Genomic DNA, 144,179 nt, shown 5'->3' on the forward strand with positions numbered 1-144,179 from the left:
GTTTATTGAGGATTGTTTTTTTTTTTTTTTTTTACTAAATTTTTTACTAACTACTAACAGTTTAGCTTCATACACACAATACAAAAATTGGATGACAAATAGCACTTTTTAAGTGTTCGTGCATATGAGCGTATCATTTTCTTTTTTTTTGGTGGGGGAGTGGATCTTGGGTGGTAGTTCCCACACCTTTTTCCCCAGCACTTGACCCCTGGGCAAACCTGATTTGGCTCTCACCGATATTCGTAGAGGGTTGCGTAATCCAATTACAAAACATTTTGTTTCCCTATGGGACAGATCCAAATTCAGAAATCAGTTGCAATCATTACATTATCCTCTACTATCTTTTTACAAAAACCCTGCATTTTACCCAGCACGGGTATCTCCTAGGTCTTTCAGAGCATGGGCTAGAAGTGATATGCTGCAGATGCACAAATTTGTGAATTCCTCGTCCTTTATCCCTTTCCCAACCCTCTGTGATAATTATGGAATACTGCAATCAGAACTATTTAGGTACCTCCAGATCAAAAATTTCTTTATGCCTCTTTTAACCACAGACAGATCACTAACTAATTTAACTAACTTTGAAAAATATTGTAAAAACGACCCTCATGCTAGGGGCATAATCTTGACCTTATATGTTCAATTGTTAGCTAAACCTGAAACAGTAAAACCAGCTTATGTCCAGAAATGGGAGGTGGACTTAGAACAAAAGCTGGAAACCACAGAATGGAATCAAGTCTGATTAACAACCAAAACAGCCTCTCCCAATATATTAGCGGTAGAGGCGAATTATAAAGTACTAATAAGATGGTACCTTGTACCGGCTAGAATAGCGAAATATGTGCAAAACTGCTCATCAAAATTGTTACCGTGGATGCGCTGAGTTAGGAATACATTTCAACATTTGGTGGTCATGTCCCAAAGCTCAAATTTATTGGAATGAGATCTTTACTATAGCATCCAAAATGTTAGGAATATCCATTACCCCAGATCCCTCAATGGCACTCATCAATCGAAAGCCAGACTATCTAACACACACCCAATTTCAATGAATTGTTAATTTATTCACTGCATCAAAACAAACACTTGCAAGAGCCTGGAAATCCCCTTCATTGATTGTGGACTAGGTAGTGAATAGAATGAACAACACTATGACGCAAGCCAAAATGACAGCTCTTGAAACTGACATGCTTATCAAATTTGAAAAAGTATGGAATCCGTGGATAAAAAATTATTTACCATCAAATTATAACAAAAAAAGTTCTATTACCATGGTAGCTGACCCGATGGGTAAGTGATTACAGTATATGGATTCTGAGTGATATGGCAGCCCTCGACTCGACCCTGCGGACCTCTCTTCTTCCCTTCCTAGTTTCTTCTCTTCATATCTTTCCTTTCTTCTCTATCTATTCCTATTATGATTTTGAAGCTCTTTCCTAATTAAGAAGCTAATTCCTCTAATAAACCATACCATTAATATGCGTTATTGTTATAGTAGTAATTATAGTTGAATATATCATTTACATTGTGTATATATATATATATATATATATATATATATATATATATGTAATCTATATTACTTTCACTTTTTCACAGTATAAATAAATGAACCCCTTATACGATCATCTGCTTCATTTGCATTATAAAGGGCTAATTTTAGTTTTTTTTAACCCCATTATGACAGGTGACACAAAAAAAAGCATGCTACTGCTACTACTAAACGTCTCATGCCTGGTTCACACCTATGCGTTTTTTGGTGCTTTTTGCAGAAACACATGTTAAATGTTCATTTAACATGCGTTTCCTATAGGACACATTCACATATATGCTTTTCCTGTCGCGTCATGGCAGCATACACTCTGGGGGTTGTGACTCCGCCTCCACAACCTGATAGGACCACATAGCTATAAGATGACGATATGGCCCCCGCCCCAGCATTCTCTTACTTTTCCTTATCTGCTGGGACCGCAGGGATCATCACCCCCTTACCGCTTTGCCCCAGGCAGGTTCTAGCCTCTCCTGGATGGAAGTCCTTACCAGTACAGCCTCTAAACGAAGCTAAATGGAAGGAATCCCACTCTGGTGATCTCAGGGGTATGTTACAACTCTCTCTATGACCTTGAATAAGCCTTAAACAGGCTTGCATTTTTATCTGCCTATGGTTGGAGCTTTAAACAGGCTCTAGTAGTATTGTTTGGCTCCTGTTATAAGCCTTAAACAGGCTTGGCAATGTCTTTGGCACATAAGCCTTAAACAGGCTTGGCTAAATTGCAGTGGTCTCCATCTCTGTCTTTCCCTGTTTACCTTGTGTGTATCCTTTGGAAGTCTTCCTGAGTGTGGCTCCAGCTGCATATTTAAAAAGGGATTTCATTGAATTTGTCTGTGTACTTCTACCTGGACTCTGGATTGCCAGTATTCTGGCCCTCCTTACAAAACTTTCATCCATCCTGCTTAGGTGAGTGGACACCTGTTACTATACTGTTTACTGCCTGTCTGCTATGCTCTTTCCTCCCTGCATTCCCTATACACATTGTTGACACTATATATCTCTTTAGGCTTGCCTTATTTCCTTTCCATGGAGACCACTGCCCTAGCAGATCACCGTCAGCCCATTAGGTAAGGGGGGAGGATTTACCTTGGTAAGTAGTGAAGATTAAAAAAGAGCAATCCTAACGCTGCCTAAATGGTTAGCCCTACCAGGTCCTCAAAATCATCTGAATCAAGGCACACAGAGTCGCTCAGGCCATAGAGGGAGTCGCAGGAGAAGTCACTCCAGATCATATTCTAGACACAGCCACTCCTACCATAGAAGATCTCCTGTGCATAGACAGCAATCCCCAGTACGACCCTCCGGAAATGTATGCTGGATATGCGGGACCGCAGCTCTCCCCGACAAACTGGCCTGCCGTAGGTGCTTCAAGGAAGCTACTAAGGAAAGAGAACCAGTCTAAAGAGCATGTAGCTTCACAGATTCTTACTCTGGAGACAGAGTTGTCAACGCAAAGTGCCTCACCTGCTCCTCCCAGTACATCAAGAGAGCAGGATTCTCTGTCTGACAATGAGGGGTTGGATGCGTCTGGTTTCAATTTTTCATTAATAGAACCATTTGTCAAATCGGTTAAAGAGGTGATTGGCTGGGAGGAACCCCAGGAGGCTCAACCGAAACGGAAGAAATACTTCCCGAACCTCAAATGGGACTCATGGGCTTTTCCGTTCATTGAAGAATTGGACAATTTAATTAAGGAAGAATGGCAAGGACCTGAGAAAAAAAAAAAATCGAGCCTGTGGCACTTGCAGCTGTAGGCAGGGCCATCTCCAGCTGGTCGGTGCAAAGCTGGATTCAGCAATTGCAAAAGTGACTGGTGTGAAATCGGGACTGATACCATCAGACAGGAAACCGAAGCAGCAGAGACCTCCTCCCTTTAGGCGTAATCTGCCAGACAGATACAGGAATGCGAAAGCTTATAGGCCAGGGAAAGAATACAGGAGGAGCTGGAAGAACCCCCAAACATCTTTTATGAAATTCCAGAAACCCAAGACTCCCGCTTCCAAAAGTCTTTTTGAAGGTGCGTGGGGTAGTGGGGGCAAGGCTTTCAAAATTCAAGCTGGCTTGGGCGAAAGCAATAAAGGACCCATGGACAGTGGCCACTATCCGTTTCGGGCACAGATGGTCTTTCAGAAGACATCCCCCAGGGGATCATTTTTGTCCGACCAGGCTTCCACCATCAGGGAAAGACGGTTGCTGCTGACCAGTTCAAGATCTTCTCCAGAAGAAAGCAATAATAGAAGTACCTACTTCACAGAGGGGACGGGGATTCAACTCCCCATTGTTTCTGGTCAAGAAGATATCAGGGGACCTTCGCCCAGTCTTAGATCTGAAAAACCTCAATCGCTCCATTCGAGTGGAGACATTCAAGATGGAGAATTTACAATCCATCCTCCAAGCCATCAATCTGGGAGATTGGATGCTTTCCATAGACCTCCAGGACGCCTATCTTCACATCCCATCCATGTCGCCTTTCAGAAGTTCCTTCGGTTCTCGGTGAATCAGGGCCACTTCCAGTTTCAGAGTCTCCCGTTCGGGATCTCTACTGCCCCCAGAACCTTCACGAAGGTCCTGCTACCAGTGATCGCGTCCTTAAGGGAGAGTGGATTGAGAGTCCATCACTACCTGGACGACATCCTCCTCCTTTCAAGCAGCCAGAAGTCACTTATCCAACATCGAGAGGTCCTAGTTGCCACTTTACAAGAACTGGGCTGGTTGATACACTGTAAGAAAAGCAATGCTCATCCCACCTAGAGGATGATCTTCCTGAGTGCGGAGTTGGATACCCAGACAAACACGGTGGAACTACTGGTAGAAAAGATTTCCCTACTGATTCAGAGGGTGAGAAGAGCAATCTCAGCAACATCCCTGCCAGCCAGAGCATGTCTCACTCTTCTAGACTCTCTGTCTGCGACCATTCCTATGGTCCAGTGGGCCCAATGGAACACGACCCCTTCAAACTTTCTTTCTGCGTCAATGGGATGGCTCATCCATGACCCAACTGATCTACATCTCGGAGGAGGTCAAACAATCCTTACAGTGGTGGACTCGTTCCTGCAATCTGACGAGAAGCAAGCACATAGTTCCCCTTCCCCAGGAAACAGTAAACTCGGATGCCAGCCTGGAGGGATGGGGGGGGGCACACTACCAACATCATGCAGCCCAGGGCCACTGGCCATTCAGGATCCAGGATGCAGTCTCAAACGTGCTGGAGATGAAAGCAGCCTTTCAGGCTCTCCTGGCCTTCAGTACTTACCTGAGGGGGAAATGAGTCCTTCTGAAAATGGACAACAAAGTGGCTGTCGTCTATATCAACAGGCAGGGGGGCACCAGAAGCTCCTCCCTGATGCAGGAAGCTTGCCCTATGATGGAGTGGGCACAATTGAACCTACTGGATCTGAGAGCGGCCTATATCCTGGGGCCGAGAATCTCCTAGCCGACTCAGCAGAAGTTTTGTTTCCAACGAGTGATCTCTGAGTCCCCAAGCGTTTATGCTCATAACTCAGACCTGGGACTCACCGGACATAGATCTGGCAGCTACACCAGCAAATGCAAAATATCAAAGGTTCCTATTAAGAATCCCCTTTCCTTCAGCGGAGGGAGTAGATTGTCTTCAACATCCCTGGTATTTCAACCTCGGCTACATCTTCCCTCCAACTCCCCTCATAGCGAGGTTCCTTCTGAGGCTCAAGAGGTCGGCAGCACCAGTAGTGGCAGTGATCCCCTTTTGGCCGAGGAGACCATGGTTCACTACTCCCCTTCAATTGAACACAGCGGATCCGCTTCCTCTCCCGCTGTCAGCAGACCTGCTATCCCAGGACCAGCTACTACATCTGAACCCGGAGAGGTTACATCTGATGGCCTGGAGGCTGAGAGGACTAGGTATCTAGAACAGGGATGTTCTCAGAGGGTAGTGGAGACATTACTTCAGGCTAGGAAGCCAACTACCGACAACACCTACCGAAGGATCTGGGAGAAGTTTACCACCTTTTCTCAATAAGAAGGTTGGGACATATCTTCTGACAGCCCCTCAAATCCTGGATTTCCTGCAGTCAGGCCTAGAGAAAGGGCTTTGATCCAATACCCTGAAAGTCCAGGTATCAGCCTTATCCGCTCTGACCGGGGTCAAATGGGCACATGATCCTCTGGTCATCCAGTTTCAGAGAGCCTGCCTTGAACTAAGGCCACCTAGGAAACCTTCATTCCCGCCATGGGACCTCTCAGTTGTCCTGGAAATCCCGTCTAAAGAACCATTCTCTCCGCTCGACAATATCTCCGTTTGGGACCTGACACTCAAAGTCTCATTCCTGATTGCTATTACTTCAGCAAAGAGTCTCGGAGATGCAAGCCTTGATGGCCAAGGAACCATACCTGGTCGTCTACCCGGACAGGATAGTACTAAAACCGTCAGATCGTTTTGTACCTAAGGTTTCCTCATCATCCCACTTTAATCAAGAAATTAATCTCCAGGACCTTATCACAGATCAGGGTGATCCTCATCCTCTGGATGTCAGGGACAACATCCTAAAGTATCTCTCAGCAACCGGGTCGATCAGGAGATCAGAGAACCTCTTAATTGTTCCATATGGCCGTAGGAAAGGCCAGGCGGCATTGGCTCATACCATTGCTTCATGGCTGGTAAAGGCGATCAAGAAGGCCTACTTACTGAGTAAATTACAAATTCCGGAGGGCTTAAAGGCACATTCCACCAGGGCTGTGGCAACTTCTTGGGCAGCCTATTGTAGGGTCTCGGCGGAGACTATCTGTAAGGCGGTCACCTGGTCTTCCAGAAACACCTTTATATCACATTATAGGGTGGATTATGTACAGCTTTCAACAGTAGATTTTGGAAGGGCCGCCATTCAGGCCAACTCCTTTGTTTCTTGTTAATAAATTTATTTTCTTGCATTCCCACCCAGTCTGCGAGTTACTCCCCAGTGTATGCTGCCATGATGCGACAGCAAACCTGAAAATTGTATACTTACCTTTCCATAATTTTCCTTTCCTGTCGCATCTTCCTGGCAGCATACAACGTCCCACCCGTTGGAGGTGATTTTTATATACAGAGAATGCTGGGGCGGGGGCCGTATCGTCATCTTATAGCTATGTGGTCCTATCAGGTTGTGAAGGCAGAGTCACAACCCCCAGAGTGTATGCTGCCATGAAGATGCGACAGGAAAGGAAAATTACAGAAAGGTAAGTATACAATTTTCCGTTTTTTCAGCCGCTACATATTTGGACTTTTTTCAATGCAGAACGGTGCTTTTTTTTTTTTTGGGTTCAATATACTTCAATGGAACATGGTTATGACAAAGGCCTTATAGACTGAAACAATATCAACCTTTCATATTTGCGTTTGGTCGCTGTGGCTTGTTAATAAATACAAAAATTTTTAAGAGCAATCACCGGAGTACGGACCATCTTTTCTTCCTTTATTTACTTCAATGGAGAAGCTGCAGAAACCCATGCAGTGCATTTTTGCAGCAATTCACGTTTTTTTAATCTAATAATTGAATAAAAAAAAAAAAAAAATGCAAAATGCACATCACAGCAGAATCGCATGTGCAAAAATGCAAAACACACTGCATAAACAGATCAAAAGCAAACTGCATAGGTGTGAACCGAGCCTTATGCTGACCAGACAAGAATATTCATATGAAAAATCTTTTTACATTCGCTGAATGAAAGAATGTTGTTTGAAATTTTGCTTTTAACATTCAGTTTTAAAAGGAACGTAATTTCTGAACGAAAACCAAATACACCATCTGAAAAACTCTTATGACCAATAAGTTTTCTATTCTGCCAATTTAAATTTTCCCATCACTGTGGTCAAAAACGAATGTCGATTTGACCCCGCTAATGATTTGAAAATCGAACAAACGTTCTTAAAATAAAAAAAAATTTCAAGCAAGACAATGGGGGTTATTTACTAAAGGAAAGTCCACCTTGCACTACAAGTGCACTTGGAAGTGCAGTTACCCTCATTTCAGATCTACCCCTCAGGTTTACAGTGAGTGCACTTGTAGTGCAAAGTGGATTTGCCTTTCGTAAATAACCCCCAATGTTTTCGTTTAAACAGCATATAATAAATTTTTTTTTTTATTTAAATAAAAAAAATTTGAACCGAGTCTGAAGCTTTTTACCAGCCTCAACCTCTAATAGTATATGCAGTATATCTCTAGAAACTGTTATTCTCAGAGTGGATTAGAGATTTTGCCCCCTAACCATATAGTTGGTCATTTATATTTACCACTACATAGAGATATTTAAGAATACATTTTTTTTTTTTTTTTTTTTTAAACGTTACATATTAACCAAAATTATACTTTTAAGGTTATTATCCGATTAATCAAAACAATAATCAGCCAACTTATCCATTATGAAAATAATCGTTAGTTTAAGGCCTAGATTCACTTCTTCCAGTTCCTTTGTAAATTACAAAATCATTATATACAGCCAATTAAAATAAATACATGAATGTTTATGTACCAGCGTCTAGCTCTGCAGGCAGCTAAATACAGCTTCATCATTTGGTCGTTGAAGTCTATGCATCCTATATTTAAATTATAGTCATGGACACAGAGTGGCTTTTCAACGACACCTGATGCTGTGCAAACTTGGATTGTCTTGAATGGAAGGCAGGATAAATGCATCCCGTTTGAACTACCACTTCATTGCAAGTAGTTCAGTGTGCAAGCAGGTCCTCTCCCCCTTTCTAAGGCAGGTTTTAACAAGCCTTTGGGGAAAGCCCCTGCGATTAAGGTCACATGGTACCACAGCAGCCAATTCCAAGATTGAATAAGTGTCTAAAAAGTGGCAGGCTCAAATAAAGGTTTTCCACTTACAAATGGTACTCCTTACAGAACAAAAATGACACCAAGTTCCACACTATCTTGCCACTGCTCCCCATGTAGTCTGGGCATTCGGGGGGGGGGGGGGAGGGGGGGGGGCTTATGTATAGCCTGTTACCCACTCTCAGAGCTTATACAGCTTGCCCCAATATCTGGCACGCTTGCGCTGTGGAGATATTGCTGAATGCAAGCCTGCCAGTAAAACACATGAGAGACTCGTCTATGCAGATGTTTTGTAGAGTCGTACACAAATTTTTTTTTTTTTTTTTTTTTTTAAAGCTGGCCATAGAGGAGTCGGTCTCTTTCAACCAGCAGGTTGAACTAAAATAAAAAAATAAAGTACCCAAAATCCCCCTGCCACACATTCAAGGTGGATGAGGGAATCCTCCAGGCTACATCATTGTATTCAACCACAGTGACTATACATTGATCAAAAAGCCACCAGCTCAGCAAGGACCAGACAAATTTCAGTCCATGCGCGGCCAGGTTTAGCCAGTCTTAATACCCATAGGGTATTCTGGCTGTGGGTAATTAGTTGCAGTTAGGCCAGGGCTAGTACCCCCATCAAGAGAAGATCCTCTGCTGCTTTCATAACAAAATCAATATCCTCTATATAGAAGAATCGGCCTTTGTCTAACAGGCCCCATAGAGTATGCCCAAGAGGGAGGTAATGGATAAGAATTTCAACACCTTTCTGACACTTGCTTACTGCATAGTTGTTCCAAGTAGATTGAACCAGACACAGAAATATGTCAGCCCCCATATTTCTGTTAAGATACATGCACCTAAAGGGAGAAAAATTGCCAATGGTCCATTTTGGCTTCTTTAGTTTGATCCACTCTTCAAAGATCACCCCCTTTGTTAAAATGCCTCATGTTCAGCGTAAATTGGGAAAATCATGTTAAGAGAATAGCATCATTAAGGAAGTCAAAGCAGGACCATGGCAGACTTTCAAATGGAGGATACCCATTCCATGCAGTTCTCTATAAAATAAACCTGTATTAAGTAAACCCAAGTATTTGCCTGGCTGTTATACTGATACTCTTGCTTCAGTGCTTGCCAATGTGGAACATGTAAATAGATCATGAGTTGCAACTTCAGTTTTAGGCTAAGTGTGCCAGGATAGTGACTCAAATCAGTCAAGCCCCTGCCACCTAGGAATTTAGAGGAATAAATCAGCCATGGTGCCCCCCCAGACATCTTTCAATCCCTTCCTGTCCTTAGGACATGCAAACACATCCTAGTGTTTCAGTGGTTATACTGGGGTCATGGCCACAGCCAGTATATTTTCTTTTTTAGCCATATATAAAAGCAATTATAGTGGCTATAGAGCCACTGGATCATGTTTACATGTGGCGGAAGTGGGTTCAACTACCGAGCCCAGTGCTTTCGCCAGCTGACCATAGAGATGGAGAACAGAAGCTACCTGATCATCTCTATGGTCTACAAAGCCGAAAGTAAGGCGCATTTTGTCACTTTCAGTTTGTTGTTCACCGCTTTTCATAGCATCTGATCAGATGCTTTTTAGGACAAAAAGGAGAGATCTAGGGTCTAATAGACCCCAGAACTCCCCATAAAAAGGGACCTTTCACAGCCCTTGCAATAAATTTTTTTTTTTTTTTATTAAAATATTTTAACCACTTAAGAACCAAACCTCAGACTTGTTTACAAGTTAAATTTTTGTTTGCTAGAAAATTACTTTGAAAAAAAAAATATATATATATATATATATATATATATACACACACATGTTTGAGGGTTCCAACACCCTAAAGAATAAAATGTTGGTCGATGCAAAACTGCATCCCACCGTATTAGCGCACTTTTGGAAAAAAATAAACTTTGATTAAAAGAAACAAAAAAACAAACACACACACACACACACGTAAAATAAGCCCAATTTTTTTTTTTTTTTTTTATATATTGTTTACGAAGAGTAAATTGATACCCAACATGCCATGCTTCAAAATTGTGCCTGCTCGTGGAATGGCGAAAAAGTTTACCCTTAAAAATTTCCAAAGGAGACGTTTCAAAAAAATTCTACAGGTTGCATGTTTTGAGTTACAGAAGAGGTCTAGGGCTAGAAATATTGCTCTACCCATCACTGCAATACCTCACGTGTGGTTTGAACACAGTTTTCATATGCGGGCACAACTCACGTATGCGTTCGCTTGTGCCCGCGAGCTCAGCGGGACGGGCACTTTTAAAAAAAAAAAAAATTTATTTTTACACTGTTCTTTAAAAAAAAAAAAAAAAAGTCACTTATTCCTATTACAAGGAATGTAAACATCTCATGTAATAGAGAAAAAAAATGCATGACAGGACCTCTTAAAATATGAGATCTGGGGTCAAAGATCTCATATATACACTAAAATGCAAATAATATAAAACAGCCCTTTAAAAGCTATAGGTGGAAGGGACATTTTGACGCCACTCTCCCGCCGCCGATAAAAGCGATCTCACGGTGAATCCACCGCAGAGACTACTTATATTGGAAGCTGGAGCGCTTGCCGAAGAGGAGGATGCCGACAGCTAGCTAGCTGCTGCCATAACAATATTCCGCTTCAAAGTTAGGACATATCGGCGTGCGGCACTCCATAAGTGGTTAAAGCTCCCCCCACAAATGCCTACGTCGGTCTCTCACCCATAAATAATCGCATCACGCATGTGAGGTAGAACCACAAAATGTCATAGCAGGAGCAAGAATTCTAGCACCAGACCTCCCGCACAACTCTAAACTGGTAACCTGTAAAGGCCGAGTCCAGGTTCACCCTGACAGCAGGTTAAAAATCGTGCAAGTTCTCCTGAACTTGCACGATTTCAAACCGGCAATGCAGTCTGACTTTGGGGGTAACTTGATGGGTTGCTCCACGGATGTCTATTCAAAATCACCCCCGAAGTTGCCAAAAGTAGTACAAGGAAGCGTCACCGATGGAGATTTTTGAATACCTTAGGTTGTCTTGATTCCATGGGTATATGAGATTTGAAATCATGACATGTTGGGCATTTTCTCAGCGCAACAATCTAAAAAAAAAGGGAATGATTGTATTTGTGGGCACTAAAAGTACAGTAGTTTGCCATTCCACCAGCATGCGCATTTACTCAGCCTAACAATCTTCTATATTTTACCAAACAATTGGGTATTCTATTGTGTTTATCTGCCCTAAAAATTTGTTAAAGTGTACTTTGACAAAAAAAATAAAAAAATGGCCAACTACAAACATTTTTCTATCCTGGTCCTTTGTTTTCAGAAAGTGTATAATGTTTGGGGGTTCCAAGTAATTAGTTGTAAAAATCTGTTTTTTGTTTTTTATGCATGCGAGAAGTGTCAGAATTGGCTTGGGCAGCTAGTGGTAAACCACTTGCCAACCCACGACATTAAATATACTGTGGCAGGGAGGCACAATCATATACATGTTCATCATTACGCCTACTGCAGGTTAGGTGAGCGCTCCTCATGTGACTGAATAGTTACAGGTAAATCAGGCATCATGTGATTGCTAGGATTAATTATGGTGATCACATGATCAAAGTCAACAACTTTTTATGAATGGCTTTCCATTCATGAACAGCTTGCTTATGGTTGTGATCTGTGATTGGCCCACAGCAATCACATGGGTACCTGTAACCTATGATTAGCTGTAGTCAGTCACAGATTACAACCAAAAGCAAGCTGTTCATGAATGGTTTAATGACAGCTAAAATGATTGCTTATACAGTGATCTTCAATAAACAAATTGTTTGTTGAATTCCTGGATGGGCAAATTTCCTAATCTTTTCCTCTCCTTATGCTCTTTTTTAAGTCTTGTGTAACTCCTGCACTGATGTTGGGTTTATTTAGATTTTTACACTGCTCTATAAATAAAAAAAAAAAAAAAAAAAAAAAAAAAGGGAATTAATACTGTTCAGGGGATGTTTTTACTTGACCGTCAGAGGCTGTACTTATGCTTCCGAGATGTCCACAAGTTTGGTTACCCTACTGGCTACATTTTGCCTTCTAGTGTTGTAATGAACATAGCATTAGGCCATTAGATTATTAACTTGTGGCTAGGTACAGAACTGCCTAGCCCCACCATTTGAAACCACAAGACCACACTGACAGTTAATGGTCAGCTTGCCATCTTACTTTACTGGTTGAATTTTTGCGTGCGCCATTCTCCTTTCAGTTGTCAATATCTATCTAGTGGACTACAGTTTGAGGCCTTATGGGCGTGCGCCTTTCCGATTTTGCGGTTACTGTCAACTTTTTGATCTGTCATGTAATGTATAGCAATGTTTTTATTTCATTTCCCTTTCCTTTGTAAAACCAAAAAGCAATCGAATAAAAAATAAAAAGATGAATTTAATTTGGGTAGTGTTACATAACCGTGTAATTGCCAGGTAAAGTAGCACAGTGATAAATAGCAAAAAAATTCTCTGGTCATGAAAGCGGTAAAACCTTCTGGAGCTTAAGTGGTTAAACACAACACTTCATTTTTTTTTCCTTTTTAATTTTTTTAGAACATCTTCATGCATAACATCATATTTTCCCAGTAGACCAGACTATATATCCAAAAGCATTTTGCGTTTTTGCTGTGAAAACGTTAATGCGAGTAAGGTCTGGAAAGGAAAGCTGAACATTAACCTGTAAGAGTTCACTCTCTGGAAACTGGGATCAGCCATTTGTAGCCTCAACCATACAAAAAACAAAACAAAAAAACTGTACATTAACTTTTACGAACAACATAAATTACAAGCTCCTGGTTGGAGCTTTCACAGTAGTCTGTGAGACAAAATGCTAATACTGGAATGGAACACCCCACTCCTTTAGTCGTCACAGTTCCAGGCGGCATAGTCCAAAATAGCCAGTTCCAGGCGGCATTGTCTATCATAGCCCTAAATCCGCTCAAGCATCACAGGATTTCTTCAGTGCCTCTGGCACCACTGACCAGTCACTTGTGAGCGTGCAGAACACATCCTGTTCTCCCCTCAAACACGAAGCGTGCTGCAGTACAGAATGCCATGTCTAGGGTCACCGTTCTGGTTCCGGCTCACATTGAGAGATTCGCACCTTCTCCGAACAGTGCTTTTTGTGGGCAGGCCAGTCCTTCTGTTGACACTGGGTACCACAGTATCTTGCTAGTTGACATCTACCACATATGTTAAATTCACGCAACTGAAAAAGAAAATTTGGTTACGGCCATTAACCAAAAATTAACCCTTTTGCTGCTAGAGATTCTCTCCCCCCCCCCCCCCCCCATTAAACATGAATACTTAAAGGCTAAATTCACTTTTTGAACATTTTATGCCACCCCTATATTTAGGGTGTAACATGTTCTCCCCGCAGCTACTGTTATTTTAGAAACAGCGAGGCTGTGTGGGGCTCTGCCCACACAGCCTCATCACTCATTCACAGAGATCTGTGAATGAACTACAAAGCACGCTGATGAGCGCCTTCATAGTTCATTGGCGCTCCCTGCAGCTCAGCATCCATCTGCCCCTAAGGAGGCACAGGCAGATAGCCATCAGGAATGCCTGCAGGAACCTGACATTGTACTCACGATCAGTGTTTTGCAGTCTCCAGTGTAAAAAAAAAAAAAAAAAAAAATATATAGGAAAAAATTAATGCATATTTTTTTACCTGCAAAATCATTTGCATTCATAATTTGTTTTACTAAAAGGTGAACTTCTCCTTTAAACCATGGGCACTCAACCTGTGGCCCTCCAGCTGTTGCAGAACTACAAGTGCCATGAGGCATTGCAAGTGGCTGACAGTTAACAAGCATGACTCCCAAAGGCAGGGATATGAGGAGAGTTGTAGTTCCGCAACAGCTGGAGGGTCCACAGGTTGAGCACGCAGGCTTTAAACTAGAGCTGCACAATTCTGTCTGAAATGAGAATCACAATTTTGTTGCTTAGAATAAAAAGATCATGATTTTCGCAGCGTAAAATCTTTCATATTATACAAAAAACGGGCTAACTTTATGGTTAGTTTTTTCTTTAAAATTCATCAAGTCATTTTTTCCCAAAAAATTTCTTTATTTGAATTTGAAACACCGCTGCACAAATACAGTGTGACATAAAAGATTTTAACTTGAAAACAACAAATGTCAGAAAAAGGTTTAGTGTTTTACCACTTAAAGACAGAGCCTCTTTGAGATGTAATGTTTGGGGGTTCTAACACCCTAGAGAATAAAATGGCGGTCGTCACAACGTATTTGCGCAGTGGTCTTACAAGCGTACTTTCAGAAAAACACACTTTTCGACTTTAAAAATAAAACAGTAAAGTTAGACCTTTTTATATTGTGAAAGATAATGTTCCGCTGAGTAAAATTGATACCAAACATGTCACGCTTTAAAATTGCGCCCGCTCGTGGAATGGCGACAAAATTTTACCCTTAAAAATCTTAATAAGCGACATTTAAAAAATTCTACAAGTTGCATGCTTTAAGTTACAGAGATCTAGGGCTAGAATTATTGCTCTCGCCATACCGATCGCGGCAATACCTCACTTGTGGTTTGAACAGCGGTTTCATGCACACAAGCTTGTCGGGACAGGGGGGCGTTTAAAAAAATAAAATAAAAAAAATACATTTTACACTGTCTTAGAAATAGGAATAAAAGTGTCACTTTTATTCCTATTACAAGGAATGTAAACATCCCTTGTAATAGAAAAAAGCATGACAAAACCCTCTTAAAAATTAGATCTGGGGTCAAAAAGACCTCATTTACATTAAAATGCAAGAAAAAATAAATAAAAATAAAGTGTTTGTCCTAAAAAATAAAATTAAAAAAAATGTCCCTTTAGGAGCTATGGGCGGAAGGGATGCTTTGACATCGCTTCCGCCCTGCAGTTATGGAGACGGGTGGTGGTGGGGCCCCTCACTCGTCTCCATACCCAGCAAGGGGACAGATGCGATTGCCTCTGCCGCCAGCTCCAGATTGCAGTGGAGGGCACCGGATCGCAGCAGGAGGGGGCTCTCTCCCACTGCCGATAAAAGTGATCTTGCAGCAAATCTGCTGCAGAGACCACTTTTATCTTGTAGCGGACCACACGCTGAAGATGATACCGGGGCCATGGTATGGCTAGCTGCCATAACAATGATATCCTCCTTCAAAGTCATCACGTAAGACGATGATGGGCGGTCTGGAAGTGGTTAAACTTTTTTCACTTACAGACTAAGGGTCCTTTCACACGGGGCGGATCAGTTCTGATCCGCCCCGTGGATATCCGTTTGCTCAGCGGGGATCACTCCACCGATCCCCGCTGAGCAGGGAGATGACCGCTCCGTCTCTGCACACTGCGCAGGGACGGATCTGTCACAGCGCCGCTCTCCCCTATGGGAGATCGGATGACAACGGACCGCAGTGCCCGTCGTCACCCGATCCGATCCGCAGACGGATGGAAAAATAGCTTTTTCCTCCGTTACACTTTTTCGGATCGGAGCGGGTCGGATGTCAGCGGACATGTCACCGCTGACATCCGACGCTCCATAGAGCTCTATGGAGCACCCGTTCAGGTCCGCCTGAAAAACTGACAGGCGGGCCTGAACGGGACGTCAGTGTGAAAGAGGCCTTAGTCTATTCCATTAACAAATTGTTACAATGTTTATACTTAAGTTCAACTAATAAAGAATGTTTTGATTCTTGGCAGACTGTTTTTCCCTTCCTTTCGAGGGCTGTGGCTTCAGAAGAGCAGAGAGAATTCTTTACATAGAAAGAATTCGGGAAACACTTTAGTCAAGATCGCAACTCTTGATGAATAATCGTGCAGCTCTACTTTAAACCTTAAACAAAAGAAAGATTTTTTCTGAACGAACATGTAGAGAAAATAGATTGTTGAAAATGTTTAGGTTATGCGATATTTGCGCTACTGTAATTTCAGTATTACCCACAAATTTTGGTGCACACAAGCAATAAAATTCCTGCTTTTGATAAAATTTAAAGAGGAAGTAAACATCCTCTGCTGACATTTACCTATAGGTAGTGTAAATATTGATATTTACATTACATGCAGTCAGTGACATCATTGGCGCATGTGCTCTGAAGGAACGGCCCCGGGTGCCGTTCCTTCCAAACCCTGTGCTGTGAACAGCGGTGCATGCGCAGAGCCTGCAAGTGCCAGAAAGCAAGACAGGTGAAAATCTAAGTGGCCGCAGTGCAGACATCACAGCGCTGGAACAGCTTTATTTTAAGGCAAGTTTCACATAATGGGCTAGTATGTGATGCAGGGAGACAAAAAAAAAAAAAAAAAAAAAAAAAAACAAACACACTTCTAGCATTATACAACCACTTTAAGAGACAAGACCACTCTGAATAGATAAGTAATGTCATGCCTTAAAGTGGTTAGAAATCTCAAAACATGAAAAATGAAAAAACCATATGCCTCTATAATGTTTACTCATCTCAATTAAGAGCACTAATTCTAACCAAAAAGCATTTTTGTCCGCCGTTTTGTTCCTCTCCCATCAGCAATAGTCACTATCAAGTTTTCCTGACACCATGAGAAAAAAAGGCGACTGAAGAGAGCTCCAGCACACAGCTTTGGATTGACAGCATCAGCTCTATTCCAGTGTGAAGGGGGGAGTATTGTTGCACTTGTGTTCGACTAAGAACAAGTCCCTCTGCTGCAGTGGTAGATGGGACTTGTAGTTTATTCATTCATAGACTCCTGTAAATGAATGGCACTGCTGTGCATACAAGCCATGCACAGACGTGACAAATTCAAAAAAATTGCAAGAGCCAACAGGGAGCAAAAAAGTGGGCGCTGCAGACAGGTCCCTCTTAAGCGAACTGCATCATTATGCATAATATTGTATAGTGCAAAGCTTGCCTGAATGAGGGCCAAAATTAAAGCCCTGTCCAAAAGGTGTAGAAGGAATTAGGAAAGGTCAAGTACAATATTAAGCAATAAAAAATATTTGTTCTGAGAAATATTTGATTTTAGACACCAATAACTTAAACTGTATAGGAGAGGGAAAAAAATAAATAATTTTTTTTTTAAAAATTTCACTGATCATTCAGATGGCCCATACCTGTTTCTCCATCATAGTGCAAGGAGGATAATGACACTCATAATACGTGCAGGAGTTCTCTTCTTCCCGCACCACTTCTCCATTAGCATTGTAGCAACGGGTAACATTCAGCAGTGGAAACAAGTCTTCTATAGGGTCAGTGGGAAGCTGTTGTATAGCCAACCAGTAGAGAGACTGTTCCCTAGAATACAAGAAAACATACATGAGAAGCCCAGCCGGTCCTCCATCCTAGCTATGTTACATCTCCAAACACCCAAAAGAACCCATTTAGCAGAGCATAGTAATACTCTAGAATTCAAGAGAACCTTAAAGTAGAACTATGGGCAAAACTCCATCCCCATTTTAGATTTTTATTTTGCCTTCACTTCCTGTTTCACATGAAAACAGGGAATAAGAGGACACCCCTGAAAAGGGAATTCCTTAGGGACCCCCAGGGCACCAAAACTAGTTCCCCTATTGGAATATTTCCCCTTTATTACTTTTCTGAGGACAAACCAAAATTTTGGTTTTTTTTAACCTTTCAAGGATAATGGTAAACAGATCAAAGAGGAGGAATCTCCTCGACACAGACAGCAATAAAAACCTCACAGGGGGTTCAATCCCTCTCCACTTTAAAGGCAAAACTTTATTTTTAGTTTTGTATAATTATACTTTAAAATTGACTTTAATGCAGTAAGACTGCTAAAATATAAATTCTCAGACTGCTACAGGTTATCATACAAGATAAATGTCTTTGTAAAGGAAAGTCAACCCCAAACAGCGTCTTTTCTTTACCTTTGCTTGCTGGACACCTCCTCTATCGCAGGTTTCCAGCCCCGAGGAACCACTTGTAAATTGTCCAGTCTGTTATCAACCGTAATACCATTTAAATGTAACACCTGGAATCCTGCAGCAATGCCGCCTTTGTGCCGTTGCCTAGAAGACAGTGTTACAAACATAGAATGTCAGTCTTCCACTATACAAAATGCATTTATTTTTTAAGAAAAGAAAAAGTTGCAGAGAATGTAAAGATTAGGAAAAAATTAAGAGTGCCCGTCAGATACAGCCCGGGGGAGGACTGGGGCAAGCCAGGGTGACACCCCCACAATGGGCAGCACTCGGTGTGGACCCCATCCTCTTCAGCATTTTTCATCTTTCGGCCGATAATTTTCCAAGGCCGAAATTGCAGTGCACCACTACTGCAAAGTATTCAAAAACGCCCAAAGTCTGCGTTTTGGAATACTGTTTTAAAATCTGCACCATTGGCAGCTGCGTAAACCGGAAGTGACGTTGCGTCTGTTTTTACATAAGAAATGCGATTGAAGCCACTACCAGCTTAGTTCGGGACTCCAAACAGCTGGCAGATGTGCCAGATGGTCACTCCGGTCTCCCTGTAGGACGAGTTATAACAGCCGAGCGGCTCATTAAAACGGTACCAGGGTGATGGCAGGCATCACCCCGGGAAATAACCACTTCAAGCAAATAACGTACAGGTATGCGATTTTGCGTGAAGTGGTTAATAAACACAAAGTGAATTTATATCCTGTGTGGTTATTGGGCAATATATTTAAAGTTACAAATATTTGTGCCCAGAGACAGAGGTCTTCAAACACAGGAGTCAATCTAACAAGTAGGTATCCCCTGCTCAAACACTTTGTTTTGTCTTTGCATACATTAAGACTACAATCCTCAGTTATCAGCTCAGTATAAAGCAGGGGTTGACAAATTTGCTTGGAATCTAGGAGCCAGCTAAAAAAGTTAGGAGCCAAGTCCGTGACGGCAATCTGGACCTGTCCCTGGCCTTTCATGGAGACGAGTGAGGGGAAGATAGCGCCCCAGCCCCTCACCTGTCTCCAAGTCATTGCCCATAGCTATTAGAGGGACATTTTATTTGTTTTATTTTTTTCAAATGACGATTTTTTTTTAAATTGCATTTTAGTGTAAATATGAGATGTGAGGTCTCTCTGACCCCAGATCTCATATACAAGAGGACCTGTCATGCTTTTTTCTATTACAAAGGATTTTTACATTCCTTGTAATAGGAATAAAAGTGACACACATTTTTTTTTAAAAGAACAGTGAAAAAAAAATAATAAAAGTTAAAGAAAAAAAAAAAAAAAAAAAAAAAAAAAATTAAATGCGCCCTGTCCCGCCAAGCTTGCGTGCAGAGGCGAACGCATATATGAAAGCAATGTTCAAACCACACATGCGAGGTATCGCTGCGATCGGTAGAGTAAGAGCAATAATTCTAACCCTAGACCTTCTCTGCAACTCAAAACGTGCAACCTGTAGAATTTTTTAAACGTCGCCTATGGAGATTTTAAAGGGTAAAAGTTTGTCGCCATTCCATGAGGGGGCGCAATTTTGAAGCATGACATGTTGGGTATCAATTTACTCGGCGTAACATTATCTTTCACAATATAAAAAAAAATTGGGTTAACTTTACTGTTGTCTTATTTTTTTTTATTAAATAAATTATTGTTTCCCCAAAAAAAGTGCGCTTGTAAGTACGCTGTGCAAATATGGTGTGACAGACATTATTGCAACAACCACCATTTTACTCTCTAGGGTGTTAGAATAAAAAAGAAAAAAAAAAGTGTGTATATATACACACATACATATATATGTATATATGTATGTAATGTTTAGGTGTTCTAAGTAAATGGAAGGAGATCTATTAGCATTAATGGTTGTAATTCCAACGGCCACCACAAGAGGGCGCCAGATTCCAGAAGGAATAGGATCACAGAAGGGAATAGCTAGCATCACAGAAGGCCTCAAAGCCGGGGGCTCAATTACCGGGCGCCGGCGGCGCGGCCCGACGCAATCACGCTGGGGGGGGTCCACGGAGACAGGATACCCCCAGCTGTGCTGCCCCAGGCGCCAGTCGCTAATTCTAGTCACCAATGCGACCTGGCGCCCGGGTTTTGTCGAGCCCTGGTATAAAGGGTTAATAAAGTGAATTTGTATTTGTCTCAAGTAAGTGGATTTGCTGGAGTATTTTCTCCATAGAACAATATTTCTACAGCATATGATTTTCTTGATCCCCTTCAGAAACGTTCAGGATTGTTACACGCTATGCAAAGTGGTATTCTGTGCCAACCAATGCAGCCTTTTCCACAAAATCTCTGCACAGGAACTGACACTAGCAGTAAACCAAGTTAGGTACATTTTTTTTTTGGCAGTATTTTTCTGACAACTAACTAGTGTTATGAGCAAAAGTTAAAGCGGTGTACACATGCCTAAAATGTATTTATGTTAATTACGCAATATGCTTTTAGTATTTTTCTAATACATACCATAGCAACTCGTGTAGTGGGCACCCAGAACCCCTTCCTTTGTATTTGTCAAATGCATAGGCATAAATTTTAGCCCCATTGCCATCAGCATCCACTTCCATTCGAGCCTGAAAAAGAAGAGTCCAAGTGAGCCACTAATTCAACTGGCAACAGTGTGACAGCCATCTGGAACAACAGAAGGAAAGCACCTAAACAGCAGAAGAACTGCTGTCACACTCATTAGGAAACCGTTATCACCACCTCCCTTGTTCATGCATTATAGCAGGATCCCTTTACACCACAGGGGGGACGTCCAGTGACCAGTAAGTCCGATCTTGCAGAACTACTGTCACTGCTCATATGATAAGAGGATGGGTATAGATCGGCATTACTGTGCAAGTTTGTTGTGCCACATCCTATATAGAAACTACAAAAAGAGAAAAACCCCTAATGGCGGACTTTGGAAGCACATACAACAATTGAATAGAATAAGATTATTCAATTGTTGTATGTGCTTCCAAAGTCCGCCATTAGGGGTTTTTCTCTTTTTGTAGTCAAAGCTCATATGAAAACACTTCCAGGCATGTCATATGCCATGTTACTCACTGTGGATCCACCTGGAACATCACTAGAAGCGATGAGCGGCTAGCAGGTGAATCACCACCACAGGAAGCGGAAGCAGTATCCAACACACCTTGATACCTGTGGCAACCATAGCTCTAGATGAGAGCAAAGATCAGAATCATCACCGTTTGGTCTACATATTTGTAATCCCCTTTTACAGGCTGCCTGTAGGTCAACTTTTTTGGCCAGCACCAGGGTCACTTTGGGAAAAAGCAAATGGACTGACTTGCTTTGAAGACTCATTTTATATACCATAGAGATGATTGGATGCGTTCCAGTCTCTGATCAGTTCTATGGTCAGCCGGCAGAAATGCTAATGGGACGAGGGTGTCCGAGACAGCCATGGAGGGGGCATCCCATCAACGCTGCTTGTAAAAGCAATCCAGCAGCTAATTAGCAGTTTGGTTGCTTTAACAAGATGATCTCTGGCTAAAGAAAATACTGGGATGGTGCCTGCAGTGGTTACATTGCTGGTCTTTAAGTGGTTAAAAAGGTCATTTGAAGACTCCAGGAACAAGATTTCAATACTATAGCTGCCAACTCTGTACCTGCTCCACCTACAATTTGGGGTGCCATTTCACATACTGGAATATCTTGAATACGATTTAGTAATAGTGGGAGCTCCTTAAACCAGCTTCAGTAGGTGAGAAGAGCTAGGTGCAGAGATCTCAGATTCCTTGAAGGATTTTAGGTTGAACATGTCAGCATCTACCAAACACTGGAAAAATTGTTAAGGGTGGACAAATTTAAAGGTTTTAAAGACTTACTTCAAATGAATAGTTGTCCACAAGAGGGATGTCCTGCTCATCAATTAGTGTATACTTGATCTAAAAAATAAAATAAAGCCACATAATTAAAATTGAGCATTTAAAATGTATTAATTGAAATAACGTTTTTCACCAACTACAGTATAAGAAACTGCATTTACTGCAGTCTCAGGAGAAAACAACTGACAGTATCTGAACATCCAAACATGCCTTCAGTCAATCTCTCACCCAGCTAAGCAGAAATATAACAATGGTAACTGAAGCCTCAAACCAATTAAGGGGACAGGTGATAGTGGAAGTTGTCACTAGACACACATCAATAAAAATTGTAAAAGGCTTACCAGCTTTTAGATAAAACGCAAAAACCCACACCAAAGTATTCAAGTTTAAAAATCAATCAACTATATGGACTTAGAACTCAAGGTCCCTGAAAATCTAAACAATATATAAGCACTGAAAGCACAGAGGCTGGGATCACTACAGATTGGGTGGAGACACACCCAGCCTTACAAGCATTTTATAGATCTTGCACAATCCTAATCATGTTTGACAAAACAAGATGCATCATAGATCCCATTGCCTTATTTTGCTATATGCCGTGCTCTCTTTACTTTTATTAAATGAGTACCTCTACCCCAAAATTATTATTTTTTGGGATAGAATTTAGAGTTCGGGTTAGACGCCCCATTAGGGGTTACTGTTTTAGGCAACAATTTCTGTTCTGGGGATGTCTTTTTACCAGACAGGATGTGAAGCTAAACCTGCAACAGGGAACCGACAAAAATAAAAGTCAGAGGTTCTAGCAATCCCCTACTGAACAAATGAGATTTACCCTCAACCAACTACGCAAAATTCTTAAGAAAGGCACAAGCTGGCCATACAAAAAAAAAAAAAAAAAAAAAAGGAGGCCGACTATTGACCCCAGACATCCACAGCTACTGCTCAGCATAACAAGTTGGCTTCCTACTGCACCTTCCAAAGAGGGAGCCATGCATTCCGCAAGTGTTCTGCTCATGTTCTCAGCCATGACTGAGAGCCTGGAAAACTACAAGCCTATAGAGGAAGTGCTAAAATCTACTCCTGCATGTGGGCAGCTACAGTACCAAGTCTGTAAAATCTCAGTATTCCATGTTTAAATACATTTTAGCTGTCTTTTCTGTAATATATATATTTATTTATTTTTTGTTAAAAAGCTACCCCTACCAAAAAAACTTAGGCAATCATAACTTGATACAGAAATAAGAGAAACCACCAAACATATCTGAACCAAGGCTGATGACTTGTTTTCCCCAGCTCCACCTGTGTAAGATAGGGGTGTCAAGTCTGAACTTGCAGTCCTAAGAAAACACACCTCTGTTCCAGTGATGCAACGACCGGCTCCCTATCCACCAACATCTGCGCTAAGATTCTAAATTAAAACGTTAAAATATCTGAACCCAACACCAAAAATATATTCCCGTTTGGCCTCTTATATGTGGTGGCTGCATTGGTTTCCCTCTTTAGTCATTCCCCCCTTTGTTTTCTCCTGGAGATCCAGTCAGTCACAACATATAATGTAAAATGTATGTTCTTGGGTTTAAATAATCCTAAACTACTTCAGCATTAGGGCAATTGTTTTCATTTTTGGCACACATGTAAAAATCTGTTTTGGCTATAAAATTATTGAAAACCCCCAGATCATTACATATTTTATGAAAGCAGATGACATGTAGAGTAGACAGATACGGTAGTTGTGCAAACAGCTGTTTAATATTTTCATAATTTCAGGAAAAAATATAACATTTTAGTGCAGATGCACATTATATTAAATATTTTAGTAAAATATAAAAACATAGAAAGTTAAATTGTGTGAAGAAAATGGATACCAACCAAGTATTACAATTTCTGCCCCCCTTGATATTGTGAAAACCTACCCACAAATCTCTTTAGGCATAATTTTAAAAGCTTTTACAGCTCATCAGTTTAGCGTTAACTGACCTCTGGCACTAGAATTGTTACTCTCTGATCACATCACACTTGAGGCATCACTGTGAATGTCACAGTTCATATGCACATGCGTACCATGTGTCGGATTTGCATCTGTGGGTGTATGCATGGAAAGGGGTTTTTTGTTTGTTTTGTTTTTTATATTTTAAACTTTATTGCTATCATAAGGAGTTAAACCCCCATGCGATAGCATTGATCAGATGACACGTAATCTATATGTTGGCATTGGGGATCACTTTCACCTCACAGCCAAGAGCCAGCAGCTTGCGATTAAGCACTGGTTCACATTGATGCAACTTTGAAAGTAGTGCGATTTCAAAGTAGCAGGGTTAGCGTGATTTAAGGTGCTAGACATCTGTGTGACTTCATGCATAGATGTCCATCGAAGTCACACTCAAAAAAAAAAAAAAAAAAAAAAAATATATCGCCAAAATTAGTGCAGGAACTACTTTTGCAAATTGGTGTGGAACTTGTCATGGGATTTGTCACGGCTACAGAGCGGACGCTATCTGCCGGGAGGTCATCCCTGGAAGTCCTATTTACTTTCCCTCTGCGCGCCACCGCGCATCGGGGAAGTTCTGTGTTGGCCGTGTCCCTCGGACACAGCCAATCACAGATCGTGCTAAATGGCCAATCACAGCAGCCATTTAGCACTCGATCGGCGTGTCCAATGAGAGGTGATCTCATATGTAAACATATGAGATCATCTCATCGCCGGCTCTCCCTCCTCACACAGACAGCGTGCGAGGAGGGAGAGCTTCTGTGCTGGAGCTGCAGCATCAGTGAGAACACACACACACACACACACACCCACCCACCTGTCCTCAGTGCCATGGTCTTGGTGCTCCAGGGCCTTCAAAAGTGTAATAGGTAGTCAACAAGTTAGATGTGCAATTTATGTTCCTAGAACATGCGACGGCGCTCCCTGTATGTTGGGCCTCTCCAAGTGTCCAGGCTGTGAAAAAGTCCCACACATGTGGTATAGTAATACTCAGGAGTAACAGAATGTATTTTGGGGAATTATTTGTGGCATACACATGCCATGTGAGAAATAACCTATTACAATGACAATTGTGGGGGGGGAATATCTTAATTTTGCAAAGAATTGTGGGGGAAAAAAATGACAACACCAAAAACCTCGCTATGCCTCTCTAAATACCTTGGAATGTCTACTTTCCAAAAAGGGGTCATTTGGGGGGTATTTGTACTTTCCTGGCTTGTTCGGGTCACAAGAAATGAGATAGGCCACCAGTACATCAGATGTGATCAATTTTGATTTGTACCATTTGTAGACTAACTTTTGCAAAGACCAAATAATATCCACTAATTTGGGTTATTTTTACCAAAGATATGTAGCCGTATAAATTTTGGCCAAAATTTAAGAAAAAATTATTTGCAAAATTTTATCACAGAAACAAAAAAATTCATTTTTCTCAAAATTTTCTTTTCTTTCCTTTTTTCATTTATAGCGCAAAAAATAAAAAACCCAGAGGCGATCAGATACCACCAAAAGAAAGCTCTATTTGTGGGGGTGGGGGGGGGGGGGGGGGGGGAAGACAAAAAATTCACTTGGGTACAGTGTTACATGACTGAGTAATTGTCAAAGTGTGAGCACCAAAATCTGAAAATTGGTCTGGGCAGGAGGGGCGTTTAAGTGCGCAGTAGGCAAGTGGTTAAATGATAGAGAGACTATCAACCAAAAATCCAGGGGGAAAAAAAAAAAACCCACACAATACAAATGTTATAAAATTGAGTTGCAGTTCAGTGTGTAAAATAAGTATTTGATGCCCAAACAATAATTCTGGCTCCCACAGACTGGCTGCAGTATATGCTCATGCGGTACACAGATTAGTCCTGTCAATTTAGGAAGGTGCTTCTAATGACAAGTCGTTATGTGTATAAAAGACATCTGTCCACAGAATCTTGTGAATGATCTCAAGGCAGTTGGGACCACAGTCAAACTATTGGTAACAAAACTCCTCCATTGATTAACCACTTTGCATCCAGGCCAATTCTAACATTTCTCTCCTACGTGTAAAATTCCTAATTTTTTTGCTAGAAAACTACATAGAACCCCCAATCATTATATATATTTTTTTAGCAAAGACCCTAGAGAATACAATGGCACTCGTTGCAACTTTATCTCGCACAGTATTTGCGCAGCAATTTTTCGAACGCGTTTTCAGAAAAAAACTGTTTCATGCTTAAAAAAAAAACAAACGGAAAAAAAAAAAAAAAAAAGTAAAGTTAGCCCAATTTTTTTGCATAATGTGAAAGAGGAGGATACGCCGAGTAAATAGATACCCAACATGTCACGCTTCAAAATTGCACGCACTCGTGGAATGGCGCCAAACTTTGGTATTTAAAAATCCCCATAGGCGACGCTTTAAATTTTTTTACTGGTTACAGAGGAGGTCTAGGGCTAGAATTATTGCTCTTGCTCTAACGTTCGCGGCGATACCTCACGTGTGGTTTGAACACCGTTTTCATATGTGGGCGGGACTTACGTATGCGTTCGCTTCTGTGTGCGAGCGCTTTTTATTGTTAAATTTTTTTCGTTTTACACTTAATAAAAAAATTGATGACTTTTATTCCTATTACAAGGAATGTAAACATCCCTTGTAATAGGAATATGGCATGATCGGACCTATTTACAGTGAGATATGGGGTCAATAAGACCCCATATCTCACCTCTAGGCTGGGGAAAAAAAAAAAAAAAAAAAAAAGGATCCTGGCTTCCCTGCCAGATCGGCGCCGTTAATTTGAATACAGAAGCCAGGCGTGACATTATAACATCGCGCCCGGCCTCTGAACGATCATAGAGACTCCGGGGACGACTAGTCCGCCGGAAATCTCTATGGTTACTTGCTCGGGCTGGCGGATCCTGTGACCGACTCACCGATGGAAACGGTGAGTCGGTAGAAGCACCAGAAGTCCCCTCCCGCCACCCGCAAGAACGATCAAGCGGCGGAACAGCCGCTATGATCGTTCTTATGGTGCAGGGAATCGCCAGCTGAAAACTGCAATATCTGAATGATGTCTGTGACCTCAGGCATCATTTAGATATAACCACTGAAAGCCCATGACATCAATAGACGTAGTGTGGGCGCCAAGTGGTTAAAAACATGCAGCACCTGCAAGACACGCGCGTTACACACACACACACACACACACCCCCCCCCCCCCCAATGATTATCTAAATGATTCAGAAAAGGATTGGTAGAAAGTGCTGTGGTCAGAAGAGACCAATAAGATCTGTTACTTACCGGTAAGGTTGTTTCTAAGAACCTTCCAGGATGGCACACCTGAGAGATGAAAGGGCTTCCCTCCACAGGAAACAATCAATTGACAGTTTTAAGTCCCCACCCTTCTCCTTGATCCTCAGTTTGTAGAGAAGCAACTCCTGAACCTGACTAATAAAAATCTATCGATATATATCTCTATCTATATATCATTCCTCATAGGTACTCACCCTTTTGTGTTCAACAATTTTCCGTTCTCCAATGGGGGATAAGTAGGCATATCATCCTGGAAGGTTCCTACAAACAACGTTCCCAGTAACGTAGGTCTTTTCCTCAGGCCTACCTTAGGGTGGGACCACTGCCTATAAGATTTACTTGGCGAACGCTCGGTTCTGCAGTGAGCTTTACCTCTACTCCATAATGCTTGATGAAGGTATCTTAGCTGGATCGTGTGGCTGATCTGCAGGTCTGCTCCACCGATGTCCTGGCTTAAATTCCCAAGGCAAAGGGAAGTACTCACCGTTGTCTTCCCCCTTTGCCAGTCATCGGGCTTACTTTTCCATCCTTATGTTCCACGCGTAAGGAGAGCCATCAAAGTCACCAACTGCTGTCCCTCTTAGGGAGCTGCAAAGTTAGACTATGTAATGCACTGTACAAGTCAATATATACCCTCCTTTTTCCCACCTGAGATGGTTTAGACCATGGATATGCAATTAGCGGACCTCCAGCTGTTGCAAAACTACAAGTCCCATCATGCCTCTACCTCTGGATGTCATGCTTGTGGGAGTCTTGCTATGCCTTATGGAACTTGTAGTTCTGCAACAGCTGGAGGTCCGCTAATTGCATATCCCTGGTTTAGACACTTGCTCCTCTGCACCACCGTAGTGAACGCATGCCTCTTTGGGCTCCCTTCACAGCTGCGCTGGTTGGCATCTCCTCCAGCGCTTCCCCTTCCCAGGGTCGCACTGTGATCCTCCGCTTAGGGAGGAAGACAGAAAGAGCCTGAGAGGCAGAGACTATTGAGCGGTGTAGAACAGCAGCCATTCACACCACTGTGACCGGATCGCTGATATAGTTTCTAGGCCACCTGTGAGAAGGACTGAGTCTACAGGATATATTTCAGCCCCAGGGCTGCCTATACCTGCCTCACAGGGTTACCATCCAACCCACGGTCATCTGGTTAGAAGACAAAAAAAAAAAAAAAAAGTTTAGCTGTGTAGGGAGAAACGCAATCAAAAACTGTGGATCGGGGGGGAAGGGTGGGGACGCAAAGGTTCGGTTTAAAAAAATAAAAAAAATCATCATGTCATATTTACCTTCACTGTACAGTTGGTTATGCACACAGTGGCCCCGATCCTCCTCTTCTGGGGTTCCTCTGCAGCACTTCTGGCTCCTCCTCTTCGAGTGTCCTTCCTGAGAAGCACTCTCCAACAGGACACCTGTGTGGGCGCGCTCCCGTGTCCTGGTACTGTGTCTGTAGACAGACAGGACTCGGCTCTGCCCCCCAGCGCATGAGTCATTGGATTTTAGTGACAGCAGCAGAAGACAATGAAAACAAGTGGGGGATTGTGCAGCACCAACCCCCACTTGTTTTAATTTAATTTCTGTATGGGTATGGATTGATCCCTAGTCTGTGCTTGCAGCAGTTCCATATTTATCTTACACTTACATGGTAGCGCAGGAATATATACATTCCTTAGCGAGGGACAATGGATGCGCTGCTATCTATCCAATCAGGACACGATTCACCGGCCGGAGCTGGTGTGCCCATTCCCATTGTGGGGATTACGGGGCTCAGGCAAGTACAAGGGGGCGCTGCTGCAGCACAGAAGGTTTTTCACCTTAATGCATAGAATGCATTAAGATGAAAAACAGCGAGGATTTACAACTCCTTTAAAACAGCTTTCGATTGTTTCCTATGGGGAGGAGCCTCATCTCTCAGCTGTGCCATCCTGAAAGATAACAAAAATTAAGCTCTTTGGCATGAACTCGACTCGCTGTGTTTGGAGGCAAAAAAATGCTGACTATGACCCTAAGAACACCATCCCCAGTCAAGCGCGGAGGTGGAAACATTATGCTTTAGGGCTGTCTCTCTCATATTGAGTCAGCCTGTACCATGTATTGTAAAATCTTAAATTAGATCCTTCTTCCCTCAGCCAAAAGGGTGATAAATTGTGGTTGGAGCTTCTAGCATGACAATGCCTCAAAACATACCGCCAAGGCAACAAAGAAGTGGCTCAAGAAGCACATTAAGGTCATGGAGTGGCCTAGCCAGTCTTCAGACCTTAATCCTATAGAAAATGTATGGAGGGAGCTGAACCTTCGAGTTGCCAAGAGACAGCCAAGAAACCTTAAGGATTTAGAAGATCTGTAAAGAAGAGTAGACCGAAATCTGAGATATGTGCGAACCTGGTAACCAACTACAAGAAATGTCTTACCTCTGTGCTTGCCAACAAGTGTTTCTCCACCAAGTACCAAGTCATGTTTTGCTTGAGGATCAAATACACACTTTACTCACTGAAATGCAACTAAATTTATAAAACATTTGTCTCATGTTTTTAATGGATTTTTGGTTGATATTGTCTCCATCATTTCTTTGTAAGTGGGCAAACTTACAAAAACCTACAGGGGTTTAAATATTTCTCCCACCGTGCTCACCTCTATGATGCTGCAGCTGTTCCCTGCTAGTTCTAAGATCGAGAACTGAGGGATCACATGAACCCTGATCACTCAGCTCTCAGTCTTCTCAAAGTGGACAGCAGTGACTGTAAATAACTACTCTCTGCTCCTTGAGCAACCACTGGAGAGGGTTCAGGTGCAGCTGGCTTCAGCTTTCAGCTGTCCGAGAGCTGGGGCCAGCTGTCAATCAGGCAACTGAGTGGATCTCAACAATATGGGGCTTTAGCCTGCTGTCGGTTGATTCTGGGTCACAAGAGAGCACAAATGAGTGCATCCTGTGACCAAACAAGAAGTATTACCAAAAAAGCTTTGGCCATACTGCTCTTTTAACACTTCACTGCTTGGGTGTATGTAGTACATCCAAAAAGCTTGACTAGTTGAACTTGGGACTCATCTCTCAAGCAGTTCCCCTGAATTAGGGAATGGCAAGTAAACCAGAAAAGTGATCTATTAGGCTCTATGCACACTGGGTTTAAAAAAAAAAAAAAAAAAAAAAAAAGCAAAAGAAAACCCTCAGAGAGCATTTTGTACAAGTATCCCATGCTGAGCTGTCACTTTGCTGTGTAGGCGGGTGCAGATGACACGTCTGACAATGGAAGCCCCATAGTAAGTCTATGGGGGTCATCGCTCCCATTCATTACACAGTCATTGTCTGCCGTGTCCTCTGCAGAGCTTCCACCGCTGGAGACTAAGCCGGCTTCAGAAATGGTATGCATACCAATTGCTTCTTTACAGGGCTACATAGGTTAGTTTTAGATCATGGGTGTCTGTAGATGCAGGGATTATAGCGTTAGGATGGACTTACACTTTAAGATAAATACACAAGAACTCAAATGAAAGTCTGACCACCCATGGTAGCATGCTACAAATAAACTACAGTAGCACTGTACACTAGCAGGATTGTATGGTAACAGATCCTTCAGATAAAAGTGTAAAATGTATCAAGGGATGGGAAAGAGTACCTGTTTTTGACAGGTACCCGTCTCCACTTCCAGGAGATAACGCTGTGGCTCAGCCCCCTTCACGTACCACCGGGCCAGTTAGTGCAGTGCTTCACGTATGTGCAGTAGGGAAGTGGCTGTGAAGCCGAAAGGTTTCCCTTTGTGGAGATGGCAGCGGCACCAACACCCATTCCACAAACCACCTGGGGTACTTTCATTACAGGCTCCCTGAACAGGTAAGTATCCATATATAAAAAGGTCAGCAGCTGCAGTATTTGTAGCTGGTGAGTTATTTTTTTTTCTCCCCCCAGACGGAACACCTCTTTAATTTGAGGGGGGTGTCAGGTTAAACTCTGGCAATTGTGTACTGCAAATCTCCTGTACTATACAGAAGAGTCATCTGGTTACTGTGCATAGTAGAGGAGTTCCACTATTCCAGATCTCTGCTCTGTTCAGATAACTGTTTTTCCCTGTTGCCATCTTGAAAAAAAGTGTTTCACTGTTCTTGCTATGCAAAAAATTCTCTCTGCTCGTCTGAAGCCACAGCCCTCAAAGGGAAGAAAAAAAATCCAGGCAGTCTGACAAGAATCACAACATTTATCAGTGAACTCAACTAGAAACATTGTAACAATTTGTCAAAGGAATAGACTTTGCCTGTAAGTTAGGAAAGTTTAACCACTTAGTGCCGGGTTCACACTAGTGCGATGCGAGAACCCTGCGAATCAACTGCAGGTTCCCGCATCGCACTTGACACGCATGGCAGTTCACACTGCCATATGCGATCTGATGGGGAGTGTCATATGTTAACGACACCCCCATTTCAGGTTGCATATTGCACTGCAAACTGACAGTTCGGACATGAATCGGATCGCATATGTGTGAACACACATGCGATCCGATTCTGGTCCGAACAGAAAAAAGGGTCCTGTGTGTGTTTGGACCGAATGCTGTGCGATATCAGCCATACTATCTGTATGGCTGACATGGCACCCGCACAGACATCGCATGTAATGTGAACAGCAGTGCGCTGCGAATTACATGTGATGTCTGGCATCGCACAAGTGTGAATCGCCACTTAAACACAAAACCTTTTTTCTGACAATTGTTGGGTTCAAGTTAAATGTTTTGCTAGAAAACTACTTGGAACCTGGTATATACAATTTGGAATATATATATATAAAAAAATGTAACCACAGAGAATAAAATGGTGGTCGTTGCAATATTTTATTTGCGCAGTGGTCTTTCAAATGCATTTTTTTGGAAAAAATACTTTAATGAATTAAAAAAAAAAAAAAAAAAAAAAAAAAAACCTAACCAGTAAAGTTAGCCCAATTTGTTTGTAGAATGTTAAAGATTTTACATTGCGAGAATCGTGATCTTTTTATTCTAAGCAAAAAAAAAAAAAAAAAATAGCGATTCTCATTTTGGCCAGAATTGTGCAGCTCTACAGTGTACAGTAATGTGATGATACCTGCAGAGATGAGAGCTCCATCTAGTGGCAGCACAGTAGTATTAGATGGCCACATACCTATACTGTGCACGGGGCGTGAGCTCCCCCTGGGGGCAATGTACAGTAATGGACGATACCCCTCACAGGTGACAGAGCTCCCCCCGGGGGCAGTGTACAGTAATGACTGATACCCCTCACAGGTGACAGAGCTCCCCCTGGGGGCAGTGTACAGGAACGGTCAGATACCCCTCACAGGTGACAGAGCTCCCCCTGGGGGCAGTGTACAGTAATGACAGATACCTCTCACAGGTGACAGAGCTCCCCCTGGGGGCAGTGTACAGGAATGGTCAGGTACCCCTCACAGGTGAGAGCTCCCCCTGGGGGCAGTGTACAGGAATAAGGGATACCCCTCACAAGTGACAGAGCTCCCCCTGGGGGCAGTGTACAGTAATGGACAGATACCACTCACAGGTGACAGAGCTCCCCCTGGGGGCAGTGTACAGGAACAGTCAGATACCCCTCACACGTGACAGAGCTCCCCCTGGGGGCAGTGTACAGGAATTGTCAGATACCCCTCACAAGTGACAGAGCTCCCCCTGGGGGCAGTGTACAGGAATTGTCAGCTACCACTCACAGGTGACAGAGCTCCCCCTGGGGGCAGTGTACGGTAATGGTCAGACACCCCATACAACTGACATAGCTCCCCCTGGTGGTGAAGTGCAGTAATCACACATCAGGGACTAAAGCCCTGCACGTGGCGCCCTCACATTACCTCACGCCGTGCACAGGGAGGAGCAGATGAGGACCCTCCCACAGAAGGGTGAGCCCATGTCCCCCACACACACCGTGTCCGGGTGTATTGTCAGATCCAGAGCTCACCTTGCCAGCCACCCGACCGAGGCGCACGATACCCAACTTGAAGTCCGTCATGGCCGGTAAAGGAGGGGGGCGGTTGCCCCAGCGCTCGTGTCTCTCCTCAGAGGTCGGTCCGCTCCGGACGCGGGAAGAGGCGCGTGTTGCCCTACCGCCGGAGCTCGCGCCGCTACACGCGGGAGAAGCTGGGGGTGCCACGCGCCGCCTATCCCCCACACGCCGAGCGCGACAGGCTAGTAGGCTACACCTAGAGCGGGCGGAGCCCCGGCCCCAAGCCGCTCGTGCAGCCAATCAACTCCGCCGTCAGGATGGAGACCTCAGCGCGCAGCCGGCACACGTCAGCCAATCAGGGAGAATAATAGGCGTGGTCTGTTTCTCTGACGCGAACGGACAAGGGGTGGGCGGAGCCGTCTGGTGACGTTGGTTTCGCGGGAAGCGCCGTGATCCTTCAGTGATGTAATAGAGGGAAGACAAGTGTCAGGAATAAAATGGGGCAGGGCATGATGACAGTGCTGGGGCGGAGCTATCGCTACTGTCCTCCTTCGGAAGATGCTGGTTGGGTGTGATGATAACCTTCTGCCGTCACTGTGACCCCTGAATCAGACTAGTCAGCTTAGCTACGAGTTCTCAATTTCTATTTACACCGATCAGGCATAACTTTACGTCTACCAACCTAATATTGAGTGGGTTCCAGTGGTGTCTGGTGCTCAAATTCTTTTGGGGGCAGCAAAGAAACCTTGTCCCCTCACTTCGTCTGTTAATCGATTGCCTGCTCAGTCCTGGCGGTCACTTCTCCGCAATTGGGTCTTAGGACTTGCGGCCAATCAAGTTGCAGGACCCGCTTCCTGATTGGCTGGGAGGAGAAGCAGGAAGACGTTAGTGAATATTAATTGTGCCCTGCGCCCGAGCCCACCTTTGTTGAAGCCAATTAGAGCCTCTGTCTCTAATCATGTGCTTAAAAAAAGCAAAACAATTTGAAATCCATGCATCTGGTGCCCCGCATGGAGATTAGTGGCCAGGCGCATGGATTAGGGGGGTGCGCCCCTTATGAGCGGCCACTACTGGTAGGTTCCCCATTTGCTGCCAAAACAGCCCTGACCCATTGAGGCATGAACACCACTAGACCTGTCAAGGTCTGCAGTGGTATCTGGCACCAAGCTATCTAGCAGATCTTTTAAGTTCTGTAATTTGCCAGGTGAGGCCTCTATGGATCGGACTTGTGTTTCCAGCACATCCCACAGATGCTCAATTGGATGGAGATCTGGAGAATTTGGAGGCAAACTGCACAGAATTTTGTGGCCACACCCCTGAGCCCAGGTTTAAGTCCCACCATCCAAGTGGACATAGAGTTAGATTATAATTATGATTATAATTATACAGAGTAAAGCGAGGCTGTGCCTGAAGCATGCCGAGCAAAGCCAGCCCGTGAGGGGCCCTGTGGCAAAGTGGTCTTAGAACAGTGTTGGAACGCATATGGCGGCGTCGTGTCATCTGTGTCTACCCTGTTTGGATTTCCTGTGAATACACTTGTTTACCCTGGCTTCTGTGTGATCCCTGGTCTCTGACATATCACGCTGCACCCTGCTCTCACTTGGCAGTAGTTGGCAGGGTATGCCCCATTTTGCAGCTGGTGCAGACGGAGGAATGGGGGCCACCATGGTGCCACTAGGAGCAGCCTTGGCCTTAGTGCCCAAATTTAACGGGTCCAACATCTCCCTCTCAGAGTGGGAAGTGAGACTGGAAAATTCTGCCTGTCTGTATCGGGTCCCCACCCAGCTGAACGCGGAGCTGACCATTACCTCGCTAGAGGATGATACTCACCAAGCAGTGATGGTGCTACTGGAAACTCACAGGCTAGCCTAGAACAAATTGTAGCACTGCTGGAAGGCCTGCTTTGAGAGAACGTGACAGTGCTGGAACTGAGACGCAGTTTTATTTTTTGGCTGCAGGCAGCAGGAGGACAAAAGCCTTACCCAATTTGCGGTAGTCCTCAAAATCGTAGGAAATGGCTAGAAAAGAAAGAAGTGCATGGCTGTATCGATATAGGCACCCCAGACAAGTTCTGTGGGAGTAACAAGGGCTTGTCACAATAGGAGAGCTCTACAGAAACGAGTGAAGACTAAGCCTCCCCTCTCTTTTAGTGACACAGTAGTAGAAGAAATGGCACAGGAGGAAGAAGATGTGAGGCTACAGTCACCATAACAAAGAGGCACAAACCACTTAACATAAAAGAGGAGGCCCTGGCACCTTTACCCCTGTCTAAGATGCAGACTGCCATGAAGGAATTAACCGAGGGAATGGTGTCAATGCAACAAGAAATGTCTACAGTCAAACAACAGTTAGCCCAACTTGTAAAGGGCGAAAACCCTCTACGGAGGGACCTGTACAGAGACAGAATATGCTGGCGGTGCGGTCACTATGGGCATTTAGCTAGGGTCTGTGAGTGGTCTGAGAATAGGAATAAGCAGAGGCTGAAATTAAACTAGAGGTTCTTGGGACAAAGGTACAACCCCAGAGAACAGCACTACAAAGTCCCAAGGAACCTGAGACGATGGCCGCACTGAGCCCTATAGTCAACGCTCTAGTGAATGGCCAGATGGGCCCCTGTCTTATCGACAGAGTCTGAAATCACTGTCAAGGAGTACGAGTTCTATGCACAACAGTTCGGGACTCAAAACCACCTGAATCCCTCCTGGTTCTCCATGAAAGCAGCCAACAATTTTCTAATTATAGTCAAAGCCATTACTTGGGTGAAAAAACATGTATATATGAAGTAGTTGTCAAGTAATTGAGTGAGTAGGGCGTCATGATAACCCAAAGTTATTACTAGCTCCCCTACAAGAGGCTGTCTGGTCCTTGCCCTCTGGGGCCCACAGGAAGCTGCAAGGGGCTACAGAGATGGTGGAACCCCGCAAGGACCTTGGGGGTGCCAGGGGAATGGTTGACAGACCGCTCCCTGTCTTAGGTACATGGGGGTACAATCCTGGTCCAACTAATCAATTTGTGAACCACTCCGGTTCCATTCCCAAATCACACGACCCTCACAGACCTCTAAATCCAGACATTGCATTTTAAAGGCCCAACCAGTGGTAGAGGCTATATGTGCCCCACTGCAAGCTGCTATGACATCCCTAAATGTTGAACAGTACCAACAGCTGTTAGACCAACTGGCCATCCCCTTTCAGGAATACCTGCTATCCTAGGACCACCTTCTTCACCAACTGCTAGAAAGGCATTTACTGGTCTTTGCGACTAGCACTGATGACTATGGGTGCACAGAGGCGATAGACCAGCCAATCTACTTGGGGGATACCCCTCCTATTCCCGGAAAGATGCCCATGAATTGTCATGGTATGCAAAAAGGATGATAGTCTGAGGTTCTGTGTGGATTATCGCAAACTGGATGCCTTCACCCACTGGGATGCCCCGCCACAAGTAGAAGAATGTGTTTATGGAGCTAGGTCAGGCTCACTACTTTTCCACCCTCGATCTAGCAAGTCTCACTGAGAGAACAGGACTGGGTGTTGGTGAAATACCTTGTACTGGGTGGAGAAACAGCCATGTCCACCAACCCCTCTGTTCGATGTGATCTCAGAAGGACTTGAACCAGTCAAGAAGTGACTCCACTACAATCTGGTGAGACCCTACAACAGTGGGGACTGTTCCACCAAAATGATAACAGAGCGTGAATCCCCCATTTGCTATAGTGATCTCGGCGCACGGGAGAATGCAATCTGTGTGCCACTATGGACATGGCGCACAGCATCTCCAAATCAATATTGACAGAAGATGGAGGTGCCAATAATATGGGGTGGTGTGAGGATGCTTAGTAACAACTCCCCAAGTAACAAATATGCCCAAAATAGAATGAGAAAGTAACATTTTCAGAGAAAGTCTGCTGTGCCCGTAAGTAAGTTTAGAACTGTGTGAGATCAGTGTAAAAAGTGCGCATGTGCAAGCGGCTGTTGCGCTCGTTCACATGCATTTGTACACTGTGCGGCCAAAATCTTAGTAAATGTTAAGCAACATACTTGAAATTGCATGGGTTGAATGGGCGCACCTCTAAACTTGACACATTTTTTTATTTTTACGCTGGTTCACCTTTATGTACCGTATTTATCGGCGTATAACACACACTTTTTTCCCCTTAAAATCACGGGTGCGTGTTATACGCCGATCCTCCGCGATTTCCGCACGATTTTTGGGCCTTCGGCCACCTCGGCCGTACTCGGCGGCTCTCGGACCTTCTCGGCAGCTTTCGGCCGCCTTCGGCCCTTCTCGCGACTTTCGGTGGCCGAAAACCGACGAGAAGGGCTGAGGCGGCCGAAAAGGCCCGAGGCGGCCGAAAGCCATCGAGAAGGTCCGAGAGCGCCTGAAAGCCGCCGAGAAGAGCCGAGGCGGCCGAAAGCCGCCGAGAACTTCCGGATGCCGCCGAGATACACAGAACATCTTGGCGGCGCCATTTTTAAAAACATTAGCTGACATCAATGACGGACAAACTGAATGACAAGGCTGCATGACGGACAGGCTGCATGACAGACAGGCTGCATGACAAGGCCGCAATGATGGACAGGCCGCAATGATGGACAGGCCGCAATGATGGACATGCTGCAATGATGGACAGGCTGCATGACAAAGCTGCAAATGACGCTGACAAGGCTTCAGATGGACACTGATAAGGCTGCATTGATGGGCATGATGGACAGGCTGCATGACAAGGCCGCAATGATGGACAGACTGCGTGACAAGGCTGCAAATGACGCTGACAAAGCTTCAGATGGACACTGATAAGGCTGCATTGATGGGCATTTAAATGTAAGTTTTTTTTCCTTAAATTTCCCTCCTAAACTTGGGGTGCGTGTTATACGCCGATAAATACGGTATTTAACCACCTCAATACAGTAAACTTACACCCCCCTTTCAGTGCTCTCACAGTTTGAATGACAATTACTCAGTCATGCAACACTGTACCCATATGAAACTTGTGTCCTTCTTTCCACACAAATAGAGCTAGTGGGTATTTAATTTTTTGTGCTATAAATAAAATAAAAAACCTTAAATTTTGTGAAAAAATGCCTTTTTCTTTGTTTCTGTCATAAAATTGAGCTAATTAGTAATTTTTTTTAATAAATTTTGGCCAAAATGTATACTGCTACATATCTTTGTTAAAAATAACCCACATTAGTGTATATTATTTGGTCTTTGTGAAAGTTATCTACAAACTATGGTGCCAATCACTGAATATTGATCACATCTGATCAGGCCTTCAGTATATCTGGTGTATCTCATTTCTTGAAACACTAACAAGTCAGGAAAGTACAAATACCCCCAAATGACCCCTTTTTAGAAAGTAGACATTCCAAGGTATTAAGTAAGTAGCATGGTGAGTTTTTTTAAGTTGTCATTTTTTTCCCACAATTCTTTGCAATATTACGATTTTTTTTTTACAAAATTGTCATATTATCAGGTTATTTCTCACACACAGCACATGCATACAGCAAATTACACCCCAAAATACATTCTGCTACTCTTCCCGGGTACGGCGATACCACATGTGTGAGACTTTTACACAGCCTGGCCACATACAGAGCACCAACATTAAGTAGCACCATCAGGCGAGCATAAATGACGCATCTCATTTCTCAACCACCTATTACACTTTTGAAGGCCCTGGAGCACCAGAACAATGGAATTGCCAACAAAATGACCCCATTTTGGAAAGCAATCACCCCAACATATAATCTATGAGGCAGAATGAGTCTTTTGAATGGTTAATTTTTTTCCAGAAGTTTTTGGAAAATGTGGAAAAAAAATGGAAAGGCATTTTTCTTTTACACAAAGTTGCCCATTTATAAGATATTTCTAACACAAGCAAAAATTACATCCCAAAACACATTCTGCTACTCCTCCCGAGTATGGCGATACCACATGTGTGATGCTTTTACACAGCCTGGTGTAGAGGGTCAGCCTGGGGCAGGTTTAAGAGGGGGTTAATTGAAGAAGGCAAGTACTTCCCCTTCAGGCCTGCTTATTATCAGGTGTGCTGAAAGTGTCAGTGGGCAGTTGTTGAGTAGGAGAGAGACACAGCAGCACACTGTGTGGAAACATCCATTGCTGGAAGGTGTACCTGCTGGGTGAGCTTAAACCACAAAAAGACTTTAACTGTGTTTGGAGCTATGAACTGTTACCTCTAAGCCTGTGGGCTGATGAACTGTGAGCTGTACCTGTGTGCACATCCGTGTGATAAGACAAGTCTGTCTAATCTTATGTTTTGTTTTGCTGAATAAAAGCCAATTTTATTTTACTGGACTGCCTCTGAGCCAGCTCTTCACCCCCTGATCCCCTACACTGGCCGCATACAGAGGCTGAACATTGAAGTAGTACCTTCAGGCATTCTAGGAGCATAAATTACACATCTCATTTCATTCCCACCCATCACACTTTTGAAGGTCCTGAAGCACCAGGACAGTGGAATTACCCACAAAATGACCCCATTTTTTAAAGCAAACACCCCAACGTACATTCTATGAGGCATGGGCTGCAAATAGATACTTGGGTACTCTGATGTGCTGCAGATAGGTACTCGGGTACTATGATAAGCTGGTGACAGGTACTCGGGTACTCTGATGGCCTGGTGACAGGTACTCGGGTACTCTGATGGCCTGGTGACAGGTACTCGGGTACTCTGATGGCCTGGTGACTGGTATTCGGGTACTCTGAAGGGCGGTGATAGGTACACAGGTACTTATAGGGACTGTGACAGGTACTCGGGTACTCAGATGAACTGTGACAGGTACTCATATGGATTGTGACAGGTACTCAGATGGACTGACAGGTACTCAGATGGACTGGGACAGGTTCTCGAGTTCTCAGATGGACCAATCCAAACCACATCCTTTTGCAGAGTATACAACAGGGCCAGTTAGGAAAAGGGCGAGAAGAGCGATGGCCCAACCCCCTCCTGAACTATTCAAGGCCACATGCACTCAACATAGCTGGCTGCCTTTGGGGCATGTTGGGCTCAGCCCCATACCAACCACAAAGCACCTTGTACCCACTAGTTTAAAGGGGCTTTCCACATTCCGTAAAACCCACTGTCTGCAGCCCCCCACAACCCCAGCCTAGGGTTGTGTGGAAGAGGCCCTTGTCCCCCTGAATATGGGAAACAAGGTGATCGGGGTGCCCGAGTCCCTCCTGCCCTCACGCATCCATCCCCCTTTCATGGGCTGGCTTGCTGTGTGTTTAGCAAGGTTTATTTTTTAGTTTCAATCATTTTATTAAAGTATAAGGAGTATTACAGTACAATACAAGCCAGGTTGATACAATACTGATACAATACAATACGCTTATTACAAGCACAGTCGGGTATATATCCCATAAAATAATAACATAAATTTGGAAAAAGACACAATCGGAGTCAAGCAATATCATTATCATAGGCATTCATTTATGTCTTCACCATCCGAATCATATAAATCAGATTAAGTGGGAGTGTAGAGTATGGGGCCAATGGCAAAAAATGGGGCGAACTAAAGGAGGTCCCTGGAAAGAAACTGTGTACATACGGGATTATTGTGTGTATCTTTCATCCATCCACGCCTAATGGGAACTCACTGTGGATGTGAAAGGCACACTGATGGAGACCTATCGGCTACCGAACAGGATCTCTGAACATCACTATGTGTAGTCATGAACCGCTTATTTCGCAAAATATAAAGAAGTGGGTAAAGAGAGGTCGGAGTAAACAGAAAGTAAAAATCATAAAAAGGCATCTATTGTAGGGGTCATAAAGGAGAAGAAGAAGGGGAGGGCGGGCTTGGGATATAAAGGGGGTGTCTAAAGCGACAGGGGTGACGTAATTACAGAGGTGTAGGGCGTCCCAAGTCAGAGTGAATGAGAGAGGTAGTATGAGCAGATCGAAAATGAATCCAGCAAGACCAAATTTGGGAAAACTTATTGTGTTTGTCGTGTGATTGAAAAATGAGTCTTTCCATTTCTTCAGTCCTATTAATCTGTCGGTACCAGTCTTCCAAAGTGGGAGTTGATTTAGACTTCCATCGTCTGGGAATGCACTGCGTAGCTACATTAATCAAATGTAGAACTAGTGAGCGTTTATAGCTACGGATAGGTATGGGAGTATTCTGGTTGATAAGTCGTTATTTGAGTGATTTTGTCGTGAACTTTTTTCCAAAACGTTTGAATCGCTGGGCAGTCCCACCATATATGGAGAAAAGAGCCCACTGCTGAGTCACATCGCCAACACATTTGGGACACATCTGGGAATATCTTATGTACCTTATCTGGGGTGCGGTACCATCTAGAGCAAAGTTTGTATCTGTTTTCCTTGTGTGGAAACACTGAGGGATCCCTTATGTGTGTGGTAATAAATAGATACCCAGTCTTCATTAGACCAGTTAGCACTAAGTTCAGTCTCCCACAATTGTCGAGTGGGGGTGTGCAATGAACTGTCTATAGTGAGTAGTGTTACAATCCGAGAGATAATATGCGTTTGGGGTTCCTGACTATTGCACAAATTTTCAAAAGGGGTTAAGTCTCTACACCAACACGAAAGAGGCCTAGTTGAATGGAAAAAGTGTCGGATTTGTAAATATTTAAAAAGTGGTAAATGTAATTCCGGAAATTCGGCTGTCATCTCCGGGTAAGAGAGCAGCGTTTTACGTCGAAAAAATTGGAATGCCCTATAAGAAGGCTGGGGTTGTGGAGACGAGGGGACGCTAGGCGTAATGCCCGGTGGAAAGGCCGGGTTGGCAGACAAAGGAGTCATTGGACCATTAGGAAGGTGTAAGCCAAGTGTGTTGGATGTTTGGTGAACCGCCCTGATTGAGGGTCCAATCGAAGGGTGGTTTGTGCACGACGCGGGGATACAAGATTTGGGAATCCATGATAAATTTATCAGCGGGAGAGGACTCATTGCTTGTTCTAACTGAACCCAAGCTTTGGAATCATGGTGCAAATGCCAATCTATTATTCTCTGTAGGAGGTTGGCGTGGTAATAAGTGTGAATGTCTGGCAATCCTAGGCCTCCTTTTGTTTTAGGAAGAATTAGCTTCGCCCAACTTAGACGAGGGGATCTATGAGACCATATAAAGTTTCTGCACATCTGCTTGTAAGCGTTGATGAACCTTTTGGGGAGATCAATGGGTATAGCTTGCAAAAGATATAACAACCTTGGGAGCACATTCATTTTTAAGATAGCAATCCTCCCAAACCATGAAAAAGACGTGCTGTGCCATTTCAGGAGGTCCTCTTGTATGTTTAGAAGAGCTGGGCCGAAATTACAGTCATATAGATGGGAGAGAGTATTCGGGAGTTTGATACCCAAGTATGTCAATGTGCTACGTTCCCATTGGAAAGGATAGTTACCTTTACATTGTGTTACAAGGCGTTCTGATAGGGTGACCGGTAATGCTTTAGATTTATCAAAGTTGATCTTTAAATTGGATATTGTGTGGTAAGAGTCCAAATCTCGTAGGAGGTTGGGAATGGATATGATCGGGTTGGAGAGAAAGAGCAGAATGTCATCCGCGTAAGCGGCGAGTTTGTATGTTGTATTGTTAATCGATATCCCTACTATGTTTTGATTTTCTTTGAGCATGTTAAGGAGTGGCTCCAGGGTGAGCACAAAGATGAGTGGGGAAAGAGGGCAACCTTGGCGTGTGCCGTTGGTGATAGAGAAGGCGTTCGACAGGTGGCCATTAACCTTGACCCTCGCGGACGGAGATGAGTATAAAAGCCATATCATTTGTACTAGTCTAGAAGGGATTCCAATATACTGCAAAGTGGAGATCATATAATCCCAGGCCACTCTGTCGAACGCCTTCTCAGCATCTAGGGATAGGAAAAAGCCTTCCGTATGGGACGTGGTGAGCCAATGGTGAATATTTATTGCTTTAATGGTATTATCCCTGGCTTCTCTGCCAGGGACAAAGCCTACTTGGTCAGTGGATATCAGATCAGGGAGTAGGGGTGATAGGCGATTTGCTAAAATTTTGGCGTATATTTTCAAATCAACATTGACTAATGAAGGGTCTTTACCTGGTTTAGGGATTAAGGTAATATGTGCTTCTAGAAGGTCCGAATTGTTTCTCGTGGATTGTGGAAGGGCATTAAAGGTCTCAGCTAGGTGTGGGGACAATAGATCAGGGAAGGATTTATAGTATGCTGCCGTTAATCCGTCCGGGCCCGGGCTTTTCCCGGACTTCAATTGTTTAATTGTTTCCTTAATTTCTAGTAACGAGATAGGGGCATCCAGCGAGGAGATGTCTAGGTTACTTAAGGGGGATGGGGCATATTTTGATAGGAAGTCATGGATAATGGCAGCCCGGAGCGTGGGGTCAGCAGTATGAGAAGCTTGAGGCAGGTTGTATAATGATTGGAAATATTGAACAAAGTGTTTTGCTATGGCATCAGATGCGACAATAGGATTCCCTGTGGGGGTCGTAATCTTATGTATGGTAGATAGCATTCTGTTTTTCTTTAGAGCTTTCGCTAAGAATTTGCCAGCCTTGTTGCCAAATTCATAAAACAATTTGTGTGTGAGAGCAAATTTGCGTTTGACTGATAATTGTAATTCCTCTAAAAGCTCTTCCCTGGCTTTAGTAAGTTCGGTGAGAGTGGAGGTCGCAAGGGTGTGTTTGTGTGTGTGTCCGTTCTAGCGTGCGTATTCGATGGTGCAACTCCACGATACGCGCCTCTCTAAAATTTTTCCGTTTAGCAGCTAGAGAAATGAATAGTCCCCTCACTACACATTTGTGCGCAGCCCAGATAGTTTCTATAGAGGAATCAGCACCAGAGTTGTCTGAAAAGTAGTTTTGTAAACATTCTAGGATGGCTTGTTTGTGGTCAAGATCCAGGAGTAGTGAGTCATCCAGCCTCCAGACCAATGGACGTTGGGGTGTAGTCGTCAGGTTAAGAGTGATAGTGATCGGATTGTGATCTGAGAGAAATGCAGGTTCTATGGTGGCTTGCATCAAGCAGCCTACGTCGGTTTGTGTAAGAAAGAGGTGGTCTATTCTTGAATATTTGTTATGAGGCGGGGAGAAAAATGTGAAGTCTTTAATGGTTGGGTGTAACATACGCCAAGTGTCGTGTAGTGTAAGAGATTGGAGTTCCATTTTGATGGCCCGTAATGCCCTGTATGTGATACAGGAGGTACCGTTGGATGTATAGATATCTGGGGAAAGCGGGATGTTAAAGTCTCCCCCAAGGACGAGCATCCCGTGGTGGAAGGTGGTGAGTTGAGAAAGGGCATCTCGGAAGAATGGTACATGTCTGGTATTTGGAGCATATATGTTAGCTACAGTAATAGGTCTATTGTAGAGGTATCCTTTGAGGAAGAGATATCGGCCCATGGGGTCCGACAGGACTTCCGTGACAGTGAGAGGGCAATGTCTTGATATTAGTATAGAGTCTCCTTTGGATTTCGATTCAGCCGTCGTGGCGTGATACACCGTCGGATATCGCGCGTCATGTAGTTTGGGTATAGAGTCAGTCCTGAAGTTTGTCTCTTGGACAAGAGCTATCTGTGCATGTGCTCTATGTAAAGCAAAAAGCAGCTTTGATCTCTTCTCGGGAGTGTTTAAACCTCTAATATTAACCGAGTAAAATTTAGTACCGACGGTGAAATCAGGCAGAGATGTACGGTCGTCTCGAGAAGGGTGTGCTTCCGTCATGTTTAGAGAGGTGCAGGTAAATCAGACAAGCGGGGATTGGGGGGGACGGAGAGGAGCTGGGAGGGTGAGCACAGACTGATCAGTAGTTAGAACGTTACTGAGTGGAAAGGGGCGAATTCCTGACACTACGGAAAGGGGAAGGGCGAGTGCGTGGGATGGGGGGGGAGGGGTGGAAAGAGTCAGACCACTTGTTCGGTGGTACGAGAAATAAAATAGAGTAGGATGAATCAGGGAGTCCACAACACTGTACGAAGGGGGTCCCAGATGTCACCCTACGGTGGGGTTGGCTATAACTCAGCCCAACAACGGGTCACAGGGAGTTCGTCGAGTGGATGTCTGCACGGCATCCCAGGACGTTGAGACGTGTTTGGTAAGAGCAGGTCTACAGCATGAATGGTGTGCACGAAAATGAGCTAACGATGGGAAAACAGTTTACAGAGGATCCCAATGTGCGAACAAACTAAGTAAATACTTGCAATTGTATAACACAGCACGCATCAGGGAGTCAATCAACTATACACATATATAAAGCTTCTAATAAGTAAACTCAGGTTATAAAGTCACAACCGTATATTTAGCATGCATAGAAGACCAAGTTGCTTGACAAGCGTATCCGAATCCGCAGGTGACGTAAGAACCGTTAGTCGCCTTCCGGATTCGATCGCAGGAAATGGCAAATTAGAGAGAATAAGCTTCTAAATCAAAACAATATAACCACAACATAATATCAACAAATCAGGGTAATAATACTTATCCACTGGGGGACCTGCAAAAAAATCCAGTCTTATGCGACGGGTGTATAATGGCACCTATAATAGGTCAGAACCTTCTGCAGTCTGACAGTGCCACTTAGGGAGTCTCGAGCGAGTGGACTTGGAAACAGACGAACGATTCCAGGATACGTAACAGTCAGCAGTTCTATGAGGAAGACATTGCAATTAGCCAGCTCAAGGCACAGATGTTAGACATCGGAGTGACAGATGCGTAGGCTAAGTAGTGTAGACATCCAGTGTGGGATGGCAGGGAACAGATTGGTCAGCAACCGATAACGATCAGTATCCTGAGGGTATGCAAGATCGAAAAGTTCCAAGGTAAGATAAGACCAATTAGATGCCAGCCCGAAGACGAAATTACCATCTAGAGGGATCTCAACCCTAGAATTCGATATTGTGGAACTGGCAGGGGATCATACATGCGGGTAGAAAGAAGTCGCATAGCCGAGGAGGAGGGGCATACGGCCCTCTTGTAGAGTGCGACCTATTGCATGTTTCTATGTCCTGGAAGCATTACGCATCGAAGGCCTGTGCCAAGAACGGCCACAGATCGTTTGTCAATAGACTGCGTAGCGTACAAAAAGGCACGTAGGGTCTGAGTCATTACCAGATCTATGGTAGGTGGTCTGCGAGACTGAGAATGTTGGCATACCGCAGACGTGCTGAGGCAAAGAGTAAAAAAGGAAGTAATAACAAAAACCGATTCACCATAAACGTACGGTAACTATCAACTTATTTCAGTCAGTCACGATTAATGAAAACAGTCCATCCTGGCGGAAAAGTGGCAGGCAAAGGATCACGCGTAGAGTTCCTACCAGAGCGGGGAAGTGAAGAGAAGAGGACGGCAACTCATTCAATATTCTCTTCTCGCCCAACGGGCGTGTGGAGAAGAAGAGGGACTGTGATCCCCGCGAGCGATATCAGGTGGGCGCCGACCTCTTGGCCCCGAGGGGGATCTCCGTCTGCGGAAAGAGGCATCCTGAGTATCCATCGGATCTGAGCATTGTCTGGGCGCTTTGGGTATCATTGGGCGGAAGGAAGCATACCAATTAGGGAGCTCAACCACGGGGATATTCAGAATAGAGCAGAAGTTTGGCAAGTCTTCCGGCACCTTAAGGTGTGCAGTACGGCCGGAGTCAGACACTGCAAGGCAGAAAGAGAACTTCCACTTGTACTGTATGCCATGAGTCTTCAGAACGTCCAGCAGGGGGCGCAAATCTCTGCGGTGTTGCAAAGTTATTCCAGAGAGGTCCTGAAAGATCTGGATAGGAGTAGAACCAAAAGTTATGGTTTGTCTTGTTCTGGCAGCCTTTAAAATGTCCTCTTTGAGATGGTAGTTTACCAGACAACAAACAATATCCCTTGGAGGATCAGTGTCTCTTCCCTTGGGTCTTAGAGCACGGTGAATGCGTTCAAATTCAATGTTAGAGTGAGGCTGTCGTCCCAGGATATCATTAAAGATGGAGGTGACGGCTGAGGTAATTTGGTCAGTTTCAACTGATTCAGGGAGGCCTCTAACCCTCAGGTAATGACGCCTCCCCCTGTTGTCCAAATCCTCTAAATGTCGCTGAATATCCCTCATTTGTAAAGTGTGCGAGTCCAGTTTCCTCGTGGTCTTGCGGAGTGATATTTCATGTTGGTCCGTGATCTGTTCCACAGTGTGCATACGATCTGAAAGACCTCTGATGTCCACCCTGAGTTCTGCAATGGCTGCAGATAACATGTCCTTGATATCTGAGGCGATGGAACGCAGGTCATTCATGCTGATCGGTTGCGGGGGGGGGGGGGACATCTGTGCGGAATGGTCATTTGTTCCCAGCCGCGAGATTGTCAGATAGGACAATCGTCCCCTGTGTGTGAGGGCGAGAGTCTGCGGCCTGGGATGCGCCGTGGCGGGAGGGCGCCATGTTTTCTCGTTGCGACCTGAACATCTCCGGGATGTTGTGAGGCGGTTGTCCGGCAGAATTCTCCCTCGGGGAGCGGGATCTGGATGCGGAGGACGAGCGGGAGGCAGTACCCATCGTTAGAAGGAAAACAGCGGCGAGAATACCTGCGGTAGGCAGTAGTTATCGTCCTGGGATGTCGGCGCTATGAGCTTAAGCGACCGCCATCAAGCTCAGCCAGGCCACGCCCCCCGGGTTTTTTTTTTTTTCAATCAAATATTTTTTTTATTTTTTTGTTGCAAAAAATATAAACAGATATAACAAATTAGTTAAAATCATAGTGTGTAAATAGAAAATAAAAAACAAAAACAGACAAAACCAAGAAAACCTTGCACCTCTTGGACTGGCTTAACATATAATGAATAAAGCATACTAAAATTATGAATACATTCTGCACGTCAGCTTGAATTCCCCCAGTGTCAATCATCAAATTATAGTCATTTCCTCATCTATTCCTCTGCCTTCTACAAGTACTCCCTACTCCCGTCTATCTCCTCTACCTTCACTCCTTTCTACTAGACAAACCATCATATAATTCATTACTAGGTTCTATTCAATGTGACCATATTTTATCAAATCTTTGGGGTGTGCCTCTATGTTTATATGTTCATTTTTCTCTTTTAAGTATGTAGTTGAGTTTCTCAATCCATTGTTTAGGGATTGGAGAATGGTAGTGCCCTGTCAGGTAATATACCCAATATAATGCCAGTTTGGGCGTCCTTATTATATCAGTTGAGCATACTAAGTTTAAGGCTATAAATACTTTTTCCCAATAAAGATGGAGCTTTGGACATCACCAGTGCATATGCATAAGGGAGGCATTGAACAAAGAGCATCGTGGGCATAATGGTGTTGCATGTTTCCCAAAGCATAACGTTTTTGTGGAGTGTAATGATCCCTATGTTTAATAAAAAGCTCTCTTTGAGAAGGCAAGAGGGATGTCCTAGGAAGTGTTTCAAGGGCATGTGTCCAGTGCTCATCTAAACCCTCTAAATCTTCTTGCTACCGATCAAAACTATTTTTTGTGTTTTTTGGGGTTCTCCATTATTTGTAAATTAGCATAAAGATCTCCTTTTAGACCCCTTTCACACCAGGGCGTTTTGCAGGCGCTATAGCATTAGAAATAGCGCTTGCAATCCGCCCTAAAGAAGCTGCACCATTGTTTGTAGTGTGAAAGCCCCAAGTGGTGCACTGGCAGGACGTCAGAAAAAAGTCCTGCCAGCAGCTTCTTTGGAGCGGTGAAGGAGTGGTGTGTTTACCGCTCCTCCACCGCTGCTCCCCATTGAAATCAATGGGGCAGCGCTGTAAGACAGCCGGCAAAACGCCGCTATTGCAGCGTATTGCTGGCGGTTTTAACCCTTTCTCGGCCGCTAGCGGGGGGCAAAAGCGCCCCGATAGCGGTCGAAATCCGGCAATAAAACGCCGCTAAAAATAGCGGTGTTTTACCGCCGACGCAATGGGCGGTGTGGTGTGAAAGGGGTCTTAATTCTCTTTTTGTACAGGCAGCCGAGGTTCACTTTTTGAGCTTTGGATTTGTAATGTGTGACTTATTTGGAGGTATTGATAAAAGTTTTTATTTGTTAGCTGATACCGGTCTTTAGGTATATTAAAAGGAAGTAAAATGTCCCCTTCATATAACTGATACAGAAATATTATGCCTGCCTTTTTCCAGTCTAAATATTCAGAAAGTGCATTTAATTAATAGAGGCAGTAATTATCCCATATGGGCATCTGTTTCATATATCCCTTATGTTGAGTAATATTTCGTACTGCTTCACATACTCTGCGAATCAAATGGAAAGAAAGGAACCTTTTTTTAATAATAGAAATGGAGAACCTATTAATTGAACTAAAGGGTCATTTTTGAATTGGGTTGCTGTTATCTTTTGTATAGGGTCCTCCATGTCCAGTGCTTTCCAGCCATGCCAATGTTGTAATTGTAAAGCAAGAAAATATAATCTTACATTAGGTATCGCAATTCCCCCTTTATCAATGGGCTGTTGTAATATTTCAAATCTAATCGTAGGTTTTCCTCCCCTCTACACAAAGTCCCTAAAGACCGAGTCGATAGTTCTAACTAATTGTAACGTCAGCCATATGGGACAATTATGCAATACATATAACATATGTGGCATCCACACCATCTTCACCAAATTTTCCCTCCCCACCATAGATAATGGGAGTTTACTCCATGTTTTACTCAGTTGTCTAAATTTAACAATAAGAGGGAGTATATTCCTATCTATATAATCTATAACATTCAGTGTAATTACCACTATCTACTGAGTCTGGCGGATGGCCCTGGTTAAATACTCCACTCTCCTGTTGTCCGCGGTGCAGAACACAGCTCTAATCACTAGACGTAGGCCCCAGAAATCTGTTAAGAAACAGACACTTCCAGGAGTGTCAATCTCTGTGTTCCCTCTCCAGCTCTTTTTTCTTTCTAATGCAATGACGTAAAGATCTCCCTGAAGGGTCTGTTTACCACCTGAGATAGGGGGCCATTCCTGGAGCGACACTCAGCCATCTGGAAGCAGTTGTACCCATGGTGCAGTCTAATACCATCATAATTCTTTTAGCAGAAACTCAGGTCACTCTTGACAGGTCACCTAAGATGCTTTCTCCACTTGCCACAGAGAGGTCAGCTAGAGGTAGATTTATTACTATTTTCTAGCCCTTTTCTTATTTAGCATCAACAGCCTGTAAGTGAACAGTCCCAACAATGATCCTCCATACCTAGAGTTCCTCTTTACATTATCCAGGAACACCAATGTTCAATTCTCCCATAAAACAGACCCATAGCTGTTCCATCTACTTCACAAATTCTGGTTTCCCCCTTCCTCATTTAACCCCTTGGAGCCGGCACCTCCCTGCCTTTTAAGGGGTTTTTGATGCTGGGAGGTGGAGTAAGGTTTAGGATCATGTGACCGATGTGATTGGCTGTCACATGATCGCAAAGCTACCGATTGAAGTAGCTATTGGGAGTCTTCCATTAGCCACCGGTAACTGTGCACAGCTGTATTCACACCAATTTATGCAAATATGTGGCTGCTCTGCGCCAAGGCCCACCCACCGAGAGGCCGCATATTTGCGTGCGGCTGGCACCAATGGGTTAATTGATCTTTAATTATGTTCAAACAACTGGATATTCAAAACGAAAGGGAACTTAACTGACACAAATCCATTCTTTCTACAAAAAACAAGTTTTACGGCGTTTTTGAACTTTTTTTTATCTTTTAGCCAATAGAGAAAACTATCATCTGTTGCATCATTTGTTGCTAGGTTTTTCAGCTATTATAGCTTTTTTCTTATTATATATTATTATTATTATTTTCTTATTATTCATTTCTTATTATTTAGGGGTTAAGGTTAGGGTTATTTTTTTTTTTTTGTTAGGGTGTTTATAATACTTCAACTACTTCTAATCATAATCATAAATAAATACGTTTAAAAAAAATACACAAACAAAAATAATCATAAAAAATATATACAATAAATTAATACTATGTAATAATAAATAATTAACCCATAAAAAATGAAACAATTAAACACTCTAAACCTAACATAACACAAATCAATTTATATTTTTATTAATAATGTATTTGTTTTGTTTGGGTTTAGGTGTTTATTAATATTAATAATAATTTATTAAAACAAATTTAAGGTTAGAAGTTAATTATTATTTATTTATTATTACATATTATTAATTTTGTTTATTCTTCATTTATGATAATTTTTAGTTATTTGTGTATCTATTTTACATTTAGGGCCAGTTCACACCAGATGTAGTTCAATTTTTTTCTACACCGATACAGTTAGTTCCGGTCAGCTTCTGCACCAGAAACTGGAAAATGGAATAGATGGAAAACACTTTGCATGCATTTTTAGTGCAGAAAAAAAGCACACGGAACTGAACGGAACTGCGTCTGGTGTGAACTGGCCCTTATTTATTCATATATTATTATTATTTTTTTTTTATTTGAGCAGAAAATCGCATCATAATGTGCAACAAAATGCACGAATGCATACAAACATGTGCAAACCATGCATTTCTACGGGGATAAAATGTGCCATAAACTCGCAAATCTGCCCGATTTGAGCTACAAAAAAAGCTACAAAATTTTTTGAGCTTCAACCGACCTGGAGTGGAAATGTGAACCATCTATCTAGAGAACAATTGTTTTTTTTCTCCTCCAGCAGTTTAGAGTTTCAAGCTACAAAACACTGAGATGTGAATGGGGTCTTAGGGCTCATTTAGACTTGCAGCAGCCCTTGCCTCCCCTCTGAAGATATATCCACCATGGATCACTTTTAAGAGGGTGTTTGGTGGCTGGAAGGTGATATGTCACCTCCTTACTGACGGTTTTAACCGTGAAAAGCTCACACCACTGCTTCGCAACCACATACAGTTGCAAAAAAAAGTATGCAAACCCTTTTGGAATGATATGGATTTCTGCACAAATTGGTCATAAAATATTATCTGATCTTCAGCTAAGTCACAACAATAGACAATCACAGTCTCCTTAAACTAATAACACACAAATAATTAAATGTTACCATGTTTTTATTGAACACACCATGGAAACATTCACAGTGTCGGTGGAAAAAGTATGTGAACCCCTAGACTAATGAGATCTCCAAGAGCTAATTGGAGTGAGGTGTCAGCCAACTGGAGTCCAATCAATGAGATGAGATTGGAGGTGTTGGTTACAGCTGCCCTGCCCTATAAAAAAAAATACACACCAGTTCTAGGTTTGCTTTTCACAAGAAGCATTGCCTGATGTGAACGATGCCTCGCACAAAAGAGCTCTCAGAAGACCTACGATTAAGAATTGTTGAATTGCATAAAGCAGGAAAGGGTTATAAAAGTATCTCCAAAAACCTTGCTGTTCATCAGTCCACTGTAAGACAAATTGTCTATAAATGGAAAAAGTTCAGCACTGCTGCTACTCTCCCTAGGAGTGGGCATCCTGTAAAGATGACTGCAAGAGCACAGTGCAGACTGCTCAATGAGGTGAATAAGAATCTTAGAGTGTCAGCTAAAGACGTACAAAAGTTTCTGGCATATGCTAACATCCCTGTTAGCGAATCTACAATACGTAAAACACTAAATAAGAATGGATTTCATGGGAGGATACCACAGAGGAAGCCACTGCTGTCCAAACAAAACATGCACGTTTGCACAAGAGCACCTGGATGTTCCACAGCAGTACTGGCAAAATATTCTGTGGACAGATGAAACCAAAGTTGAGTTATTTAGAAGAAACACAACACTGTGTGGAGAAAAAGAGGCACAGCACACCAACATCAAAACCTCCTCTGAACTGTGAAATATGTTGGTAGGGGCATCATGGTTTGGGGATGCTTTGCTGCATCAGGGCCTGGACGGATTGCTATCATGGAAGGAAAAATGAATTCCCAAGTTTATCAAGACACTTTTCAGGAGAACTGAAGGCCATCTGTCCACCAGCTGAAGCTCAACAGAAGATGGGTGTTGCAACAGGACAACGACCCAAAGCATAGACTATAACCAACAACAGAATGGCTTAAACAGAAGAAAGAACGCCTTCTGGAGTGGCCCAGTCAGAGTCCTGACCTCAACTCGATTGAGATGCTGTGGCATGACCTCAGAAAAAGCGATTCACACTAGACATCCCAAGAATATTGCTGAACTGAAACAATTCTGTAAAGAGGAATGGTCAAGAATTACTCCTGACCATTGTGCACATCTGATCTGTAACTACAGGAAACGTTTGGTTGAAGTTATTGCTGCCAAAGGAGGTTCAACCAGTTATTAAATCCAAGGGTTTACATACTTTTTTCCACCTGCACTGTGAATGTTTACATGGTATGTTTAATAAAAACATGGTAACATTTAATTCTTTGTGTGTTATTTGTTTAAGCAGGCTGTGATTGTCTATTGTTGTGACTTAGATGAAGATCAGATCACATTTTATGACCAATTTGTGCAGAAATCCATATCATTCCAAAAGGGTTCACATACTTTTTTTTGCAACTGTACATTACATGCATTTGCAAGGCGATTTCGGCATGACCCCATTCACTTTAACATGAGATATAATTTTTGCCGAAGTATGTGTACAACCAAATCTGACTGCCATTGTAGCTTAAGGTGGGCAGTCAGGGGCAGTAAAACTACAGCTCCCTGGCCGCAAGTGTGAATTATGCCACGTACACACAAGTGGAATGTCCGACAGAAAAAGTCAGACAGAAGCTTTTCATCGTATATTCCGATCGTGTGTATGCCTCATCAGACAGAATTCTGATGGACCTAGAAATAGAACATGTTCTAAATATTTCCGACGGAACCAATTCCTATCTGGAAAACCGCTCGCCTGTATGCTATTCCAATGGACCAAAAACGATGCATGCTCTGAAGCAAGTACGAGACGGAAGCTATTGGTTACTGGCTATTGAACTTTCTTTTTCTAGTCCCGTCGTACGCACTGTATATCTTCACGGTCGGACTTTGGTGTGATCGTGTGTACGCAAGACAGTTTCAGCGGAACTCCATCTGAAAAGCCTTCAGAGTTTATTCCAACGGGAAAACCGGTCGTGTATACGCGGCATAAGACCCGAGTTTCTTTTTTGTTGCGGTTTTTAGTGCATTCTCTATATCTGGAATACAGATAAGTTGAATACAGATAAGTTTGTACGTCTTCTATCTCTCCACAAGGAGTTCTAAAACCGGCCATAGAGGGATCGAATCTCAGCCGGTTTAGCTGGAACCAGCCGACATTCGATCCATATATGGGCATCCACATCAAATCTGTAGCTGGAGGAGGATCAGATCTTTTTTTTTTTACATTGAACCCCCTGGTTGAATGTAAAAAGGATGATCAATGTATGGGCTGCCTTACAGGTATTTATTACCTATCAAGGTGATCATAATGCCTTTATCTGCTTTTTTTACCCTAGCAGGATGGATTGTACAATGCCTTGAAAAAGTATTCATACCCCTTGAAATATTCCACATTTAGCCATGTTACAACCAAAAACGTAAATTTATTTTATTCGGATTTTATGTGATAGACCAACACAAAGTGGCACATAATTGTGAAGTGGAAGAAATATGATAAATGGTTTTCATTTTTTTACAAATAGGTGTGACGTGCATTTGCATTCAGCCGCCTTTTACACAGTTTCTGTGGCTGGTTAAGGTGGTAATTAAACTTACTTGGTGCCTTATCTGCATTAAATTAGCCTCAGAACCTGTGTAATTCATATGTGTTCAGGTTTAAAGGGATGAGGTGGCAACACTACACGAGGCACTATTCAATCCATCATCCGAAAATGGAAAGAGTATGGCACAACTGAAAACCTACCAAGACATGGCCATCCTCCTAAACCGACAGGCCGGGCAACGAGAGCATTAATCAGAGAAGCAGCCAAGAGGCCCATGGTAACTTTGGAGGTGCTGCAGACATCCACAGCTCAGGTGGGAGAATCTGTTCACAGGACAACTATTATGCCCCATACACACGGTTGGATTTTCCGACGAAACATGTGCGATCGGATCATGTTGTCGGAAAATCCGACCGTGTGTGGGCTCCATCTGACTTTTTCCATCGGATTTTCCGATGCACAAAGTTTGAGAGCAGGATCTAAAATTTTCCGACAAAATCCAATTGCATAAATTCCGATCGTGTATAGACAATTCTGACGGACAAAGTGGTACGCATGCTCAGAATAAACTAAGAGACGAAACCTATTGGCTACTGGCCCGTTTATAGTCCCGACATACGTGTTTGACGTCACCTCGCTCAGAGCAATCAGATTTTCCGACAACTTTGTGCGATCGTGTGTATGCAACACAAGTTTCGGCCAAAATCCGTCGGAAAAAATTCTACGGATTTTGTGGTCGAAATGTCCGACCGTGTGTATGGGGCATAAACCGTATACTCCACAAATCTGGCCTTTATGGAAGAGTGGCAAGAAGAAAGCCATTGTTGAAAGAAAGCCATAAGAAGTACATATACATATATGTATGTATGTCCTGTTTGCCGTTTGCGAGAAGCCATATGGGGGACACAGCAAACATGTGGAAGAAGCTTCTCTGGTCAGATGGGACCAAAATTGAACTTTTTGGCCTAAAAGCTAAACACTATGTGTGTCGGAAAACTAACACTGCACATCACCCTGAACACACCATCCCCACTATGAAACATTGTGGTGGCAGCATCATGTTGTGGGGATGCTTTTCTTCAACAGGGACAGGGAAGCTGGTCATAGTTGATGGGAAGATGGATGGAGATAAATACAGGGCAATCTTAGAAGAAAACCTGAGTCTGCAAAAGACTTAAGACTGGGGCAGAGGTGCACCATCCAGCAGGGCAACGACCCTAAACATACAGCAAGAGCTACAATGGAATGGTTTCAATCAAAGCATATTCATGTGTTAGAATGGCCCAACCAAAGTCCAAACCTAAATCCCATTGATAATCTGTGGTAAGACTTGAAAATTGCTGTTCAGATGCTCTCCATCCAATCTGACAGTGCTTGAGCTATTTTGCAAAGAAAAATGGGAAAAATGTCACTCTCTAGATGTGCAAAGCTGGTAGAAACATCCCCTAAAAGACTTGCAGCTGTACTTGAAGAGAGAGGTGATTACAAAGTATTGACTCAGGGGGGCTGAATACAAATGCACGCCATGCTTTTCACAAATTTATTGGTAAAAAAATGATTTATCATTTTCCTTCTACTTCACAATTATGTACCACTTTGTGTTGGTCTATCACATAAAATCCCAATAAAATATATTTACTTTATGGTTGTAACATGACAAAATGTGGAAAACTTCAAGGGGTATGAATACTTTATCAAGGCACTTTATTTGTTCAGACATTATGCAGGGTCGGCATGTACTTCCTGGACTGAAACGGCTGTAAATCCTGGTACCTCTCCAGTGTTTACCTACTTTTGTCTCACCCAACCCACTGGCTGTAGCCTCTGACTTGTGACTTCCTACAAGCTTTACAGTGTAAGTAATCACTGGGAGAGATGGGACTGAAGAAATGCTTCCTTCTGCTGCAACAAACTGATGACATTATCTTAGCCTAGGAAAAGTCTCTGAACTGGATCTGAAAGTGGTTGTTAACCCACTATGCACAATGCACACCATCATCTATTTTTAATAATGTAAAGTGCTCTGGTGTCTGTGTTTTCTAAAAAAAAAATGCAGCTATATACCCATTTACAGAGTGCCAGTGGGTGTGCTCACGTGACCCGCTGCCTCCCTGGCCTGACATCTGCAGCGGGCGGGGCTGAGGATCCCCCGCTGCTGTCAGTCAGGAGGGGAGGAGGAGAGAGGCGGCGGGTCAGGTGAGCACCGATACGTAGGGTTGCCACCTTTTCTTCAAGTCAAACCCGAACACTATCGGCGCACAGCTATTTTTTTTTTATAGTATAAACTATACATATATTTTGCTATTAAATAACATTTCTAATCATATGACATTAATACCAAGAGTTCCCCTTTACATCGGAGTCAACAGAGTTCCCCTTTTACATCTGAAATTGCAGAGTTCCCTTTTACTGTAAGGGAGAACTCTGGGGACTCTAACATAAGGGATGCTCTGGGAACCCTGATTTAAGGGGGAACACTAAGAACTCTGATGTACGGGGAGGACTTTGATGTAAGAGGGAACACTGTGCCCTTTGGTGTAAAGGGGAACTCTGATGTAAAGGGTGCGTTGAGAACCCTGATTTACCTAAGTGTACTCTCTCAGAGGCAGGAGAGAGAAGGGAGGAGACTTCAGTCACAGACAGGGATGGATGGTGAGCTCACTCGCCCCTTGGCAGTCAGCACCTCTCATCCAGATGTATCTGAGGCTGCTGAACTTCTAATTAAGAGAGTAAGAGGAACAGATCAAGCCCTCTCTCCTCTCCTGTCTGTGTGTGTGTGTTTGGGGGGGAGTGCTGGCTTTAGGCAGTGTGAAAGAGGGTGTAACAGACACTCTCAGCTTAGATAACTGCAGCCAGTAACCCTGCTGGGAAGCCATGGTCCAGTCTGAATAATGTGTCTGGGTTTCAGGCAGTCTGAAACCTGGACGCATGTTTCCAAACCCGAACTGTCCGGGTGAATCCTGTACAGGTGGCAACCCTACCGATACGTGTTCTGTAAACAGGTATATTGCTGCATTTTTTAAATAGAACACAGACACTGGAGCACTTTACATTAATAAACAAAGAGGGTGGTGTAAAAAATCAACAGCAATTTCATTTTACAAGGAGGGGAGGAGGAAGGCTCGGACACGGAGCTGACAGACAAGGAGGGAGGGGGAGAGGAGGACAGGAGAGACAGCGGCTGACACATAAACTGTGCGCAGTGTTGGGGCTCAGCAGCCATGATATACCATGGTCGGTTTACAGGGGGAGGGTATAGCCAGGCAGGATCAGCCATGTTTTTTAGGTGATACAGGGGGCCAAATTACACAGCACAAGCAATTTGCTGTATAACATTCTTTAACCACTTAAGAACTGCCCACTGTATATATACTGCGGCAGGGCAGCTGTATTGCGTGAAACAGTGTACCTGTACATTGTTTCATGTAATAGATAGTGTGGGCGTGCCCCGCTGCATGAAGGTGGAGCCAATGCCTGCGTCCGGCGGACCCGATGTCTGCCAGCCACCTGCAATCGCTTCACAGAAATGCAGAACTGGGATCTGCCTATGTAAACAAGGCAGATCCCCGTTCTAACAGGGGAGAACATGGAGATTGTCTGTTCCTAGTTATCAGGAACAGCAATCTCTGTGTTCTTCCTGTCAGTACTTCCCCCACACAGTTAGAAACACACTGAGGGAACACATTTAACCCTTTGATCACCCTGTAGTTAACCTGCCAGTGTCATTTATACAGTGATCAATGCATTTTTTTTTAATGTGTATTGGTGTCACTGGTCCCCAAAAATTGTCACTTAGGGTCAGATTTGTCCGGCGCAGTCCCACTAAAAATCACATCACCGGTAAAAACAATAAAATTTATCCCGTAGCTTGTAGACGCTATAACTTTTGCGCAAACCAATCAATATACGCTTATTGGGATTTTTTTTACTAAAAATATGTAGAATACATATTGGCCTAAATTGATGAAGACATTTTTTTGGATATGTATTATAGCAGAAAGTTAAAAATATTGCTTGTTTTTTTTCAAAATTGTCGGTCTTTTTTATTTATATTGCAAAAAATAAAAACCGCAGAGGTGATCAAATTCCACCAAAACTAAATTCTATTTATGGAAATAAAAAAAGACATACATTTTATTTGGGTACAGCATCACACTCCTGCGCATTTGGCAGTTAAAGTAACGCAGTGCAGTATGGCAAAAAATGGCCTGGTCATTAAGGGGGTAAATCCTTCCGGGGCTGAAGTGGTTAAGGGAACAGAATCCTTTTTTTTAGGGTAGCAAACACACAAAGGACAGCTTTGTAATGATAAAAGGTAGAGCCTAGTCTATGATAATTTTGCTGTTTATTATTACATATGAATAACTTATTCATGCAGACTTGAGAGAGAAGCACTAAGAGATGAAACTGACCTCCTAAAAATGCTTGGTGCCTGGCTGTCATGCTGGTCCAGTGGCTTTAATATTTCCTGTGGCACAAAAGTTAGAAAAGTACGCATTAGAGTTCCGACTTGATTCCAGTCAATTACTCATATAGTATTGAATCCAGAGACAGTTAAGCAAATGAACAGGGTGTCTTAATGCAATACACTAAAAATATGCGTTCAATACACACGGGACGGTCTAAAGTCTATAGTGCATATAGGCTTAGTTAGTGACAGTATTAAATACAGAGGGTCAAAATGACAGGCAAGGAACTAGCATTTTCAGTGTAATGTACACACACGTCGGACTTTCCAACAGGATAATAATATGACATTTCTGCTTGAGAAAGTAAGTGTGATACAATTGTAGTCCCACTTCTCTCAGCCAGCAAGACTGCCCTGTCACCAGTGGCATAGCATGGGTTGTTAGCGCCCAGGGCAAGGCAAGTAAATTGCGCCCCCCCCCCAACCTGCAGAGTTTAGCACTCCCCGAGTCGCTTTCTTTCCTACAATGATACTGACCAACCTGATTCCTACACTGACCACTACACTAACCTACCCAATTCCTACACTGACCGACCTGATTCCTTTGCCGACCACCAAACTGACCAACCTGATTCCTATCCTGACCACTCAACTACAATGCCCACCCCACTACACTCCACTGCCCATTCCACTACACTGCCCACTAAAGTCCACTACACTAACTGCCCACCCCACTACACTGCCCATCCCACTACACTCTACTGCCCATTGCACTAAACTCCACTACCCTACACTGCCCACCCCACTACACTCCACTGCCCACCCCACCCCACTGACCACTAAACTCTACTACACTGCCCATCCCACTACACTGCCCACCCTACTACAGTCTGCAGTGCTGCTGACCGGTGGCTGCTCCCATGATCTGGATGGCTCCCTGCCTCCCTCACAGGCTCACTCATGACTTGCCTCCTTTTTCTTTTGTCCATCGGTATGTCACACTGCCGAGTCCCAGATGAAGTCCACTGCACACTTCCAGATCCGGCGTGGTCAGGAGGAAGGGTGGAGGCTGGAAAAATGGTGGTGGCTTACAGAAGCGTGGGCAGGACTCCTCCAAAAGCTGCTTTTGCGCATGCGCCACCCACGTTTAAGGTCTGGCCAAGCCCGCCGTAGCACATGACCACATTGGCCCAATCACAGGGCGCCAGCTGCAGCAACATGGTGGCCGGGACCCGGGACACAGAATATGGAATTTCACAGATTTGTGAAAAGTGACACAAACTGGTGTGGGGTTTCGCTTCCCCCCCAATGTTGCGCCCGGTGCCACGGTCCCCCTGTCCCCCCACGCTACACCTCTGCCTGTCACAGTTAACTGTATGTGAGGCAGCTACCTACATTTTCCCTGCTGCTTAAAGAATGCAGTCCTCGGCATTCACCTAGGAAAAAGTAATTAAATAGAGCAATAACATAACAAGCAGACAAACAGTCATAACGGTTCAAGTCTCAGAATACTTGACAGATTTCAGTTCCCTGGTAGTGCGCCTGGGTAGCGAGGCTCTGGAACTTGCAACTGTCCATCTCCCTCTGGGGACACAGGGTACTGTTCCTCCTCTGCATCAGAACCAACAGGTGACCCTTCATCCACCAGAGGCTCAGCTTCAACAGAAGTGGAAGAAGCCTGAATATCTGTAGCTCAGCTTTCAGCTGAGAATAACTCCTCTATGGGAGGCAGAATCGGTAGGTACCACTCTGCTGAATTAATGTTGAGGATCTCCAGGCAGCTGTCCCATCTGGCAGATGGAGGAAAGTCAGAAACAGGTTCAGCCGACAGTGAATCTGCAGTGAACACACATGGGCAAAGTAGTTTACGGTGCAGTCTCTCGCAAGGCTTATTTGGCTTCTCTGAAACAACATCATACACAGGCCATCAAGGAAAAGGTTGCTTCTCAACCCAATATGGGCAGGGCTCCCACTTTGGCTCCAGCTTGTTGCCTTTAATGTGTCTGGGGTTGCACACCAAGACCATGTCTCCTGGTTTTAGCGGCAGCAAGTTGACAGTACTTTCATCGGCCAGATCCCGATGCCTCCCCAGCACCATTTGTTTAGCTTGGGCTAGGCGATGCCAATGGTCTTGGACCCGCTCATCAGGAGGCCTTGATGTGATGGGCTCTATAGTTTGCAATAGTAAATCTGATTATAAGCCCAGACAACATCACAGACATACTGTAGCTATCTTTCTTACTTGCTCTAAGGTGCAAATCAACCCTAACAGCGTGGTATGAGATTTTTGAATGCCATTAAGGTGACACAGTTCAGAAAAAACCTGAGACTCAAAGTTTGGGCCTTGGTCAGACAAAATCCTCTTGGGGCACCCATAGGTTTGCACCACATATTTCCAGAACTGTTTAGCTGTGGTAATGGCAGTCTGATCCTTGGTTGGCATGACAATGGCAAACTTAGAAAAGTGATCCACAAACACCAAGGCATAGTGGAACCCAGAAATTTCAGCCACTGTTAGAAAGTCCATGGTCAGTAATTCAAAGGGCTCTCCTGTGCTCACCACAAAAGTGACCTCCAGTACTGTGAAAGACCTCTAAGGCCTCCGACTGAGGGATGATCAGTTGACGGATAATCTGTGGTTCTCTTGGTGTGCGTGTCTTTCGGTACAAGAGTCCATTATATCTTTCCTACTTATTCCACTGCTTAAAGTGGTGTTGCCACCAAAAAAATAAAACTACTTAAAATTCATAAAAGAAAAATAATTGGCAAAAAAAAAAATTTTTACTCACCTCTAAATACCGGTTGCTAGGGGGTCCCTCATAGTCTGCCTTCTTCATTGCTCGGGCTGGTGACATCACTTCCCCTCGTGCCGCACATTCACCTGGGACCTGTCATGTGTCCCAGGTGACTGTACGGCGTATCACGGCGCCCTGCGCCGCTCGCGCATGCGCAGTGGGTGCCCGACTGTGAAGCCACAGCCAGGTGCCCACAGTATGCATGACGGCGCCGCGAGCGGAGCGGGGAGCGAGGGGGGGGGCTTCGTTCCCCCGCATCGCTGGACCCTGGGGCAGGTAAGTGTCCGATTATTAAAAGCCAGCAGCTGCAGTATTTGTAGCTGCTGACTTTTAATTTTTTTTTTTAGGGGGTACCCCACTTTAAGAAGCTGACACAAGGTTGAAAAGAGCCTTCTTCCCTCCCTTTAGTCTGGTTTTCTGTTCCTGTCCCAATATTTCATGAACTGAGCAATGTTGGGGTCTTTTCACTGAAGTTTAATCCACTCTTGAGGAGTATGAATTTCTGTACCTCTTTGTGGGATTTGGTCACTATGCAGAGCTGAGGATGCTGGTTATTCTCGTAGGTTGACCCTGGAGGGGACTGTTTTGGATTCAGACAAATATCTGACCGAATTATCTGCACCTGTCCTAATTCAGATGTAAAACGTGCACATTTTAGAAGAAGTACGCTGACACACTGTTCAGTGAAAAAGCTTCCTTTATTGTTCTGGGCATACAGCCCCTTTATAGTAAGAGATGACTCATTGTTTGCAAAGCATCATCTCAGGTGTATTCTGTGCTGTCAAGCAGAGATTGGAGGACCCTTATCTAAGGGGTCTTCTGGCCAGTTTTATCCAGGTTTTCTGCTGATGGCTTGTGGACTCCTGGACTCTCTCCGATGGGAGGAGGGTCTCTAGGTGAGGCATTTTGAGTAAGGAGATTCAGCATTTATCTTGACATAATAGAAAATAGTCATTTAATCAAAGTATTAAACAATCCATAACAGGGACAACCTCATACTCTTCATGCTGTTGATCTCTATCCTTCTGAGGCTGGTCATGGGGAAACCTTGAGAGGGCATCAGCATTGCCATTGGAGCGCCTTGGCTTGTAGTGAATAGTATAGTTGAACTGGGCTAGCCAGGTCACCCAATGTTGCTCCAAGGCTCAAAGTTTGGCAGTTTCTAGGTAGGCAAGAGGGTTGTTGTCAGTATACAGTGGTGTGAAAAAGTGTTTGCCCCCTTCCTCATTTCCTGTTCCTTTGCATGTTTGTCACACTTAAGTGTTTCGGAACATCAAACCAATTTAAACAATAGGCAAGGACAACACAAGTAAACACAAAATGCAATTTGTAAATGAAGGTGTTTATTATTAAAGGTGAAAAAAAATCCAAACCATCATGGCCCTGTGTGAAAAAGTGATTGCCCCCTAAACCTAATAACTGGTTGGGCCACCCTTAGCAGCAACAACTGCAACCAAGCGTTTGCGATAACGTGCAATGAGGCTTTTACAGCGTCCTGGAGGAATTTTGGCCCACTCATCTTTGCAGAATTGTCCTAATTCAGTTACATTAGAGGGTTTTCGAGCATGAACGGCCTTTTTAAGGTCATACCACAACATCTCAATAGGATTCAGGTCAGGACTTTGGCTAGGCCACTCCAAAGTCTTAATTTTGTTTTTCTTCAGCCATTCGGTGGTGGACTTGCTGGTGTGTTTAGGATCATTGTCCTGCTGCAGAACCCAAGTTCGTTTCAGCTTGAGTACACGAACAGATGGTCGGACATTCTCCTTCAGGATCTCTTGGTAGACAGCAGAATTCATAGTTCCTTTTATCACGGCAAGTCTTCCAGGTCCTGAAGCAGCAAAACAGCCCCAGACCATCACACTACCACCACCATATTTTACTGTTGGTATAATGTTCTTTTTATGAAATGCAGTGTTCCTTCTACGCCAGATATACTTGGACACACACCTTCCAAAGAGTTCCACTTTTGTCTCATCGGTCCACAGAATGTTGTCCCAAAAGTCTTGGGGATCATCAAGATGTGTTGTGGAGAAATTGAGACGAGCTTTGATGTTCTTTTTGCTCAGCAGTGGTTTTCTCCTTGGAACTCTGCCATGCAGGCCATTTTTGCCCAGTCTTTTCCTGATGGTGGAGGCATGAACGCTGACCTTAACTGAGACAAGTGAGGCCTGCAGTTCCTTGGACGTTGTTGTGGGGTCTTTTGTGACCTCTTGGATGAGTCGTCGCTGCGCTCTTGGGGTAATTTTGGGCGGCCGGCCACTCCTGGGAAGGTTCACCACTGTTCCATGTCTTCGCCATTTGTGGATAATGGCTCTCACTGTGGTTCGCTGGATTCCCAAAGCTTTGGAAATGGCTTTATAACCCTTTCCAGACTGATAAATCTCAATTACTTTCTTTCTCAATTGTTCCTGAATTTCTCTGGGTCTCGGCATGATGTGTAGCTTTTAAGGATCTTCTGGTGGACCTTACTGTGTCAAGCAGCTCCTATTTAAGTGATGCCTTGATTGTGAACAGGTGTGGCAATAATCAGGCCTGGGTGTGGCTAGAGAAATTGAACTCAGGTGTGGACAACCACAGTTATAGTATGTTTTAACAAGGGGGGCAATCACTTTTTCACACAGGGCTATGATGGTTTGGATTTTTTTTCACCTTTAATAATAAACACCTTCATTTACAAATTGCATTTTGTGTTTACTTGTGTTGTCCTTGACTATTGTTTAAATTGGTTTGATGTTCCGAAACACTTAAGTGTGACAAACATGCAAAGGAACAGGAAATGAGGAAGGGGGCAAACACTTTTTCACACCACTGTAGATGTCAACTTGTCCACCTACCAAATACTCAGCACAGTATACGATTTTTCCTTATTTATGTGTGATTAATGTGATCTATATTAATTTATTTACATATCAAACATTTATTTATTTACTCATTATTGATATTTGCTAAGGTAGTAAATAAGGGTTGTGGCGTAGCTTTTGAAATCTTTTTCCAGTCTATTTGAGTGTGTGTATCCCATTTAGAGCTGCGGTCTTTATTTAGTTTTAGATTATTTGTGTTTGTTTTTACCTGAGCACAGTTTATTTCTAATTCCAAATACTCAGCAAACTTTTCAGTCATAGCACAGACTACCGCTAACAGCTCCAGTCTAAGCCCTTGTAAACATTCCGACGGAAAATGTCAGATCAGACGATGTTGTCAGATAATCCGACCGTGTGTGGGCTTCATCTGACTTTTTCCGTCGTAATGTCCGACCAACAAAGTTTGAGAGCTGGATATAAAAATTTTCCGACAACATGATCCGATCTGACTTTTTCTGATGGTTTGTAGAGAATTCCGATCGGACAAAGTGCCACGCATGCTCAGATCAAATTCCTAGACCAAAGCTATTGGCTACTAGCCTGAACGTAGTCCCGTCTTAACGAAATAACGTCATCACGTTCCGAACAATCGGATTGTCCGACAACTTTGTCCGACCGTGTGTATGCAACACCAGTTTCAAGCAAAATCCGATTTTGTTGTCGGAATGTCCGACCGTGTGTACAAGGGCTAAGAGAGCTGTAGTTGGCTGGATTATGTTCTGTAGGTTGCAAGCTGTGACTAGCATATGTTATCACTCGTTCAGTCCCATCTTGCTCCCGAACAAGCACAGCCCCCAAGCCTTGGAGACTGCCATTGGTGTGTACACCCGGAAAGGGTTTACGGTAGTCAGTGTAAGCCAATATGGGCACAGAAGTCAACTTTGCCTTGAGGATTTCAAACACTTCACTCTGTGCTGCCCCCAAACTCATTAATACTTGAGGAAGATTTTCCCATTTTATGGGCTGGTTGACCACTCAGCAACTGGGTGAGTGGGGCCATAACACTAGCAAAGTTTGAAATGAATCTGCGGTAATAACCCATAACACCCAAGAAAGAGCAAAGTGGTCCAAGCCTGCACAGCCTGAATTTTATCTGGATCTGGGGACCACCCCCTTTGCCTCGACCACATGCCCCAAATAGTGAATTTTGTTCTTCATAAGATGAAATTTTTCTGGTTTGCGTTTTAGCTGTCCAATGCTCCAAGTTAGCTGTCCAATCTCTCCACCCAATCTGTCAGGAAGATATATGTGCCAATAAACTTAGGGATCAGTGCCAGAGCTGCTCAGTAAGGTGCCATGGTTAATCCTCTAGCCACTCCCACCGCCATTGATGATGGTTCTGACATCCTGTCGAATACGCCAAAAAGCGGGGGAATTAGCGTGGCTGTATTATAGAGGGAAACACACTGTGTGGTATTGTATTTTTTTTTTACAGTTTGTAAATGAAGTAACTTTAATTGCCAGATAAGCAGCAGTAGAAAATTATATTTACAAAACAAGTGTTGTAACAGTTCTCTTGTTAGCATATAAGGCACAGATTTACAGTCCATTCACCAAAGATACAGAATGCAGCTCAGTAAACTGGCACTGTAGTTATTCTTCTTCCATATTATTCCATAAGCAGGTTCCACAGATGTAGCAGAGATGATTTAATAGGAAAATACACTGTCTTAGATGATCTTCTATCACAAGCACAGAAGCAGTGCTGATAAGCAGGACTCCTGGGGATCCATGTTCTGTCCCCACAGGCTGGAACACTCTCCCTGAATAAGGCCTAGCTTTCCCTCACAGGCTATATACCTTTACCTCACTCATTCCACACACCTCTCTCAAAATGGTGGCTGGGCCCCCTTTTATTTGGAAGCTAATGGAAAATGGTGGACAAAATCTTTGAGAGAACTTAGTACCAATCATAACATATAACATTTATTCAGGGAAGCCTATCCCACACCCACCTAACTGTCCCGAGCCACCCCCATCAAATCATTCTCTGCAGCTATTACCTTTTGTACCACCACCCCCTCCCTTTAGAATGTAAGCTCTACGAGCAGGGCCCTCCTGTACCTTTTGTATTGTACTGTAATTGTGTTGTCCCCCTATACATTGTAAAGCGCTGCATAAACTGTTGGCGCTATATAAATCGGGAATAATAATAATAATAACATGAGGCTTCTCCAAAATGGCTGCTGGAGTCAAGTTCAGAGAATGTTACAGCCTCAACGGGATTTCACAAAACAGCAGGAAAACAAATATATTCTGTATATAATATGACATTTCTGCATTAGAAAGTAATTATTATACAACTGTAGTCCCACGTCTCCTCTCAGTCAGCAAGACTGTCCTGTCACAGATCACAATTAACTGTATGTGAGGAGGCTACCTACACACTCACAGTCTGCAAGAGACCTTCTTTGCACCTGTGATCTGCTGATCATGGATTCAATATGCTTTACAGGCTCCCAATAAAAAAAACGGTAGGTGAACTTATTTTTTTAAATCACAGTATATTTTGATTTTGGAAGTTTACACTTTGTATTGCTAGCCTCTGGTGTGGGAAAATGTCAAGACCTCAACAGACAACCCAGATTTGGCCATCTATAGGACTGATTTGGTGAGCGTTACTCTGCTGCATGTGGGTGCTCGTTAATATCCTTCTGCAGCCCTGTTCCCAAGAGAACACGTCAGTCTGGTGCAACTGCTGACCAAGCACATGTATTCTCCGAGCCCCACTGAGACTGGAGCCAGATCTGTGTCCCCTATCCACAAAAACTGCTGACTGCATGAAAAAGTGTATGGACAGACTTCTTTAAAGCAGAGCTAGCAACACAATGGGGTTTATTTACTAATGGCAAATCCACTTTGCACTGCAAGTGCAGTCATTGTAGGTCTGAGGGGAAGATCGAAATGAGGGGAAGCTCTGCTGACTTCTATCATCCAATCATGTGCAAGCTAAAATGCTGTTTTTTATTTTCCTTGCATGTCCCCCTCAGATCTACAGCGACTGCTCTTCCAAGTGTACTGTGGATTTGCATTTAGTAAATAAACCCCTAAATCTCTTCCTTTAAAGAAGTACTCCTGCTGAATTTACATTAGTAATATGCAATGCTGAAATCCCTTTAGTTGCATCAATTATTTATCTAATAGCAGCATATTCTGCAGAGCTTAGGACCCCTTTCACACCGAAGGCAGTTTTCAGGCGTTTTAGCGCTAGAAATAGCGCCTGAAAACTACCTCCCAAGTGTGAAAGACCGAGTGCTTTCACACTGGGGCGGTGCGCTTGCGGACGGGAAAAAAAAAGTCCTGCAAGCGGCATCTTTGGGGCAGTTCAGGAGCGCTGTATATAGTGCTCCCAAAGCGCCCCTGGAATTCTTATCCCTGCTGAGCAGGCAGATGACAGGTCTGTGTCCACTCCACTATGCAGAGCAGACACAGACTACTCTCGTCTATGGGGCAATTGTATAGAAATGGATTGCCTGATCGGATGGTGGCGGGTGTCAGCGTACATGTGTAGAAGAGACTGGAGGGTCCAATCAGGTCCACTTGAAAAACTGACAGGCGGACCTGATCAGATCGCCCGTGTGAAAGGGGCCATACTGGTCACACTTCCCATGCCTCAGATATTCACTTTCTGGAAGAGCTACACCAGCTGGTGTACGTCAGCCTCCGACAGTTCTGGGAGTGTTGGATACTTGTTCCCCCAACTGCACACTATGGTTCCACACACCGAATGCTATGTTTTTGCTTTTTTTGGTAGTTTTGGATTCTTAAGTTGTCAACGTTTTTCAAGAGAGCTATAATTCAAGTTATAGTCGTCAGGATAGTAAAGATTTTTCATGTCTTTAAAAATATATAGACCGTTAACAACAATTGCCATTAATGAGACCAGCATCCTGACTTCATGCCAGTCGCATTGGTGGCAATTTCTGTTGGCGGAGCAGGGAGATCAGTAAGCATGTCTGTTTTCTACTGACCTCCTTCACATTTGAATGAGCGCAGAAAAGCAGAGTACTCAGCATTTCTGGGTTTATTTATTTTTATATGACTGCCACGTGTGCTACTTTCTTCACTTTATGAATGAACACAAAAGATCTCTCTACTGAGCACTTCTGTGTTCATTGGTAAATGCAGGGGATAAGGAGATTAAGGACACCATGGGGCTGATTTACTAAAGCCGTGCACCATCAGTAGAGGTGCGCGGGGAGGCGCAACGCACATTTCCATGTTTACGACATGGTGCGTCCGTAACAGAGCTTGAATCCCCATTTACTATAGCGATCTTGGCGCACGGGAGAATGCAATCTGTGTGCCACTATGGACATGGTGCACAGCATCTCCAATTCAATATTAACAGAAGATGGAGGTGCCAATATTATGGGTTGATGTGAGGAAGTTTAGTAACAACTGCCCAAGTAACAAATATGGCCAAAATAGAATGAGAAAGCTACAAGTAGGTTTAGAACTGCGTGAGATAAATGTAAGCAGTGGCTCTTGCGTTCGTTCACGAGTTTGTTCATCGCGTGACCAAAATCTTAGTAAATGTTAAGCAACGTATATGCAATTGCACCTCTCATCTTGACTTTTTTTTTTTGTTATGCTGGTTCACCTTTATGTTTTTTTTCTTTTTTAATGATATTTGCATACAAGTCATATGAGCATGTTACGTTGCTGACAGGTGACATGTACCTTGTTAAAATTATGTAAAAAAGACTCTAGCTCCTCTAGTTCCTTTTTTTAAAGCCTAAAAGGGCATTTAAAATCTTCCCCCTCTAATGTATATGATTTCCTTAGGCTAGCTTTTGCTTTTAAAGGGGAACTCCACACTCCAATGCTCTTGTCTCCTCTCTCTAATCTCTTGGATTTCCATGGGCTAACATGCTTTTAAAGGGTAACTCCACTCCATTCTCAAAAGGCTGTGCGCTGCCTTCACCAATCCAAACCACATCCTTTTTCAGAGCATACAACAGGGCCAGCTAGGAAAGGGGTGAGAAGAGTGATTGTCCAACCCCCTCCTGAACCCTACAAGGCTACATGCACTCAACATAGCTGGCTGCCTTTGGGGCATGTTGGGCTCAGCCCAATACCAACCACAAAGCACCTTGTACCCACTAGTTTAAAGGGGCTTTCCACATTCCGTAAAGCCCCTTGTCTGCAGCCCCCCCCCAACCTAAAAGCCCCTTGTCCCCCTGAATATGGGAAAAGGGTGGTCAACTTTTGGGGTGCCCGAGCCCCTCTTGCCCCCCAAGCATCCACCCCCTTTCATGAGCTGGCTTGCTGTGTGTTTGGCTAGGGATTTGTTAGTGAATGGGAGGGGCACAATATTTTTTCCGTTTGGGGTGGTATTTTTCACGTTGGGGGGGGGGGGGGGGGTTCTCATTTTAAACCTTAACAGACCCAAATGGCCTTGTTTGTATTGGGGGGGGGGGGGTTAAAATCTTGCAGCTGCAATGTAGATTTGTACGTTTTCTCTAAAGCTCTACATCTTTGAAGCAGCATTTTGGATACATGCTACAGATGCACCACTTTACAGGTGGAGTAAGCCACCCCCCCCCCCCCCCCCCCAAGTTACTAGCTTTAAAGCAATTTTGTATTTTTAAAGGCACTTCTCTTTGTTTCGTTTTTGGGTTTGTCCAAATTGGTGACATTGATATATGTCCCTCAGGGTGGGACCTGGGCCCCATATCCATTTTAAGGCCAATAACTAGAATATAAGCCAGCCAAGTGGGGACTAGCAAAATGAATAGGTCAGTTCCCATAGACTGCAATGGTATTTGTTGTATAACATTTTCCCATGTTAGGCTGTTTGTTTTGTTTTCCCAGACCGGCGGGTGTTTGTACCATGTGTAATTTTGTAGCATGCTGGTTGATGTGCTTAATTTTGGACAGGGTGTGGCTTATTTTGTGCTAGCTGCATTTGGGCTGGTCTGGGCATACACAGAAACGTTGTTTTCCTGACGCCTTCATGGCAGCGCACACTGGGTTGTGACTCTGCCCCCACAACCTGACAGGATTAGATTAACTATAAATTTGAAGGGGAGACCCCCCTGCTGCATTCTCTTTTTTTTTATCCTCACCTGACAGGTTGGACGGACAGTTTTCCTGTTACAGATGAATAAGCCTCTACCGCATTCGCCCCAGCAGGTTCAAGCCTCTCCTGTTTGGAAGTCCCTCCTGTACAGTCTCTATTGGAGCTTCTATGGAGGGAACCCCCATTCTGGTGGTCTCAGGGGGCTATTGGCATTACCAAAGCTTTAAAGAAGCTTTTGTTACCTTTGCAGTGGACTCCCCTTCATCTTTTGCCTATTAATTCCTCTCTACCTTTGGGATTGCTGTCTCTTGTAGTCCCGTCATGGCTGCCGTTTGTTTCTCCTTCAGTGGTGTTTTCTCTATGCTGTAATTCCAGCCTAGATGGCGGCGTTCGGCCGCTCTGAGCATGTGCATGTTCCCTTATCCAAAATGGCGCCGGAACACTCAGGATGCTTCTGCGCAGAGCGTCAATTAGCCGCCGCAATGGCGCTATTTTCAAATACAGAGTTGTATTTCTCTGTGATTGTGCAAGACTTAAGGAAGGTTGCTGCCTCTGCATGTAGATCACTCTGCAGTCTCACAGTAAGTCCCTATGGGACTCCTATATTATATTGTTTCTTGCAGATAAACTTTGTTATGAATAATAAAAAATTAAATAATAAATAAAATATATGTACACATTATTTCTCACTGTCCTTCCCCCCTTTTTTTTTTCTTCTATGGAGTCCACTGCCCACGCAGACCACCATCAGCAAGTTAGGTAAGAGGTTTTACCGGGCAAGGTAAGTATTGAAGGGGAGGAAAAAAAAAAAAAAAAGGAGCGCCAGACATTAAATGCTGCATTTTTTTGGCAGCCGGTCTAGATCAAGAGCCGAAAGTTCCAGGCATGGGAGAAGATCTAGCCATACATTAAGCAGGAGGTCCCGCAGGAGCCGCTCAAGATCTCCTTCACGGCACCGAAGGCACAGCCACTCATGACATAGCTACTCACGCCACAGTCGATCAAGTCGCAGGAGATCTCCTTCCTCAAGCTGTCGAAGCCGCCACACTCGACCTGCAGCAAACGCTTGCTGGGTATGCGGCGCTCTGGCACTGCCAGATAAACTTGCCTGTCGCTCTTGCTTCAATTAAGCTACTAAAGAGAAAGAGGCAGACAAGAATTGCTACAGACCTCATAAGAGAATCAGTGCGGGAGTCCATAATGGAAACACCAGCATTGGATAGAGCTGCTCCCAGTACGTCTTCAGCAGACCCCCATCTCACTTAAGCATCAGAATCTTCCTCTGAAGATGAGGGTCAGGTGATGTCAGTGGGCTTTGATTTTTTTTTTTTTTTTTTCCCTGGTGGAACCCTTTGCAAAGGCCATTAAAGAAGAAATCGGCTGGCACGATGATGCAGCGGAACCTCAGAAAATACGGAAATATTTTCCAAACCTAAAAAGAGATCCGGTATCTTCCCATTTATAGAGGAGTTGGAGGATCTCATTAAAGACGAGTGGGAGAGGTCTGACAAAAGATCTAGTCTTACAAACAGATTAGCCAAGATATACCCTTTAAAAGAGTCAAAAGTGAAGCCTTTGATTAATGCTCCCATCGTCGATTCCTCCTTAATGCGTCTCGCCCGCCACACTACCAATCGAGGATGCGGTTTCCTTTTGGGGTGTACTTGACCGAAAGATGGATCTAGAATTGAAGAAGGCATATTCCATGGCTGGGGGAACCTGTAGACCAGCAATTACCACAGCAGCAGTGGCCAGAGCCATCTCAGGATGGGCATCTAAAATAGAAAAAGACCTACAGGATGGCATTGAAATGGGAAAGATTTCCTCTCTGCAAGAAGTCAAGCTAGCAGGGGACTTTGTAGCAGAGGCATCAGTAGATATTATAAGATCTTCAGCCAATGCTATGCTGGTCTCTGTAACAGGGAGATGGGTGACCAGGTATGCCAGTGCCCATTAAAAGTGCCTGCCAGATGTCTCTTTATCAGTGATGCCCATCAGTGTCACCTATCAATGCCCACTCATAAGCACCTATCAGCGAAGGAGAAAACTTATTTGCACAATTTTATAAACAGAAACAAAAAAAAAGTTTATTTGTTGCGCCAAAAAAAACTAAAACCCCAGCAGTGATCAAATACCACCAAAAGAAAGCTCTATTTATGGGAACAAAATGATAAAACATTTGTTTGGGTACAGTGTAGCATGACCATGCACTTGTCAAAAGCGTGACAGCGCTGAAAGTGAAAATAAGTTGGCCTGGGAAGGAAGGGGGTGTAAATGCCTGGTATTGAGGTGGTTAAACTTCCCTCATTTACACACCAAAGTTCATTTTTGATCTAAAAAGGACAAACGTTACAGTTTAGTTAGCTCCACACTGAATAATGCTGTGATACTTGGCAGACTGCCTGTTTTGTTGACAGCTGTCAGCAGAGAATTTTCTGCAGAAAAAGCTGTCAAGATCACAATGGGGAAAATAAAATTGTCATAACGATTAAATCGTGCAGCTCTAGTCGGTAGGCATCCTGGAAAGCCACTAACACCAGGAAATCCCTCCAATGAGGCAAAGAAAACACAGATCAGGCAGATTCTATCCAGAAGTTCTGTACCTTCAGGTACTTGAGACCCTCTGACAATAGTGGAAATACCAGATAGTCAGGAATTCAGAGCCAATTTTACCATTTTGGAATCCATTAAATGGCAAACTTTACAAGGGTTTCTCCCTGCTCGATAGAGTGATTTGAGACATGCATGATCATGCCATGACCGTCGGCTCTCACATAGGAGTTACAACACAATTCCAGCCAGTCACAGAACCATGGCCCTGGAAGGTAGAGGGGTGAAGATGGATGCTTCCATCAGCAGGGACATAACAGGCGTTGTTCCATTATGCTTTTACTTTGCAGGGGAATTAAAACCCATCTCTTTAAAATAGACTTGATGTAGAGTAAGGAAGGGTCCCATAGCCAAAAATAAGTGAGGGAATCCCAGGGTGTCACCAGAACTAGTGTCTATATTGGAAGACAGCTATTGTACTTTGTGCCATATTTTCATTTGAGTAGCACCTCAAAATTTAGCTTAACTGCCCTCAACTACCAAGCAACAAAGCTAGTCCCCCAAGTGCTTTACACAAAGTGATTGAAGCCATATTACTGCAATTGTGACAGAAAAGTACTGCCTGTGACTTTACAGAATTAACACATCACCAGGCCATTTTTTGCAATATGGCAGTGTGTTAATTTTGACAATTGTGAGGGCATGCAATGTTGTACCTAAATAAAGTGGTTGAGCCCCCCAAGTTTTGGTGGCATTTGTTCACAATTTTTGTGCAAAGCTGTTTAGGCCAATATGTATTATGGTCATTTTTTTTAAAAAAAAATAAGAGCCCCAATAAGCATATACTGATTGTAGAAATAACTTTTTGTGCAAACCAAACTATGGGATATTTTACTGGCAATAGCAGCAAATACTGGGACTGTAATATTGCTGTAGACAATGACTTTTTGGGGACTAGTGCTACAAATATGCACTGTCACTGGCTGGGAACATCAGGGGGCAAGCAGAGTTAACTGTCTCTAGCCAGCATTTGTGTACTGTGGGAGGCATAGATCCATGTTCCTCCTTTGTAGAAAGTCAGGATCCATGCCTTCCCTACTGACAAAATTGCAAACTGCCTTGCCAGAACAGGGGTCCAGCACAGCAGTGCTACCTTTCCACAGTACAAGTATGTTATACTGGCGGCAAGTGGTTAAAGACACTGATCATTTAGGCAGATTCGTTTTTTTAGTGTAAGGAAAACAAATTCAAGACTCCATTGCTGTAGAGCAGGCATCCCAACTGCTGCAATAGTGGTTACATTACCCATGTCATTCACATTGTAATGGTGAACACAAGTCTGCGACTGACATTTCAAATGTCATGGCTGATCAGTATCCAGATTTCCATGTATTAATCCACCTAGCTTGTCCCTACAAAAAAAAAAAAAAAAAAAAAAAAGACAGGCAAACCTTTTGGGTCAAAACACATGCCTCACACTTCCTGTCACTACAAATGTGATTTACTAATGTGGTGAAAGACCAAGCTAAAAAATAAAATATCCCCTTCTCTTTGGATGAGGCCAATTAAGTTAAGATTTCTCAAACTAGATCTTCAATAAATACCAATACTGCATCATTGAGAAGTGTGCCATCTTTTTAGCATGTGGCTACGTCCCTACATTGTTGACAACCGATTTTTAAATGACCTGACCTTTACTGTGTGCAACTAAACTATTTACTACAACTTATGCAGTCAAAAATTTGTTGCGTGAAGACTATGCTGATCTCCAAGTGCTCAGCCTATGCGACCCATTAGCTCTCATCTTAAAAACACTAGGCCAAGACCCAGGGATTGTAGGAAGTGTCAGTTTAGACTACAGGTCATGCACAAACCTGTCAAGTGGCATGACATGCCTCAGGTTAAAAAAAAAAAAAAAAAAAGTTAAATAGAAAGTGAAGATTTACACAATAGACTGTAGAGTTCAAAATGAGACAATGAAACTACATGATCAATGCAAATCTTATGCTGGCAGGAAGGTTTATATAGTGCCTTAACTGCTTCCCAACTCCCTCACACAGATCTACTATGGCAGAAGGGCATGTACAGGCAGATTAATTTACCTGTATGTTGCCTGTTAAGAGGCAGCTTGTGGGCGCCACTGGGAGCTCTGCGACCATGGGTTCTGCAAACGCAATGTCTGCGGGCATATCCGTGATCTTCTCAGTGAGGAATAACGGGGAGATGCTAATGTAAACAAGCATCTCTCCGTTCTGCTTAGTGACTGTCACTAAGCAGTGCTCCCAATTACAGGGAGAGCTGATCAGCGACATGTCACACTCCTCCCCTCCAGTTAGAATCAAGCCCTAGGACACATTTAACCCCTGCAGCTCCATCTAGTAGTTAACTACTTCACTGCCAGTGACATTTTACAGTAAAAAAGTTTTTTTAGCATTGATTGCTGCATTATGCCAATGGTCCCAAAATTATCCATTGTGTCTGCCATAATCATGATAAATCTACCTACCTCTCATCGCCGCCATTAGTTAAAAGTAAAGTTTTTGGGGATACAGCAAAAAAAAGTAAAAGCGCCAATTTTGGAAAAAATATTTTCTGTTTATAGCACAAATAAAAACCACAGAGGTGATCAAATACCACCAAAAGAATGCTCTACTTGTGAAAAATCATTTTCTGTCAGTTAAAGTGCAGTGCCAAATTTCAAAAGAGTGCTTTGGTCAGGAAGGGGGTAAATTCTTCTGGGGCTGAAGTGGTTAAAGGGATACCTTGCATGTATACTCATTGTATGCCAACAGCATGTTTGTTTTCCCTGTATATGGGCTTCCTCCATGATACAAAATCACATTAGTAGAACAGAACATACATTATGGTTAACACAGAAGGCAGCTGTCAGTGGTAGAGACCTTACAGCTTTAGGTGGCAGAATCTCAAGTACTGCTCTATATGCTGAAGAATTTGTTGGTATTACAATCTAACCAAGACACCCGTCACAGAATCCCACAAGTCATACAACTTCACTTTTATAAGACAGTCACCCCACAAACCCTTATGACTGCAAGAATACAAGAGACCAACTTTCAGAGAAATTTGTTGTTTTTTATTAAATATTAAACCTCTTCAGCGAGATTTAGCTCTGTAAAGAAAGAAAAAAAAAATTAATAAAAAACTCAAAAAAAAAAAAACACATACAAAACTCAAGAAAAAAAAAAAAAAAACAAAAAAAAAAAAAAAAAACTTACTGTTGGGCATTCAACATCACCACTGTTGATATCATCAATTACATCATGTGCAGGTCTGCCATCAATGTTGCAGCCCACAGACTGTGCTGTGCCCAGGATTTCCTTAATCGTACCTGAATCAAGAAGGTAGAACAATTATCTTTTGCATTAGTTGGCCAAACTTGCTGAGCGTTTCAGGAAAGCTTTGGCCGTGGGTAGTCCTAGCACCCATGTGACAGTTTTGACATTCATACTCACCAGATAGTTCTCTGGCCAGGGAACGATGCCTCATCTGACGAGCAATGCTGACAATTTCATCAAATGTGATGCTTCCACTGTGTTTAACTGTTCAAAACAATAGACTAGTCATTAATAAAGACAACATTTAGTGATCAGTAGTAAGCATGACTGTACATACAACTGTCTCCAAACTTTCGGCACAGAGTCACTCACTGGTAGAGTGAACCTGTTTCCTAAGATGGATGTTGATCTAAGCACACCACTGGAATATTACCAATCACATCAGAATGGCATAGTGGCGGGTGGCTGAGGAAAAGAAAACAGTGATAAGGTGGACTGAATGGGCATGTTGGACACCGATATAGACTTACTGGACAGGCCAAATAACCAGTTTTACAACAACATGCCAAGGAAGAAACAAGTCTGCTTCTGGAAATGCTAGTTGCCAGAGTTGAGATATACAATGAGATCAAATGAACCTGGCTGTCACACAACTATAAAATCTTCCCATTGCTTTGGCTCAGCAGCACTCCATGTTAGCAATGAATACTGCAAAGGAGAGGAGAGCAAATCTCATAATGTATATAAATGAAAAACCCACTTACAGATTAGAGACAATGCCTTGAACAAATGGCATGAAACACTGGTGTGTGCACACAACAGTGTCACAGGGCAAGCTTTGCCCAACACCTTTCTTCTAAATAGTGGTAGTGCTGTTTGCACACTGAATTACAGATCTCTAATCTATGCAAGTGAAAAATAGTGATTTTTTTTTTGGTAAACTACCACACTGAGATTTGCCTTTTGGTCTCTAGTACACATTGCCAGCATGGAGTGCTGCTGACCAAGGGAATAGGAAGATTTTATGACCGACAGCCAGGCATGTTTTGCTATGAAAAAAAATCCAGTAAGGGACTTGAGCACTGGTTGGCACATGAATGAAGCAGTTTTGTAAGAGCTCACCATAGGCACCAAACCTCTTCATGGGTTTGGGTTGCAGGACTATTTAGTCCCAATCTGCACACATAATGGATGAGTATATTGAAGATCAGTTGACACTTACTGTTCTTCTGCTTCTTCCTGTCACGTGGAGGCTCCTTCAGGGCCTTGATGATCAGAGCAGAGGCAGATGGTACAACCTCAATCTTTGAAAAAGGAGAAAAAAAAAAAAAGTCAGTATCCTTATCCCACAGTCCGTGCCTTGGTTGACAAATCCTTTTCACAGTGAGGGCCAGTTCACACCAGATGCAGTTTATGCGCTTTTTTCCTGCACTAAAAAACATGTAGTGTTTTCCATGGCTCTAACATGCAGTCAGTTTCCAGTGCAGGAAAAAAAGCGCACAGAACTGCATCTGGTGTGAACTGGCCCTCAAGGCTTGTCCCCAGTCTATCGGCACAGGATCAGCCACACAAGGAAAGACCCTGTTTCCTAAGATGGGGTTTGCTCTCAGCTCACCACTGGAATACACTCGGTCACAGGCAGACCAGCATAGTGGCGGGTGGCTTCTACCGACTGTGGTTACTGAACTCAAACAGCATATACCAGTGTTCCAAACTGCCTCTGGATTTAGTGGTTTTTCACTTACCAGGAACATATCAGGAGTACTGACTGCACTTATCCTGGGCAAGGAATTAACTACTGGAGCCATATAAAGCCAGGCATACTAAAGCTTTTAGGGAGGAGTCACCAATGGCAGCCTTTATTTTACTATGCATGTTACGCCTACACACAAGTCTTACTAGTCCCATTTACACAATCCTGTTCAAAGACTCAAATCTAAAGCGTATACATTTTATCTTTAGGGAACAGTTGGTTCAACTGTGCAATATAAAGCAGTGAAATGTACCCAACCTCACATTACCGAGATCAAACTGCTTCGAACCATAATGGTTTGCCACACCACTACTCTACTGAAAACTATGCAATTTCCTACTAGATAAGGTTATTCAATTTCAGTCCCAAGTGTGACCAACTTTTTCCACCCCAAGAATGAAATCCCGGATTTATCAAGCCAAAAAGGAATACTCATCAGCTGCCACGTGCAATAGGACTATTAATGTTTACCTCATAAAAAGGTAAACACTGACCCATTTTAAAGAAAGGAGGGCACTTAAACCTACAAAAGTTATGGTTCTGATTGATTTTGAAGATGAGGCTTCCAGGGCTGCCTCAATCTGAAAACAATTTTAGATCATCAATTTTGGCTAGTATTAAAAAAAGTTTTTTATTCTTGCATTCTTAGAAGTCCAAGTATTAAGTCTAATATGTTTTATGGCAATAGAACCTAAACAAAGTCTTTATTTAGCCTTATAAGTTCTTTAGTAAAAATTTAATCTAACCAACATGGCGGCTCGTGTTGCTCTGACCACAGAGGAGATCCTTTTGTCCCACTGACAAAATGGCCGCAAACTAAATTGGATTGGGGCAATAAGAGGGAGGTGTCGCTCCCTCGATATAAAGATAGCTCAGTGTAACCAGAAGTTAGGCTCTTGATACCCTGTGGGAGGGTGAAACACGTAGACGCAATTTCCGGTATCTTGGAGCGCATGCTATGAACAGTCGTTTTTTTTATCTTCAGTTCCATGTTTGTCATGCCTGGTTTTACCCTACAAGAACACTTATGTGCAATAAGTGCCCCTTTTAAGTGCTACGTCACCATTAGTTCCTTTAAATTTTTGGGTATTATTCTGGGCGAATATTCCCAACTAAAGGAATTTATTGGATAAGTATTCTAGCTCACCACATAAAGGATGTTGTATGGATATTATGCCCCATTGAAAGGCTGCAGAGTGCATACCTGATCAGTCTCGCAAACTAACATAAGTTGTAGATTTTAGTGGAAACGTCAGAAATCGTTTAACAAAACATCAATCCCAACAAGGAGTGTCTAGGGAATTACCTGGGCCTGTCTGTTCTGGATGGTCAGTTTGACAGTGATCCTCAAGCCCTTCCAGTCACCGGTTGCCTTGGCAATGTCATCACCAACTTTTTTGGGAGACTGAAAGAAAATGGGAGGAAAAAAAAAAAAAAAATGAAAAACATCCCAGCCACCTTAGAAAATTCCAAATACTAAGACTAGGCAAGATATTCAGAGTATATGCTGCATGTTAACACTTGGGGAATACAGCATGTCAGTTCATATACAGTTGCAGCCTTTAATATAAGGACACTTTATCCAGCAATGTCCTCAAAGGCATTTCTTCAATTGGCTTCAGATACAGGTGCCAGCATTTTATAAAGGTTATGAACCCCCCCCCCCCCAAAAAAATGCAAGAAAACAGCATAATGAGCTAGTATTCATTGCATACTAGCTCATGAGATACTTTAAAAACTAAGCTGTTGCAGCGGGCCCCACGCACAGCTGTCATCTTTCCTGGGGCTTCTTCTGGGTTTGAGGGCTCCAGTGCAGTGCTGTGTTTGGCCAGCGCTGTGATAACACCACTCCCGTGCATGCATGCGGGAACCCCCATTTACTGCACAGGCTCAAAGAGCACATGCACCAGTGAGGTCATTGACTGCATGTACTGGAAATCTCTCCTAAACTACAGGTTTAGGAGATATTTTCAATACCTCTAGAAAAAAAAAAAAAAAAAGGGGAGGTTTTCAGAGAAAGTTTACTTCCTCTTTAACCAAGAGAAACTGACCGTGAGGCCTTGTGACTTCACAGCCAGTTTCTGGGACCTGTGTCCATGAAGGCTGTGCAGAAATGGAGGGCTGAACTACTGCTCAGATCCTCACAGCAATCTGACCAAAGTGGAAGTAGGTACCTGTAAAAACCAGGTACCTTCTACCACCCCAAAAAAGTGGCAAATGTTGCAGTGGTGGGGGTTGGGGGGACAGATGCTGAAAACTTTGGGTGAAGTTCTGCTTATATGTGGTACACAACATTCAAAATAGTCACTGGCACTGCAAACCGGCTATCTTCAGATAAAACAAAAAACACACCAGCATATCAAAAACATTTAATACCAGTCTTGGAGGGGAAGCTATAAGTTATCTATGGATTTGCCACAAGACTACTTTTACCGGGGAAGGTTCTTTAACAAAATGGGTTAGTATTTAAACGTCACGGCTGTCCGGCCTTTTCTACTCTGATGTCACAAGGACAGAAGATAGATTTCTCCAATGTCACATACAAATAAAACCTGACAGAAATGTTGGTCTTCCTCAGTGCAAAATAAAAAGAACTACCATAGACTCCAAGCTTTAAGAATTTTGCAAGATATGCACAAACAAAAATCGAATAAACCTACCAAACCCAGAGGTCCGATTTTGGGGGCCAGAGCGGATGTAGCCCCTACCTCACCACCGGTGCATCTCAGATAAACTAAAAGTGAAAAAACACATGGGAAGTTAATAAAAAAAATAAAACAGCATGCAAACAAGCCCTGTATATGCATAACGGAATGTACTCAATCTTTCGGCACAGAACCAGTCACACACAGACACGTTCTGTTTCCTAAGAGGAGGTCTATCTAAGCTCACCACTGGAATATACCCAGACACACCAGACTGGTATAGTGGCGGGTGGCTATTGCAATCTAAGGGATGATGCAAATATTGTATAAAAGGAAGCGTTGTAATAGGTCCATCAATCCTAGAAGTTGACAAAAATAATTCCAAATCTTATCAATCAGTTGACGGGGCAAGGCTGTTCTGTACAGTACTTAACACTTAGTGTCGGTTCATACTGAGGCAGTACGACTGCCTGAGGCGACCTGGACGCAACAGCTGCGGTGACTTGCAAAATGGCTTCTCTATAGAAGTCAAAGAGACTTGTCAGACAGCCAAGACACCCCAGTGTGAACTGGAACTTACTTTTATCTTCCTGATCCAGAGATCTTTGGTTATGAAGTCTGCACAGCTGGCAACATTATGCTTTTGGTTCCCTGCAGACACTCATGATGAAACCCTCACAGAAACCTACCGGCCTGCAGGGAACTGGCTGCAGCACTGCACTGTTTGCAGAAGTATGCAGACACCAAAAATGCAAAGCCAAGATCTCTGGATCAGGTGAAGACTTACCTCAACCAGATAAAGTAAAGCAGTGCTTCGCCTATCCAGGGAAAAGCAACAGGTTACCCTTCATACCATCCTCTAAACTTGCAAAATCTGCCATGTGCACATGTCCATGTATACACAGAAAGCAATTGTTTTCTATATGCCCTACGAGCAACCTCCATTTATCTAGTACAGAAAAAAGGCAGCTCATTGCAGATACCCAGATCACAGGAGGCCCCACACCCACCACACATACCCAGATCACTGGAGGCCCCACACCCACCACTGCCCCCCCACACATACCCAGATCACTGGAGGCTCCGTACCCACCACTGCCCCCCCACACATACCCAGATCACTGGAGGCTCCGTACCCACCACTGCCCCCCCACACATACCCAGATCACTGGAGGCTCCGTACCCACCACTGCCCCCCCACACATACCCAGATCACTGGAGGCCCCATACCCACCACTGCCCCCCATACACCCAGATCACTGGAGGCCCCATACCCACCACTGCCCCCATACACCCAGATCACTGGAGGCCCCGTACCCACCACTGCCCCCCATACAACCAGATCACTGGAGGCCCGCACCCACCACTTCCCCCCCATACACCCAGATCACTGGAGGCCCCGCACCTCCACAGATCACAGGAAACCCCGCACCCGTCTATCACACACCGTGCTCTATGAAGAGAGCCCGTCCTCACCCCCGGGGATTGGGAACACACATTACCCCGCACACACGTGACTCCGCTGCGGCTTGCCCGGGACAGGGGGCCCTCGGCTGGGCGGCTCGCATTCCCCCCGTCCCGCCTCACGTACCGATTTTAATTTCGAGGGGGTCGAACTTAGGAGGCATGTCTGTGCCGGACTAAGGGGGATTCCGCTTCTCTCGGACCGGTTTCGGTGTCGGATGAACCCAGATTCGGGACGACCGAAGAAAAGTTGCACCTCCACCAGCAAGGAAGCGGGATAGGAAAGAGGGAGGAGCAAGGGCGACGCCGACCTATTATGGCCGGAGATCTCGCGGGATGACAGGGAGATATCGCGGGATTTGGGAGCAGTGTCTGCTTCTAGCCGCCATCTTGTGTGTGGCAACAAATGTAAACATGTGGTTAGTATAACAACCATAGCTCCCAACTGTCCAGATTTTCGAGGGGCTGTCCCTAATTTGGAACCAAGCCGCTCTGTGCTCCTCATTTTGGTCTGATATATATAGTATATAAAATGCGCTATTTATCCTTCAGAATGTGTTTTCCAGCGCTAAACCTTTCATCCAATTTCTAAATTGCTGCGTTTGTAAATTTTAAAAGCCAATATAAAGGAAAATTAGTGGTAAAAAAGCCCTTGTGGGTTTAACTAATCATTTTTGTTGTACAATTCTCCTTTAAGAGGGGCGTGGCAAGGGGTGCGTCCTATACCTGCATAATTTTGCTAATATGTGTCCCTGGTTCCCATCTCAAAAAGTTGTGCGGTATGTAAAAACCATCAAAAGGCCGCTCCTGGCTGCTTTGCTGTGATAATACAGTCGATCTGTAGAAAGGATTTTTATTTTGCAGCTTACAGGTGGCAATTCTGACTGTAGCTGTTTAACCACTTGCAGACCGGACCATTTTGCTGGTCAAAGACCAGACCACATTTTGCGATTCGGCACTGCGTCGCTTTAACTGACAATTGCGCGGTCGTGCGACGTGGCTCCCAAACAAAATTGACGTCCTTTTTTTCCCACAAATAGAGCTTTCTTTTGGTGGTATTTGATCACTGCTGCGGTTTTTATTTTTTGCGCTATAAACAAAAATAGAGCGACAATTTTGAAAAAAACGCATTATTTTTTACTTTTTGTTATAATAAATATCCCCCAAAAATATATAAAAAAACATTTTTTTCCCTCAGTTTAGGCCGATACGTATTCTTCTACATATTTTTGGTAAAAAAAATCGCAATAAGCGATTATTGATTGGTTTGAGCAAAAGTTATAGCGTTTACAAAATAGGGATAGTTTTATAGCATTTTTATTAATAATTTTTTATTATTTTTCTTTTTACTAGTAATGGCGGCGATTTTTATTGCGACTGCGACATTGTGGGGGACCCGTCGGACATTTTTGACACATTTTTGGGACCATTGTCATTTATACAGTAATCACTGCTATATAAATGCAGTGATTCCTGTGTAAATGACACTGGCAGTGAAGGGGTTAACCAGTGGGTGGCAGTGTAGGGGTTAAGTGTTCCTATGGGTGTGTTACTAACTGTGGGGGGGTTGGGCTTTCATTTAGTGAACACTGATCTCTGCTCCAATCACATGGAGCAGAGATCAGCGTCACTAGTTGCTAGGCAGAATGGAGAAATGCTGTTTACTTTGCATTTCCTCCATTCGGCCGCTCCGTGAGACGATCGCGGGGATGCCCACGGCGATCGAGTCCGCGGGTCCCGCGACCGGACTCACGGGGGTCCCGACCAGCGCGGGAGCGCGCCGCCGGCGGCGCGCTTCCGATGGCAGGGCGGCATTGAATATTGGACGTACCTGTACGCCAATATGCCTGCCCGTGCCATTCTGTCGACGTACATCGTCGTGCGCTGGTCGGGAAGTGGTTAAAGTGACTGGACATTTGTCCTACTTTCGGTTGCTAGGGGCAGTGTTATTATACCTAGGACCCTGCATTCACTATATCTAGTCTCACACAGTACATCGAAATGCAATTATTTAAGTAAATATAAGCAGCTAAATACTTTTTCTCATCAGCAGTATATAGCAGTCTTGTGACATCTATCAGAGTCTGGTTAAAGTGGTTGTAAACCCTTACAAACCACTTTGACCTACAGGTAAGCCTAGATTAAGGCTTACCTGTAGGTCCAAGCAATATCTCCTAAACCTATATGGTTTAGGAGATATTTGCCCGAAAACGGGCACCACTGTCTACGGCGCATGCGCCGTAGACAGCGGCGCGCAGGCGCACTGAGCGCGGCATTTACAAGAATGGAGCTGCCGCGCGTGTCGACTCCCGTGCGCATGCGCGGGAGTGACGTCATCGCGGCTTCGCCGAATGACAGCGGCGGAGCTGCGAGACGCCACCAGCAAGATGGATGCGGCGGACTACAGGGGACAGCGGCGACTTTGCTGGCTCCTGTGTCAGGTAAGTGACACATAATGGGCTACTATGCGATGCATAGTAGTCCATTATGCTTTGCCTTTGCAGGGAATGAAAGAGGAAGTAAACCCATCAGGGTTTACTTCCTCTTTAAAGCTCCTCTAACTGTCCTATGAGGCTGCAGGACCACTGACCCTCTGTCTGGACATTGCTGATTGGCCCTGTGCTGGTCACATGCACCCTCTTTAGGAGTACACATCAAACTGAGCATGTGCAGATTACCAAAAAGTCTCTGTCCAATCAGGAGATGGATTGGGTAAAGTAAAAGAAGGGGATGATCAGAGAAGACAGGCTCAAACAGCTTTTTTACACAATGCAGAGGATTAACTCCCTTAGGTTCCACATTAAATATAAAAAGCACGCTTAACTGCATATACAGACTGATTTTACTGTTGTGGGTTTAGTAACACTTTAAGGCCTCATACACGGTGAGTAGCAAATACACCACTTTTACAGGCACTTGATTTTTCTTTCTGCCTCTAAATGCTCACATAGGTGTTTACAGGCGATTCGAGGAAGAAAAAGAAACACCACCAGCACATTGAGGAGAGGAGCGTTTTGGCAGAAAAACAGCCAATGCTCATTAATGCTAGCATGCTTATGCACAATTGCATGATAATGCAGTCTAATGGACAGAATAAATACATTTTCTGAAAAAGAGAATGCATTAAAGACAAACACACAAAAGCACATTGACCGCAATGTATTGTGGATGGACAGCCCACACAGGCAAAGCAACATACCTGTACGTCGCTGCCTGCTTCTGGATTTAGGGTGAGCATATGCCCTAATTGATTGCACACAGCGGGAGCCTGTCAGCAAATCCCAGCCTGCTGATCAGCTGTGTAAAATCACAGCCCAGAGCCCTGTGTTCACAATCAACACAGGGCTCTGTACAGAGGGACAATCTCGGATGAGAAACTAAGACCCCATACACACTATTCGATTTTCTGCAGATTTTTGTCTTCAGATTTACTGAAACCATGTAGTGCAAGGGCCTGCCTGATTGCATACAAATTGAAACTCTAAGTCCTTGTACACACGGTTGTTGTACAACCAAGCTTCTGATTTTTGTCAAAAGGGGCGTATGCAGGATTTTGTCTAGCATACTAACTACTAATTACTAACATCGCAAGCTGCCCCCCCCCCCCCCCCGCCCCGCCTGTTACCCTACCAGCTTGGGTCAGGATACACAGAACACCCGGGCGGCAACTGTAGAGGACACACAGTGTGCAGCGGTTGGAGAATAGGTAGTGACACACAGGCTCAAGCCTCAGCGCAGGAGTGAAGAGAGGAGGAAAACACAGGCTGCAGCGCTGGAGGCCTTGGGATGGTGTCACCCATCTAGCGGGTGCCACCTGGGTGTGGACCACACCCCCACCTCTCCCCTAGCAATGCCACTGGATATATGATTCTATCTTCCAACTTCATTTGTTCCCACTCTCTATTTACTACTTTGGCCCGCTTGATGGGGCTATTCACCAATATCTGAGGGTCCTGGGTGGATAATGATTTCCTTATCAAACTCCCCAGTGGATCTTCCCGTTGATCCTGTCTCATATCCTCTTTTGTCAACTAAGGCAGTACTTGGCTGCGTACTTGGGTAAAAACACAGTAATATCTTGGTATTTCTGCGGGGGGTGACTCCCACAGCTTTGGCCATTATGACCCCTCCCTGTGTTTATACTCCACTCCTTGACACACAGCCTGAACTCCTTCGAAGAGTAGATGGACCCAGATCTTCTGGCCAGCACTAAGGGATTGAGGCCTTCGAGAAAGAGCATCAGCGTCTTGGTTTCCCACTCCTGGTCGATATTTCAAGCTGAACTGAAATTCGGACAGGGCTGCCAACCACCGATATCCAGTGGCAACCAGCTTGGCAGTGGACAGTAAGTAGGTCAAGGAGTTGTTGTCAGTCTTAACCACAAAGGTAGCCCTGTACTGATAGTCGCCTAGCTTATCTACCACAGCTCACTTGAGGGTCAGGAACTCCAATTTGTGCACTGGATAGTTTTTCTCAGGGGGGTGAGACTGCAACTCACAAAGGCCTCCCGTCAAAGTCTCCCCTCCGACTCTTGGTACAACACCCCCTCCCAAGGCCATCTCTGCTGGCATGATACATTTGGGTTTGTGCCTGAGCTATCTGAGCCATCAATTAGCTGGTTTCTGTCAGGAATGGCCAATCCTACTGGTTCAGATTCAGTTCCACTATCTTCATCTGAGAAATCCATTTCCGCGTGAACCACTCGGGCTACCACTTTCTCTTTGTTCCCTGCGATGGAGCTCAATTCTCTTGATATTTGGCTTTTCTCTTCTAATAGAGCCTCCTGTGCTTGTACTTCTCTTATCAGTTCAGGGTACGTAGGCACCACTTGGGTTCTCTTCAGTAGCAACCTTAATACAATAGGATGGTTTGGCTGAGCCCCTTGCAGAACCCGGTCCAGGCAAGCCTGGTCCACATCTTTGGGGTCAATACCCCTCTTGAGGATAATTTGATGCAGCATCCTGTCTACTTGAGATATGTATTCCGACAGATTCTCTCCCTTCTGTTGGTGAGTGTAGTTGAATTTGTACATCAGGGCTGCGGTAGTTTTGACCCCCCCAAATACAGTATACAAAGCGTCTATGTAGTCTATGGCGAACCAAGTTTTCTTGTTCATCCTTGGATTATGGATCACATCAGCCGCCGGCCCACTAAGGCTCTCATTAAGCCTCTGTCATCTTACAGCCTCTAGAACACTCCACTCTTCCATGGCTTGAAGAGCCTGACTCATCCACGTTTCTAACTCATCTTCCCCTACAGGAGTCGTCAATTGCCCTGAGAAGAACCTGAGTCTTCGATAGCTCTTGTTGGCATTTCCAGATCCATTCTTCACTAAGCTATTGACTAACTGTGTCACGGTCGGGAGTGAGGCCGAAATGCTGAGAGGGCTCCCCTTGCGGCCGAGCGCAGCACAACCCTGAAGTTGACACAGGGATGCAGTGCCCACAGTAGCACAGGTTGCCAGGTAGCAGCAGCAAGGTCAAGTACCGGGTAAGCAAGCCTAGATGGGCAACTGTGCTAGGAAGTCCGAGAGTAGGCAGCGGAAATCCAGAGAATGGTCAAGACAGGCCAGGATCAGGTGCAGGAAGCAGATCAGGAACGTCGGGTACAAGCCAGGAGTCAGAGCCAGGAGAATAACAGGAGCGGGTCAAGCAAGCCGGGTCGGTACACTGGAGGTCGGATAACAGGAAACACGGGTACAGGTTCACAGGAGAGCTGACGATAATCCAGCAATGCGGGACTGTCAGGCGAACGTTTAAATAGGCGAGGTGACCGGGTCACGTCGTGAGCGCGTCGGAGCGATCGTACGGCTACGTCGAGTACGTTGTGTATTCGTAGCATCACCGCGTATGCCCGCCCGGTTAGACGTAGCGTCGGTCGTTCGTCTAGAAACTACTTTGCGCTTACGTAGGCGCCGACGCGCGCTAACACGAACGTACCTCGTGAGATTGCGGCTATTTCCCTGACAGTGCCTCCCCCCAAGGGGCAGCCTCCGGATGCCCAACCGAGCCCATTTTTCAGGATACCGGCTGCGGAACCTGTGTAAAAGTTTAGGAGCATGTACGTGATTGGCAGGCTCCCACGAGTTCTCCTCAGCAGAATACCCCTTCCATTTGATTAAAAACTGGATGGTCCTACCTCTCCGACGACAGTCGAGGATGGACTCAACTTCGTATTCGGTTTCTTCACCAACCTGAACTGGAGGCGGGGGCACTTCTTCTCTTCCTGAAAATGGACTAAAGGTAACAGGTTTAAGGAGGGAGACATGAAATATAGGATGGATTTTAAACGATTCAGGCAAGACAAGTTCAAAGGCTACAGGATTAATCTCCTGTTTGATCTCAAAAGGACCCAGAAATTTAGGTCCCAGTTTCCGGGAAGGACAAGGCAGTCTAAGATTTGCTGCTGAAAGCCACACCTTATCCCCTGTCTTGAAGGTAGGGTTGACTCTCTTCCTCTTATCGTACTGCTTTTTGTATTCCTCCTGGGCCCTTCTCATGGTATCTTGAAGTACTTGATAGTTTGAGTGAATGAGATTTACTCTGTCTTGGACTGCCGGGACAGACGATTCAGGAATGGTGTTAGGCAGGAATGAAGGGTGGAATCCGTAGTTTGCCCAGAAGGGTGACTGGTTGGTGGAGGCGTGCACTGAGTTATTATAAGCGAATTCCGCACAAGGTAACAAGGAAACCCAATCATCCTGGGAGAAGGAGCAGAAGCATCGCAGGTATTGCTCCAATGTTTGGTTGGTCCTTTCGGTTTGTCCGTTGCTCTGTGGGTGATAGGCAGAAGACAAACATATTTTAATTGAGAGCAATTTACACAGTTCTTTCCAAAATTTGGAGGTGAATTGTACCCCTCTGTCCGATACAATGCTATCAGGTACCCCGTGTAACCGGACAATTTCCTTTATAAAAGTTCTTGCCGTATCTAGGGCAGAGGGGGTCCCTTTTAGCGGCAAGATGGCCGTAAACCCTTCAGAGGGAGGTAGTTCCACAATAAAATCCATGGAAATTTCTTTCCATGGTTTCTCCGGGACTGGCAGTGGCCTTAACAGACCCCAGGGTCTGGTGTTAGATCCCTTGTTGCGCTGGCAGATGGTGCAGGAATCCACGTATACTTTACAGTCCGCCCTTAAAGTAGGCTACCATAGGGACCGCTGTACAAGGTCCGTCGTCTTCCGCACTCCAAAGTGGCCTGCAAGTTGGTGGTCATGGAAAGTCTTCAATACCAGTAACCTGGCTTGCTGGGGAACAAAAATCTTGTCCTGGCGCCATAGAAGCCCTCCTTGGCTTCTCAGGGAAGAAACTTCGGTCTCCGTACACTGCCTAGTAGCCAGTTCGATAGAAGACCTTAGGTCTGGTTGTATCAACAGGAAATTTTGGGGAGACAAAATTGTACTGGGTGGGGCTCCTTCTGGGGTATCAGGAAACATCCTAGATAAAGCATCCGCTTTGCTGTTCTTAGATCCTGGGCGGTAGGTAATGTGGAAATTGAATCTTGAAAAGAACAAAGCCCATCGGGCCTGTCGAGGTCTCAGACGTTTGGCCGTACGGAGATACTCTAAGTTTTTATGGTCCGTAAAAATTAGAATGGGGTGAGCGGCACCTTCCAGGAGGTACCTCCATTCTTCAAGAGCGGTTTTGATCGCTAGAAGTTCCCGGTCCCCTACATCATAGTTCTTCTCTGGTGAACTCATCTTCCGAGAGAAAAAGGCTACGGGATGTAGTAAAGCTTTGGGACCTTGACGTTGGGATAAGATTGCCCCGGTGGCTACCTCCGAGGCATCAACTTCTAGCACGAAGGGCAAGGCGGAATCTGGATGCTGCAGGATGGGCGCAGAGGTAAAAAGGATCTTGAGCTGGTCAAAGGCGGACTGAGCTGCTGGGGACCAGTGGAACTTGGTGTGCTGGCGAGTGGTCAGAGTGATGGGGGCTACAATGGTGGAGAAACCCCGTATGAACCTTCGGTAGAAGTTTGCGAACCCGATAAACCTCTGTACACCCCTTTTGTCAGAAGGAGCGGGCCAATCCAGGATAGATTTCACTTTCTGCGGGTCCATGGCAATTCCACCTGTGGTAATAATGAGTCCCAAGAAATGGATAGATTCCTTCTCAAATCACACTTCTCGGCTTTGGCATATAACCCGTGAGTTCTAAGAATACATAGTACTTTCTTAACATGTACCCTGTGAAGCTCTAGTGAGGTTGAAAAAATCAGAATGTCGTCAAGGTAGGCGACAACGAAGTGGTCAAGATGCTCCCGAAAGATATCATTAATGAAATGCTGAAAGGTTGCCGGGGCATTACATAGTCCAAAGGGCATGACTAAATACTCAAAGTGACCAAATCTTGTTCTGAAGGCGGTCTTCCACTCGTCCCCTTCCCAGATACGGACAAGATTATAAGCCCCACGTAAATCGAGTTTCGTAAATATACGTGAGGTATGGAACCTCTGGAGGAGTTCAGGGATAAGCGGAAGAGGATAACGGTTTTTGAGGGTAATATTATTTAATTCCCGATAGTCCACACATGGTCTTAGGGTCTTATCTTTTTTCTCCACAAAGAAGATGCCTGCTCCGGCAGGGGATGAAGAGGGACGAATGAATCCTTTGGCCAGGTTTTCGTCAATGTATTGTCTCAGAGCCTCCAGTTCAGTCTCCGAAAGGGGAAATATCCGACCAAAAGGAATGGAGGCCCCGGGTAACAATTCAATGGGGCAGTCATAGGGGCGGTGTGGAGGTAGGATATCGGCTTTCCTCTTGTCAAACACGTCTCTGAATTCCTGGTAGACTGTTGGTATGTGAGAAGCCGGACTGGGTACAGGTTGTACAGTCAGACAGCTGGGCAGGTTGCGGGGGACGGAATCTAGGCAGTGCTGCTGGCAGTAGGCAGATGTGAAGGAAACCACCCTTGTGGGCCAATCGATCTGGGGATTGTGAGCCTGTAGCCAAGGGATCCCTAGGATAACAGGGAACATCGGGGAGCTCAGAACATCAAATTTAAGGAATTCCCGGTGACCCGAATTGGTGATCGTCAGGATGGGACTAGTTTCCTTGGTGACATGACCTGAACTAGGTAAGGAGCCATCGGCCAAACGGACGGTCAGTCTCTGTTCCTTGAGGTTCAGTGGGAGAGCCAGACTCCTAGCCAAGGTTAAGTCCAGGAAGCAACTACAGGCTCCAGAGTCAATAATTGCTTGTAGAGGGATTCTGCTGCCTGCCACCATCAATGTGACTGGAAGAGTGATGTGGGCAGAAGCTGACTTTGCTACCTGAAGATGAGATGGGGTGCTTGGGACTGGTTTACTCGGCCTTGTGGGGCAGTTGTTAATGAAATGTCCCGATTTTCCACAGTAAAAACAAAGGTGTGCCTGACGGCGAAGAAGTCTCTCTTCGGAGGTTAAAGCGGGACGGGGAATGCCCCTCAGAACGGGGGCTACTGCTGGGCGAGCTGAAGGTGGGGCCTGGATGGAGCAAGTAGTCCGAGTGCATTCAGACTGACGTTCACGTAGACGCCTGTCGAGCTGGATGGCGAGTAAGATGAGGTCCTCAAGAGTAGTGGGAATCTCCAATCTGGCCAACTCGTCTTTAAGGGCTTCGGACAACCCCATACGATACTGATATTTTAGTGCTGCTTCGTTCCAGCCAGAGTCAGAGCTCCAGGTACGGAATTCTACTGAATAGTCCTCTGCAGGTCGCCCACCCTGGCGAAGGGCGTACAAAGTTGCTTCGGCTGTAGCTGTCCGGAAAGGATCATCATACAAGCGAGCCATGGCTTCAAAGAACAGGTCCAAAGTATCCACGTAAGGGCTGCATTGCTCCAGCAGGCCATGGGCCCACGTCTGGGGATCGTCCCTCAGTAATGAAATGGTGAACCCCACCTTGGTTGCTTCTGAAGAAAAGGTCTGAGGTTGCAGGGAGAAATAGAGAAAACACGAGTTTTTGAAGGATCTGAATTTCCTTCGGTCCCCAAAGAAGCGTTCCGGGGCTGGGACTCGTGGTTCTGGGGCAGCTGAGATTGTAGAAGCAGGAACTTGACCAGAGAAGGTGGGTGGTTCAAGCGGGTGTTGCAGGTGTTCCTTCAGCCAGTGATATCTCTCTCGGAGCTCCTGAATAGCTGGAGTAAGGGCCGTAAGTTCTTGAAAAACGGCCTCCAAAGGGGAGTCACCTCTGTCGACCTCTGACATGGCTGGATTATACTGTCACGGTCGGGAGTGAGGCCGAAATGCTGAGAGGGCTCCCCTTGCGGCCGAGCGCAGCACAACCCTGAAGTTGACACAGGGATGCAGTGCCCACAGTAGCACAGGTTGCCAGGTAGCAGCAGCAGAGGTCAAGTACCGGGTAAGCAAGCCTAGATGGGCAACTGTGCTAGGAAGTCCGAGAGTAGGCAGCGGAAATCCAGAGAATGGTCAAGACAGGCCGGGATCAGGTGCAGGAAGCAGATCAGGAACGTCGGGTACAAGCCAGGAGTCAGAGCCAGGAGAATAACAGGAGCGGGTCAAGCAAGCCGGGTCGGTACACTGGAGGTCGGATAACAGGAAACACGGGTACAGGTTCACAGGAGAGCTGACGATAATCCAGCAATGCGGGACTGTCAGGCGAACGTTTAAATAGGCGAGGTGACCGGGTCACGTCGTGAGCGCGTCGGAGCGATCGTACGGCTACGTCGAGTACGTTGTGTATTCGTAGCATCACCGCGTATGCCCGCCCGGTTAGACGTAGCGTCGGTCGTTCGTCTAGAAACTACTTTGCGCTTACGTAGGCGCCGACGCGCGCTAACACGAACGTACCTCGTGAGATTGCGGCTATTTCCCTGACAAACTGGCTCATATCCATTTCGAAAGGGGGGGGGATTGGCCCCTTAGAGAAATGGCTTCCACAGGTACAGGACCCTTCTCCTGAGCCCGGGTCGATGGCCGCCCCTTAGTCTGCTCTCCTCCCACTTTGAGTGGGAATACTTTAGCAATCACCCCTTTAGCCAGACGTACCTCTTCCTCCTGGAAACGGGTACCTCTTTTGGCCATTCCAATAGTACCCTGACTTGATCCAACTCATATGTGGCTTCAGTTAACAACTCTGTGTGTTTATATTATCCCCTTAGCGCCGACCATACACACACACACACACATATGCGGCCTGGGCTTTCAGGGGTTATACCAGGGTGACGCCTGCAGGTTTTTTAGAGCGGGCAGTGGACTCTTTAGGCATAACAACCAATGCGGCTAAAAGCCGCTCGGCTGTTATGCGAAGGAGCGAGAGGGGATGTCCCCCCCTCCTGCTGCCTTCGGCTGCTCTTTCGGGCATCCTATCCCACCGGGAGACCCGATCCGCGATCCAGAAATGACTTCAATCCAGTCTCCTATGTGTAAACACAGAAGCGACGGCACAACATCATCTAGTTTACTCGGCTGCCAATGGCTTCAATTTAAAAAAAACGACAGTATTCAGTATCACCGTTTTTGGCGATCTTAATACTTTGAAGTGCAAAGGAAGGATTTGGGGTGTTTTAGACCCCCGATCCCTCCATGAAGAGTACCTGTCAACACCTATTACTGTCACAAGGGATGTTTACTGAGAAACTCCCAGTTCTCTCAGGTGTGCCTCCTCAGTCCTCCCGACTGTGCTTCACTCACCAGCCCTCTTGGCTGAGACCAGTTGTCCTCCCTGGAGTCCTTTAGCAGTGTTCTCTCCTGCTCTCTCATGTGCCTCTCTTCCAGGATCTCTTCTCTCCTGAATGCACCCGAGCCCCAGCCCAAGGTCAACCCCCCCCCAGGCTGAGGATACTGGAGGCCAATGGAACCAATGGTTTCCTTTGCAGCTAAGTTCCGGACTCCCCTGAAGGTGAGACAGGAGGAGACGGGCACAATGTAGCAAAGTTCGCCTATGGAGTAGCTTGCAGAAAGCTCAAGAATACTGCTGTTATGATGAACAGAGTCTGCAGTCAGGTGGCACCTGTGCGATGTGACAGGTCTGTAAAGTCACTGAGATAATAGAGTAGTCAACACAAGCCAAGATCAGAACCAGGTGGGAAGCAGAGCAGACAAAGTTAGATGAAAGCCGGGTCAAACATGAGAAGCAGGCAGAGGGGTTCCGTGAGACGAGCTGGGGGAACTGGAGATAGGCAAGCAGGTCGGGAACAAGCCGGGTCAGAAATTAGGGATCACAGGAGCAAGGAATCACAGAAACACAGGTAACAAGCCGAGATCAGTCAGAAACTTCAAGCACTGATACACTTCCTTATAAAGGCCCATGTGATGTGCTGCTGGGGAAGCTAGGTCCTAGAGCCCTTCTATTATTGTTGGTGCCCTGACAGATGCTGGGTCCTAGTGACCTCCTGCGGTCAGCGCCCTGACAGGGGAGTTCCCTGTGGGCTCCCTGTGGGCCCCCAACAGCCTCTACACTCTCTCACTCCAGCTCTTCCGCCCAACAACTCCTCCTCAGCTTAGCTGATCCTGAGTATTTTCGAGCACTACCTTAACCCTCTTGGGCATGGAGTTCACCAGAGCTTCACAGGTTGCCTCTCCAACATCATGGAGCTGGTGGATGTTAGAGACCTTGCGCTCCTCCACCTTCCATTTGAGTATGCCCCACAGATGCTCAATAGGGTTTAGGTCTGGAGACATGTTTGGCCAGTCCATCACATTTCCCTCAGCTTCTTTAGCAAGGCAGTGGTCGTCTTGGAGGTGTGTTTGGGGTCATTATCATGTTGGAATACTGCCCTGCGGCCCAGTCTCCGAAGGGAGGGGATCATGTTCTGCTTCAGTATTTCACAGTACATGTTGGCATTTATGGTTCTCTCAATGAACTGTAGCTCCCCAGTGCCAACAGCACTCATGCAGCCCCAGACCATGACACTCCCACCACCATCCTGGACTGTAGACAAGACACACTGTCTTTGTACTCCTCACCTGGTTGCCTCCAGTTTATCTTAGTCTCATCAGGCCACAGGACATGGTTAGAGGAATCCATGTCCTTAGTCTGCTTGTCTTCAGCAAACTGTTTGCGGGTGTCATGGTTATGCAGTAATCCTTCTCTGTCTGCTTACCTTTCCTCATGTGTTCAGACTAAGAGGTCAGCCACTGCCACCTGGTTGTTTTTATAACCTCTCCTCTAAGCATGGCTCCACCCCAGGCCCTATCAGGGAACCCTATATTAACCTGTGCACTGCTAGTCAGCGGTGCTGATCAACCATTGTGTATTCTTTGTATGTTTGGCTTCCTGTTTCCTGCTTGCCATGTGCTCTATGTTTGTCTCTGTTACCGACCTTGGCGCGTTCTTCACTATTCCTGTCTGCTCGTGACCCTGACCTTTTGGCGTGTCCTTGACTATCCCTGTTTCCCTGTGACCCTGAACATTTGGCGTGTACTCTGTTGTTCCTGCCTGCTAGTTGCCCTGACCTCTGCTTTATTCCTTTACTGTCTTTGTTGTTCCAGCCTACTGCTTCCTTCTCCTGTAGTCTACCGTGAGTGTGTGCTGTGAGACCCTGTCTGCCACAACCTGGAGCCAGACTGCAGCTCAGTCCATCCTCACCACTAGAGGCTCTGGTGAACACCTGCTGGCTCTTAGACTCCGCGACCTGGGGAATCTATGCTCTAGCTCCCACTGGGATCTGTGTTAGTGATCCCGTATACCTGCTCCCTGAACCTCCCTGGGAACTATCCGCAGCAGTCAGTCCTAGGGTCCACTATCTTAGCGGTGCACTTCTGATTCCTACAGAGTTCATCTGTCATCTACTCTCAGGTGACCTGACAGTTTGATCAGCCATGGACCCCTCTGATGTGCCCCTTCCCACAGATGATCCATTGCAGGGCCTATTTCGCAGACTTGAGACCTAGGAATCGCATCAGACCCAGGTGATGCAATTCCTTCAGGATTTGGCCTCCCGTTTTGAACAGGTTCAGGCCTCATTAGGACCCCCGGTTCAACAACCTCAACCGCTATCTGCTGCTGCGCCTATCGAAACCAGTTGCACCAGCCGCAGCCACACATTCATGACAACTGTCAGCTCTGAACGCTTCTCTGGGGTCTCCAGGCCTGCAGGGGTTCCTTAGCCAGTGCACAATTCATTTTGAACTCCAGACTCAAAACTTCCTGTCCGATCTGGCGAAGGTAGCTTATATTATATCCCTCCTGTCCAGCGAGGCGTTAGCCTGGGCTGCTTCTCTGTGGGAACTGAATGATCCAGTGTTTTCTAGCCTGTCTGATTTCTTGAAACTTTTTCGGAATATCTTCGAGGAACCGGGTCGTGTCTCCTCAGCGACCATAGCTCTTTTACATCTCCATCAAGAGTCCACTTCTGTGGGACAGTATGCTCTTCAGTTCTGTATCCTCACAGCTGAATTGAGCTGGAATAATGAGGCCCTAGTTGCAACTTTTTTACATGGCCTCTCTGATCCCTTCCTGCTGATCTGGACAGTGTCATCACCTTGTGTAACCAGATCGATATTTGCTTTCAGGAGAGGGCCCTGGAAAAAAACGCCAGCACTTCCCATTCTTTAGGCAGCCTGAGCTCCCTGTCCCTTCTCTTCAATCTGAGGAGCACCCCCTGCCTGCTGAGGAACCTATGCAGCTGGGCTGGACCAAGTTATCTCCCGAAGAACGCGCTAGGCGCAGAACTCTGGGCCTGTGCCTTTACTGTGTGGTCAAAGGTCATTTTCGTGACACTTGTTCTCTTGACCGGAAAAACGCATCTGTCACCTGCCCTCAGGTGACCTGACAGCGGGCTTTCTTGTGCATCATCTTTCGAAGTTTCTTCCTTCTGGGACAACAGCCATGCAGACCAATTTGATGCAGTGTGTGGCGTATGGTCTGAGCACTGATAGGCTGACCCCCCACCCCTTCAACCTCTGCAGCAATACTGGCAGCACTTGTATGTCTATTTCCCAAAGACAACCTCTGGATATGATGCTGAGCATGTGCACTCAACTTCTTTGGTTGACCATTGCGAGGCTAGTTCTTAGTGAAACCTGTCCTGTTAAACTGCTGTATGGTCTTGGCCACCGTGCTGCAGCTCAGGTTCAGGATCTAGGAGATCTTTATGTAGAGCAACAATTGTTCTTTTCAGATCCTCAGAGAGTTCTTTGCCATGAGGTGCCATGTTGAACTTCCAGTGACCAGTATGAGAGAGTGAGAGTCACATGACACCGGGGAGGGAAAATGGCTAATTGGGCCCAATTTGGACATTTTCACTTAGGGGTGTACTCACTTTTGTTGCCAGTGGTTTAGAGATTAATGGCTGTGTGTTGCGTTATTTTGAGGGGAAAGCAAATTTACACTGTAATACAAGCTGTACACTCACTACTTTACATTGTAGCAAAGTGTCATTTCTTCAGTGTTGTCACATGAAAAGATAAAATAAAATATTTACAAAAATGTGAGGGGTGTACTCACTTTTGTGAGCATTTCATGGCCGCACAATTACAAGTTAAAGTAGCACAGTGCTAAATAGCAAAAAATGGCCTGCTCATGAAGGGGGTAAAATCTTCCAGAGCTCAAATGGTGAACGCGCATGTAAAACACAGCTTTGGGCGTGTTTGTATCAGGCACCCAGGAGAGGAAAAAAAGCACCACTATAGACCTGTCGCATGGCATCTTCAACTTAGAATTTAGAGAAGCTGGAAGTGCCAATATTATGGGGGTGATGTGAGGAAGTATAGTTATAACTGTCCAAGTAACAAATATGCCCAAAATAGAATGAAAAAGTAACTTTCTCTGAACAAGCCTGCTGCGCCTGCAAATACACTTAGAACTGCGCAAGGTCAATTTACGCACTGCGCATGTGCAAGCGGCATTTGCGTACATTCAAATGCTTTGGTTCACTGCGCCGGCAAAATCTTAGTAAATGTCAAGCAACGTAAATGTATTTGCATAAGTTGAACGGGCACACTTCTCAACTTGACTTTTTTTTTTTTTTTTTTTTTTTTACGCTGGTTCACTTTTATGTTTTTTTTTTTTAAGGTTTTTTTAAGAGACGCCGTGGAGGAAGATGCCAGACAAGAACACCGGAGCAAGAAGCAGAGGATCAGAGGAAGAAGCAGAGGAAGAAGAAGATGGAGGAGGAAACCGAATGATGAAGGAAGTAGGGATGAGCCGAACACCCCCCGGTTCGGTTCGCACCAGAACTTTCGAACGGACCCCAAATTCGTACGAACGTTAGAACCCCATTGAAGTCTATGGGACTCGAACGTTCGAAATTAAAAGTGCTAATTTTAACGGCTAATATGCAAGATACTGTCCTAAAAAGGGTTTGGGGACCTGGCTCCTGCCCCAGGGGACATGGGTCAATGCAAAAAAAAGTTTTAAAAATGGCCGTTTTGGCGGGAGCACTGATTTTAATGACGATTAAAGTGGGAAAAAAAAGTAAAATAATCCTTTAAATATGGTGCCTGGGGGGTGTCTGTAGTATGCCTGTGAAGTGCCACGTGTTTACCGTGTTTAGAACAGTCCCTGCACAAAATGACATTTAACGGAAATAACGTCATTTAAAGCTGCTTGCGGTTTTAATGTTATATCTGGTTCCTGCAATATGGTTGAAAATCATTGAGAAAAATGGCATGGGTAGCCCTCCCTGCCCATTACCAGCCCCTTTGGGTCTTGTACGCATATTAAGGGGAACCCTATACCCATATTAAAAAAAGGAAATGCGTGTGGCCCCCAGGCCCTATATACTCAGAACAGCAGTTTACAGGCGGTGCAAACAAGACAGGGACTGTGTAGGTTTGTTGTGTTAAGTTGAATCTGTTTGTAATTTTCAACTGGTACATTTTTAAAGTGTAGCTCCAGTCAAAAAAATTTTTTTTAAGCTTTTTGGAAAACATAGGGAAGGGTTATCACCCCTGTATAATTTGTTTTGTCGTCCATCTTTTTTCATCTCACTTGCTGTTGTCTCCTTCCGTTTGCAAGTAGGAGATGTTTGTAAGTTGGATGTTTGAAAGTAGGGGCCTGCCCTATATGCTCTGCAGAAATGGCGGAACAAGGTGTTGGTTTTGCCACAACATTGTAAGCCCTCAAAGTGACTCTTGGTGGGCGCTGGAGCGCCCTGCTGTGAACGATTATATCAAGAATTGTAATTACATGCCATTGTTGAACAGTGGTAGAAAAATTGACCTTTGGTGGTTGTGGTGCTGATGCCACAACACTATAAGTCCTCACAGTTACTCTGGGTGGGCACAGGAACAGGCCCTCCTGTGAAATATTATATCAAGAATTGTAATTACATGTCCCTGTTAAAGAGGGGCAGAAAAATTGGGCCTTAGGCACTGGTGCTGGTGCCACGACACTGCAACCTCTCCCATATACTCTAGTTTTATTGCAGGAATTAGCCCTGCTGCAAAGCATTGCATCAAAAATTGTAATTAAACGCCCCTGTTAAACAGGGGCAGAAAAATTGGGCTGATGGCACTGGTGCTGGTGCCACCACACTGCAACCTCTCCCATATACTCTAGTTTTATTGCAGGAATTAGCCCTGCTGCAAAGCATTGCATCAAAAATTGTACTTAAACGCCAGGGGCAGAAAAATTGGGCCTTAGGCACTGGTGCTGGTCCCACAACACTGCAACCTCTCCCATATACTCTTGTTTTATTGCAGGAATTAGCCCTGCTGCAAAGCATTGCATCAAAAATTGTACTTAAACGCCCCTGTTAAACAGGGGCAGAAAAATTGGGCTGATGGCATCACCCAGAAACAGAAATGTTCTTCCAACATATCATCGGAGGAGGAAGAGGATAGACAATCAACATAACAGGACAGTCACTCAGCATCAGCATAGGCAGTCTTGAAGGGATGTGATATTTCCAAAAAAATTATTCGGTTACATCAGCTTCAGGTGCTTGGTAGCTGTGGGTGATCCAAGACTGATTCATCTTGATGAAGGTCAGTCGATCAACTGATTCGGTAGACAGCCGCACCCTGTGATCGGTAACAAAGCCACCAGCAGCACTGAAGGTGCGTTCCGAAAGAACGCTGGATGCAGGACAGGCCAGTAGCTCAATTGCATATTGTGCAAGCTCTGGCCAGTGATCCATCCTCAAGACCCAGTAAGCCAGAGGATTTTCGGTGGGAAAGGTGTCCAAGTCTGACCTTGCCCCTAGGTATTCCTGCACCATGTAAATCAGACGCTGGCGATGGTTGCTGGAACCGATCATACCTTGGGGCTGCGGACTAAAAAATTGTCTGAAAGCATCAGTCAGACGGCCACCTTCTCCACCGCTCCTTCTGACCGATGCCTCAGCAACACGTTGTCCAGGACCAGGGGTTTGTAACCTCCCAGTCTCTGGGAACGCGTTGCACAGACCTTTCTGAAAGGCCTCCCGGAGATGTCTCATCCTCTGCTCCCTCTGCGATGGCAAGATAAGGTCGGCAACCTTACCCTTGTACCGTGGATCAAGGAGAGTGGCCAGCCAGTAATGGTCCCTCTCCTTTATCCGAAGAATACGAGGATCCTTCCGCAGGCTTTGCAGGATCAGGGAGGCCATGCAGCATAGGTTAGCTGAGGCATTCAGTCCGGAGTCCTCTGGGTCACTAAGGACAACATGATCCGCAGCTACCTCCTCCCAGCCACGTACAAGTCCACGTGTTTCTTGGGACTGTAAATCATCCCTACAAGACTGCTGCTGCTGCTGATGCTGAGTGCCAGCCTCCACCTCCATGTTGACACAATCATCCTCCTCCTCCTCTTCCTCCTCCTCATCCTCTTGCTGTGTGATGGGTGGCACAGCAGGAACACTGTCTGGATAAAGGGGGCCTTGAGAGGCAAGGAAGTCCTCCTCTTCCTGCCTCTGTTCTGCCTCAAGTGCCCTGTCCATTATTCCATGCAGCGTATGCTCCAAGAGGTGGACAAGAGGTACAGTGTCACTGATGCATGCACTGTCACTGCTCACCATCCTTGTGGCCTCCTCAAACGGTGACAGGACAGTGCATGCATCCCTGATCATGCCCCACTGGCGTGGTGAGAAAAAACCGAGCTCCCCTGACCCTGTCCTGGTGCCGTAGTCGCACAGGTACTCATTGATGGCCCTCTGCTGCGTGTGCAGCCGCTGCAGCATGGCCAACGTTGAGTTCCACCTGGTGGGCATGTCACATATAAGGCGGTTCTTGGGCAGGTTCAACTCCTTTTGGAGCTCAGCCAGCCGAGCACAGGCATTAAATGATCGGCGGAAATGCACACAGACTTTCCTGGCCTGCTTCAGGACATCCTGTAAGCCGGGGTACCTGCCCAAGAACCGCTGCACCACCAGGTTAAGGACGTGAGCTACACAGGGCACATGGGTCAGTTGTCCCTGTCGGAGGGCGGAGAGGAGGTTGGTGCCATTGTTGCAAACCACCATTCCTGGCTTAAGCTGGCGTGGCGTCAACCACCTCTCGGCCTGCCCCTGCAGAGCTGAGAAAACATCCGCCCCAGTGTGGCTCCTGTCCCCCAAACAAACCAGCGCAAGCACGGCATGGCATCGTTTTGCCTGCGTACTTGCATAGCCCCTGGAACGCCTACGGAGCACCGCTGGTTCTGAGGACAGAGCACTGGAAGAGGCCATGGAGGAAGAAGAAGAGGAGGGGGTGGAGGAGAGAGGTGTGTCACAACCAATAGTAGCATTTTGGAGGCGTGGTGGCGGAACAACCTCCAACACTACTGCACCTTGTCCTGCATCCTTCCCAGCTGCCAGAAGAGTGACCCAATGGGCCGTGAAAGACAGGTAACGTCCCTGTCCATGCCTGCTGGACCATGAGTCAGCGGTAATATGCACCTTACCGCTGACCGCCCTGTCCAGCGAGGCAAGGACATTGCCTTCCACATGCCGGTAGAGAGCCGGAGTTGCCTTCCGTGAGAAAAAGTGGCGTTTGGGGACCTGCCACTGAGGAACCGCACATTGTACAAACTCACGGAAGGGGGCCGAGTCTACCAACTGAAAAGGCAGCAGTTGAAGTGCTAGCAATTTAGCCAAGCTTGCATTCAACCGCTGGGCATGTGGATGGCTGGGAGTGAACTTCTTTCGCCGGTCCAGCAGCTGGGGCAGGGACATTTGCCTGCTATAATCGAACGTGGGTGTACTGCTAGCAGAGTGCCCGGAAACACTTGGCTGTGACACACCTAATTCTACACCTTCATTCCTCTCAGAGCAGGTTTCAGAGAGGACTGAAGGTCTAGTGGGGTTGGAGATGCCAGCTGATGAGGAGCAAGGAGAGGGCCGCTTTGTTCTTTGGTGTGGGTCTTTGAGGCACGCTTGCCAACGAGCTGCATGGCAGGTCAACATATGTCTGGTCAAGCATGTGGTGCCCAAGCGGCTGATGTTTTGGCCACGCGAGATACGCTTGAGACATATGTTGCAAATAGCAGCGGTGCGATCTGATGCACTCGTCTCAAAAAAGGCCCACACCAAAGAACTTTCAGCATAACGTGCAGAGGCAGTGCCCTGCACAGGCGGAGCTCTGCGGTGTGATTCAGTCAGTGTGCTGCCCCTAAGCTGGCCCCCGGAGGGCATCCTGCCTCGTTGGACATGTGCCTCCTCCTCCTCCTCCTCCTCTCTCCTACCAGGCACCCACGTGGAGTCAGTGCCCTCATCATCAGAGGCTACAAAACACTGGGCATCCTCCTGGAGCCTGTACCCAACACTGTGCTCAAAGAGTTCAGGAGACTCCTCAGGAGGACGTGGTGGGTCTAGGGAAGGAGTCACTGATGATGACATTGAGAGGAGGGAAGACGATGCGTTGGCAGCTGCTTTGCTAGTACCCTGAGACTGGGTGAGAGAGGATGAGGAGGATGAAGAGGGCTTGGTCATCCACTCTACCAAGTCGTTGGCATGTTGCGGCTCAACATGTCCAGCTGCCGAAAAGAAGGACAAGCGTGCCCCATGGCCACGTGCTGATGACAATGATGACCAGCACTGTTGTCTCTAGACACAGAGCCTGCTTGCCCTCTTTTATCGGCTCGCGCCTGTCTGCCTCTCCTTGCTGGCCTTCCAGACATGGTAATGGCCTGAAGGGAGTTGGGTAAAAAAGCAGTTGGGTAGTGTATATTGTGCTAGAGGCACACAACACCCACTAACTCCTGCAGATGCCTTTATTATAGAACACCAGAGATAAAGGGGTATATACAGATGTATACTGTGCTGTGCTGGAGGCACACACAACTTCCAATAACTCCTGCAGATGGCAAGTGGGCTCAAATAGAGAACAGCCAAGTAGGTGGATATAGCGGCATGTACTGGGTACAGAGCACGCAGACAGCACGCACTAGCTCCTAACACTACTGACTGCAAGCTCTATTATAAAAGATAGATCACTAGCTATATAGGTGAGGTGAATATAGCGTTGTATACTGCGGTCAGGGCACGCAGACAACAACCACTACACAACAGCAAGATCGAAAATCGTCCGAAAACGATCGGTGTGTACTGTGTTAAAGGTACACAGAACACCCACTAACTCCTGCAGATGCCTTTATTATAGAACACCAGAGATAAAGGGGTATATACAGATGTATACTGTGCTGTGCTGGAGGCACACAGAACTTCCAATAACTCCTGCAGATGGCAAGTGGTCTCAAATAGAGAACAGCTATGTAGGTGGATATAGCGGTATGTACTGGGTACAGAGCACGCAGACAGCACGCACTAGCTCCTAACACTACTGACTGCAAGCTCTATTATAAAAGATAGATCACTAGCTATATAGGTGAGGTGAATATAGCGGTGTATACTGCGGTCAGGGCACGCAGACAACAACCACTACACAACAGCAAGATCGAAAATCGTCCGAAAACGAGCGGTGTGTACTGTGTTGAAGGTACACAGAACACCCACTGCTTCAGACGCCAACACACTACGCAAGGCCGCCGCGCTGGCGGCCTTATATAGTGTGTGGCGTGCACTACACAGCCTGAGCTATGATTGGCCACAGGCATCCTGCCTGTGGCCAATCATGGCTCTCCTCGCTGCTGGCGCTGTGATTGGCCAAGCATGCGGGGTCACAGTGCATGCTTGGCCAATCATGAGCCAGCAATGCACTGCGCCATCGCAGTGCATTGTGGGCCGTGAGCGCCACACGAATTTGGCGCGAACGGACCAAAATGTTCAGACTTCGCCGAACGGACGAACAAATATCCCCCAAAAATATATAAAAAACATTTTTATCCTTAGTTTAGGCCTTCTACATATTTTTGGTATAAAAAAATCTCAATAAGCGTTTATTGATTGGTTTGCGCAAAAGTTATAGCGTCTACAAAATAGGGGATAGTTTTATGGCATTTCTATTAATAATTTTTTTTTACTAGTAATGGCGGCAATCAGCGATTTTTATTGTTACTGCGACATTATGACGGACACGTCGGACAATTTTGACACATTTTTGGGACCATTGACATTAATACAGCAATCAGTGCAATTAAAAATGCACTGATGTAAAAATGTCACTGGCAGTCAAGGGGTTAACCAATAGGGGACAGTGTAGGGGTTAAGTGTATGTGTGTGTTTTTTTAACTGTAGGGGGGTGTGGCTTGGCGTCTGACGTCACCGATCGTCTTTCCCTATAACAGGGAACAGACGATCAGTGACAGCCTCAGTAGGAAGCACGGGGAGAGGTTTCTTTACACTTACCTCTCCTCGTTCTACAGCTCTATGACCCGATCGCAGGACGCTGGTGGCGATCGGGTCCGCAGGTGCCACGGCAACGGTCACAGAGCTCAGGACCGGGTCACGAACGCACCGCCGGCGGCGCTCTCGCGACACACGGCTGGGCACTTAAAGAGCAACGTACAGGTATGTGCTTGTGCCCAGCCGTGCCATTCTGACGACGTACATTGGCGTGAGACGGTCCTTAAGCGGTTAAGGACTTAGAGAAGATTTGTAAAGAAGAGTGGAACAAAATCCCTCCTGAGATGTGTGTAAATCTGGTAACCAACTACAAGAAACTTCTTAACTCTGTGCTTGCAAACAAGGGTCTCTCCAAGTACTATGTCATGTTTTGCTTGGGGATCAAATACTTATTTTATTCACTGCACTGCAACTCAATTTATAACATTTGTATATGTGTTTTTGGTTGATCTTCTGTCTCTAGCATTTAAAATACATCTATGAGAAAAATGATAGACCCTTCATTTCTTTGTAAGTGGGCAAACTTACAAAATCTGCAGGGGATGAAATCATTATTTTCCCTACTGTATATGTGCTCCAACTCAGGAGACTCTCAAAATAATAGAGTTAGGACTGCAGTACACTGAGGTGCTGTGACGTGGCTGCTGCAGCTTACGCATATATTTGCAAATGTGTGTGTAGCGGCCATAACCCTTGACAGGGCGGCCTTAACTTTTGTGCTTACCGGTTACCTCCGCTTGGCTTGTTCTTCCATGCCTAGGGGTTCCCAGGGTTGACACCCAACAACTTTGGACGCTGACACCAATAAAGTCCTTTTGAAAGGTTATTTATTTGCAGGAATAACATCCAACAAACACAGTCTCGTATGGGAACAGAGGGCAAGGGTGAAAGAACTCAGGCACCTTGAACTGCAAATATAACAAAGTCTTTAGCACCACCCAGAGAGTAGCCACTCGCAGATGGGCGCTTCAGGGCTGAGCAAATCTCTAGCCAGAGATTATGGCAATCAGCACTTTGATTCAGAACTTGTGAAATCTCTGACCTTGAACAAGTTGTAACTGAAAGTGAACAGGAACCTTTTTCCTCAGTACCTGGAACGTTCTCTGTCTCCTTGACAGTACTGGAAAAAGTGCGGATTCGTCAATCTCCTTCCCAACTCAGTAACCAGGCACTTCTCAAGATGCCACTTGTCGGCCCTCCTCTGAAGAGTCCTCTCCCGGTCACTTGCATGAGCTGCGGTGCCCCTCCAAGCCGAGAGCACACCCGGACACCTTGAATCCTCCCTCAGTTACTGCTCCTCAGACCAGCTGGTTCAGAGACTCAGGAACAGACGGATCCCTACCGCAGACCAGGCGGGTCTATTGGGAGTAACCAACAGAAGCATGTTGCAGAGCGACGAACGCTCCCATGACTGGGACCCCTCGCGGGGCTACCCCAGTCCACAATCAGGAACAGGCCGCTAGGGCCTCACGAACAAGCCAAGAATACGTGACTTCAACATCTTAAGTACCCTTCCCCAGACTCCTCAGCGGGGCCCGGCACACCCACTGATTGGCTCAGAGGAAACTGATACCCAAAACGTCCAACCAGGCCTGGTTCTGGCCTGTCATGTGCACCTCACTGTACACGTGACCAGGCTGAACTCTAACATAGCCCAGCCAAACTAATGTCAAAGTTAACCTACATAATTAACCCTCAGAACCCCATTACTGTTCTGAGGAAAAAACTAAATTTGCACATGACAGACACTTTGTCCAAAGTGTCATTGCTACATGTGCAAACTAAGCCCCTTGTTTTTTTTAGCGTGAACAGTTAGACTGGGTTGATTTGGTTTGTTGTAGACTGGCTGGTGAGCTGGGAATTTTTGTTTGTTGTTTTTTGACTTGCATCGCCCTTCCAGGTGCTCCTTGCTGCAAAGACCAATTATAGGTTGGGTTGGTTGCCATTGTTTTGTAGTATACTTCAAGTAGGCTTAGACTATATTTAATCATGTTTCTTTAGGCCATGCCCAATATTCAGATTCAGTGCAATTTAGCCACACCCATATTTGCTGTGGGGTACAGAGCCTCCCATTTGTTTTCTTTCCAGGTTACCCCTCTCTCTCAACTTCTAATGCTATTCGGTGGACTGGCCTACTGATCAACAGTGACAGCATAGTTCTGAGAGGCAACAGCATGGCGTGTGACAAGGTCAGTAGCAAAAGGTAGAGGTAGGGCCTGTATCGATGGACTTTAGGCTTATGTTGATAGCTCCAGTCTGACATCAGTTTGAGAGGATTCTGAAATCGTTCAAACTTCATTGACAAAAGAATTTGTTCTGCAGTTGACCTCCTTCAAAGGGTTTTGTATTCCTGATGACACCAATAATGGGGCTTATTTCTCCTCCCAATGGCATCAACGATGGGCTTATTTTTACTCCCACTGGCATCAATGATGGGCTTATTTTTACTCCCACTGGCATCAATGATGTGGCTTATCTTTTATCCATAGGCCTGATTCACACCTATGCATTTTTAGTGCTTTTTGTACTACAGAACGTGTTCCATAGGAAACCATGGTGAATGGACTGTAGTGCAAATCTGCAAAATGCAAAAAGCACTAAAAATGCATAGGTGTGAATCCAGCCTAAGTTACTGACACCTGCACTGTGTACACCATGTGTTACATTGCAAGGTATGCAGTACATACGTCTGAGCAAGGAATTTGGTTCCAGCGGTTGTTGGTTGCCCAACTATGTTAATTAAATTGAAAGCAGAACTTTAGGGTAAATTAATACAATTGCAGGAAGGAATGTTTTTTGTATTGCAGCAGAGACATACTTTAACTCTGCTGCAATAAAGGATTCTGATACCCGGTTCACACTGAGGCGGCACGACTTGCAACGCGACTGCCTTAGGCGACTGGGATCCGACTTTAGCGGCGGCTTGCAAAATGACTTCTGTATAGAAGTCAATGCAAGTCGCCCCAAAAGTCGTACAGGAACCTTTTTCTAAGTCAGAGCGACTTGAGTCGATCCGATTAGAACGGTTCCATTGCACAGAACGGGGCGCGACTTGTCAGGCGGCTAAGTCGTCTGACGAGTCGCCTCTGTGTGAACCGGCTCTTACTTTCCTCCTTGCAAACTTTTAAATTGTACTCTAAGCTGCACATGCTGGGTCCCAGGATGATTACTGGAGGGAATATTAATATAATTCCACCTTAAAAAAGATTCAGATAGTATGAGCTCTCAGTCTGGTGCCTTGCATTTTTCTCCTCAAAACCTTCAAAGGGTCTCTCTTATTTATAACTGAATGTCGTCAGCTATGCCTTTATTCCTGTATTTATGTTTCAATGATAGCTCACAATTTTGGATTTTGCTCTGTCATTGGTGACAATGGCCATCAGGAGAACTACAGAGTTCCAAGCTTTTCAAGGGGACACGGACACTAAAAACTTGACAGAGGTTCTAACTCGTCCACACTTTATCTAAAGCAAAAAAGTTATGGCTATAGATATACCTGAATATCAAAGCTGCCCTATCCTCCACTGCCTCCTTGGGGATGCATAAACAGCTGGGGATTGCAAGTCCACTGCTACAAGCATTTCTAGCCATTTATATACCAGTTTCAGAATACTGTTGATACACCCCCCGCTTTTAAATACATTTACCCTTTTCCATTTCAAACCTGTTCTAAGAGCAACATTGACAGTTCTTACATGCAGGAGGAGATCTTTAAAAAGGAATTTCCTCAAGGGGGCGCCATTGTTTTTTAGATTTTTTATTTATTTTGCCTTTTCCTTTTATTACTGCTTTTTGTTGTTTATCTTTCAGTATTTTAATTTAATCGCTCACCATTTCACCACTTTAAAAACCAGTAGAGAAAAATATCTACAATGTGGTGAAATCTGGTCATATAAAAGTTTTGAGTGGCTGTTGCATTCAAAACCTTTAGGTTGCATAACTTTAAGTGTAACAAAATGTTTTGCCCATAGATGGCACCGGTGATATATAAAGGCAATTTTTAGCTTCCAAGGGCCCTGTTTATAAAAAGTGGTTAGGTACTTCTCATTTTGCTTTGTTGGTATTTTTCAGGCTTAGCTGTAACCTAACGGCTGGCAAACTACACTATAATAAAGCTTTCGTGGTTTTTAGGCTGGGTTCACACTGGTACGAAAAACGCTCCGACATTGGGAGCTCACATCGCATGACGTGTGAAAATCAATGTTTCCCTATGGGAGCCGTCTTAACTGATCTGACACAAGTCAGTCTGACTTTGAAAATGCTCCTTGCACTACTTTGGTCTGACTTTGATCCTACTTTAGCCCACTGAATATCACTGAAGTCGGATCAAAGTCGTATCGCCGTCTTGACTGATCCAACTTTGGCATGCGACTTGTGCTCTGATGACCTTGAAGGGGAACCCCACGCCAATATGTTTTTTAAAAAATGGCATGGGTTCCCCCTTCAAGAGCATACCAGGCTGTTCGGTCTGGTATGGCTTTTAAACGGAACCCCTCAAAATCCATACTAGACCCTTATAACACAGCCTGGCAGGTCAGGAAAGGGGGTGGGGATGAGTGAGCGCCTCCCCCCTCCTGAACTGTACCAGGCCGCATGCCCTCAACATGGGAGGATGGGTGCTTTGGGGCATGGGGTGTCCTGCGCCCCCACCCCAAAGCACCTTGCCCCCATGTTGATGAGGACATGGGTCTCTTCCCGACAACCCTGGCCGTTGATTGTCGGGGTCTGCGGGCGGGGGGGCTTATCGGTATATGATAGCCCCCTTTAACAAGAGGGCCCCCAGATTCCAGCCCTCCACCCTATGTGAATGAGTATGGGGTACATTGTAACCCTACCCATTCACCTAAAGAAAAATGTCAAAAATAAAATGCAGTACACAGGTTTTTAAAGTAATTTATTAAGGCAGTTCCGTAGTCTCTTCCGATCTCTTCTCCCCTCTCCATCTCTTCTGTATCCTCTGTGATAGGCCGTTGGCGGAAAATCCGATGGTTTGTATGCTCCATCAGACAATTGTTGTTGGATTTTCTGCAGACAAATGTTGGATAGCAGGCTTTAAAATTTCCCGTGGACAGTTGGATTTTCTGAGTGTGTGTACAAAAGTCCGTCAGACAAAAGTCCAAAGTACAAACAGGCATGTTCGGAAGCAAGGACGAGCTGGAAGCAGTGGGTCTTGTAAACTAGCGTTCGTAATGGAGAATTAACATTCGTGATGTGGCAAATTATAAAATCTCTAAATGCAGCGCACATTCTCTTCTTCTTTAATGGGATAATAATGAAGCCTCTTTCCTGGTGATACTGATGGAGTTATGGCAAACACATTTTCAAAGCCTTTTTTTTCTAGTGATATCAATAATAATATTATTGTGCTTGTTTTTTTTTTTTTTATGGTTACCACAACACCATTATCCCATAGTTTTTAAGATCAAAGATACAACTATGTTGGTGTCCCTTGTTAATTTTACATTGTATTTTTTTAAATGTAACTGCCTACTCCCAAACTGTCATTTGAAGTAAAACACATAGCCAAGTATTATTCTCCACAATTTTTTTTTTTTAAACAAATAAAATTAGACATGCTAGCTGCCAATAGAACTTAACCAAAACGTGCATTCTATGCATCCAAAAATATAGAAAATATACCAAACCAAATCATTATTCAACCAAAAAATAAAATAAAAGCCTCATGCATGTGTCCTGCTTCTTAAAATAGGAAGTCAACAATGCCAAGAGTTGGTGAAAGTAGGGGTCCGTCATCCAGAGATACTTCCGAAAAACATCTGGATTATTTTCCTGGAGCTCCCGCAACAAAGGCATATGACATAATTGGTCACGATTAATAAAGCAACCAATTTTTGGTCCAAGAAATCCTCCTCCTCCTGTTCTTGGACTGGACTTGGATCAAAGCAATAACTCCAAGGCCAATAATAAATAACACGTTATTTCCTCCGATTCCGCAACATGGCTGGTTAATGAACGGCCATTCAGAAATGAACTGAAAAGCTCAAACTGAAAAGCATGAAATGAAAAGTGCTTAATAAAAAGCGCACAATGAAAAGCATAAATCAACACTCACCAAACTTCTACTAACACAAAATTATCAGAAGGAGCCCAAAGGCTGGCGCTAAAGAGCTGAAAAACCACGTAGTATGTCACTACCCTCGTGTTTGTTGGCCGACAATTGTGTGCCATTTGTATGCAAGACAAGTTTAGGGCCAACGCCCTTCAGACAAAAGTCAGGTTTTGTCTGCGAAAAATACAATCGTGTATACGAGGCTTGTGAACAGTTGAAAACAAATCTAGTGAATTTGAACAAGGCCATCAATAGTTTAAAGAGGAGAAAACATGCATGGAAAATGTATATTCTGCTTTTATGTTTGTGCACTAAATGGGTGTTTTTTTTTCTTTCAGAAAATGGATGAGCAAAAATAGGATCTAAGTGGTTGACTAATGGATGGAAACTTTAAATCGCCAAACAGCAACTGGGTGCTTTAAAGCTAAACTCCAGGCTAATTTCTATATATACGTCCATCAGGAGGTAATAGGAACAACAAGACCAAATTAATGATTTTGCTGTAATACCTTCAGTCTGGAGCTGTCCCTTAAAGTTATTTCCTTTTTGTCCCAAATTTTGCTTGTTCAGACTTTCATCCAAAACTTTTAGAACATTCAGCACGAGCCACACTTCATATAATAGCGTTTTTTTCTCCTGCAAAGCTACTATATAGGACAGCTTACTTCTTCTGCTATCAGTGTTTGTCCTTAGCCACCAGTGATGCCGCCTGACCCAATTCACTTGCTTGTTGGGAATCCCCCACCATGTAAACAAAGCAGCCAGGGATAGTTAAAAATAATGAAATGGGGTTTCCCTCATAATTCATACCAGGCCCTTCAGGTGTGGTATGCATTTTAAAAGGGATCCCATGCAAAAACAACAACAATAAAAAAAACAGCATGGAACCCCAAACCCAAATTCTATACCCATACTCTCAATATGACACAACACCTTGTCCAAATGTTAATGGGGACATGGGCCCATTTCCTACAACCCTGGCCTGATGGTTGTGGGGCTCTGGGGGCAGGGGGCTTATCAGAATCTGGAATCCCCCTTTAAACAAACAAGGGGCACCCAGATACTATGCTCAGTTCCCCATGTGAATGATTAAGGTGTACATATTACCTCTACTCATTCACATAAAAGTGAAAAGCAAATAAAAATACACATAAATGGGACCCCCTATGCTCAAGGCCTGGTATGGTACAGGAAGGAAGGGGTGCACATTTGCCCTCACCTTTCTTGGCCTGCCAGGCTGCATGCTCACATAAGGTCCCGGTGTGGATCCTTATGTAGCGCTACTTTCATAAGCGCTGCTAGCTCATGATGGTCAAGAGCACAGCCACTGTACACTTCCATCACAGATGATAATGATGACCAGAGTTCTCCCTCACTAGTGTAGAGCCTGCCATCACGCATAGAGTACAGTCCAGGCACAATGACACAGAAAGCAGTCTAGGGGATGTCTTTTGTGGTCTTATGTTAGGTAAATTGTATGGGGTGTAGGCAGGGGCGGACTGACAACTCATGGGGCCCCCGGGCAATAGGAGATTATGGGGCCCCCAGGCAATCAGAGATTATGGGCCACACAGTATACACAATCACACACACACACAGTATACAATCACACAGTATACACAGACATGTTTCTATTGGCTGAGAAGGTACTGGAGAGGTGGGGCAGCTATAATCTCTGGATTTTTAGACCAAAAGGATGTCGGTAAAGGACATTTCAGAGACAGATGTAAAAAAACAACACATTTTTACATACTGTCCCTGGTTTTACTGAGGCTGGTAACAATGATGGGGCCCCCTAGTGGCATGGGGGCCTCGGACAGTGCCCGAGTGGCCCAATGGTCAGTCCGCCCCTGGGTGTAGGGTAGTATGGGATACTCCAGAACCACTAACAGAAACAGATGACAATCTTCTTTATGTTGTAAACTTCAGGAACAGTTCTTCTGCACAGTCCAGAATGCAATCCTCCCATGGGAGACTAATAGATATTATAGGTAAGTATTCCTCAAGAGGTGAACTACTTGACCCAGCTTCAAAGGAAGGTCCTTCCACAAGAAACCAGAGGGGACTAATATATGTACCTCTCAGGAGAGGAACTACTTAGCTCAAAGTCTTTCCACAAACTAGAAGAGACTGGTCGGTATGTACCTCTCAGGAGAGGAACTATGGGCCCCAGCAATCTCAGTACACAGTCACCCGGATCTTGCAACACAGAAGTACACACAAGACCAAGGGAGCAGCTGTACCCATTCAGCTTTCTTTCTTCTGGTAAAACTATACGGACTGGATCCTTAGGTGTTTCAGGGTGTCCGATAACCTCTCAGATGTAGGCCCCCAGCTCTGTTGGAAGATGGGGAATAGCAATCAAACCTGCATTCCCTGTCCTGAAGCCACACATACAGTATACACACCCCTTGCCATTTATGATTGGCCCAATAAAGTGACATCTTCCTGGTGGGCTCGCTCAGGTGGGTTTGAATTAGGACTTTAACACACTTGGGCTCATCCCTACTCCAGTGGCGGCTGGTGAAGTTTTTGGATGGGGGGGCGCCAGACCCCGCCCATCATGACCCCGCCCATCATTTTGGCCCCTCCCACTTCTCATAAAACACGCCCCTTATGTAATCTGAAAATTTTTTGGGCGTGGGTTCCCCCCTCCGAGGGCATACCAGGCCCTTAGGTCTGGTATGGATTCCAAGGGGAACCCCCTACGCCGAAAAAACAGCGTGGGGGTCCCCCCAAATCCACACCAGACCCTTATCCGAGCACGCTACCCGGCCGGCCAGGAAAGGGGGTGGGGACGAGCGGGCAGCCCCCCCCCTCCTGAGCCGTACCAGGCCGCGTGCCCTCAACATGGGGGGGTGCCTTGGGGGAGGGGGGGCGTGCGGCCCCCCCACCCCAAAGCACCTTGTCCCCATGTTGATGAGGACAAGGGCCTCTTCCCGACAACCCTGGCCGTTGGTTGTCGGTGTCTGCGGGCGGGGGGCTTATCGGAATCCGGGAGCCCCCTTTAATAAGGGGGCCCCGGATACCGGCCCCCCCACCCTATGTGAATGAGTATGGGGTACAATGTACCCCTACCCATTCACCTGTGAAAAAAAGTACAAAAAAAAACACAACACATCTCCTGGAGAAGAAGAAGAAGAAGAAGAAGTCGCCTGGCCTGGGGAAACCTTTCTGGCTGTGAAAGCTTTTTGCATTCATTCAGCTAAATGCATGAACATTCTCAACAAAGTAGAAACTAGAAAGCCTTTATGCGGTGACTCACCTGTCTCACTGTCTGGCAGCTCCGCTCGGGCTAAGGAACGGAGCTGCCAACGTCACTTCCGGGTTTTGTGAAGCAGCCGAAAGCTGGAAGTGACTGCCTGTCTAAGAATGACAATGCTCCCGCCCGTAGAATCACAGTGATTTTACAGGCGGAAGCTAGTCGGCGTTCTGCAGTGCGCCGCAAGGCGGGTTTTTAACCCGCAAATGAAGCGCCATGGATGCAATCTTGTGATTGCATCGACGTGGCGCTTCTCATAGTGCACTGTGACCGGCGCCACAGTACACTATGTCAAATTGTTAAATGACATTTTTTTTTTTTTTTTAATGTCTTAAAGGGCCCGTTTTTTTTTTTTTTTTTTTTTACTTTTTTAATTTATTTATTTTTTTTAACTTTTTTTTTTTTTTTACACCTAGGGAGAGGGGGGGGGGGCGGCGCCGGGCGCCCCCTATGGGTGGGCCGCCACTGCCCTACTCATAACTCTTCACTGAGGGTTTTTCCAACTCTTTATTACACACAAAAGTCAAATCTGTTTCACTGTTGTATGTTTGATTATACATATTTTCCCAAAGCTATGCTACATTTACCTATAGTATGTAGCTATTTAAACAAAGCCACATGTTAGAAATGAATTGCCATTAATTAAGGTGATGTTTGAATGATATCAAATGTTCATTCAGTAGTCGCCTTCTCCTTGTGTATGCAGGCATGCTACCTATAGAGTGAGCATTGCTCATACTGTAACCAGCAAGTGACAAGTGAATGTTTTATGTCAGACCAACAATTTTTCCAGCAAGCGTACCAAAATAATCCAAGGAAATTTGTCTTATACTGTGCCAACATTTCAACAATAAGGAGGGTCTTATCTACATGAGCCATATGCCAGCGTAAAGTTATTGTAGCAACAAATACTCATGTCTGACACCAATGAATTCAGGAAAGGGGGCATACAGAGCAAAACAGATCTCTAGTTTTTTAAATTGAAAATCTAGCATTGAAAATTAAGTGGTCCACTATACATACATTGTTAGTCAGATGATAAAAAGACACAAGTTCATCTGAATAAATAAATAAAAAGAAAAACTTCATATACAGAATGCTATATCCACAGTTGATCTAGAGGAAGGCAAAAAAAAAACTTTAAAACAGTGTCCAATATGCTCCACCAGGGAAACAAAAATTCCTTCCTGATCCCCTTAGGCTACGTTCCCATGGCACAGGGGCGGCTATTGGCAACAATCAGTAGACTTTTGTCGGTGGTACTAAATGCTGCATGCACACTCTGCATGTCACCAGCAGCTGTCAGAATTGTACTCTATACAAATGAATGGCCAGCACTACTGCTGCGTGCATGTGCAGTGCCTAAAAAAAGTATTAACACCCGTTGAAATTTGCCACATTTTGTCATGTTACAATCAAAAACGTAAATGTATTTCAATGGGATTTTATCTGATAGTCCAACAACCAACCACCTTTCGCTGCAATTACAACTGCAAGTCTTTTTAGGGATGTTTCTACCAGCTTTGCACATCTAGTGAGTGACATTTTTGCCCATTCTTCTTTACAAAATAGCTCAAGCTCTGTCAGATTGGATGGAGAGCAGTGAACAGCAAAATTCAAGTCTTGCCACAGATTCTCAATTGGACTTAGGTCTGGACTTTGATTGGGTCATGCTAACACATGAATATGCTTTGATCTAAACCATTCCATTGTAGCTCTGACTGTATGTTTAGGGTCGTTGTCCTGCTGGAAGGTCTCAAGTCATTTGCAGACTCTAATGCAGCGTACACACGTCCGGACTTTCTGGCAGAAAAGGTCAGACGGAATAATTTCATCGGATATTCTGATCATGTGTGGGCTTCATCTGACTTTTTTTTCAAAAATTCTGATGGGCCTAGAAATAGAACATGTTTTAACTTATATAGGCACAAGGGGCGGGGTCACCGGGTGATGTCACATGGTGACCCCGCCCATTATGAAGTCACAGTCACGGGGGATGCTGGGGCTGTGACATCATAAGGGGCGGGGTCAACATATGACATCACCAGGTGACCCCCACCCCTCATGCCTATATAAGTCGCCGCACAACGTGCCCTTGCCATTATGGCCGGAGAGAGCATCGTGTCAAAGCACCCCCCATGTTGAGGGCATGCAGCCTGGTACAGTTCAGGAGGGGGGAGCGCTCGCTCGTCCCCACCCCCTTTTCAGCCAGACGTGCTCGGATAAGGGTCTGTTATGGACTTTGGGGGGACCCCGCGCCGTTTTTTCAGCGTGGGGGTTCCCCTTTAAATCCATACCAGGCGACGGGGCTCGCGAGGTGTCAATCTCGCCAATGGAAGTGGCTACATTGACTTCCTTCTCTAGTCTCGTCTACCTGGAGTCACGTTCAAAATGAAGCTGGTCAGCTGATTTTTCAGTGTCTGCTCCGCCTCCCTGCATTCTCTCTCTCTGGATATGCGAGGCGGGATGTGGCGGTCCAGACAGGATATAATTGCGGTAACGCCGCCCAAGTAATGGGAACGACATTACCATGAGGGAAAGAGTAATCAGTTAGAATACTCGCTACCCTCTAAAGTAACTGCGTTAAGTAACTAGTTTATTTTAACTGAGTTACTTACATCACTGGTCCCGTCATACGCGTTGTACGTCAAAGCGTTCTAAACTACACAACAAACGCGAACGTAGTGATGTACTACGTGGTTTTTCAGCTCTTTGGCGCCACCCTTTGGGCTTCTTCTGCTAATTTCGTGTTAGTAGAAGTTTGGTGAGTGTTGATTTGCGCTTTTCATTTAGCGCTTTTCAGTTCGAGTTTTTCATTTTGCACTTTTCAGTTTGTTTCTGAGTGGCCGCTCGTCAACCAGACATGCGGAATCGGAGGAGATAACGTGTTATTTATTATTGGCCTTGGAGTTATTGCTTTGATCCAAGTCCAGTCCAGGAACAGGAGGAGGAGGATTTCTTGGACCAAAAATTGGTTGCTTTATTAATCGTGACCTATTATGTCATATGCCTTTGCTGCGGGAGCTCCAGGAGAATAATCCAGATGATTTTCGAAATTATCTCCGTATGAAGGACCCCTGCTTTCACCAACTCTTGGCATTGCTGACCCCCTATATTAAGAAGTAGGACACATGCATGAGGCTTTATTTTATTTTTTGGTTGAATAATAATGATTTGATTTATTGTATTTTCTATATTTTTGGATGCATAGAATGCACGTTTTGGTTAAGTTCTATTTATTTGTATTCTTTTTTAATACACAATAAAAAAAAATCGGAGAATAATACTTTACTATGTGTTTTACTTAAAATGACAGTTTGGGAGTAGGCAGTAAAAAAATACAATGTAAAATTAACAAGGGACACCAACATAGTTGTATCTTTTATCTTAAAAACTATGGCATAATGGTGTTGTGGTAACTTGCCCAAAAAAAAAAAAAAAGCATTATAATATTATTCTTGATATCACTAGAAAAAAAAGGCTTTGAAAATGTGTTTGCAATAACTCCATCAGTATCACCAGCAAAGCAGCTCCATTATTATCCTATTAAAGAAGAAGAGAATTGTGTGCTTCATTTGGAGATTTCATAATTTGCCACATCACGAATGTTAATTCTCCAGTACGAATGCTAGTTTACAATACCGACCGCTTCTGTCTCGTCCTTGCTTCTGAGCACGTGTGTTTGTACTTTGGACTTTTGTCCGACGGACTTGTGTACACATGCTCAGAAAATCCAACAGACATTTGTCCACGGAAAATCTGAAAATTTTAAAGCCTGCTATCCAACATTTATCTCCGGAAAATCCAACAACAATCTGGCATACAAACGGTACCAACAGCCTGTCATCACACAATACCCATCAGAAAATCTGATCCTGTGTACAAGGCTTTAGATTGCCCTGTATTAGGCTCCATTCATTTTCCCATTAACTCTGACCAGCTTTCCTGTCCCTGCTGAAGAAAAGCATCCCCGCAACATGATGCTGCCACCACCATGTTTCACGGTGGGGATGGTGTGTTCAGGGTGATGTGCAGTGTTAGTTTTCGCCACACTTAGCGTTTACATTTTGGTCTCATCTGATCAGACTTCCACGTTTGCTGTGTCGCCCCCCCCCCCCCCATAGCTTCTCACAAACTGCAAATTGCACTTTTTATGGCTTTCTTTCAACAATGGCCTTCTTATTACCACTCTTCCATAAAGGCCAGATTTGTGGAGTGCAGGACTAATAGTTGTCCTGTGGACAGATTCTCCCACCTGAGCCCATGAATCTCTGCAGCTCCTCCAGGGTTACCATGGACCTCTTGGCTGCTTCTCTGATTAATGCTCTCCTTGCCTGGCCTGTCAGTTTAAGTGCACGACCATGTCTTGGTAGGTTTGCACTTGTGCCATACTCTTTCCATTTTCCGATGATGGATTGAACAGTGCTCCATGAGATGTTCAAAGCTTGGGATATTTTTTTTAAACTCCTAACCCTGCTTTAAACCTCTCCACAACTATCTCTGACCTGCCTGGTGTGTTCCTTGGCCTTCATGATGTTGTTTGTTCACTAAGGTTCTATTACAAACCTCTGAGGGCTTCACAGAACAGCTGTATTTATACTGAGATTAAATTACACACAGGTGGACTTTATTTACTAATTGGGTGACTTCTAAAGGCAATTGGTTCCACTTGATTTTAGTTAGGGTATCAGAGTAAAGGCAGCTGAATGCAAATGCACGCCACACTTGTCACATATTTATTTGTAAAAAATGTTGAAAACCATTTATCATTTTCCTTCCACTTCACAATTATGTGCCACTTTGTGTTGGTCTATTGCAGGGGTGTCCAAACTTTTTTCAAAGAGGGCCAGATTTGATGAAGTGAACATGCATGAGGGCCGACCATTTTGCTTAACATTCTTTGAACCATTAAAATGAAATGAAAATGAACTAATACACTGCCCAACAAGAATTCTATTGCCTTTTTGGCTGTGTATTTATTGGCGTATAACACGCACCTTCACTTTAAGATGGAAGTTTCAGGAAAAAACTTACATCTTAAATAAAGAACTGTGAAGCAAAATAAGGGTCAGTGCCCATGAATGCAGCCTAATCAGTGCCCATCTGCAGCCTCACCATTGCCATTAATGCAGCCTCACCATTGACATAACTGCAGCCTCACAATTGCCAGGAATGCAGCCTCGCCATTGACATAACTGCAGCCTCACAAGTGCCAGGAATGCAGCTTCACTATTGCCATGAATGCAGCCTCACAATTGTCATAAATACAGCCTCTGAATGCAGCCTCACCATTGCCATGAATGCAGCCTCACCATTGCTATGAATGCAGAATCTGAATGCAGCCTCACCATTGCCATCAGTGCAGCCTGATGCATGCCCATCTGCAGCTTCGGAGGGGACAGGAAGGGGGCGGGAGGAGTGACAACAGACATACAGGAGAATCTCCTGTTTACTCAGCGGCCTCTTTCATACAAAGTCCTGCCTCTTATGACAGACAGAACAGTCATCCAATGCCAGCCCAGGAGACGGAACTTCCTATTACAGAGGCTGCCGAGTAAACAGGAGATTCTCCTGTATGTAATCTGATGGCACTCGTCCCGCCCCCTCCCTGTCCCCTCCAAGGAACCATAAATACGGTATATATATCCTCAAGCACAGCTCGGTGCTCATAGATTAGTTGGGGGCCACAAAAAATAAATATATATATATATATATATATATATATATATATATATATATATATATATATATATATATATATCCAAATTACCAGTGCGGCTGTATGAAACTGTCTCATGGCTCGCGGGCCGGACTTTGGACATGCCTGGTCTATTGCATAAAATCCTAATAAAATACATTTACGTTTTTGGTTGTAACATGACAAAATGTGGAACATTTCAAGGGATATGAATACTTTTTCAAGGCACTGTAAATGCACATCTTAGCTATCACTTGAGAATAGAGCCTCCAACTGATGGGCACGGATAGTGTGCGTCCAAGGTTGGCGTTTCTGCCAAGTTCTGAATGAATGAATAACTTGTATAGCACTACATATGCAAACTAAATCGCCTAAGGGCGCTTTTGCCGCCAGTGTCCGTCTGGGTTTTCAGAAGAGATGGGTCTTGAGCTTCTTCCTGAAGGCCAGATAGTTTTCTTCCGAGCGGATGTCCGCGGGTAGAGCTTTCCATAGTCGTGGTCATTGAACTGCGAACGTTCCTTCACCTTTTAATTTATAAGGGGTCTTGGGGATGTGGAGGAAGTTCTGGTTAGTTGACCGGAGAGTGAGACCTGGGGTTCTGATGAAACAGAAACTGGTTGCAGCTAACTGACCAGATGGTATGCAGCCAAAGCAAAGAGTGTTGATGAATCCAGAGGCAGCGTTTAGTCCACCACAACAGTGTGAAAGTACGGTAAGCTAAAGTAGGCTAAAGCCATTACTAGTTGTTTGCATTCAACCCTGCAGGCTAAACAAAAAAACACTGACAGCTCAGGTCGGAGATCCCTGTACTAACTAATCATTGTTAGTACATCGGACCCCCCTGGTGTTCTGACAGGAGGACCCCCCAATTAGCCATTGGCTAAGAGCGCTGATAGGGAGTCGGTCGGCAGACCTTTTTCGTATGAGTTTTGAACAGATCTGAATATACACCGTTGTATTCCAAATCTATTCCCGGGTACCTTTGTAAGCACCCGGGTTCAACGGAAGAGTGAGTGGATCCTGAATGAAATTAAGTAAAAAAGGAAAAAAAGAAAAATACTGCGCTCCTAATCCAAAAGAAAAAAATGTTCCCCTATATTGCTAAAGCTGCAGCTACCAAGATGTGATACACATCCAAAATTCAATAAAACGCAAAAATGTGTAGCTGCGCTACCTAAATTCTCCCACCTCACTAAATCTGAACGACTGGTGTTATCACAACCTACAGACCATCACCATGATAAATAAAATAGGTAAAAAAATAAGTGAATACCGTATATACTCGAGTATAGGCCGACCCGAATATAAGCCGAGGCCCCCAATTTACCCCCAAAAAAACTGGCAAACTTATTGACTCGTGTATAAGCCGAGGGTAAGACATGCCTGTCCATCCCTGTGTGTCCGTCCATCCCTGTGTGTCCGTCCATCCCTGTGTGTCCGTCCATCCATCCCTGTGTGTGTGTGTGTCCATCCATCCATCCATCCCTGTGTGTGTGTGTCTCCATCCATCCATCCATCCATCCCTGTGTGTGTGTGTCTCCATCCATCCATCCATCCCTGTGTGTGTGTGTATCCATCCGTGTGTGTGTGTGTGTGTGTGTGTGTGTGTGTGTGTGTGTGTGTGTGTGTGTCCAGCCTACCTGTGTCCCGAGCCTTTGTCCCGAGCCTCCGTCCCGTGCCGAGCCTCCTTGCCTCCGTGCCTCGCCGCCGTGCCTTGCCTCCGTCCCGTCCCGTCCCGTCCCGTGCCGTGCCTTGCCTTGCCTCCGTCCCGTGCCCTCTTCGTTCGTCGGCGCCTCGGCGGCCATTGTAAAATTCAAAAGCTGCGCCGCCGCCTTCGCCTGTGATAGGCGGAACACTGAATTTCCCAGCAGCCTGTGTTCCGCCTATCACGTACATCGTATCATCCTCGTCCGTAGTACGAGGATGATACGATGTCCGTGATAGGCGGAACACAGGCTGCTGGGAAATTCAGTGTTCCGCCTATCACAGGCGAAGGCGGAGCCGGAGGCGCGGCTTTTGAACTATAGAATGGCCGCTGTCTGTCTGCTCGACACGCTGATCGAGCGGGCAGACAGCGATGACTCGAGTATAAGCCGAGGGGGGCACTTTCAGCCTCAAAAAAGAGGCTGAAAATCTCGGCTTATACTCGAGTATATACGGTAATTTCCCAATTAATTCATCAACATATAAAAAGAACAATAAATAAATAAATATTGCACAAATTAATAAATATTGCTGATAAATAACAGTGACCAATAAGGATGAAAAATTTAATAAATAGTGAATACATAAATATTGTACAAATTAATAAATAATACTAATAAGTGACAACAAACAATGAGGGTGAAAAAAATAAATAAATAAATAAATAATCTGATCAAAATAAGAGCACCTATACATAAAAAAGTGGAACAGTAACCCACAACCCAAAGTGAGAAAGTCCAAACAGAAGTCCTTTCAGTGAGAGGAATATCTTCTTCAAATGATGTTAATCAAACGTGCAATCCTCCTCCACCAACAAACTGTGCTGATCACCAATAGAAATGCACGCTTACCAGAGGGAAGCGTGTAAACGCTCAATAAACATACACAATGTGGTCTGCCGGATGGATCGCAAAATCCCCACCAATTCAGACTGGAACCTCTCCCGGGAAACTCACAGGTACGCAGATGGTAACTCAGAAAACATAAATGGAAAAGCCTCCCATAGTGTAAAACAGGCAAGCAGCTTTATTCATAATAAAAAAACAGGTTATACTCACAAACAAAAATCAGATTACAGCGTATATGCCGGCCAGCAAGCGAGTGCCCATTTGCTCAGAAATCACGTGACCACATATATACGACGTAACCAACCGAAAGTGACGCATGCACCTCATCCCCGCGTTCTACGAGTAGCAGGAAGTGACTTGCTGATGTACACAGCGAACGCTCGACACTTTTCCGGCAATCAGGATCGGGATAAAGGCACAGTGCACTTGATTTTTAACTGCTGTTTCAATTGATAATTTCTGGTATACTTAATGATTATTGGGGGGCCATTGTATCAATAAAAGGATAAAACAGGATTACACTATGGTTCTATGTTTTATTCCTTCCGCATGGTACACCAGAGCCCCAACCCGCTAATAGTGACATCTAGTGGATAAGGAGGAATCAACAAGGGATTGATGATTTTCTGAAGGTCTATTATTTCTGATGTTTTGGTGAGTGCATCCTCAAAGGGGATTCCCGAGCCACGAGTGGTGAAAATTTGGGTGGAAACTCCTAACATGTTTATATCATTAACAAAATTGGAATTTAGAGAGAGACTTTTTCACTTCGAAAAAAGTGATAAGCCCTACTATATACAAAGTGGACTTTTATTAAGTATCATTTTTTATATAGTTTTTTTTACAGGTGTACTATATTTTAAAGCAGCTGCTTGATTTAGACATTGATTTTAATTATTTTAAAGTAAACTGGTTATCTGTATAAATTAATCCACAGGCGCTGAGTTGTGTTCAAATAGGACGCAATTTTTTGGGCACTTATTAGTATTATTTATTAATTTGTACAATATTTATGTATTCACTATGTTTTTAATTTTTCATCCTTATTGGTCACTGTTATTTATCTGAATGAAATTAACCCTTACACCAGCTTCTGTTGGACCGGCTGTAGTACACATGGGCCAAATGTCAGCCAGTGTCTATTGAACCATCCGATGCCTCCCGACATTCGGCCCGTGTGTACTAGGCTTAAGGCAATCAGATATTCCCTGGATCAACAAACTCTGATGTCATTACTTTCTAATAGCCAGATATATTCTGTTCATTTGGAAATGTATCTACCAATTTTTTAAACAATCAACAAACAGCACAGAGTTTATTAAACATTTTATAATTCTGTTCTGGAAATACTTTACATTGTTTTCCAAGGCGATGCTGGAATTGTTTTGGAGGAGAGCCAAAAAGGAGGTTCTGCTTGGATAAATATGACTGGTAGCTTTTACTAAAATACAGTAAGATTGTATTGATCTTACCATATTCCCCGAATAGGGCTGACTTTTAAGAAACTGGCACTCATGAGTCCAGAGCTGTCTTCACCACGGCATGTTCCTCACAGGTCTTCCGATCCTCTGTGCCGCCATCTTGGCTATGGAAGCTGGCTGTGACTTCCTGCTGTTTCAAAGCTGGCTCCCCACGGCACATAAGCAAGATCATGCTGCGCTGTCAGATTGGTTCTACAGCCTAATGGGATCTGTGACGTGTTGTTGGGAGGGGGTTGGCGGTTACAAATTTACGTAATTCTTATTTAGATGAGAATTACAGATGTTAGAGTGGGCACCTGTCAGAAAAAGGTATTCACTCATAAAAAAAAGAAAAAAATCAAATATGTTGGAGGGGGTTGGGGGATTTAGCAGTATTTACTTTTAAGTGAAGGTCTGGTAAATACATTAGGTTAGTTAAAGGAGAAGTATAACCAAAACTATTTTGGCTATTTTTTTGGCTATTTTTCTCCTACAGATTTGTTCTGCACTCCTGTGACCCATTTTCAGACGTCAGCAGGTTAAAGCTCACTGTCGGCTGATGTCACTCAGCCAGTCAAGGCTCTGGAAATAAGGTCAGTACCTGCCAAGAGCCTGAGCCAGCCCACCCCCCCCCCCACCCCTCCACAGCCGAGAGCTCCAGTGAGCACCGAAGGGGAGAGCAGAGAGTGGGTGACTGAGAGTCATGGCTCTCTGCTCAGAGCAGAGGGGGAGAACTGAGCGATCAGTGGTCTCACTGCAGAGCCAGTGGGGGGACAGATGCAGCATTGGATCGGTGCTGCATCCACGTAGGCGAGTATAAATGTTTATTTTTTTTAAATCCTGAACTTCTCTTTTAATTTATCAGTCACTTTACAATTCTGTACAAATAAATTCATGCTATCACAATGTACAGTGCAGAGGCAAATTTGTGCCCAGGCTGGGAGGTGCAGTCTGGAAAAACAATATCATCGGTCTGCTGCAGGCAGGAAGAAGTATTCCTTCATCTCCCCCTTCTTTAGTGATCACTCATATACTGCGTACACACGATCAGACTATCCGGTGGACTTAGTCAGGCGGACAATCCGCTGGCAGCGGAGGTCTGCCGGACTTTCCGAACAAGCGGACTTGCCCACATACAGCCACACATGACCGGGGTTTTCCAGCGGACAAGGTGTCCTCCGCCGGCGAGTTTGACACCTTGCTAGCCCCATCGCCTGGTATGGATTTTAAGGGGAACCCCAACGCCGAAAAAACAGCATGGGGGTCCCCCCAAAGTCCATACCAGACATTTATCTGAGCATGCAGCCCGGCCAGTCAGGAAAGGGGGTGGGTACGAGCAAACACCCCCCCTCCTGAACTGTACCAGGCTGTGTGTCCTCAACATGGGGGGATGGGTGCTTTGGGGAAGGGGGCGCCCTGTGGCTGGGATTGTCTTAGCAACGTCCTAGCAACAAAGCAGGACAGGATGATGCTACTATCTCTGGGAGTTTTTTGCCCAGGCTTGAGGAAGTATGTAAATAGCCTACACCTATAGCAAGGGCATTATTCAAAGCAGGGGTCTCCAAACTTTCTAGAGAAAGGGCCAGTTTACTGTCCTTCAGGCTGTACCTATCCTATGGCTCACCGGAGTACAGTTTGTTCTGAACTCCTGGGACTTGTTTTCAGCCAACAGTAGACTAAAGCCTGCCGCCATCTGATGTCACTCAGCCTATCCAGGCTTGGGAAAGATTCTGACCATATGGTCAGGATCTACCCAGATGCCTGGACTGGCACCTGGCTTAGGCTCTCAGCAATCTGCTGAGAGCCTAAGCCAGCCCCTCATGCCCCCCACAGCCCAGTGCAGGGCCAGAGCAGAGACTGACAGTCCCGACTCTCTGCGTAGAGTGGAGGGGAGAACTGAGCATTCAGCAGTGTTTGATCGCTCAGTTCTCTGGATAGAGCCGTTGGGGACATCTGCAGCTCAGATCTATCTAGGTGAGTATGATTTTTTTATTTTATCGATTCCCATACTTCTCTTTTAACTGAAATCAGCAAAAGAGAAACTTGAGTTGGGTTGTCCCCAGAACAGTTAATCGAAATCTCCTAATGCCGCATACACACGTAGCCGACTATCCGGCGGACTTAGTCCGGCGGACTTCCCGCCGGACTTTCCGAACGGGCTACTTGCTAACGCACGGCACTTTTTCAGCAGACTAATATGGCGTACTAAGTCCACCGGACTATCCGCCGTACTTTTGAAATGAACGGACTCGCCCACACACCCGGAGGAAAGTCCGCTCATTTTGAGTGCGTCTCCAGGTAGGCGGGGCCCGCGAAGGAGACGTCGCTGGCCCCGCAACCTGGTATGGACTTAAAGGGGAACCCCAACACCGAAAAAATCAAGGAGCGCCCCCCCCCCGAGCCGTACCAGGCCGCGTGCCCTCAACATGGGGGGGTGCCTTGAGGAAGGGGAGCTGCGTGGCCCCCCCACCCCAAAGCACCTTGTCCTCATGTTGATGAGGACAAGGGCCTCTTCCCGACAACCCTGGCCGTTGGTTGTTGGGGTCTGCGGGCGGTGGGCTTATCGGAATCTGGGAACCCCCTTCTGGGTCTGAGGCGCGCATGCGCGCCACCACTGGCCCCCTTTAATAGTGATAATACACAGCGGGACCTGGTTGTTTCTTTAGTAAAGAGGGAGAACGGCGCTCTGCCTATGTAAACAAGGCAGATCGTCTTTCTGTTAGTACAGAAGGCATGAATCCTGTGTCTCTGCAAAGCAGGGCACCGATCCATGCCTTCCCCATTACAAGCACCTCCCCCACAGTAAGAAAACACCAGCTAGGCACACAGTTAACCCTTTTATCGTCCCAGATTTTAACCCCTTCCTAGCCAGTGTCATTAGTACAGTGACAGTGCAAAGTTTTTAGCACTGATCACTGTATTAGTGTCACTGGTCCCCAAAAAGTGGCAGTTAGTGTCCGATTTGTCCTTTGCAATAAGTCACTGATCGCCATAATTTCTAGTAAAAAAATAAATAATTAAATAAATAAATAAAAATATCCCATAGTTTGTAGATGCTATAGCTTTTGGGCAAACCAATCAATATATGCTTATTGGGATTTTTTTTTATACCAAAAATATGTTACAGAATATTAGTCTAAATTGATAAGGAAATTAGATTTTTTTACATTTTTTATTATTATTTATTTATTATGTGTTTATAGCAGAAAGAAAAAAATCTTGTTTTTTTTTCAAAATAGTCTGTCTTTTTTTAATTCTAATGCAAAAAATAAAGGTGATCAAATACCACATAAAGAAAGCTCTATTTGTGGGGAAAAAAAGGACATCATTTTATTTGGGTACAGAGTCGCACGACCGAGCAATTGTCAGTTAAAGTAACACAGTGCCGTATTGCAAAAAATCGCCTGATCATGAAAGGGGTAAATCTTCCAGAGGTAAGGTGGTTAAAAGAGATCAGTAATATCAATCAAAGAAAAAAATGTGATTGATATTATATATCAGCTGTAATTTATAATTGATATAATTGTTTACTTTGGGCTAGAGGTAATAGAAGCGCAGCACATTGATTGGAGTTTGTTAATGCTTTACACATTTGGGGTTATTTACTAATCCTGAAAAGTACAAAATCTGGTGCAACTCTGCATAGAAACCAATCAGCTTCCAGGTTTTATTGCCAAAGTTTGTGTGAACAAGCTGAATTTAGAAGCTGATTGGCTACCATGCACAGCTGCATCAGAATCTGAGTGCACCAGTTTTAGTAAATCTCCCACATTGCATGGGAACGTGAGAAGTGCTTGCGGCTGACATTGTAGCTTTTAATTTATTTTATTTCATCTAGGGTTGCTCGCAAGGTTTTTGGGTTGGTTGAAAGAGATCAGACCATTGCTTGGCCTCCAAGGGCTTCATCATGCCAGTAAACTGTGCAGCTCCAAGCAGTAGCAATTTTGGCATTACTTAGTTGTTGGTTCCAAATGGCTGATCAACAGAGGTTGGATGGGCGTTTTCCCCAGAATTCATACATACAGCCACATCTAATGGGTTTCTGGGTGGACTGAAGGTGGAAAACCCTTTTAAAGACCTCTGAAGTCTTCAAAGAGCCTCTCCTCACTTTCTCTACTTCCTGACGCTGCAGAAAAAACTCTCCTCCAATTTATTAAAATCTCTGTGAATAATAGAAGGCTCTGAGCCTTTTCTGATGCAGATCAGGTTTTTCTTTACCATGCAAGACTAACGCAAGCTTCTCATTGCCTTTCACCGGAACAATAGAAAACCGTCGAGAAACTCTTATTATTTTTCCCTCTAATTTCCTGCAGCTCCACCCTCTGACCTCTTGGCCAATCTTTCTCTCATTTAAATAGGAGATAGGATTTGGTTACTGACACCCCTCACAGTGAGGAGAAAGAACTGGAATTTATATGCATCTTCAACCTGTTCCTCCTAAGACAAAAGAGTCAACACAGTTTGTGAGATCACTCTTCTTTATTAATTGTTTTGTGAACTTTGCACATGGACAATTGAGCCACATAAGGGAATGGTTACTGACACATTTGTTTTTGGTGCTGGGACTCTGGTGGCATTGTTGGGGCAAGGTCCTTTAGATCCTAAGGGGAAAAGGTCACAGTACTCCCCCCATGAGCTGTGAACTACTTCAGCAGCGTACGTTGCAGGTCCTGCCCTTCTTGGCCGCTCACTCCTGCGAAAGTACCCAAAGTGGTAACCTCTTCTGCCTATCCCTTGGCCCAGTGCTGCCTGGTGTAGCCGTTTTTTGTGCATGGCTTTCATTGCCAAGTAGAAATAAAAAAGTATCCTTCATCTAGAGTTGAGGCATTCTAACAGACGAGGTGTGTTACTGGCCAGATCACAAGCTGAAAACCGATAGAAAAAAAATCTTAAAAAATAAAAAACGAATGCAGCCACCACATCTAAGGATTGTATACCCCCCCCCAACCATCCCGGATTCAACGGGACCTTCCTGAGATTTGATTAAAATCCTGGCGTCCTAGCAAATCTGGGCTGAATACAGAAGCCCAGTGTTAGTACTCGAAAAAGTTCCAGTTCTGAGCTCCAGTAACTGGCCTGAAAAAGGCAAGCTAACATAGGCACCTCAGATATCTGCCCTGCATCTCTTGCGTCCGGGGTTCCACGCGCCGCTATATGCCCCTCTATGGCAGGCGGCATCTCTCCCCACCATCTACCTGTAAAATATACTGCAGAGCAGACTGAAACCTCCTCCTCCTCAGCTCTGACATTCGCATGTACACAGACAAGAGAAGAAGGACACTGCACTGTCTGAGCCGCGCTGATTTTCTGAGGTCTGCAAGGAGTTTAATTATTATTTTTTTTATATTCTTTATTTCTCCACATGAATACAGTATTATATACAGGCATAACACACATATCTCCAACTATTCATATTACAAATAAAATTCAAACCTCAGCCCGGTTTCTAAATCAGATCTGCTTTTCTTTTTTCCCCCTTCTTTATACATACAGAACATGACCAGTTCCCCTTTCCTCCTGATAATCTGTAGACCCTAAGTTCTAAGGGTCCAGAAAGACACCTCAAAAACTAAGAAAAAAAAAAGAAGAAAAAAAAAGGAGTTTAATATGGATGGAGACTTACAGGGGAGGGGGACACAATGACCAGGAAGGGGGTTGATGGGGTGAGTAACAACTGTGACTTGGGGGTAGGGCGGTGGTAAGCGGATATGTGCTGGGGGGGCGCCTTGGGAGGGAGAGAACTTGTTCTGGGGGGAGGGGTTGGATTTAAAATCCCCCCACCTTCACGCACAAGTCCTCTTCCCTCCCAAATCTCCCCATCCCAGCACGTATCTAACCCCCACCCATTGTTCTAGAACACAGGTCCTCTCTCCTGCCAAAGCGCCCCCACCAGTGCATAAATGACCCTCCCCACTCCAACTTCCAGCACAAGTCCTCCTCCCCTCAAAGCCCCCCAGTGCATATCCCACCCTCCACCCCATCTTCTAACACAAGTCCTTTCCCCTTACAAAGTGCACCCCAGTACATTTTGAACCCCCCCACCCCAACTCCTCTATATTCCCAAAGCACCCCCAGCACACATCTGACCCCTATGCTATTGCTGGGTGTCCAGTGCATCCCTGTACCTTTAAGGACGGGGGGCACCCTCCAGGCATACCTGCCCTTAATCTATCCATTATTATATATGTGCTCCAACTGCAGTACAGTGGGGTGTCGTGGCGTGGCTGCTGCAGCTTACGATTGTTTTTAACCTGAACTGTTAGACAGGGTCAATTTGGTTTGTTGCAGGCTGGCTGGTAAGTGGGCTGGGAAATTTGGTTTGTTGTTTTTCATATGTATCGCCCTTCCATGTACTCCTTGCTGCAAAGATCAGTTATAGGTTATGGTTGTTTGCTTTTTGTTGGTACTGTTGGTAATTGGTGAGAGGAGGCACTGGATACCTTCACTGCTATTATGCTATTGCTGGGTGTCCTACCTGCCCTTAATCTATCCATTATTATATGTGCTCCAACTCTCAAGGAGACCCCCCAAAATATAGAGCTAAGACTGCAGTAGCGTGATACTGCACTGGGGTGCCGTGATGTGGCTACTGCAGTTAAGGCTGCTGATAGAAATCACAGGGCCCTGTACAGCCTAGCAGACAGGATCCCTCTCTTTCAAGAATATCAATGATCATTTTGCTAAAATGCAACGACTGCAATGCTATGCTTTGCAGACATGGCAGAAATTATACCCCCATCCAACAAGACCCATTTAAGTAAATGGCAGCATGGAGGCAATAGCTGCCCCCACAGTGAGTGATCGGTACCAAACACTCACTGTGTTCATTCAAGTTGGTGTGTTCATTCAGGACAGTGAGCCCCCCCCCCCCCCGCTCACCAGCCTGAAATAACCCACCTGTGTGCCCCTTAGCGGGAGAAAAGAGGAGGGAAAACTGCAGCACTGTGGGAGAAAGGGGCCCACAGGGGTCCCAGACAGCAGTGGGTTCAGATACTAGAACCAATCCCCCTGGAAGAAAAGAAAAGTAGAAGCCTTCGGAAGTAAGGCAGTATAGCCGGCCCTTCTGCTAAGCAGGTGCCCGGGCCCCCCTTTTGAACTGATGAGGCCAGGGCCCAGTATAGGAGGGCTGTCTGTGCTACCTTATTAGCAGGCCTGACTGCAGCTTACGCATGTATTTGCAAATGTGTGCAAATTAAACCCCTTGGGTTTGACGTGAACTCTTAAGCCGCGTACACACGGGGTGGACTGTCTGGCCAACTTAGTCTGTCAGACAATCCGACGGACAGTCCGTCATCTTTTCGAATGAACGGACTTGCCCACACACGGCACTTTTTGAGCGGACTAATACGGCGTACTAAGTCCGCCATACTATCCGCCCTACTTTTGAAATGAACGGACTCGCCCACACACGCGGAGGAAAGTCCGCTCATTTCGAGCGCGTCTCCAGGTAGGCGGGGCCCGCAAAGGAGACGTCGCTGGCCCCGCCGCCTGGTATGGACTTAAAGGGGACCCCCAACGCCGAAAAAAATCGGCGTGGGGGTCCCCCCCAAGTCCACAACAGACCCTTGTCCGAGCACGCTACCCGGCTGGCCAGGAAAGGGGGGCGAGCGAGCGCCCCCCCTCCTGAGCCGTACCAGGCTGCGTGCCCTCAACATGGGGGGGCCAGCGACGTCTCCTTCGCGGGCCCCCCCTACCTGGATACCCGCTCGAAATGAGCGGACTTTTCTCCGGGCAGGAAAAGCCCGCTCATTTCAAAAGTACGGCGGACTGGCACACACACGGGCGGATTGTCCGCCGAAATGCGAGTCTGACGGACAGTATTACGGAAATTCCGAAATACTTAGTCCGCCAGACTGCACGCTGAAAAAGTCCGCTGAAGCCCACACACGAGCGGACTGTCCGCTGAAATGTGTTTCGGCGGACTAAGCAGGACAGTCCGCCCGTGTGTACGCAGCTTTAGACAGGACAATTCGGTTTGTTGCATATTGGCTGGTAAGTGAGCTGGGATTGTTGTTTTTCACCAAATCCAACACCCTCCACCCCCTTATCTATACAGGCAGAATTTCTGATACAGGAGGGTAAACTGCTGATTTTGCACTGCTGATTACTTGGCAATGGGTGCATGAATTTAAAAAGTAAAAGCAACATTCATTTAGTTCTACACCACTGAAAGGGATTCACTTCAGCATTTCTCAAAGTTTTTTTTTTTCTATATTTTTTTTTTTCCTGTGTGTTGTTTTGCACGCAGTTTGGTGTCTGGAACTCCTAATTAAACTGTGTTTTGTTCCAGAGAGAAAAGCTCCCTTTTCGTAAGACACCTTAAAATAGCGCAGATAGATGCTGCTTTTCCAGCTGAATGGTGTCACTGAAAGGGATTCCTGGTGCCACAGGTGCCTTTATCAGAGGCGATCACTTAAGTGCCTTCCTTAATTATAATGTAAATGTCAGTAATTGCCGTTGCAGTGACATGCTGTTTGGTATAGTGACAGGCAGGACTGTGCAGCATCTGGAGGGAGCTGGTGATGGATGTCCAGCTGTGTTGGAAAATCGCACTTTTTTTTTTTGTGAACTAGTAACTTTGTTTCTAGGAGACCGTCAGACTTTTACCCTCCAGCTTCACCCCTCCTTACACTGTTTGGTTCTTCTAAACACTTTGTAGTACATAGTTCACCACTATGGGAAATAAGAATTCCAATAGTTTCGATTGGTTTTTAAAACTGCTCCAGGCACTCCTTTTCTTTTTTTTTTTTTTCGGCATATTTCAACAAACACTAAAACAATCTGGCGAAATCAATTGTTTTTTAGGAAGATTTAATCTATTTATAGCATCTTCCTTCTAAGCTTTTACTACAAAAGGATACTTATATATTCTACCATATAACAGAACGCCAGGCAAAAATACCATGCAGCTAGGGGAGCGTGACAACACTGCGCTGTAGGTCTCTGTGTCCAGGTAAGTCTGTAATAATCTGCTAGTATGCGGTGCATACAAGTACATTATGACTTAAGCCCCATACACACTATCAGATTTTCTGCTGATTTTGTCCTTCAGATTTACCAAAACCATATAATATGAGGTCAAACCTTAGGAGCTTCAATGTGTATGCAATCAGGCAGGCCCTTCTACTACATGGTTTTGGTAAATCTGAAGACAAAAATCAGCAGAAAATCTGATAGTGTGTATGGGGTTTTAAACCTGAAGGGGGCCTGATTTGTTTATTTATTTTCTGGTGGTTTACTACCGCTTTAAAGTGATTTTACAGGATTTTTTTTTTATATTAAAATAAAAAAAGATGTTTTACTTGCCTGTTGTGTGCAACAATATTGCACAGAGCTGTCCCTTCACTTTTGTTTTTGGTGGTCCCCCGTCAGTCCTTTCCTCTCCTTCCTAAATAATAAAAGAATTCTTGCGAGCTACCATATATGCTATGAGAGTTGATAATCTGGATAGCTGCTAGCACTGATCACGTCCCATACGTTCGTGCTGATCAAGTAATCTACAATAGAAAGTGCCATGCTATCTAGATCTTACCATGTGACCACCACATAGGTTAATGTTACTATTTACATCACTGTACTAAATCAAATATACTATTACTATAATTGTTGAAGATTATACCTTGTGACAGCAAAGTGACCATGTGCAAAAATTACATATATATATATATATATATATATATATATATATATATATATATCTATATAGTGCATCCACTTATACATACAAACAGTGCTCTATAAAGTAAAATAGAAGAAAAACCAAAAAATGATTCCAAGTGCTAATGAGCAAAATTCTTCATGCAATATCATGCACCAGATAAAAAAAAAAACAAAAAAAAGTCCATTCCAATTCAATCCAGTCTCACACGCCGTCCTGTCCCCTCCACAACGCTTGTCGATACCAGGAAATGACGCATCTTCCGCAACACAAACCTGTTCACACCACTGAAATCTCTCCCCTCCTTATCAGTAAATTTGACGACTTGACAAATGTCTTTTAAAAGTACTTAAAAAATGTTTGCCTTTATCATTGAGTTTTGCACTTTTCTGAATGAAAACAACATACACTGTTAGAAATTTGTTTGTTAAAGAGATATTTTCCATCCTGCTCCTTTAATTTTTCCCGACACTGCTGGCAAAAACTAGCACTAAGTTGACCCCACTGATGATTAGAAAATCAAACAGACACTCTGAAAACAAAAACGTTTGAAGGAAATTCTATTCGTGTACGGCCAGCTTAAACCTGTAAGCAATTCGTTTATCGGTTTTCAGTTGAAACCTGTGTTTTACCCACCCAGGCCAAAAGTCTTGGGACAGTTCTGCCAGCAAGCCTGCAACAGTCACCTTTTATAACGGTTTAAGGACCACTATATCAAAAAATATTGTTTTCTTGTAAATGTATTAATTTAATACCTGCAATGACAGTCTTTGAAAAAAAAGGTTTTTTTTTGCACGTCAAGCTATCCAGAAAAAGTAACAATTACAGGGGTTTAGGCAAACTATTATGCCAACATGGGTGCTTACAACTTCAATTGTATAATAATAACATGGTTTAAACCTTTTTTCTAAAATAAAAGAAAAAACAAAACAAAAACAAATTGCTGTTGTAATTGTTTGTCTTTAATTTATTCCTTTCCCACTTAAAGCTCATATAAACCCACCCTGTCCACACGGTGACAACTCTTCCATGATTTAAATGCAGAACAAACAATGTTGTTATCACTCCATTACACAAAGTGAAAAATAAGAGATCAAGGATCAGAACTACCAGGTGATAAATGTTATTGGGGACTATAGTAGCTCTATTATTCTACTGACAAATTGCATTATATATGTGACTTTGTTTTTGCCCATAGCTCGACTTTACATTTTCTTTCATTATCAGCTTGGCCTGACTATAAATGTAGAGAAGATTATAGTTATAGGCTTGTAAAATAAAAAAAATAATTCACATTTCGACTATTGGAATAAAATAATGTTCAGAATAGCTGAATAGGGGTAAAGAACTCTTTATTATATACGGCCGCTATGGATTATATAATCCACATGACGGATGTGCTGAAATGGCACAGAGTTTGCTAACTAATCCTTGTTCCTGCAAATGAAAGCTGGCACTGAGAAGATGACGGGACCTCTTTTAGCACTGTATATAGCTGTCCAATAATATAATTCTGGATCACGTAACTAGCTTATCTTGTACAAATAATGCCACTGGCTTATATAAACCATCAGATCACAGATTTCCAGTTTTCTGTAGATTTTCTAGAATATCTATACAGCTATAGCCAGAGAACCCTGTTTCCACTATAGATGCCTACAGACATTTCACCAATCCCTCTTTTTATGGTCACCAAGACAAACAAAAAAGAGGTGAGTCTGCCTAGTGGGGACACAGCAATACAAATTTCTTTAACTAAAAATGTTTTAATTTATTGTTACCAGTCCATAGATGTAGTAGATGTATGTTTTGTACATTTTTGCAGATCTGTGGCAGAGTTTCCTACCTAGAAATCCTGCTATTAATTGAATTATATCTGCATTGGTAAGAAGGGTAAAATTGCCCATAGAAACTTAGAAGAGTGACAGCAGAAAATAGTGGTCCATCAAGTCTGCTCCATTTTTATATACAGTATATAGAGTTTCGATTTATGTTTGAAACTTTATATGTGACACTGGGAAATCACAAAGAAATTATAAAATAATCAATTTTTATTCCATAAAGATAAAAACCATAAAGTACAAAACACCATTAAAAACAATTTACATAAACAATTTGTCTTGCAATGTTTAGACGTATAGTGGTCCTGTACACCTAAACACTACAAGATGAACTGTATATGTGAATTAATTGGGGTTGATTTACTTAAACTGGAGAGTGCAAAATCTGGTGCAGCTGTGGTAGCCAATCAGCTTCTAAAACCTCATACACACAATCGGATTTTCCGCAGACAAACCCTTGCCCGAAGGCGTGCGCCTGGATTTTGGCTTGCGTACAAACGGCAAGGAATTGTCAGCCAACAAACACAAACGTAGTGACGTACTATGTAGTTTTTCAGCTCTTTGGCACCATCCTTTGGGCTCCTTCTGCTAATTTCGTGTTAGTAGAAGTTTTTTCAGCTCTTTAGTGCCATCCTTTGGGCTCCTTCTGCTAATTTCGTTTGGTGAGTGTTGATTTGCACTTTTCATTTAGTGCTTTTCAGTTTGTGCTTTTCATTTCGTTCTTTTCAGTTTGTTTCTGAACGGCCGTTCGTCAACCAGACATGTTCCGGAGGAGATAACGTGTTATTTATTATTGGCCTTGGAGTTATTGATTTGACCCAAGTCTAGTCCAGGAATAGGAGGAGGAGTTCTTGGACCAAAAATTGGTTGCTTTATTAATCGTGACCAATTATGTCATATGCCTTTGCTGCGGGTGCTCCTGGAGAATTAACCCAGATGATTTTCAGAATTATCTCCGAATGACGGACCCCTGCTTTCACCAACTCTTGGCATTGTTGACCCCCTATATTAAGAAGCAGGACACATGCATGAGGCTTTTTTTTGGTTGAATAATAATGATTTGATTTGTTATATTTTCTATATTTTTGGATGCATAGAATGCACTTTTTGGTTAAGTTCTATTGACAGATAGCATGTCTAATTTTGTTTGTTTTCTTTTTTTAATGCACAATAAAACAAATTGTGCAGAATAATACCTGGCTATGTGTTTTACTTCAAATGACAGTTTGGGAGTAGGCAGTTAAATTTTAAAAAATACCATGTAAAATTGACAAGGCACACCAACATAGTTGTATATTTGATCTTAAAAACTACGGGAAAATTTGTTTGCAATAACTCCATCAGTATCATGAGCAAAGCAGCTTCATTATTATCCCATTAAAGAAGAAGAGAATGTGCGCTGCATTTCAAGATTTCATAATTTGCTGCGTCGCGAATGTTAAGTCTCCATTACGACCGCTAGTTTACAAGCCTGACTGCTTCTGGAACGTCCTTGCTTCCGAGCATGCGTGTTTGTACTTTGGACTTTTGTCTGACGGACTTGTGTACACACACTCGGAAAATCCGACATCAGACATTTGTCCGTGGAAAATTTGAAACCGGATTTTCCACCAACAGACTGTCATCACACATTTCTCGTCGGAAAATCTGATCGTGTGTATGCGGCTTAACTTTGCCTTGTTCAGTTAAGCTTTGACAAAAAAAAAACTGAAAACTGATGGGTTTCTGACTGTGCAGAACTGCATCAGATTTTGCACTCTCCAGTTTAATAAATCAACCCCATTGTTTTCAATGGTGCATTGTACCTTATGGTTTTTATCTTTATGGAATAAAAATGTATTATTTATCATTTCTCTGTGATATACTGGTGGCAAATATAAAGGTTCATCCATTGTCTCCCTGCCTCATTTGGCATTTAAAAAGAAGGTTTTTTTTGTTCTATTAATACATAAAGGGATGGTGTCCGCTGAGAAAAAAAAAGAAAATAATATAGATGTGATGACTAAAAAAAGAACATCTCCACATATTTTGCTACATATAGATCTATGTTTGTCCCAAGTAGGTTCAAATCCACTTACTGGACTGACTCACTATCTTTGCTGGAAGTATATTCCAAGCATCAACTACTCTTGCGGTAAAATAATACTTTCTTAGGCTGGATTCACACCTATGCATTTTTAGTGCTTTTTGCATTTTGCAGATTTGCGCTACAGAACGTGTTCCATAGGAAACCATGTTAAATGAACTGTAGTGCAAATCTACAAAATGCACTAAAAATGCATAGATGTGAATCCAGCCTAAGATTCATTTTGACCTTTTCTTCTGCTAGTTTGAGGTCATGTCCCCATGTTCTTGATCATAGTTTCATATTGAAAATACTGTCCTTCTGAACCTTATTCATACCCCCTTTCACACCAAGGCATTTTTCATGCCCTTTTGGGCTAAAAATAGCGCCTGAAAAATGCCTCCCTTACAGCCCCAGTGTGAGAGCCCAAGTGCTTTCATAGAAACAGTCCTACAAGCAGCATCTTTCAGGGCTGTGGAGGAGGTATACACCGCTCCTCCACTGCCCCTGCCATTGGAATCAATTGGCACCGCTGCAGAAGTGCCTGCAAAGCGATTCAGCAGTGGCAATTTGCAGGCACTTTTAACCCTTTATTCAGCCGCTAGCAGGGGTTAAATGCGCCCCACTAGTGCCAAAAAAGCACCACTTTTTCAAAATTAGCGGCGCTTTATTGCTAACACGCACCCCCCCCGCCCCAGTGTGAAACTAGCCTTAATGTAATCATGTCCCCCCTTTCCCTTCTTTCTTCTGGACTGTATATATTAGGTTCCTGCAGTCTGTCCTGATCTGTTTTATCCCCCAAACCTGTTACCATTTTTGATGCTCATCTCTGGACTTGTTCTATCATATCGAAATCTTTTTGTAAGTGAGGTCTCCAGAATTGTACAGTATTGTAAATTAGGTCTAAATAGTCGTCTATAAATCTAGAGTCACACTGCTGCGAGATTGAAATTGTGCGAGCTCAGCTGACTTCGGGGCGATTTCAGAGGCATCTGTGCGGGTTCCTGCATAGATATCTATTGAAATCACACCCAAAGTCGCCAAAAGTAGTATAGAAACTACTTTTGGGAATTCGGATGGTGCTATTGCTGGCAATAGCCACCGATTTGGCATGTGAACTGACATGCCAAATTGCATCAATGTGAACCTGGGCATAAGGACCTTGTTGCTCCTACTAGTGATCCTTCAGTGATACACCTTATTATGGGAAAAGAGTTGGCTGGCAAAAAACGAAGGCTGCAAAAGATGCATCCTCACACAACATCTGGAGAGCCACATGGTCCAATTCCTCTATACTCTGCTGATCCCATTATAAAGTCTCAGATGCACAGAACCCCTCTTTCCCGCCTTCATGTCTTTATGTAAAAGAGATGCAGCCGGTGCAAGAGTACAGAGAATGATGACCATCCCAGCATGGGGCCCTCATCCCAAATTCAGAAGTTCCAACGCTGTGATTGATGTCCTGCGGTAGTCAGTAAGGTCATTAATTTTCATGGGGGTTTAATTGACTATGAACAATGAAACTCAGGCCTCAGTGCCTTACCTCCCACCAACTCCTATTCTTTATGAGTTCTATGAGGACGAAGAAGTGTGAGAGAGGGGAGCTGAGGAGGAATGGGGAGGGGGGCTGAAAGTAAAAGTTTAAAGTCCATGGTGGGATTAGGAGGGAGAGTTACAAGTGATTTGTTCCAACTGCCTCAACAAACCCACCCAGTGATTTGTTTATCCAAAGTGCCTTCAGCCTCGGGGCTGGATGTTTTCTCTGTTATGACTAAACCCCAGCCAAAGCTTTATTTTCTTGCTTTTGGATTTAATGTTTTTTTTTTTTGGTGTTTTGATTGAGTACATTTCTCCTCAATTCTTGTTTTAGTGAGGATCACCAGGACAAGAAGTGAGGGTAAAGCTCTCTAACAGGGACAGAGACAGCAAAAAAAGCTGAGATGTTCTAACCCTTCTCCAGTTGGTTGACCATACCCAGCCAGATGTTGCTGCAGGAACGGTGGGTGTAGAGACATCTGCCGGTCTTCAAACATAGGCAGTCTTTTCTATGACAGTGTAGTAATTTAATCTAAAACCAAAAATGTAATATATTGCATTTTACCAGTCCTTATATGTGGTGCTTGCATCAGTTTCCTTTTCACGGGCTTAATTAAAATTTATTTTTTCTCTGTGATTTTGCCAGTAACACAATTTCTGCCCTAGGATGAAAATGCTTACTTCAAGCACTATTTATAGAAAATTTTAATTTTCCAGCAACCATTTTATTTTTCCAGCAAGCATTTAGCATTCTCAGTTCTCTTTGAAATCAGGACTGTATGGAAGTTGTTGGGTTGCCCTTGGCAGTCAGAAACTTTTCATACGTTATGCACTGTGGGCTCAATTAACTAAAGAATATCATTGAATCACGTGACACATTTTTTCCAATTATCTCATGAGTTGATGAAAATGTTAATTCACTATCACCTTATGAGATACTTACCTCAAAAACCAAAAACATGAGTTAGATAACTCATAAAAATGGTATGTAAAGTCAATCCACTAAAGATATCAAATAAATGCATGAGTTAAATACAGTGGTGTGAAAAAGTGTTTGCCCCCTTCCTCATTTCCTGTTCCTTTGCATGTTTGTCACACTTAAGTGTTTCGGAACATCAAACCAATTTAAACAATAGTCAAGGACAACACAAGTAAACACAAAATGCAATTTGTAAATGAAGGTGTTTATTATTAAAGGTGAAAAAAAATCCAAACCATCATGGCCCTGTGTGAAAAAGTGATTGCCCCCCTTGTTAAAACATACTATAACTGTGGTTGTCCACACCTGAGTTCAATTTCTCTAGCCACACCCAGGCCTGATTATTGCCACACCTGTTCACAATCAAGGCATCACTTAAATAGGAGCTGCTTGACACAGTAAGGTCCACCAGAAGATCCTTAAAAGCTACACATCATGCCGAGACCCAAAGAAATTCAGGAACAATTGAGAAAGAAAGTAATTGAGATCTATCAGTCTGGAAAGGGTTATAAAGCCATTTCCAAAGCTTTGGGAATCCAGCGAACCACAGTGAGAGCCATTATCCACAAATGGCGAAGACATGGAACAGTGGTGAACCTTCCCAGGAGTGGCCGGCCGCCCAAAATTACCCCAAGAGCGCAGCGACGACTCATCCAAGAGGTCACAAAAGACCCCACAACAACGTCCAAGGAACTGCAGGCCTCACTTGCCTCAGTTAAGGTCAGCGTTCATGCCTCCACCATCAGAAAAAGACTGGGCAAAAATGGCCTGCATGGCAGAGTTCCAAGGAGAAAACCACTGCTGAGCAAAAAGAACATAAAAGCTCGTCTCAATTTCTCCACAACACATCTTGATGATCCCCAAGACTTTTGGGACAACATTCTGTGGACCGATGAGACAAAAGTGGAACTCTTTGGAAGGTGTGTGTCCAAGTATATCTGGCGTAGAAGGAACACTGCATTTCATAAAAAGAACATTATACCAACAGTAAAATATGGTGGTGGTAGTGTGATGGTCTGGGGCTGTTTTGCTGCTTCAGGACCTGGAAGACTTGCCGTGATAAAAGGAACTATGAATTCTGCTGTCTACCAAGAGATCCTGAAGGAGAATGTCCGACCATCTGTTCGTGTACTCAAGCTGAAACGAACTTGGGTTTTGCAGCAGGACAATGATCCTAAACACACCAGCAAGTCCACCACCGAATGGCTGAAGAAAAACAAAATGAAGACTTTGGAGTGGCCTAGCCAAAGTCCTGACCTGAATCCTATTGAGATGTTGTGGTATGACCTTAAAAAGGCCATTCATGCTCGAAAACCCTCTAATGTAACTGAATTAGGACAATTCTGCAAAGATGAGTAGGCCAAAATTCCTCCAGGACGCTGTAAAAGCCTCATTGCACGTTATCGCAAACGCTTGGTTGCAGTTGTTGCTGCTAAGGGTGGCCCAACCAGTTATTAGGTTTAGGGGGCAATCACTTTTTCACACAGGGCCATGATGGTTTGGATTTTTTTTCACCTTTAATAATAAACACCTTCATTTACAAATTGCATTTTGTGTTTACTTGTGTTATCCTTGACTATTGTTTAAATTGGTTTGATGTTCCGAAACACTTAAGTGTGACAAACATGCAAAGGAACAGGAAATGAGGAAGGGGGCAAACACTTTTTCACACCACTGTATGTAGTGGTCCAGCCATGAGGTATTTAAGAAATGCAAAAATATAATAGCCAGTAGTGATGGACGAACTTCCGACGGGACGTTTCGCGAACGCGAAACGCGAACGGACACAAACGTTCGCGAAAACGACCGTTCGCCGCGGGCTCCATTGACTTCAATGGGAGGCGAATTTCGCAAACCTTTAGGTCGAATTTGCGGCCACGGGGTAATTATTAGGGGGTAGCACGTAGTCCCACCACCTGGACAATAGCATAATACATGTATGAGGTGAATTTGGGATCGATAACTACAAGCATTTTTTTTTTATTTGGGAAATTGTTCTGACAATTCAGGACTATGGAGCTAATGAAGGCAATGGAGGAGAGGGAAGGTCAGGGACCAGGGTAGGCAAACAAGAGGGTGCAGGAGATACAGAGCACTGACAGCAGCACCGTAATACAGAGCACTGACATCAGCACCGTGACATACAGCGCTGACAGCAGCTCCGTGACATACAGCGCTGACAGCAGCTCCGTGACATACAGCGCTGACAGCAGCTCCGTGACATACAGCGCTGACAGCAGCTCCGTGACATACAGCGCTGACAGCAGCTCCGTGACATACAGCGCTGACAGCAGCACCGTGACATACAGCGCTGACAGCAGCTCCGTGACATACAGCGCTGACAGCAGCTCCGTGACATACAGCGCTGACAGCAGCTCCGTGACATACAGCACTGACAGCAGCTCCGTGACATACAGCGCTGACAGCAGCTCCGTGACATACAGCGCTGACAGCAGCACCGTGACATACAGCGCTGACAGCAGCTCCGTGACATACAGCGCTGACAGCAGCTCCGTGACATACAGCGCTGACAGCAGCTCCGTGACATACAGCGCTGACAGCAGCTCCGTGACATACAGCGCTGACAGCAGCTCCGTGACATACAGCGCTGACAGCAGCTCCGTGACATACAGCGCTGACAGCAGCTCCGTGACATACAGCGCTGACAGCAGCTCCGTGACATACAGCGCTGACAGCAGCTCCGTGACATACAGCGCTGACAGCAGCTCCGTGACATACAGCGCTGACAGCAGCACCGTAAGCAGCCCCAGGAGGAAGTCAGCACAGCACAGGGATGGTGTGATCCCCTCATAATAAGAACCCCCAGGAGGAAGTCAGCACAGCACAGGGATGGTGGGAGCCCCTCATAATAAGAACACCCAGGAGGAAGTCAGCACAGCACAGGGATGGTGGGAACCCCTCATAATAAGCAGCCCCAGTAGAAATATGACACCGCTCAACCTCTTCAAAGAGGAGGGTAGGGGCATATAGTACGGTGTGCTTTTTTGGGTCAGGGAAGTGAGCCAAATGAATTAAGAAGGTCTGTGTGCTTGATTCCAAAAATTGTTTATAGACATATACATGGTCTACTGATCACATGTGTTGAATTCCTCCGAGATCCATGCCTCATTCATTTTTAGAAATGTGAGGTAGTTAACACTGTGGTGAGCTAGGCGAGTACGCTTATCGGTCACAATCCCCCCTGCTGCGCTGAACGTCCTTTCGGACAGGACACTGGATGAGGGGCAAGCCAACAGTTCGATTGCAAATTGGGCAAGCTCTGGCCAGAGGTCAAGCCTGCCCACCCAGTAGTCTAGGGGTTCATCACTCCTCAGAGCGTCCACATCGGCCGTTAACCCAATGTAGTCGGACACCTGACGGTCTAGGCGTTCCCTGATGCTGGATCCGGATGACACCTGTCGATGGGTCGGCTGAAAGAATGACCTCATATCCGAAGTCACCAACACATCTTCAAACCGGCCTCTTCTTGCAGGCGCTGTTGGATTGGTACCCGCAAATCCTTCTCTGGGAGTGGGAATTGCTCCTCTGCCAGCGCACGCAAAAGCAGAATGCAGCATTTCTCGAAGCAAGGCCTGGAAGTGCTGCATTCTGACAGCCCTCTGCGACGGCGGTAACATTTCCGCCATTTTGTGTTTGTACCGGGGGTCTAAGTACGTTGCCACCCAGTACTGGTCCTTGACCCTCATGCTTTTTATACGGGGGTCCCTATTAAAACACTGGAGCATGAAGGCCCCCATTTGCACTAAAGTGGAAGCGGTGTGGTGGCCTGGCTCCTGCTCATCATCCAGGATAATGTCGTCCTCTTCATTCTCCTCTCCCCATCCTCGCACAACAGGGATCCCAGAAAGGTTTAAAGCATGCTC

The 144,179-nt window shown here is 44.6% G+C and overlaps 2 protein-coding genes and 3 non-coding genes across 7 annotated transcripts; all 5 read right to left on the reverse strand.

Moving 5' to 3' along the window:
* Window positions 1-12,722: 12,722 nt before the first annotated feature.
* Window positions 12,723-59,223, reverse strand: ZMYND19 (zinc finger MYND-type containing 19). Of its 2 annotated transcripts, none has more exons than XM_077474848.1 (6): window positions 59,201-59,223; window positions 22,063-22,122; window positions 20,693-20,799; window positions 18,189-18,329; window positions 17,415-17,595; window positions 12,723-13,555 (listed from the first exon to the last, which is right to left on the reverse strand). In XM_077474848.1, the coding sequence occupies exons 3-6, from the start codon at window positions 20,791-20,793 to the stop codon at window positions 13,412-13,414; spliced, it is 567 nt and encodes a 188-aa protein (XP_077330974.1). In that variant the 5' UTR covers window positions 20,794-20,799; window positions 22,063-22,122; window positions 59,201-59,223; the 3' UTR covers window positions 12,723-13,411. The 2 variants fall into 2 exon arrangements, with proteins under 2 accessions (XP_077330974.1, XP_077330965.1); XM_077474839.1 differs by lacking the exon at window positions 59,201-59,223 and adding an exon at window positions 33,240-33,521.
* Window positions 59,224-76,502: 17,279 nt separating this feature from the next.
* On the reverse strand, window positions 76,503-82,899 carry LOC143973945 (large ribosomal subunit protein uL11-like). 2 transcript variants are annotated; one of them, XM_077474861.1, is made up of 7 exons: window positions 82,638-82,899; window positions 81,140-81,213; window positions 79,786-79,884; window positions 77,949-78,030; window positions 76,904-76,990; window positions 76,667-76,779; window positions 76,503-76,560 (listed from the first exon to the last, which is right to left on the reverse strand). In XM_077474861.1, exons 1-7 carry the CDS (start codon window positions 82,690-82,692, stop codon window positions 76,555-76,557), a joined length of 516 nt encoding a protein of 171 aa, XP_077330987.1. In that variant the 5' UTR covers window positions 82,693-82,899; the 3' UTR covers window positions 76,503-76,554. The 2 variants fall into 2 exon arrangements, with proteins under 2 accessions (XP_077330987.1, XP_077330996.1); XM_077474870.1 differs by lacking the exon at window positions 79,786-79,884.
* Window positions 77,064-77,188, reverse strand: LOC143989796 (small nucleolar RNA SNORA65). The gene has a single exon (XR_013277078.1). It is a non-coding gene; the product is annotated as a small nucleolar RNA SNORA65 (small nucleolar RNA).
* Window positions 78,260-78,385, reverse strand: LOC143989789 (small nucleolar RNA SNORA65). The gene has a single exon (XR_013277077.1). It is a non-coding gene; the product is annotated as a small nucleolar RNA SNORA65 (small nucleolar RNA).
* Window positions 81,291-81,414, reverse strand: LOC143989782 (small nucleolar RNA SNORA65). The gene has a single exon (XR_013277076.1). It is a non-coding gene; the product is annotated as a small nucleolar RNA SNORA65 (small nucleolar RNA).
* Window positions 82,900-144,179: the final 61,280 nt, after the last annotated feature.

This window comes from Lithobates pipiens, unplaced genomic scaffold (assembly GCF_037356315.1).
Source record: "Lithobates pipiens isolate NorthernLeopardFrog02 unplaced genomic scaffold, aLitPip1_a1.2 Scaffold_1, whole genome shotgun sequence".
In the NCBI taxonomy this organism is placed as follows: Eukaryota; Metazoa; Chordata; class Amphibia; order Anura; family Ranidae; genus Lithobates; species Lithobates pipiens.

Coding starts and splice junctions, on each gene's coding strand:
- ZMYND19 (XM_077474839.1), bottom strand. CDS start 33,290: ATGACGGACTTCAAGTTGGGTATCGTGCGCCTCGGTCGGGTGGCTGGC. Junction 20,800..22,062: donor TGGACAACTATTCATTTGAA/GTAAGTCTTTAA, acceptor CTTCTTTTTCAG/GCTCGAATGGAAGTGGATGC. Junction 17,596..18,188: donor GAGGTGTCCAGCAAGCAAAG/GTAAAGAAAAGA, acceptor CTTGTATTCTAG/GGAACAGTCTCTCTACTGGT.
- LOC143973945 (XM_077474861.1), bottom strand. CDS start 82,692: ATGCGAGCCGCCCAGCCGAGGGCCCCCTGTCCCGGGCAAGCCGCAGCG. Junction 81,214..82,637: donor GCAAGCCGCAGCGGAGTCAC/GTGTGTGCGGGG, acceptor TTTCACTTTTAG/TTTATCTGAGATGCACCGGT. Junction 76,991..77,948: donor CAGGAAGAAGCAGAAGAACA/GTAAGTGTCAAC, acceptor TGTTTTGAACAG/TTAAACACAGTGGAAGCATC.